This window comes from Vitis vinifera, chromosome 2, assembly GCF_030704535.1.
Source record: "Vitis vinifera cultivar Pinot Noir 40024 chromosome 2, ASM3070453v1".
Lineage (NCBI taxonomy): Eukaryota > Viridiplantae > Streptophyta > Magnoliopsida > Vitales > Vitaceae > Vitis > Vitis vinifera.
Genome location: NC_081806.1, coordinates 15604027 through 15748205, shown reverse-complemented (window position 1 = coordinate 15748205; position 144179 = coordinate 15604027). Strand labels below are relative to the sequence as shown.

The 144179-nt window shown below is 37.2% G+C and overlaps 2 protein-coding genes across 5 annotated transcripts; both read right to left on the bottom strand.

The window, feature by feature from the left end:
* Nucleotides 1-42323: 42323 nt before the first annotated feature.
* LOC104882568 (scopoletin glucosyltransferase) lies at nt 42324-44101 on the bottom strand. Its single transcript, XM_010666481.3, has one exon. The coding sequence runs from the start codon at nt 43977-43979 to the stop codon at nt 42450-42452; it is 1530 nt and encodes a 509-aa protein (XP_010664783.1). The 5' UTR covers nt 43980-44101; the 3' UTR covers nt 42324-42449.
* Nucleotides 44102-44567: 466 nt separating this feature from the next.
* LOC100241468 (protein ENHANCED DISEASE RESISTANCE 2) lies at nt 44568-122900 on the bottom strand. Of its 4 annotated transcripts, none has more exons than XM_010666465.3 (23): nt 122634-122900; nt 122357-122431; nt 99679-99732; nt 98712-98777; nt 98232-98335; nt 95701-95768; nt 95458-95613; nt 95253-95293; nt 95050-95150; nt 74431-74526; nt 71683-71747; nt 71516-71587; nt 71239-71394; nt 62829-63043; nt 62716-62755; nt 62456-62610; nt 62239-62340; nt 55456-55500; nt 55230-55370; nt 53182-53277; nt 52978-53079; nt 45272-45425; nt 44568-44672 (listed from the first exon to the last, which is right to left on the bottom strand). In XM_010666465.3, exons 1-22 carry the CDS (start codon nt 122775-122777, stop codon nt 45315-45317), a joined length of 2205 nt encoding a protein of 734 aa, XP_010664767.1. In that variant the 5' UTR covers nt 122778-122900; the 3' UTR covers nt 44568-44672; nt 45272-45314. The 4 variants fall into 4 exon arrangements, with proteins under 4 accessions (XP_010664767.1, XP_010664771.1, XP_059590702.1 ...); XM_010666469.3 differs by having other exon boundaries at nt 98232-98329; nt 122634-122875; XM_059734719.1 differs by lacking the exon at nt 122634-122900 and adding an exon at nt 120347-120386 and having other exon boundaries at nt 122357-122437.
* Between the last annotated feature and the right edge of the window lie 21279 nt (nt 122901-144179).

The window sequence follows — 144179 nt, the reverse complement described above, 5'->3', positions numbered from 1 at the left end:
TAAACTCATGTGGATCAAAACTCTACTAAAAGAATTGCAATTTGACATTGAAGAACCTATGAGACTATATTGCGACAATAAGGCATCCATAAGCATCACACATAACCCATTTTAACACGATTGCACTAAACATATTGAAGTGGATAGACAGTTCATCAAAGAAAAGATTGATAATAGTCTTATTTGCACTCCTTTTGTTTCATCTAAAATGCAGTTGGCTGATATATTCACTAAAGGAGTGTCTAATCCAAGCTTCAACTCAATGACATGCAAGCTAGGAATGAAGAATATCTTCAAACCAGCTTGAGGGGGAGTGTGGAAAATCAATAGAATCTCTTCATTTTAGGGTTCGATCAGCTTTAAAGGACCTATATGTGGTATATATTAGCTGTTAATATAAGCTTGTAGAATTAGTCAATTAATGTACAAATTAGGATAATTGTAACAGTCAACTATTGACTAGGATAACTGTAAATTAGTGATTAGAACAACTGTAAATTGGGTGTTTGCATCTTAGACACTACTATATATGTGTACTACTATTCTTTAATCAAATATCAGAGTTGTTTTTCAACCAATATAAACCGACCTGGCCAATCCTAGAATGGGATTCATGGTTCTGCCTTGCATTGGTTTTGAGCTTGGATGAGGGTTGATGATTTATATCAATAGGAATGGGGTTGGTGGGGCTGCACTCCAACCTGAACCTACCCCTTTGCAATCCCAAATTGAATGGTCTTGTATAGGCTCTTGGTATCCTAGAAGGTGTATATTTTGGTGTCATTTTTCAGTTTAAGTTATGTCTTCTTGCCTTTCTTACCAGTTTGAAATTCAGCAAGCGATAACAAATTCAGAATCTTATCATTTTTTACCCAAGTGAAAAAGAAGGAAAAATAAAATCCTTCAGATTTGTATTTTTTTTTTTTTTGGCTTATAGAACTTGAACAATGCTTGATGTTTTTGGAACCTAATGCTATCATATCATATTGTAGACCCTCAATTTTGTCCCTTTAGCACATGTCTTTAAAATTCATTTTCAATGCTCCACAATAATTCCTTGGTGGCCCATAGCTACTCATACCACTTACCCTTTTTTGAGTCACCTCGGAGATTTTGGTTGAGGGATTATCCGCCCCTTTATTGTGACCCTTGGCAGTTTTGATTTAGACTTAAGCTTTCCATTCCTTTTTAGGATGGTTCTTAAGCATGTTTAGGTCACTTAGACAATATCCCGATCACTTTAGGACACTTAGGTTCACCTTAGGCCCGCTTAAACACTTCATTGAGGCTCAACTTTTTTTTTTATAATCTCTTGATCATTATTGCATGCATTTGATGATTATATTTACTTTGTTTATTTGTTTATTTATTCATCTATTTATTTAGTCATTTTTTTAAATTTCTATTACGTTTTTTTTTCTTCTTTTATTTTTCTTTATTTTATTTATTTACCTACTTGATAGAGAATTGTTAGAATTGTTTAGACATTAAATATGCATACGACCCCTTATTGAATGATGGAATTATATAATATGGTCTCTCATTGTTCCCTTTCTCTTCTTTTAAATCATATTTTATTTTATTACCAATCTCATAATTTTCATTAGTTTTTTTTTAGTTATTTATTTATTTTGTTTTGCATGAGGAGGTGGAATTACATAATCTGGGATGAGTGGCTCTTGTGAAGGGAGAAATATGAAATTAGTGAGGGCTATCACGTGAGGAAGGGGCGTTTTCTTGAATTCAGCACCAATAAGAGAACTCCAATGCTTGTTAAACATGAAGAGTATTATAAATACAATATTGGGGACAACAGGAGCCTGGGGGAATCTCTCTGATTGTCACGTTCTTAGATGCAAGCTGCATTGCAATGCCCTAGATCCTTCCAAGAAAAAGCTATTTAAACTTCATGAAATTTTTAAGAGCTTACCTACTGTAGCAATCAAGAGACCTAAAAGCAGTGGAGCTTGATGTGGACCGTTTTATTAAGGACATGGAATCAGTAATGAGGCGTCCAGTTCATGAAGATGTCACAGCTGACGTTGACTCTGAAGGAGGCTCGTCATCTGACATGGATTTTGATGAATCTGAAGGTGACAGCAATGTAGCATATCCATATGAGGATAAGAGGTGTGCGAAGGCTTGGTGCTACTGCAGTGGACATGCACCATGATGCTCTTGGGATTGTAGAAGCGTATTGGGAATAAAACCATGGGATTGACGCCGCCAAGGATGATACGCAGTCCACGCATGAGAAGAAGTGGACATGTAGTCTACCATTAGCGTACAACACGCATGATCAGTTCCGGGGAATGGAGGGCTCCACAACATGGCCTGTAGCTTCTTTCCTTTTCTTTCTTTAAAAATGAGCAGTCATCACATCGAAGAGAAGGGGAGAGCCAATAAACTAGTCATCTTTCAGCACTATAGAATTGAGAAAGTAAGAATCTTCCACCTTATATTAAATAATTTTCAAATCCGGAAAGATGCAGCGTATAAGGAAATATTGTGGCTGAATAAGAGATCCTTTGGGAGGACAAAATAAGAAACCTCGTACACGAATGGTGGTGCATTCCATATCAGCAGTCATACTTTCCATACTGAAGAGGCCATCCATGTGCATTAAAAGAGGAAATAAAAATTTCCCATGAGGGTGAGGCTGCCATATAAATAAGAGAAGACAATATATTTTTTGGTGTGGACGAGGAGAGATCAACACACGGAATTTTTTTTTAGAGAGGCACATGGAGAGAGATTATTTTTGGGAAGCAAAGGAGAGATTTTTGGCTTTTTGAGAAGGTGAAAGAGATATTATTTTGCTGGGAACAAAGAGAGGTCTGAAGGAAGAGGAAGGAGGCAGCCACCACGCATTCACCATTGAGCACTAGCAGCCGCACCACCATAGAGGAATTCTAGAGAAGGTAAGTTAGAATTTCTAAGGATTTTAGTTTTAATTTTATATTGGATTGAAAGTTAGAGTTTTTATGTATTAATTTTAATTTTTTTTTTAATCGGATGAAAAAGTTGGAATGTAGTTAGTTTGATTTTGATTCATTGTCTTGGTTTCAAAAGTTAGGTTTTGTTTAGTTTAATTTTAATTCATTATGTTTGTCTTGAAAAATTAGAATTTTTGTTTGATTCAATTTTTTTATTCATTGAACTAGATTGAAAGGTTAAAATTTTATTTAATTTATTTTTTATTCCTTGCGTTATTTTGAAATGTTTGAATTTTGTTTAATCTAGTTTTGATTTTTTTTATATTAAATTGAAAAGTAAATTTTTGTTTGCTTAGTTTTGATTCATTACTTTGGTTTAAAAGGTGAGAATTTTTTGTTTTATTTTAATTTTGATTCATTATATTACATTGAAAAATTAGAATCTTTGTGTAGTTTGGATTTGATTCCTTGCTTAGTTCGAAAAGTTAGAATTTTGCTTAGATCGGTTTTAATAGATTTAATTTTAAAAGTCAGTTTTTTTTATGAGTCAGCTTTTTATTTAGTTCAAGTGTTTTATAATTTTTAGTCTATTATTCTAATTGATCACATGTAATAAAGTTTATGTTTTTAAGTTTATTTTGATCATGTTTTGGTTCATCTTATTTAGTTTAGGTATTTTAGAATTTTAGCTCATTAGTCTATTTGATCCCATCTAATTAAATTTATGTTTTTTAAAAAAAAATTGTAAATCATTTTTTCTGATTCATCCTTTTTAGGATTTAAGTTGATTAGTTTAAGAAATATTTGGTTAATTCTTGGTTGATCCACTTTTAGTTTGTATGTTTTCCAAAGTTTTAGATAACTAATTTAATTAACCCTAAGTCGTATTATTCATGTTTTGAGTATACTAATCTTCGTTCTTGGTTTATCAATATTTAGTTCATGCTTTTTTTCTAATAGGTTAATTAGTTTAACTAATCTTATGTTATTTTGCTCACGTTCTAAAATTGATGATTCTAGTTTTTGATTAGTTAATATGTTTTAGAATTCTATGTGCTTGTGTTACTATATTCACCTTATTATAATTACATGTTTAGGTGTTTGGTTGATTTTAAATTAGTTCTTGATTGTTTATTTCAATTTATGTGTTTGATTGATCCTTGTAAATCCCGATTAATATTTCGTTAGTTTTATTTGATCTAAAGTTGTTTGGTTTGTTGCTTTGGTGAATATTTATTAAATTTGATTTTTAGAGGCCATTGGAAAATCATGAAGATTGGCCTCTACCATCACCATTATCATTTTTGTTAATTACTAAAAAAATTTTACTTTGAGGTTTCATTTTTGTTTTGTTTGGTATTTTATTTTTTATTTTTTCCAAATTAATCCCTTTTATTTTAAAATAAAATACTTTTATAAAAAAAAAAATCATTTTAAAAATCTATTTCAAAAACTCATTAGAGTCCTCAGGATCAAAATTTCCTTTTTTTTATTATTTAAAAATAATATGCAACCATATCTTGTTCAGTTTGGCATCCTTCTCGGTTTTCAACAAAAATTTTGGTTTTGAACAAAGGCACGAATCAAAGCTTGTAGTCCCAAATAAATGGGATAACTCTGAGCTAAATTCGTGTATATCAATTGGGGAATTGGTGAAACCCCTACATAAGAAAATCTTTTCAAAAATTATTTTTGTTGCCATTTTTGTCACTTGTTGAAATTATGTCTATCTTTTTTAGGAATTGTATACAAGATGTGTGTGATAATTAATGTTTTCATATACTTTGATAATTTTTGTTATGCTAATTAGATAACAAGCATGCTAGGGTTTCTTTATTTTATTATTATCTAATCCCTCATGTCTTATGGAAGCGCATTGTAAGTTATCTATGCTATCCAGGTACGCCCCCCCTATCACCTACTTTTCTAAATTTTGTAAACAATCATGTCACTGTGAAGTATGCATATGTTTGATAATCCTTAGGTGTTTAGATGTATGTTTGATTCACTATGATTAAATACATGTTGTGTGTTACACTTCTATACTAACTCTGATGTTTTATGATAGCGCTTGAGAGGCAGTCCAGGTACACACCCTAACTCTCCTTTATTGTGATTTGATCTTGTTTAGCATGCAAATTTTTTTGAAATCACCTAGCCTACTTAGGTATCCATAATTAACCGATTAATTGCCATATTCCCCTTAACTTAGTCAGTAGAGACCTCTTTAGGGCTTAGAGGGGTGCTACCTCTTAGAGGTACCTTCCCAATAAGTAACCTGATTCCCGAACTTAGACTCAGGTTTCTCAAAGACATGCTTTTTCCAAAACTATGGAGTCACTTTTTAGGGTTTTTCTTTCTTGTTTTATTTTCCCTTTAAAATAAAAATAAAATAGGTGGCGACTCCAACTTTTTTTAAAATTAATTTTTCACAAATAAAAAGCGAGTCTCGCCGATCGAGTAGGGACGCACGTGAAAAATGCGGGTCCACACATATATTAGTGAGCATGGTATTTTTTAACTTGCTCTTGTTTATTATTTTCTTTGTTTTTTGTTTTTAGGAGAACTAATGAGCTTAGATTAGACATGGATATCCTTGATTAGGTCATTATGAAATTCAAGCAGTTCTGGTTAGACTTCAAAGATACCCCATTAAAAGGTGAAAATTAGTTATTCACATAAATTTCATAATTTTTCTATATCAGCATATGAAGATTTAGGCTATTTAAGGAATGTCTTGTTAAAAAAGTGTGTTCTCTATTCATTTTTATTCTTTTAGCATCCTTTATTTAGAGTTGCTCTGTGAATTTTGGCATCTTCTACTTTTAATTTAAAGTAGCTTAATTGTACCAAGGAGAAATGCCATTCTTAGGGGTATTTGCCCACAAGTTTTTGGACTCTTCATTGTGAAACTTGCAAGTATATTCCTTTCCAATGTCAAGTTCCATTGTCACGGATTTTGAAGATTAACTTCCCATTGTACTGTTTCACCTTTAAACTCCTATTTACAGAGGACATGCTAATGTGGTCCAAATTTTGAGATAATATTTTTTTCTTTCTTTAAAATTATATAATCTTTATTGCTTCATACTTCACTTACCACATCTAACTTTTCTTATTTTAATCTAGTTGCATTAACACTTATTGGAGGTGTGCAACATGTTGATGCTTCTAGGACTAAGGTTCGAGGAAAATCTCATTTGCTTCTAGTTGGTGATCCTGGTAATTTCTTCTCTGGTTTTCCTGACTGATACCATCAGGCTTTGTTATTCTTAGTATTAGCCTTTTCAAATTTAGGTTAAGTTGTATATTTTTGTTAAAATAATTTTTAATGGATAAATACATTAAGGCTTGAATCAGAAACACTTTAATTCAAGCTTGAATTTGATTGGAAAACTTTCTCTTGTTGAATTGTGGAAGTTCAAACTGAGATCCTAACTTGAGAAATTTAAGAGAATCTCAATCCATCAAGAATTCTGGGTTTTAAGGCACTTTGCAAGACTTATTATTTCCCAAGATTCACATGACATTGGATGTCTAAGCTATGCCAATCCAATAGATCCTCATGATTTTAAGTTTTAATTTTGGATCCCTTCCAACAATACGTTTGTGCAATTGAGTTGATCAAATCTGTGTTTTAAAATAAGGACATGCTTCTTTTTTATATAAGACCACATAAATGCTAAAATTCCTAGGAACATCTAGACAGTGTATTGCTATTGCCAACCCTTGCTATCGGGCCTCTTTAGGGTAGTGAACTTTGATACTATTATAAAGGAACATCTAAACAGTGTATTCTTTGATGCAAGGAAAGTGTTATGCGTTTTTTTTAAAATTGTTTTTTTTTTGTCATAAAATTCTGCTTTGCTACTTTTAATATTTTATTTCAATAGGCGCATTGTAAAAATTTGGAACTCTATTTTGGTTGAAGTCCACCAAACATCTCTTGATACAACAGTTATGTAACCTCTGGTCTATGGCTGATTCCTTTTGAGGTGGCTTGCATCTTGTCTAGACTGAAGGAATATCTTTCTAGTTGGCTTTGTTGATCGATGAAGAAAATGAAAATGTAGATCACAACTTCATTGTACCTAGCCTAGTGTCTTTGGGGAAGAGGAATCACCAAGTTTTTTAACCAAGTGGGTTTTCGGGGTTGAAACTGAAAGAAATTATTCTCAAGTCATTGTTTGTTTGGCCAGTGGACTTGTTGGGGAGCGTGTGTTTTTTGAATTTCATTGCTAGGTTGGAAATGCTTGAAGTCTCCATTTTTTTTCTTTTCCATCTTTTTTTTAGGGTGTTGCTTGTATTCCTTCTGCATGCTTGCCATAGGCCATCCTGTTTTGTGTCCTTTTATATATATAACTCTCTTTCCAATGAAAGAAGCTCACAACCATTTCTTGATACATGCTAGTAGACATGTGTATCTCAAACTCTTAGATATCTTATTCTTATTCCTATCACTAGTAAAATAGAAAATGATGGCAATGCATTAGTACATGTATTTTGCATGTCTTGTCAGGTGAATTAGATTTTCAAGCCATGCATGTGAGTTAAGAGAATGTAGCACTGCAAAATATCATCCGATATTCTCTCTAATTTAAACTAGAGATAAAAACAAATTTAAACACACTAGGACTTATCTAAACTAAACAGTTTAGAATAATGAGATTCAATCAAGCCTTATCTTCTAGTTTTATTTTAAATTCAAACTCCTAAAAATCTAGGACTTATCCAAACTAAACAGTCCAAAATAATAGGACTCGGTCAAGTCTTATCTTCTGGTTTTATTTTTAAATTCAAACTCCTAAAAATCAAACCTACAGTTTCAACACTCTCCCTGAAACTGAGGAATAGAGATTGATCATTCCTAGTTTGCTTATAAGAGAATTAAAATGCTATATTGGTAGAGCTTTTGTAAGAATGTCTGCAGTTTGAAGTTTGGTAGGTGTGTACTGCACTAAAAACTCCTCATTCTCAACTTTCTCCTTAATGAAATGTCGGTGTATTTCCACATGTTTGGTTTTGTCATAATGAACCAAATTATGGGAGATGTTGATGGTTGCTTGGTATCACAAAACATTTTCATTGGAAACTCGGTTGAAATCTTCAACTCCTCCATCACATGTTTTAGCCATAGTCTTTGACATACACCAAGTACAATAGCCTGAAACTTAGCTTCCACACTACTCTGAGCCACTACAGACTACTTCTTACTTCTCCAAGTAACCAAATTACTCCACATGTAGGTACAGTAGCCTAAAGTGGACCTTCTATCCTTCACGGAACCTGCCCAATCTGCGTTAGAATATACTTTGATTATTCGTTTGGTACTTTTACCAAAAAAATAACCCCTTTCTAGGTGTCATTTTCAAGTATCGGAGAATTATGTGAACTACACTAAGATGTTCTTTAATGGGGGCTTGCATGAATTGACTAACCACACTAACAAGAAAGGCTATGTTTGGCCTAGTATGGGATAAATAGATCAACTTCCCAACAAGTCTTTGGTATTGACCTTTGTCAATCGAAGGGCTTTCTTCATCATCACTAAGCTTGCCATTTTGCTCCATAGGTATGTCTGTTGGTCTACATCCAAGCATACCAGTTTCCTCTAGAAGATCAAGGACATATTTTCGTTGAGAGACTGATATTCCCTTTGAAGTTTGAGCCACCTCCATACCAAGGAAGTACCTAAGAGCTCCCAAGTCCTTGATTTCGAATTCCTGAGAGAGGGTGTTTTTCATATTTATCATTTCTGCTTCATCATCACCTATAAGAATTATGTCGTCCACATAGACAATAAGAATAGCTATTTTCCCATCCAATGAATGTTTGAAAAACATCGTATGATCTGATTGTCCTTGACTATACCTAATTTTCTTAATAGCTAAAGTGAACCGGTCAAACCAGGCCCTAGGTGATTACTTTAAGCCATACAAAGATTTCTTTAACCTACACACTTGATTCTCTTTTTTCTGTCTTTGAATCCTAGTGGAATATCCATTTAGGCTTCTTCATTGAGATCACCATTTAGAAATGCATTTTTTTTACGTCTAGTTGATAAAGAGGCCAATCATTGTTGACTGCAATGGAGAGTAGAACTTGAACAGTGTTAAGTTTTGCAACTAGAGCAAAATTTTCCTGATAATCTACTCCATACGTTTACGTAAATCCCTTAGCCATCAATCTTGCCTTATATATGTCAATGTTCCCATTAGCTTTATGTTTCATATTGAAAATCCACTTGCATCCCACAATCGATTTTCCAAAAGGCAATTTAGTTAATTCCTAGGTTCCATTTTTTTCAAGAGCTTTAATCTCCTCATGCACAACTACTTTCTAATTTGGATGTTGTAATGCCTCATGAATGTCCCTGGGTATATCAACTTTAGAGAGATTAGTAGTAAATGCTCGAAACTGTGGAGATAATCTTTCATAAGAAACAAAATCAACAATGGGATGTGCAATACACGATCTAACCCCTTTGCAAAATGAAATAGGAACATCCAAATCATTTAATACAGCTGGATTAGTATCAGTTACCGTGTTACCTGAATTCTGGTCATGAGGATCCGGATTAGGTTTAGTTAACTGGCCATGAGTTGAGGGCATGGGAGTCTGTATATCCCTGGCAACTTTTCTTCAGGAATAAACCTAAAGCTTTGAGGTCAAATTTACTAGAAGATTGGGTACAAAATTTGGTTTGAATGGAACAACAGTGGTTTCAGGGCTAGACTTACTTGTTGTTACAGGGGCAGTTGAGGTGGCAGATTCAAAAATTAGGGCTGAAAGAGCAATATTAGTTGGAATAGCAATATCCCAAAATTGATCTGATCTGGAATTCCCTGAAATCTCCCCCTGAAGCTGAGTTTTGGGAAAATAGGCTTGATTCTCAAGGAATGTTACATCCATGGAAACATAGAACCTTTTTGTGATTGAAGAGTAACATTTATAACCTTTTTGGGTTGAAGAATATCCTAAGAAAAGGCATTTGAGGGCTCTTAGATCTAGTTTCATTTTTTTTTTGGCATGAGTGTTGACAAAAACGCTGCAACCAAAATTTTTTGGTCGAAGGGATGACACTAGCCGATGTTAGGGTAGCAATTTTTTAGGACTTCGATGTGAGTTTGGTATTGTAATACTCTAATGGGCATTTTTTTTATCAAGTATGATGCAGTGAGAACGGTTTCCTCGTAAAAATATTTAGGAACATTTGTCATGAACATAAGGGATCAAGCAACTTCCAATAGATGACGGTTTTTTCTTTTTGAAATTCCATTTTGTTGTGGTGTAGCAATGCATGAGCTTTGATGAATAATGTCATGTTCACGAAGATATGGTCCAAGAATTGAATTAAGTATTCAGTACCATTGTTAGTGCGAAAAAATTGGATTTTGGTTTGGAATTGAGTGTAATCATATTATTAAAATTTTTGAAAATCTCTTTTGCTTCAAAATTTTCTTTTAACAAATACACCCAACATATTTGTGTGTGATTGTCAATAAATGAAATCAACCACTTAGAGCATGTTATGTTTCTAATATTGGAAAGTCCCCATAAATCACTATGTATGAGTGAAAAATGATGAGATTTTTTATAAGGTTGTGAAACATAAGAATTTCAACAATGTTTAGACAATTGATAGAACTCACAATGAAATGACTCTTAAGTTTTTATTTTTGAATAACGATAGAAGCAATATTTTCAAATATGGAAAGCTTGGGTGGCCTAGCCTAAAAAGGCAAACCATTATTTCATGGTCACTGGAATTTGTAAAAGATGAAAGAACATTGCAGCTTGCCTTATAAGTGTGTCCTTTTGAAGCTTTATTTCCAAAGACATATAAACCCTCATGCTCCTAGGCACAACCAATCATCTTCCTCGTTTCCATTTCCTGAAATTCACAATGATTAGGAAAGAATTTACTAACACGGTTCAGATCTTTAGTGACTTTGCTTATAGAGAGCAAGTTACACGTAAGCTTGGGAACATGAAGAATAGAGAGCAATCTAAAGCTATTTGGAAGAACGACACTCTTTATTGGCCACTGGTGAGTAAGAACCATCAGCTATTTTAATTTTATAATTCTCAGAACAAGGCTAATAAGAGTGAAAAAAAGTTATATCACCGGTCATGTGATCAGATGCGCTAGAGTTGATAATCTATGAGTTTGACTTTGAAAAAGCTTTCAAGGCTTTGGAACATATTCCTTTTCTAGGCAATGGAACTTGATCTTATAGTGGAGATACTCGAAGGATCACATGTGAGGAGTTTCTGAAGTAGCTCCATCTGTTCTTAGTTGAAAGGTGTTTTGTTAGCTAAGTTATTGGATTGTGGTGGTTCATCATTGGTGGCACAATAACCTTGAGGTTTATTTTCCTAAGTTCTGTTACTTTTCCAATTAGATGGCTTCCCATAAATTTTTCAACAAGTTTCTTGAGTGTGACCAACTTGATTACAATGATCACACCATGGCCTGTTAGATCTCCTTTTTGAATCAAAGTGTTGAGAATTTGGTCACTTGGTGGCCAAAGCTAATCCGTCGTTGCTCGAAAAAGACTGTGATGAGTTATGATCCTTCATCATGACTTTCTTTCGACTCTCTTTTTGTCAGGACTTTAGAACATGTCTCTCAAAGTAATGGGAGTGGCTTAGTGCTAAGAATCCTTCCTTGGACTTCATCAAGATTTTTGTTGAGTCCCGCCAAGAATGTGAAGATATTTTCTTTTTCCACAATTTTCTGATATTTGATGTTGTCACTAGTGCAATCCCATTCCAATTCTTCGCACATGTCCAGTTTCTTTCAATATCAAGAGAGAATGCTAAAGTATTGGGTCACATTGAGGTCCCCTTGCCGTAATTCTAGAAATTGACTTTTGATTTCAAACACCTCTATTGCATTTTTCGTTGTCTGAAAACGTCTCTTTGACTGCATCCTAGATTTCTTTTGTTGTCTTGTAGAAGAGGAACGTCTGGCCTGCGCCATGGAATTAGTAAGCCAAGACATAATCATATTGTTCTCAGAAAACCAGGTTTTATAAGATGCATCATTCTTCATATTCGCGCCTGTGATATAGTCATCATCGTCTTTACCTCTCCCACATATATACATCATTATTAATTGAGACCATCGGAGATAATTCTTGCCATTGAATTTGTGGATAGTAATGTGGTGAACGGAATTTTCAAAACCACCATTACCATCGGAATTGACAAAAAAAGAATTGAAAATGACATTCGAAGACCTTGCTAGATGTTATCATTGCAATTTTCACCATGTTGATGTTCAGATCTTGGGCTTTGATACCATATTGAATTTGAAAGAGAAACTAAATGATACTTTATTGAAAAATTTTGGTTTACATCGAGAACTTAAATAGACGAAGCAATCCCCATTTTGCAGAATATCAAGCAATCCCATACTTTATTGAAATTTTATCTATTGCTTTTTTAAGCCCTTTGTAGGTCATCATATAAGTATGTACACCATTTATTTTTAGAAATTTCATTGGGCATCCTTGAAATTTTCTCTATTACATAATATAACCACATATGTGAAATTCAATTCAACTAAAAAGACTAACCACTTTTAAGGAATTTTTAGGGGAATGGATGTTGGAAGCTAGGGCTCTTGTTTTGGTAGATGGTGGGCTTTGTTGTATAGACGAATTTGATAGGTATTGCCATTTTGATTGAATGAAAAATCTATTTTTGTACATCATTAACTTTAAATAGGGCAACCTTTCTCTTTGCTTTTGTAAATCGTGTATCAAACTCGACATGCATAATCTATTTTGTTTTCTGAACCTTATTTTGAGAAGGAGAAGGAAAAAAATATCAACCAGCTATGGTTCTCTCTTTAGGTCTTGTTATTCTTATCATTTTGGTAGTTGTGTTGTTCTCTTTTCCCTTTTTTTTTACCCCCTTAAAGAAATAACTCTACTAATAACTGTGGTTGACATAATTAGGCAATTGAAATTTTCTAGCATGGAGGTTTGTGATAAAGTCATAGTTATCCACTATGAATTTGACTTGCTTCCCCCAAAATGATCTATTATTAGGTTGCTAGTTATTTGAATGAGATGGTTAATTATATTTGCTAGTATTATGGTGAATTCCCTGGTTTGAAAAAAAAAAAAAAAAAAAAAACGGAATAGAAGGAAACAATGAGAGTAAAAAAACATGAGGCAACTACCTATTACCCTTCTAACATACATAAGACATAAATATCCCTAATATTATATTTTAACAACCTGGTGTTAGGTTATATATATATAAAACCTCTATCTTTTATATAATTTTTTTATTATTATTTCTCCTATCATCTCTCATCTTGTTTTCATGTTATCCTCTCTCCCCCCATTTTGTCTTCCCCTTTCTTAATTCTTAATCTAAATCATGTTCTATTTGACAGTATGAGGGAACATGATAGGGCAACCATACATGAAGCAATGGAGTAACAGACTATAGGTATTGCCAAGGTAAATTACTTGTTCTGACTATATTTTGAAAATTTATTGAAAGATTCTATTTAGATTTGAACTTGACTTGTTCATAAGGTTTTAAGGGTTTTAAGGCTGGATTTCTACCTAGCAGGACTCCCTTCATTTTTGCACATTAGGAATAATTTTGAAATATAAGATACTGAAAACAATAGAGGAAAGTTAAATTTGTACTTGGTATATCTTTATTACTTTGTGCTCGCTATATCTTTACTACAAATGCTTGTGTTATATAGTTTGAATTGCCCTTAATTTAAGTCATCATCTGAGTGTGAAATGGTGAATTTGTTTCACTTTTCTAGATTCAACTTCTAAGTTAGGTAGATTATTAATGAAAATGGGTGACACAAATTTTATAAAAATTCATCATCAATTCATATTCTTTGTAAAAATGTCTGTAATGCCTAGGTGAAGGTGATCTCACTGACATCCATATAAATAGGCATGTGAAGTACAGAAAATTATTTGGTTCTAGTAGCTAGATGATGAGGACATCTTGCACATCAAATAATTGATTTCTTAAGAAAACACCATGCTTTTAAGCTTTTCTTGGTACTAGTATCTTGAACCCTAGGTTCTTAGTCTATTACTAGGTTTTGGTGCTTGGGGATGAGTCTTCTACTCCTACATTTTCTTCTTAGATTGCTTCTCCTATGAGGTTAGTGCAAAAGGATTTCTAGAAGGTGAGGGAGATAAGCTCTAGAGTTTGCTATGGCGGATGAGGTCCCTTGAGAATGATCTTGCAAGATGACAGATCAATGGATTTTCCTGAGAATCTAGTTCTAGTTCAGGGCCATGTAATTCATGGAAGTTGGTCCCTAATGAGAAGCGTTCTCCTCATTTCATCACCATTTATTTCTCTCTTGTCTGAGTTACCCCTAGATTCTTCTAGGAGTAGTAGTTATTAAGAAGTTTGGTTGGAAATGGTTAAAAAGGTTCCTTGCTATAGTCTAATAGTAAATTTGTGGGATTCAATAGATTTGTGGGCACATCCTTTGATAGTTTTGAGGAAGAAATTCTGACCTTGATTATAAAAATAGGGGCAAAACATAGAAAGTCATTCTTAGTATAAGCTAGAAAGTGAAAAGCAAGAGGCTTTAGGTGGAAACAGAGGGAATTGAAAAAATTAGCGCTTTGGGAATTATAAGGCCAATACATGGAAAGTAGATCAAAAGGAGATAGAGATGGATCTTCAACACAATGAAAATAATGATGTTGTCATGGAATGTAGGAGGCCTAAATAATCGGTAGAAGATGAAAATTGTTAAGATTATCATCCTGTCTTGGAAGTTGGATTTGGTATGCTTGCAAGATAGCAAAGCAGATGATATATTTGCTGAGAAGTTTGGGTGCAGGTATTTTTAGTTTTGGAAGCTTTAAGGGCAATGGGAGGTTTGGGGAAGTGGGTATTTTTTGTTGAAGAAGTAATTTTCCTAAACACTTAAGTTAGTAGGATTTAAGCCACAATGTAATTCATGCTCCACCATCTCCCCTCCTTTGTGGCCTATACCCATTGTGGGAGTCACAAACAATAGTAGATGTTGACAAATCACAAATTTCAGATCACAAAAAATAAGACAGATAAATATATGGAGAGAGGATTCAAACTCTTGACCTCCAATTAATTGAAGCTTTGGTATCATGTTGAACAACTAATTTTCCTAAAAGCTTAAGCTAGTAGGATTTGAACCCATATTGTATTTCATGCCCCAATAGTTTTTTTATTTTTATTTTTATTTTTATGAGAGAGCTTTTGAGATGGTTGAGGTGGGAGTAGGAGAAATGGAGCATTTTTATTTTCCTACTATTTTACCAGTTTTGAGGATAATTTGTGTGGGCTTTTAGGGGCACCTGGATTCGAAATGGGACAAGGAGGATTTCTCGAAAACAACTAGGGGATATTATGGGGTTGTGGGAGGATCTTTGGTGTATTAGGAGAGACTTTTATATAGTGGGATTTCCTTAAGAAAAAGGACATTGCATCCATATTTTAGCAATGATGAGGCACTTCATGAAGTTTTTAAGGTATTTTAGTATAATAGATATGACATTTTCAAGAGGAGAGTTTCCATGGAGTGGGGAGGCAAGAAGGGATTCCCATTCTCTTGATCTCTTTCTTGTGATTACAGATCAAGAGGATCATTTCTTTAATTTGGTCTAAAGCGTGTTGTCGAGGCCAATCTATGCTAATACATTGATTTCATTGGATAGTAATGGGGTTACAATCGGTAAGATTATGTTTAGGTCTAAAAATATGTGGCTAAAGGTGGATGGTTTTAGGGCTTTGTGAAGAACTAGTGGAAAAGCTACAATATGACTGGACCATCGAGTTTTGTTTATTTGAACTAGCTGAAAGCTTTGAAAGAAGATATTAAAGCTTTACATAAACGACTCTTCGGTAACATGGTAGTTAGCATAGTAGCTCCTTATGAGCAAATTGGTTACTGGCAATGTTGTCAAGGGAGATCGCTTGGTTTGCTTAGGCCACCAGGCGAAGTGAGAAAAATAAAAAACGCCTCTTAAAGACCTAAGTGAGGCAACTTCAAAGAGGCAACCCCTAGGTGGTCACCTTAGGATAAAGTTTAAGGTGTAATAGTGATTGCCTTTATTCATAAGGCTGAAAACTTGGAAAATAAAATAAAATAAAATAAAATTTGGAAAGTTGAGGTATGGAGAAGCTAAAAGGTTTATAACAAAGCCTTAATAAAAGGGCAAAAAAAGAAAATAACAAGATTTAGGCTTAAGAAAAAAGATAAGGCGGAGGGAAGAAGAAAAGAAAGTTTTTTGTTACTTTTTAGCAATAAAAAGACAAGATGAAGGGATGAAGATTTCAGCAGCTTTATGGTTCACTTTGGCAATGTTTTCTCATCTTTCTTTTCACTATAACTCTTCTTATGACCTTTGTTTTATGTTCTTCACGATTTGAAGTTTTGAACAATGAAGCCAACTTTTTTTAAAAGAAAAAAAGTATGTTTTGATTGATGCACCTTTGAACTGACTCATTTTTATTTTATTTTATTCTTTGCAAAGAAAAATATTATCTTTGCTTGTGTTTTGAAGAATGAAGACTGCCTTCTTTTACACACTTTATAGCTATTGACTATTGTTTTTTTCATTTTATTCTCTGCAAACCAAAAACTTGTCTTTGCTTGTGATGTGAAGACTCACAAGGGCCACTTTTATATATATATATATATTTTACTCTGTGTTGTCACTGAAATACTACACACTATAGAGCTACCTGTAATAGTGTCACTACACAGAGAGATTTGACCATTTTCTACTGCCATTGCACATTGTAGAGACCCATACTATACCTTCTTAGACCAATTTTTTTTAAGCCTGTCACAATGCCACTACACAGTACACACACTGCAAAGATTTAACCATTTTCTACTGCCACTGCACATTGCAGAAAGCCATACTCCACCTTCCTTAGACTCATCATTTCAATGGGTCCCACCATTTTCACCACTTATATGTTCTTATTATTGAAAATATATCATTCAACGGACCATGCTTCTTGCATGAGAATTTTATTATTTGTTATAAAAGTTTTTTGTATTTTATAACTTTTTTACATTGTTGTCTTATTTTCCTTATATTTTAAATTTTAAATTTGTAATTATTTTTTAAAAAAAAACTAAATTTAGATTTTGGAAATGGCATTAGAAGATGGCACATCATCAAAAGGTTCGAAAAAAAAATTCCGCATTGGAAATATAATCTTTTGAAAGATCCAAACATACAAATTCAGATACATGTTTATTTTGTGGGAAGGAGACAAAATGTGGAATATTTAGAGTAAAACAACATCAAATAGGAAAACAAAAGAAAATGTTGCAAGGTGTTTAAAATGTCTAGATGAAGTAAGAGAGGAGTTTGAGCAGTATATGACTAATAAAAAGAATAAAAAAGACAACTATAGTTTTTTTTCCTGAATTTGGTGGCTTAGAAAACATTGTTGATATTGATGAGGAAAAGGAACTTGAAGAAGTCAATTTGCATGGGAAAAAAGTGATTGATAATAAAAAAAAATGGCATGGAAAGTAATAAGAAGATGAATTCAACAACAAAAGGTCCATTGATGCTTTTGTGTCTCAAAAGCTAGAAAAAGTAGTTCAACTTTGGAAAGAGGGAAAGATCAAACAAAGTTCTATAATGATGTGTTTGATAAAAAGAAAAGAGAAACCGTATGTCAATACATAGGTCGATTCTTTTATCAAGAAGAAATATCATTTAATTGTGCAAATCTAGATAGTTTTAAATGGATGGTTGAAGTTATTGGACAATATGATCCAAATATGAAACCTCCAAGTTATCATGAATTAAGAGTTCCAATCCTTCATAAAGAAGTGGAGTACAAAAAAAAAATAAAAAATTGAAAGATCATAATGTTGCATGGATGAAGTATGGAGTTTCTATTATGTCTGATGGGTGGACAAATAAAAGAAATCAAACCTTGATGAATTTTTTGGTAAATTGCCCAGTTGGAACAATGTTTATGGAGTCCATTGATGATAGTTCAATCAGGAAAACTGGGGAGAATACATTTGAATTATTAGACAAGTTTGAGGAGCGCATTAGGGAGAAAAATGTTGTTCAAGTAATAGTTGACAATGGATCTAACTATGTATTGACAGGTAAGATTTTATTTGATGAAGTTCTTTAGGTTTTATTTGCGCCATTTGAATTGAAACATTATATTATGAATTTAAGATATTATTCATAATTTTTATTTATTATGGTTTTTATGATTTTGACTTTATATAGGAAAGTTCCTAGAGGCAAAACGACCACATTTATATTGGACACTTGTGTGCAGCTCATTGCATAGATCTCATTTTAGAAGATATTGGGAAACTTCCTATAATTAAGAGGACTTTGACTAGAGCCATCACATTGAATGGGTTCATCTACAATCATGCGGGAGTGCTAAATATGATGAGAGAGTTCACCAAACAAAGAGAATTGGTTAGGCCAGGCATAACTCAATTTGTAACATGTTTTCATACCCTACAAAGTATCCATATGCAAAAGCGTAATTTGAGATTGATGTTCACTTCTAACAAGTGGTTAACTAGTATATGGGCAAAGGAAGCAAAGGGAAAACAAGTCTCAAAAATAGTTTTGATGCCTTCATTTTGGAATCAAGTTGTTTATATTCTTAAGGTGATGGGTCCTCTTGTTAAAGTTCTTCGACTTGTTGACAATGAAAGAAAGCTAGCTATGGGGTGTCAAACACTCAGAAAACCCCCCAGAAACCGAGAACTCCCTTCTGTTTTTATTATTCTTTGCATCCATCTATATATAGATGTATATGTACAACCAGTCTGATTCCTAAATTGTATATGGTAACATTACAGCCAATTTGATTCCTAAATTGTATATGGTAACATTAACATAACTGTCAATCTTTTCGTATATGTACAACCAATCTGATTCCTAAATTGAATATGGTAACATTAACATCTCCCCTCAAATTGATGCTGGTAAGTCAACCAGCAACAATTTGCCAACAAGAAATTGATGTCGTTGTAGAGTCAAAGCTTTGGTGAAGACATCAACCACTTGGAGATCAGAAGAGATGTGAGGAAGAGATATCACCCGACTTTCCAAGGTGTCTCAAATAGAATGACAATCAACCTCAATGTGCTTGGTATGTTCATGAAAAACGGGATTGGTGGCAATCTGAATAGCACTAGTGTTATCAGCATGAAGAGGTGTACACATAGTTTGAGGAAACACAAGCTCCTCAAGAAGACCGTGTAGCCATACAATTTCAAAACAAGTAGTAGATATGGCATGATACTCGGCCTCGGTAGAGGATTTAGAAACGCGATCTTGTTTCTTACATCTTCAAGAAATTAAGGCATCACTTAAAAACATACACCGACCCATAGTAGATCGACATGTATCTGGACACCCAGCTCAATCGGCATCACTATAGGCAACAAGTTGAAGAGAGGAGCCGGTAGGAAAGAACAACCCACGAGTAGGTGAACCTCGAAGATAGCGGATGATGAGTTGAACTACAACAAGATAGAGATGCCAAGGAGAAGTCATAAACTGACTGACCTGATGAACAACATAGGAGATATCAGGTCGAGTAGTGGTCAAGTAGATAAGACTCCCAACCAGGCGCCGATAAAGAATAGGATCATCCAGAAGGTCCCCTTCATCTTTCCTATATTTGACATTTATCTCCATAGGAGTTTCAACAAAGGCAGTGTCCTTCAAACCAGCCAAAGTGATAAGATCTTGAATATACTTATGCTAGTTCACGAAAATACCATTGGCCCGATGATGAACTTCCAATCCTAAGAAGTATGTGAGTTGTCCAAGATCTTTCATATGGAAAGTTGTATGTAATAGCCGTTGAAGCTTAGCAATCAAACCACAGTCAGTGCCAGTAATGACAATATCATCCACATAAACCAAGAGAAGGATTGTACCCGACGCAGACGTGTGGAAGAAGAAGGAAGAATCATACTGACTTTAGGTAAAACTAAAGGAAAGAATTGTACTGCAAAACTTCTCAAACCAAGCCCGGGGCACCTGCTTGAGCCTATACAAAGAACATTTTAGCTTATAAACATCATGAGGAGAAGAATTAGTCATACCAAAGTAAGATGGTTCAAACCGTGGTCATTTTGGCAACAAGATCAAATGTCTGCTCATAATCAACCCTATATTCTTGCTTGTTACCCAGAGCTATAAGGCAAGCTTTATACCGGTCCAAAGAGCCAACAGAACGAAGTTTTATTGAGAAAACCCATTTACTCCCAAGAGGTTTGATTGTAGGAGGACAAGAAACAATATCTCAAATTTGATTCTCCTCAAGTGCTTGAAGTTATGCTTGCATTGCATTTTGCCAACACTCATGTTCCATAGCCTCTTTGTAGCAAGAGGGAATTGAAATAGCGGATAAAGTAGCAACAAGAAAGACATAAAAGAAGAATCCATACCAATCAGGGGGTCGAAAAATATGAGTAGACAGACGAAGAGTGGTGAAAGCAGGAGCAGGATCAGGCGTCAGGTCAAGATCGAAAGAGGGCATAGAGGAAGTGGAACCGAACTCATGTCGACTATGTCTTTCATACACAAAACCAGGTTTGAACCTTTCCAAAATTGTTAGGGATTCAGAAAAACTAGGCAGAAGAGATACAGATGCAGATGGCAACTCAACATGAGATGGAAAGAAATATTGATTTTCAAAGAAAATCACATTCCGGGAAACTCGTATACGATGAGCATGGGGATCACAACAAACATAACCCTTGTGAGGGATAGTATAACCAAGAAAAGCACACTTAACAAATTGAGCAGTAAGTTTATGTTGTTCATGAGTAGGTAGATGCACAAAACAAACACAACCAAATGTACGAAGATCAGAATATAAAGGAGAATGACCAAACAACTTAGAGAAATGAGAAACATGATTTAACATAGGACAGGGTAAGTGATTGATCAAATGAACTGCAGTAGAAAGTGTTTCACACCAAAAACGAGGAGGAATAGATGAGTCAAGTAAAAGAGTTCTTACCACATCAAGAAGGTGGTGATTTTTTCTCTCAGCAACACCGTTTTGTTGTGGTGTCGAAGGACAAGAACGCTGAGAGATGATCCATTTGCTTTGAAAAAAGTCCTGAAACTCATTAGACGTGTATTCTCTGCCAGAATCTAAGCGCAAGACCTTGATGTTGGCAAAGAATTGAGTCTCAATAAATGCAAGAAAGCGCTTAAAGACTGAAAAAAAACTTTAGCCTTTGCCCGGAGGAAGTAAACCTAAGTAAAGCGACTAAAGTCATCAATGAAAGTAACAAAATACTTGTAATGTGCATGAGAAACAATAAGTGTAATCCCCCAAACATCACTATGAATAATATCAAAACATTATGAGGCACAAAATACAGGATGAGGAAAAGGTAGAACTTTACTTTTGCCAAGTTTGCATGACGTACAATTGAAAGAAATATCAAGAGAAGAACATGTTTTTTTCCCAATAATCTAGAATTAAACAAAGTACGAAGTACATCAAAGTTTAGGTGGCCAAGACGTCTATGCCACATCTTATGTCCAGAACCAACAACATTACATGCATAGGAAAATAAATGAAGACTAGGAATAATAGTAGAAGGAGAAACATGAAGAGGAAAGAGTCGTCCCACTTTAGGCTCCTTCGCGATCATCTTCCCTAACACTTGATCCTGCACAACATAACCAGAACATGAGAAATTGACATTACAATTATTATCAACCAATTAACCAACATAAATAACATTTGTGGAGAGATCAGGAGACATAAAAACATCAGTTAAGGAAGAGGAAAGATCACCAACAGCACTGATAGGCCAGAACTACCATCAGTAGTGTTAATTTTCATATTTCCATCATAATTTCTAACATTGGAAAGAGAAAGAATAGAATTCGTCATATGGTTAGAGGCTCCAAAGTCAAAATACCATGGCTTATAAGAAACCGTATGATTACCTGAGAGCCCAAAGACAGAAAAAACAGAAATGATCATTTGTTGTACCATTTTAGGAGTGAGTGTATTCAGGTTTGCTAAGGCTATAGGAGCAGGAATAGGAACAACTGACGAGACAACAGGCAATGTAGCATAACTAGAGGTATCAGTAGAGGCATGATAAGCAGTACCCTGCTTCCTTTCAAGCCGAATAGGACAAGCAGAGATGATATGACCTTGTTTCTTGCAATAGTTACAGAACTTCTTAGGACAATTCTGAGCAATATGACCAAAATCTTTACAACTAAAGCACTAGACAACACGCATGTCTTGACCCTTATTCTGCCCCTGTGCTACATAAGCCACAGAAACAGATGCACTAACATTAGCCCGATGTTCCATGGTAGCTTAAGTTATGATACGTTGTTCCTCACGTAAAAGGTCACTCAAGCAGGCATCCAGAGATGGTACAGGATGATGATTCATCATATTAGACCGTGCAATTTCAAAGTCGGGTCGTAACTTCATCAAGAATTGATCTCACTTGCTGGTTACATGCACTGTTTGGATAGCAGAGAGAGCTTCAACGGGAACATTAGCATAAACAATGTCAGAATAATCAACCCAAAGAGTTTGAAAACCAGAAAAAATATTCCTCAATTGAGAGACTTCCTTGTGTGAAATTAGCCATCTCATACTCCAATTGAAAATGCCTAGCAGAGTTGTCTTGATTGTAAACTGTGTGGAGATCATTCCACATATCAGTAACAATTTTATAAGGCCTCAGATTGAGAACAAGATGAGGTTGAATCGAGCTAAGGATCCAAGCCATAACCCGAGTATCCTTAATTTCCCACTTAGACAAAGCCTCGACATCACGAGGTGTAGGATTACTCCCATCAATATGACCCCATAATTCTTTTCCTTTGACAAATAATTTAAATTGAAACTCCTAAGCATAATAATTTTTTCCAGTAAATCTAATAGGAAATGATTCCAAATTATCTGATGACATAATGCAACACGTTAATGGAGAGAAATTCCCTTTGACAGGGTGCACACTTGTGCTCTTGGAGATAAAGTTGTGAAGATCCCTAGAGTGATGGAAGCCTCTCTCTTAAAATTTTGATGCGACTGTGGTGTTTAGGTGGCAGGATTAACAAGCTGGTGCGAATCTCTAATGGCAGTAGGGTGTTGCCAGAGATGCATGGGTATGGCACAAAGTGTTGCGGCAACACGAGCAATGGAGGATCACGCTTTGGAACCCGATCTGTAGTTGTCTAGACTAAAGACTCTCCCCTTAAAATTCTGGTGCAGCAAATGATGATTCAGAATGTACGGATGTGATGTTCCAGTCGCTCACAACAATAGAAGTTTTGTAGTTGTCTCCAATGAGAGAAACTGGACCTAAGATCATCTACAAAACCCAATTTTCTTTCATCCCCTCTTCTTTCTAGTTTCCTCGCACCTTCCACCAAAAATGGCCAAGAATCAGGTCGCGATGAAATGGATCAAAACCCAAAAAAACACCCATAGCAATCACAAAAAAAAAAAACATAAATGCACCAACAGAAAGTGCCAAAACCTCCAAGAAGCACGAACTTCACTCAGAAGGTGCCGAAACCTGGCTCTGATACCATGTCAAACACTCAGAAAAATCCCTAGAAACCGAGAACTCCCTTCTGTTTTTATTATTCTCTACATCCATCTATATACAAACGTATATGTACAACCAATCTAATTCTTAAATTGTATATGGTAACATTACTGCCAATCTAATTCATAAATTGTATATGGTAACATTAACATAACTATCAATCTTTTCGTATATGTACAACCAGTCTGATTCCTAAATTGTATATGGTAACATTAACATGGGGTACATATATGAAGCTATGGATAGATGTAAAGAGACTATCAAAAAGTCATTTAACGAGAATGAGGATAGGTACAAGGAGATCTTCTCTATTATTGGTAAGAAATGGGAATGTCAACTCTATTGTCCCTTGCATGCAGTAGGTGCTTCTTAAACTTGGAATTTTTCTATGACAACCCTCCTGTGAAGTTTGATGAAGAAGTGACATCAAGAATATATTCTTGTATAGATAGATTAGTTTCTAATATTGATGTGCAAGATAAGATCATTTGTGAGTTGTCAACTTATAAGAATGCGGAGGGTCTCTTCGGTATTCCAATAGCCATTAGATCAAGGAAGACGCTAACTCCAGGTATAAACTATAAAGTACTTTAAGAAAGTTTATATTTCTAAATAAGATATTAAATTACTTATTTTTTTAGCTATTAGATCAAATATTACTTGCTAATCTACTAATTTTTTGTTTCCATTTAAAACATTATAGCTGAATGGTGGAAACTATATGGCAACACAACCCCAAATTTACAACAAGTAGCCATAAAGATTCTTAGCTTGACTTGTAGTGCATCGGGTTGTGAACGTAATTGAAGTGTGTTTGAGCATGTAAGTATTTAATACTTTGTTGATTATATAATATATAAATTTATAAAATTAGAAATTTTATTAGTTAAGTAAATTAAGTTGTTATAACCAAGGATAAAAATATCAGAAATTACAGATATTTCAGAGATATATCGGTGCATATTTTGACACAAAATATCGATGGACCTAAAATTAATCAAAACTTATACAAATGTAAAAATAAAAAAATAAAAAAATAAAAAAATAAACTCTCAAAAATGAAATTAGAAGTATATTAGATATTTTAAAGTTATTTTGTTCAAGAAATTGATATATGTATAATATAATTCATCATGTTTCATAATAACATTATATACATCCATAAAAAATATAAATTTCATAAATATATATTTATTATTAAATTATATCAAATATTATTTGATAATAATGTTGTGATATTTTATTATACTTTGTCTAATTTTAAAATATATTTAATATTAAAATTATAATTCATTTAATATATGTATAATTTTTAATATTTAATTAATATATTAATGATATTAAAAACACTATGAAGAAAATTATCATGATAATTTTTATATTTTTGATAATCAATTAAATGAAATTTTTTCATTTAATTATAAAATAATTATAATTAATTTGTTCATTAAAATGTTATTTTAATATTATGTTTATATGATGAGTTTTAGGTTATATATGTTTGATGTGGTATATATTATAAGAAACAAGCTTGGTTCATCTACAAGTTGAATCTTTTGGTTGGGGTTCGACCTCCCTTAGCTACAAAAAATATCAAGTGAGTTTTTACCTTTGACCACACTTCTCTGCATTGACCGCAACAAAATATCGTGATAAATCGCTAAAAAACCGATAAAATAATGATAATTACGAGATATCGGCAAAATTCTCGATAAATTGACGAAATATCGGAGTATCAATATTTCTCTTCTATATATTATGTCGAGGTCCGCTGAAACACAATATTTGAATCCATGGTTATAACTAATATAGCTTGTGGTTAAATTTACTAATAAATGTTTACCAATTCATACCAAGAAGAGAAACAAATTAGAGCAAAAATGACTAAATGACTTGGTGTTTGTTAAATACAACCAAGCTCTTAAAGCACGATATGATAGATGCAATGTCATTGACCCCATCTCATTAGTAGATATTGACGAAAGTAATGAGTGGTTGATTGGAAAAATAAGTGAAGAAGACACCACCATTCATGTGGAGGATGGCTTGGTTTTTGTAGATGATAGCTAGACATGGGGTGTAGTGGCAAGTGTAGCAGGAGTGGGAGATGCAAATATTTCCACTAGACTTTGAGCAAGATCAAAGACAAGTTTAAAGGGGGATTTAGTGGCTACTACTTCACAACTTGATTTTGAAGAGAAAGAGAGCAATTTAGAGGACATTGAAGAGGATGATAATGAGATGGAGGGATGCCAATATAGTCTTGATGGAAGTGATGACAATTTTAATTTCAATAATGACTACAATGATGATGCTTAAAGCATCTTTAGGGCATTCATTATCTTATTTTGTTTCTTATTTTAATTTTTGAATGTTTGGAACATTAGAATATGCATATGGACATGATGAATTTCTCTAAATAGTATGACTTTTCTTATGATGTGGGGTATTATATTTAACACTTTGAATGATTATTACTATTTTCTTAATTTTATAAGGCATCACAGGGGATGAAAATTTAGTAGTATTGATTATTGAAGAATACTTATATTGGTTGATTATAGAATAGGTAAAATGGTAAATATATTTATACTATTTTATCACCTTATTATAGTTAGGTGATTGCCTTAATTTTCGCCTTTCACCTCAGGTTAAAAAGGGTCTTCTCGCCTTGGCATCACCTTTTACCTTTGACAACACTGGTTACTAGTACAATAAGGAGAGAGTTGGGTCTTTGGAAGATGAGGATTTGGAGGCTAGAAAGCGTGCTATGGCATATTATTATTATCAAGCAAACCTAAAGGTGACCTCTTGGAGATAGAAGTCTTAGGAGTCATGGCTAAAGGGAGGTGATAGAAACACTCAAATGTTCCATAGGATGGCTCAAAACCAGTTTAGAAGGAATGATTTTGGAAAATTAATGATAAATAGGGTTGGTTATTTGAGAAGGATGAATGAAAGAATGGGTTGCTAGTTTTTCCATCAGTTCTCAGATTTTGGGGATTGGAGGCCCAATATTAAAAGGTCTTTAGAGCTTTAGAAAGGTTGGTTGTGGAGAAGTGAGATGAGGCTTTTTGGGAAGAAGAGTTCTTTTATGCTCTTAATGGTTTGGGAAGTGATATGGCCCTAGGCCTGATGATTTCACAATGGCATTCTAGCAATGTAGTTGGTATACAATTTGGCATTAGGTGGTGGGTCTTTTGTTTGGAAAATTTTCTAATAAATTCTTTCTTGCCTATTAAAAAATATTTGTGGGTTGAGGTCTAGGAGTAATAGGGAAGCAATTTGATATTTCCTTCGAAAGTGAGTCTTGGATATTGTTATTCTCTAACAAACCAAACTGGAACATATTGGTAGGAAAACTATTTGAATCCTATTAGAGGGTTGAAGTAAGGAATTAGCTGAATTGCCCTCTTATGAGGCTTGGATTATTTAGATATTTTACTTGCAAAAGACATGTGAGATGGTGTTAGGCTCTTAATCATTTTCTGTTATATTTTCCTTGGATTGTTTAGAGGATTATTGGTTGAAGCACCTTATAATCCAAATAGCTTATCTCTAGAATTGAACATCTAGATCAAATTGGAAGACTTATTTGGTTTAACTTACTCTTTGGAAGAGCTTTGGGGAAGCTTGGATCCTCTTAACTAACTTCATATGATGGGCTTTTATAACATTGCCATTGCTTGTAGTTTTGTTGATCCTCCCTTTATAAGGATGTCTTTGACTTCACCAAACTTGCATTGCCGAGGGCAACCCCATTTGTGAAAGATATTTTTATTTCCTACATTTGGAATTTAGAATTCCCCACATTGTACAAGAAGCAATGTGAAGCCCTGTTTCAAAGCATTGCCCTATTCTGGTGACTTCTAACCAAATTATTTGGAGTTTGGTTTCCTTCCATTTTCTAGGCATGCAGCTTCACTACCATGGGTTTGAAGATTGAGGGAGTTGAGACAGACTTAGGTTAATTGGTGGAAAGGCTATAAATTCATGGGCAAACTGAAGTATGTTGAAGCTAAGTTGAAGGTTCGAAATAAAGGCATTTTTAGGAATTTTTTGTGAGAGAGAAGCTTCATCCTTAGAGATATCAGAATGTGCATCCCTTAGAATACCTTCTAAGGGATGACCTTTAAGCCAGTAGAGGTTCTAGGAAAGTAGAGTTGAGAACTCTTGATGAGAGAGGAGGTATGTTAGAGGCAAGAATCCACAAATGAATGTATTAAGGGTTTGCTATTGAGAGTATATGTATTTGTTTCACCTACATATCTCCTCTAGTGTTCCAATTCCCCTTCAATGGTTTATAAGTTGGTGAGATTAATTAAAACCTTTTATTGTTATTTTTACCGTATGTTCACTTTGTTATTGTTCCATTTGTTTAAACTTTTTAAATAGAAATTCGACTGCCTTTTTCTTTGTTCTTTTAATGTTTAGTGAAGCATAATTCATGAATGACATTCTCTTACTAATTATTTTCCTTTTTCAGGCTAGCCTTGTGACGTCTCTTTGTACCAGGACAATTGTCTTTGGTGCAACAAATCCTAAAGGACATTATGATCCTGGTCAATGTATCATTTTGATTTAGAATTTCTAGTTTTCTAATTTATGTCTTTAAATTATGGTTACTTGATTGTTTATATTATTTGGTTTCCTGTTAAATATATGTTCTTGCATTTGTCTCACAGAAATTGTGGTACTCAACCTCTTTTACTTCACCTAAGTTCCCGTGTCAACATGGCATGAAATCCTTCTTGGATACTACTCTCTTGCTTACAAGGGAGTTTTTTCTTTTGTTCTCTAGAGATCATTGCAACCTTGCCTTAAAAGGATTGTTGCCGCTTTTGAAGAGACTTGTTTTCAGGGAACATGGAAATATAAGCTTATTACTGGTATAACTCATAATTGAGAAGATTGAAAGTCAAATAAAATATGCTTGAATGCAAGACTATGTTTGACTTAATTGGGAAGTGTGCTTAGTAGTATTTCAATCATTATTACGTTGTATCCATGTATCAGTAGTTGCTAATGGATCCTTTTTATTAAAGTCTCCACATCCTAAAATTTTGGAATTTGAAGGATTGGATGCCTACAAGCACACTAGCACCTGAATCCATGTAACATAACAAAAGAGGTAAATATGAAATATACTTTAGCTAGGTGTTCTTAAATCTATCTTTACCAAAAGTAGCCTCTCCTTCTATTTGTTTCCTTGTAATATTCAAGGATTGAAATATCGGTAAATACAGATATATCGGTACTTGGATTTTACGGATATATCGGAAATATCGGAGAAATATCGGTGGATATTTTTCATTAAATATCGGTGAGACAAAAATTATCCAAAATTGATGGGAATGCTTAGAAAAATCCAAAGAATGATAAAATAAGCAAGAATATACATGTTAAAGTTATTTTATAAGTGTAATTGACATAAATATGGTCAAAGAAAAAAATATCGGTAAACAGTTTACGATACTTGGATTTTAAGAATAGAAAATATGAAATTTGGAATTGTACACTTAGAAAGTTAGAATTGAGTTAAGAAATATTTGATTTTATTAAATGAAAACAATTTACACATAAACATAATACATATGAGTATATGACATTGCAATGGTCCTTAATACCAAAATGAAGATCGATGTGGTTCCATCATATTGTTATTGTTAGATGAAAGGAGTCCATCTTGTTGAAGACAATATTCATACCAGGACATGGAGTTTCGATAGTATTGATTGTATGTACGAACATGCCATGCATAAGTTTCTTGAGTCCTACCAACAACTTGTCCATGGATAGGAAATCCAGGGTTTTCCCAGTGCTCGTTTGAAATCCTTGTTGTTGCAGCTGATGTGGAAGGTAGTATGGCATTTGTGTGGAAGAAGGATAGTTATACCTTTCATACTCTTCATCAGTGGAACTTGAAAGATTTTGAGGAGGTTGACCATAACTCATTGCATAAGGGGCATAAATGTTGGCTTCATTTGATGAATCACTGAATTGAGTCTCTACACTCATCGACTCAAAACTGGCCGACAATGAGTCCTCGTTGTATGGCATCATCCTTCGTTGTCTTCCTCTATATGGCTTTCCAATGGCTCCAACACCTGGACCGGCTCTTCTAGAGCCGTGGTCTTCATCTTGAGTACAATGTGTGAAATCATCTTCACAAGTAAATGCCAATGATTGTCTACTTTGTTGTTGTTGTCTAATATCCCCTTCATCATTTCCAGGGTCGCTACCATCATTGGTCCCCTCTCCTCTTGAACCATCATAACCTGAAGCGGAAGTACCAGTAGCACTAGTTCTACTACTATGTTCAACACTCATGGAGTCAAAAGAAGGTTGAGAAGTGACTGCCGGCTGAGAAATTCCTTGTCGAAATGAATCTCTCGTGTCTTGGCTGAAACTATCAGTATGAACTTCTTCGGATAACACTCGATCAACATCAACACCTGCTTCTCGGACATGTGCGGCAATTCGTGGGTCGGGATTTCCATCTTCATCATCTAAATGAAGAGGTCTAACCCATTGAAACAATTGGTTATCTTCTTCTTCACCAACCTCAGTTGCAATGTCAAGTAAATTGAGGTAATCTTTCTCTGCAACTTTGTCATGTTCTGCTTCCATGTCACGTATCTTTAGTTTCATGTTATAATAACAGAAAACTAATTGTTGGAGCATCGGGTAAGCAAGCCGATTTCTTTGTTTTGTATGGATTAAGGCAAACGTGCTCCAATTTCTCTCACAAACTAAAGATGATGCAGTTTGCGATAAAACCTTGATGGCCAACCTTCTCAATGTAGGAACGTGATGTCCATACATGAACCACCATTCAACTACAACCAAATAAATGATATCAATACTTATATTGGAAAGTTACAATAGTATGCTAATGAAATGAATTATTAATTCACAAATAATACTCACCGGGAACCATTTCTGACCTCGAAGCAATCGCTGCTCGATCACCAAATCCTCTTTTTGCATCTCGGAATAGTATAATCTACATATTAAATAATTGAAAGTGAAAAAGTTGAGTAAATGAAATTCAATTATTTAATTTATATTATAACTCTAATAATTTACCTCATTTCCAAATTGACTAAAACCTTCTGATGTAGGATCTAATTTCGCAAAGACTTCATGAACAGCTTGAAGTAGATTAGGATTAGTACCAACTCCACGTTTATATTGAAATCTTGGATTAAGAAAGAATGCTACAATAGTAAAGTAGAAATGTAAAATTAGAATGTTATGAAAGAAACATATTAAATACCAATAAATTTCAAAGATGAATAATACTTACCTGCTGCATGAAGAAAATGTTTAAGAGTTCTATCCCAACGATCTGCAATTATTTCTAACACCCATTCTTTAGCATTAAGTCGAATGAGGTTCTCTTTCATAACTCGAATCAATTCATACACAAATGGCATTGTAGGAACAACTTCTGAATCGACAATGCGAAGAACTATGTATAGCGCCTCATATATTGACACTAACTTTCCCACTCTTTCCCAGGACTCATGGTCAAACATAAGTGATTCAACCTCTTTGCCGATTAATGTGCGACTTAAGTTGTGTTGTGCCCATTCATCACTGATAAACACTTTCTTCAAGTTTGCTTTCTTTTTCAAAAGATTGTCGAGGGCTATATAATTGGTTGCAAATCTTGTTGCTCCAGGACGAACTATGTCTCCACCACACACCTTCCGCATCTGTGCAAGCAACCAACCATGGTTATAAATGAAGTTGGTTATCTTTCGAGCCTTTGTAATTAGATCTGCAACACTCGTCTTTTTACCAATGTCTTCGAACATTAAGTCAATGCAATGTGCTGCACACGGAGTCCAATAAAGATTGTATTTCTTCATTAACAACTTCCCCGCCTTCACGAATGCCGACCCATTATCTGTAACTATTTGGACCACATTTTGTTTGCCAACTTCCTTGATCACATCCTTCAACAAACCATATATGTATTTGTTGTCCTTTATATTATTTGATGCATCAACGGATTTGAGGAAGATTGTGCTACCTTTTGAATATACCATGAAATTAATTATGCTTAATTTCGTGGGCCCAGTCCATCCGTCAGACATAATCGTGCATCCATAAGTCTTCTACTTTTCTCTTTGAATATTGACATAAGCTTCCATGTCTTTGTACTCCATATCCAAATACTTGTGTTTGATTTCATAAGGAGACGATGGTTCTATACCCATACCTACCATCCATATATAATTAAAACATATAAGAACATTTGTGTCAATCATACTATATAAATAGTAATGATATTGTTAAAATAAATACAACTTTTAAAATTATAGTAATTACCTGCTTGTTGTGCACCAACAATCATGTTCTTGAAGTGGTGAGAGTCTGCTTTACTGGGCGGAACACTCTCATATATGAAGAACTTACTGATCAAACGTCCCATGATTTCCTTGATGGCACCACCTTTGAAAAGATTTTTCACAGTTTTCTGTCTTGCTGCTGAAGATTTGTACAATGAGGGTGCATCAGGCAGTGATGGATCTGAATATCGAACACTTTGCGATTTTCGCATTTGCCTTGTTGTTGGATTGGTTGGATGTGAAGACTCGCCTATTATAATTATTAAAATTAAACATATATGCTAATTTAATATTATTGATAAAGTTGATAAGAAACAGTAATAATTCAAATTAATATTATACCTGTTTTTTCTTTTGCCTTTTATAAAATGTTCTTCTTGTTGTCAATTCCATTCAGTAGCTTTTGATGCTCGAACCGCCTCTCTATAAGCATGTCGCTCATCAGGGTGCATGTCAGCCGGATACATATACACATCATCATCTCCATCATCATCATCATCACCACCACCATCACCACCAAGGTTCTCCTCATCGTCCTCACCAATTACATGTCTATGTCTTCTTCCCATTGTGTCTCGCAATTCTGCTCGAATCTCTTCTATATCTACAACTTTCTTCACTTTTGCCTTATTTCTTTGCTCTATAAGTCGTCTTATTTCTTGTTTCACTTCTGGAGGCACGTTAGGACACTTTTTTGTATTTGAATTAGGGTCTGTATGTGATAGGTGAAATTAAAATGAGTAATCCCACCACTCTTTATTGCCAACCCACAATAATTGCATATTGTTCCATTTTTGTTCCCTTCCATAGGTGTACAATATTTCCAACAAGGATCTCGACCCATGATACCGTTTTCACTAGCCATTTTCTAAAATTGAATTATGAAACTAATATCAAATTTAAAATTATTAAAGATAAAACATGTAAGAAATTTAATATGCATGAAATTGATAAGAACTAATAAAAATTGAAATTAAAATTGAATTATGCATATATGAAATAGATAAACATTACAATAAAATTTCAATATGAATTAAATTAAAATTAAATTAAATTAAATTTGCATATTCATGAAATTGATAAGAATCATTACTAATAAAAATTAAAATTAAAATTGAATTATGCATATATGAAATAGATAAACATTACAATAAAATTTTGATAAGAATTAAATTAAATTAAATTAAATTTGCATATTCATGAAATTGATAAGAATCACTACTAATAAAAACTAAAATTAAAATTGAATTATGCATATATGAAATAGATAAACATTACAATAAAATTTTGATAAGAATTAAATTAAATTAAAATAAATTAAATTTGCATATTCATGAAATTGATAAGAATCACTACTAATAAAAATTAAAATTAAAATTGAATTATGCATATATGAAATAGATAAACATTACAATAAAATTTTGATAAGACTTAAATTAAATTAAAACAAATTAAATTTGCATATTCATGAAATTGATAAGAATCATTACTAATAAAAATTAAAATTGAATTATGCATATATGAAATAGATAAACATTACAATTACATTTCCATATGAATTAGATAATATCAATTAAACTATATATAACAAATAAAATTGAATTATGCATAATAAAATAAATTTTATGAAAGGTAAGACATACCTTAATTAGCCTTGACTTGGAGTTAATCCCCTTCACCACCAAATTTTCAAAATAAAAAATTTTTGCTAGATCATATAAGAATTTTGATGTATGAAATGAAATGGAATGTGGGTATTTATAGGAATTTTTTTGGTCAAACTAGCCGTTGGATGGTCAAATAGCCGTTATAAATTAATTTTAACCGTTGGATCAAAATTTGGTTCAAATTTCACCATTAGATCTTCATATAACCATTGGAAACACTCCATAGCCCTTGGATAAAGTGAAGATTGATTTTCCACCATTGGATCACAAATCTGACCGTTGGAGGCCTTTACAAATACACGGGTGAAATCTGGGCCATCAGATCCTCAAAAATTCAAAATTGGCCATCAAATCAAAAGCATGGGAGCTTCAAAAAATCGCCGATTTATCGCGATTTCTGGCCGATTTTTCCGTCGATTGATAATCGGTGCCGATTATCGTTTCGGTGCCGCCCGATATCTGATATTTCTCCGAAATATCGGCGACATTTTCCGATTTTTCAATCCTTGGTGATATTGAAATATTTCTTAACCCAATTTAGCTCTCTGTGTTAATACAACACTGTTTGGACCCTTATTGAGCAGATTTGATATAGTTCTTGTCCTCTTGGATACAAAGAACTAAAGGTGTCCAATGGGCCGTGCTGGGTCGGCACAGCCCGATATTGACCGGGCCATTACGGGCCAACGTGCCGGGCTAGCACGTCTCACTTATAAAGTGTGCTGGGCCAGGCCAACCCATGTAAGGAAAAGAGGTGGCATGGCATAGCCCATAAGTCCGTGGGCAAATCGTGTCGGGCCGGCGGGTCGTGACGATGAGTCATGCTGGTGGGCCATGGCCCATGGGCCATCCACTTTGTTAAAAATTTTAATTTAATTTTTTAAGTCATTTTTTCTTAAGTTTTTTTCATTATTAAATAAAATTTCTTTTTGTTACTTTAAATACCTCTAATAATTATATTTTTTATTTTTTATACACCTCTAATAATTATACTTTTTAGTTTTTACATTTATATTTATCGAGTTTGTAGTTGTAAAATTTATAGAAATGTTAGTTTTTTGTTTTTAAAAATAGTAAAAAAAAAAATTACATTTGAATTTGTTTATTTTTTTATCAAAATAAAAATAAATTTAAAATAATGGAATATAAAAGGAAATGAAATATAAAAAAATAATTTTTTATTCAATATAAAAGGAAATGAAATAAATTAAATTTAAAAGGGCCAAGTGGGCGGCACAGTGGGCACGGCGGGTAGCGCAGGCTGTTTCTTTAGGCCCAGCATGGCTCGCTCCTTTTGGGTCGTGCTGGCCTAGCTGCTACAATGTCAGGTCGTGCCACGGGCCAAAATGGGCGACCCGACCCAATGGACACCTCTACAAAGAACCCAGAATGGGATGCAGTTGTCTCTTCTCACATTCTTTCTGTGGTAATATATCATTAAAATTGATACATTAGCTCCCTAATCTTCACGAGGCATTTGAAAAATAGTTTTTTTTAAAAAAAAAAATTTAAATTTTTAAATTTTGAATTTTATTGATTTATTTATTTTGTGAAATTGATTAGCCTAAAGAATCAGAGAAAGACAGGCGTGATGAAAATCTAGCAAATATCTGGCCACTTCCTTTACTTAGGAGGTAAAATCTTTTATAAGTGTTTTGCACTGTAGCATAACTAAAATCTAGCTTGGCATGTTTGGTTTTTGTATAAACACATCTCCTTAACACCACTTTGAGAGGCCTGCTAACATATCTGTATGGACTGCACTATAATCTGGAATTATGTCTTTGCCCACTTACGCTCATATCAATACTATGTCGGACTAAATATAGGCATGTATTATATTAATGGTATAAGTTAATATAGTGGCATGTTTTGTTGTGGTTTGGAAGATTATGATCACCAGTTTTCTTTGATGAAGATATTTCCATAGTGCTATCATATATCACCTATCCATTTGATGGGTCCTTATGCTAGTCCTTTTGGAATTTGCCTTTGTTTTGTGCTCCTATCTCACTTGTGAGCAGTGCTCTTGTCTCATCCTGATGTACCAATGGATTAGCTTTCAGTTTTGGAATTTTTAAGGGCACTGCATTTGTCAGCAGTGAGCTTCCATTTACTTCTGTTTTATCTTCTCCCTTTGTGTTCCTTATTCTGTAAACCCTAACATCCTTTGACAGTGTAGTATAATGACATAGTACCAAAAGAATCAATTTGCACGCTGAGAATAACTATGAAAGAACAACAAACAAACAATAAAAGACCTATAGTGGCATCGACATCCATAAACATAGTTTTAGGAGGAGATGAACAGTGGGTGCTATCTTAACATCTATCACTGTAGTTTATATGGACAAATGCTTGGATACTTGATTTGATGCTCCTCTAGCTTTGGATTACCTTGGTATTGGAATTATGGTTAATGAGAGGTTTCCAATTTGAATCTCTTCTCTTGTTTATTTCCCCAATTATGGTTAATGTGATGAACACTAATTCAAGTAATGCAGAACGAACAACTGTGCGCATGCTAGAAAGCTTGATACGGTTAGCCCAAGGTATCTCGCCCTCCATGGACTTTCCAACGCAACCTTCCTACTTATATGATGCTCTAGTAACTCTGGTAATGTTGCAGCACATGCAGGACTGATGTTCAGAAATGAGGTCACCAGACTAGATGCCATCACAGCCATTCTCTGCATTGAATCATCCATGACCACCTCAACCATTGTGGACAATGTCGAGAATGCCCTACACTCCAATTTCACTGAGAATCCTGATCAGGAATGTATCCTCACAATCTGTGTCCATAGTTAAGCTAGATTGTTAATGGAGATATGATGCTCATATACATGGCCTACTTTAATTTTATTTCAATGAGATAGCGTGTGAAATCTTAACTACATTATAACATAGATGCCAAGCAAGAGAGGTTGATCCTGGAGAAGCTGAGTTCTATAGATGAATTTCCCAACATAATCAGCATACATGGATCAATAACCGGATGAGAATGGAGGTCTAACAAGCTGTGGCTCATGAGCAGGTGAGTGTTTAATTTTTATGCCCTCACCAATCTCACAGTAAAATCCAAGTTGAATGCATTACATCATAAGCTGCTTCTTAGTCTGGCTTTGTAGAATTCCATCGTCAAATGCTTTTTCAAACTCCCAAGTTGTTTTTCTTTGTGCTGGTGTGGGCCCTGCATTTCGGCTCAATGCGTTTTCCACTCGATGGTGAAGCTCGATTTTTATTTCGAAAAAAAGATTTAATTGGTTAAAAAAAATGACTTGGAGTCGCTACTTATTTTTGTTTTATTTTTTAAAGGGTAAACAAAATAAGAAAGAAAACCCTAAGTGTGACTCCTTATTTGGAAAAGGTGATCTGTGAAAAATCGGGTTGGGTTCGGGGGTCAGGTTACTTATCGGGAAGGTACGATAAAGACCGTAGCACCCCCTCTAAGTCCTTAAAATGGGTCTCTACTAATAAAATGAAGCAATCATGGCATCTGATAAGGAAATCAATGAATACCCGAATTGATTATGCACATATGGGAATCAAAATGTGTATAGTGAATGATCAGAATGAGTGAATGCGTACCTGGGCAGCAAACAGCAACGCGCTATCATGGAATGGGGTTAGTGAATAAACACAGAATGATTATATGTATATCAAGGAACATAGTGAATCAATCACATATAACTAATGAATCAATCAATCAGTCAATCAATCATGAAATCTCATATGCATATAACTAAGGAAATCAATGAATACCCGAATTGATTATGCACATATGGGAATCAAAATGTGTATAGTGAATGATCAGAATGAGTGAATGCGTACCTGGGCAGCAAACAGCAACGCGCTGTCATGGAATGGGGTTAGTGAATAAACACAGAATGATTATATGTATATCAAGGAACATAGTGAATCAATCACATATAACTAATGAATCAATCAATCAGTCAATCAATCATGAAATCTCATATGCAGGGCCCCCATCGAAGCCCGTTTATTTTGCATGAATTAATTCTATAAACTTTATCGTTTGGAATTACAGGATTTAAATTCACGCTTATTTTAAATCATTTTAAAAACACGAAAAAAAATCGAAAGTTGCTCGCCAAGAAGAAAATGGTGGCCAAGTTTATTGAAGATGGGATCTTGGGAACCTCAAGAAAATGCTCAAAGGATGGAGAAAAAGGTGGAACGTCGACGGACAGGATTCCGGATGCGAGATATCCGAGGAAGGTGGAACGTCGACGGGGTAGAATTCCGGATGTGAGACATCCGGGTAGAATGGCGGTGGAGATGAATTCCGGGTGTGAGGCACCTGGATGGAATGGCGACGGAGAAGAATTCTGAGTGTGAGACACCCGGATGGAATGGCGGCGGAAAAGAATTCCGGGTGTGAGACACCCGGATGGAATGGTGGCGGAGAAGGATTCCGGGTGTGAGACACCCGGATGGAATGGCGACGGAGAGGAATTCCGGGTGTGAGACACCCGGATGGAATGGCGGCGGAGAAGGATTCCGGGTGTGAGACACCCGAATGGAATGGCAGTGGAGAGGAATTCCGGGTGTGGGACACCCGGATGGAATGAGCTATGTCACGCATCGCGAGGGGGCCGACCACGTGCAAGGGAGAGAGAGCCACGTGTCATTTTTTTAGGGAGGATCCCACAGGTAGGTGAAAGTTTAGAGAGAGAAACGGGTTTGGTGGATCGTATGGATATGGAGGCTTGGGTGAGTGGTTTTAACGGGTATGCGAAAGAGTGAAGGATAGCATGCACTCTTGAGATTCCATGTAAGTGGGGGAGTGGGATGGAGAATGAATGAGAGGAAAATGGGTGCAGTGGAGGATGCCTGATTCCTGCAAGCTTGAGTGAGGAAATGGGTATGACGACCTAGAGAGAGAGGTGTATAGACGAATGATGGGTATGGCGGATAAAGGAAAAAAAAACATGGGGATGAGATGACGACACGCTTGCATGAGTGCACTCAGGGAGGAAAGGAAAACTAGGAGATAACAGGATAGCAACAAGAAGAAGAAAATGAAGACTTTAACCAGCATATCAGACCCATTTCATCGTTTCATCCATGGGTCCAACATCCAGTGAGTTACGATTGAAAATACTTGTCAGAATAGGGCATAAAACACAACAAACTCTTCCAACATTTAATCAGTAATCACCAAAACAGAACAACCCAACAAGCAGACATGAAAAATCACTGATGATCAGGCTTGGACAATATGAAAAAAATGGAAAATATGCATAAAAAAACAAATGGTCATACCTGGAAATCTCCCTTCTCAGCTCCGTGTCCTGGACTCTTCCCAGCAACTCTGCGCTCCTCTGTTCTTAGCTTCCTGCTCCAATTCAAACCCCCATCTCTTTCCCTCAAAATTCTCAAAAAAACTAAAAAAACTCCTCCGTTCCCCACAATGTTGTCTTCTCCTTCTCCTTTCCTAGTCCTCTCATTTTTCTTCCTTTCTCTCTATCTCGGATTTGCCTTCCCAACGATCTCTGCTGCAGCCGCCTTTTCTGCCACCTTTTTTCTGTCTCGCCTCCCTGCAACTGCCTTTTCTGCCATCTTTTCGGTCACCACCTTTTCTGTCTCACTCCTTCTGCAGCTTCAAAATCCTTATGGCCACTAAGGATGCGACACGTGGCCCGCTGGGATAGCGACACCTGGCTAAAAATGTGATCTGCAAAACAAATAGAGAAAGAGTGACCCATGCCTAAATGGGGGTCTACAGCTGGTGTCTTTGTTAAATGTCACTCCATATTGAGAGTTCGTTTGTAATTTACTTTTGGCTACTGTTTAGTAAAAGTAAATGAAAAATGATTCCAAATAATCTAATGGATTTTGAAATCAATTTTGAAACAGGTGAAAGGCCATTTTTCAAAGGTCATCATGATTTATTTGTTTATTATGTTGTGTAGTAATCTTTTTTCTTTTACGATTTTTTTTACATATACTTTTTCATTATCTTTTATTTTAGTGAGTTTATAAATGCCCCATGATGAAATCCCTCAAGGTACCATTCAACAACCAAAAAAAAAAAAAAAATGGAACCATGATGTTAGGTCCTAGCTTAAATGTCTAACACTCACCAACCAAACATAGTTGAGATGTTTGGAATTAAAGGATTGAATATCTCAATTATGTTAGACCTTCTTGGATATCACGGGGTCAATTTTTTTATTTATTTTTTTATCCTTCATTTACATCAGCCATTCATGATTTCTCACTTTTAAATTACACATACATCCTTCCAAATTGTTTTTCAACCATTTTAACATGTTTTTTTTGTTTTTATTTTTTTATTTTTTATCAAAAATTAGTTATGACCATGGTTACAATAGGCTTCTAATATTAAATAAACTTCAAACATGATGATTTGTAATAAGGGTTTGTAGTTGAGGGATAAAGGAAAAAGATGGGTTTAGAGAGAATAATGGGAAGGGTCTTTTGGGTTTTTAAAAATTGTAGGGTGGACATATTTAGAAGTTTTTAAGCGAGTGTGCCAATAGGGTAGATGTGAAAAGAGTTTAGGTGAATGTATTTATAATTTTCCTTTATATATGCTCATCGGGAAAATATAAATTACAAAAAAATTATTAATATCAAGTTTACTTGAATTTAGTTAAAGTATAAAAATATAAATATTATATTTAAAAAAAATAGAAAGGAAACTACTATGAATTGGGTTTTAAATAAGATAGTAATTTATTTAATTAAAGCTTGGTTTATATAGTGGAATAAAGAAATTGTTTAAATTTTAAAAAAAATTCATATCCATTTTGATAATTACATGTTACTTTTAATAATATTTGTAACCGACAGTATATTTAAAATTTTCAATGATTATTTTTTATAACATTTCATTTTTTTAGCGTCAGAATTATAATAATATAAAGTTGTATTGAATCTTTTTGTTGAATTTTAATTAATCTTTAATATTTTATCTTAATGATAAGATGTCATCTATACTTTTATTTTAGTGGGTCCAGCTTGAAAATAAAAATAGAATTTAGCCCCTTCAAGCATGGACTCTTTGTTTCATCCCCGGTTGCATGCTATTGTCATAAATTATTTGAAGGTTAATCATTAAGTTATCTAATGTCGGTAAACCAATTTAATAACTTAAAGTAATTTAATAATTTAATTTAAATTATTAAATAAATTAAATATGTTTAATAAAATAATTTAATAGTACAATTTAAGATTAAAAAAAACAACTTAAGATATATCTTAATTAAATCAGTTATTTTATTTCTTTTCTTATAAATATAACTATAATTATAAATATATACCGATAACTTCCAAATATTCTTCATTAATAACTTAACAATCCATATAACTCCCAACACCATTAGTTACGTTTTCTCTACACCTAATCTCTACTCCTGATTAGGCGATGCATCTGATTTTTATTGTTTTGTACATGTTATTATTATTATTATTATATTTTTTTTTCAACTTTAATCCCATTGCTTTATAATTTGATTTCATTTTTTATTTTAATTTTCTAAGTTTTTACTTTCATTTAATGATTTTAATTTCACATATTTTCAATAACTTCCATAAGTATATTAAAAAAAATTATTTTTTTATATTTACTTTTATCATAAAAACTATGAAAAAATAAAATACAAATATAACATGTGAAATTATAACATTGCCCTCATCTTCTTTACTTGAAAACAACAATCCTAATCCCAAAATGAGCAGTATATTTAAAATTTTTGGATGATTGTTTTTTATAACATTTCATTTTTTTAGCATCAGAATTATGATAATAAAAAGTTGTATTGAATCTTTTTGTTGAATTTTAATTAATCTTTAATAATTTGTCTTAATGATAAGATGTCGTATATACTTTTATTTTAGTGGGTCCCGCTTGGAAATAAAAATAGAATTTAGGCCCTTCAGGCATGGACTCTTTGTTTCATCTGGGGTTGCATGCTATTGTCAAGTATTTATGATAAAATAATTGAATGGTATGATTTAAGATAAAAAATAAATTTAAATAATAAGTAAAAATAATTAATTTATTTTTAAATCTATATCTTCATTTTATATTTTTATCCTATACTTTCTAAAAGATAACAAAGGCGTGCAAAGGTTTCCTCTAATTGAATGGAGATTGACCCTCAAGTACAAAGGTAGAAAGGAGCTTAATTACGAGACTCACTCATCAAGTAGGGACAAAAGTTAGCCTTAGTGATTTCGATTATGTCAAATGGAAGGGTCATTGCTTAATAAATAAAAGTTATTTTAAGGATAACATACTAATCTTTCTCCAAGAGCTCACATCAATGAGAAGGTTTGGCATACTGATGTCAGCTCTTTACCACTTGGGGTTATAGTATGTTGCAAGGGTTGGGATGTTTATCCATTAAAGTGGTAGGTGAGTTGGATTCAAAACATTCCTTATTATTTTCATGATTTTCTTTACTATTCCACGACATTTATTGTTATTTTGATCTTATTTATCTTAATTATAATTTATGAAAAATTAATATATCAATTTAATAATTTAGAATAAATTTTAAGTTGATTTTATCAAATAACTTTAGTACTCAAAATAAAAATTAAATAATAAATTTTAAGTTAATAAATTAACTTGAAATCACTTTATTAAATTTTATCAAACACCTAAATAAAAAACTAAAAGATAAATTATTATTATACCGGGCCTCCTTTTAGTAATATCATCAAAGTGCAAAAATTGAGACTAAAGCTTATAAGATCGTAATGTTAATATGTTAGGCCTCCATGATACATGATATGTAAATACATTAAAAAAAAAAAAAAAAAAAGGTGTATGGATGGATGACACATTAATTATAAGTGCTTATGGAGCCCTTTGGTTGATAAAATCCCTAAAAGCATCCAAAGCAGCAGCCGAAGTCGCCGGAAACCCATTCCCAAACTTACCACTTATCGTCTCCGCCCTTTTCTTCATGTCTTTATCACTCATCACCTTCTCTATTCCGTCAACTATGGCCTCTTTTACGATATTTTCAGAAGCATCTTTAGCAAACACCATGTACCCAATTTTGAGATGTTTCACCACTAGCATCGCATCGGAGTACTGGTCTCCACGGATTGGCCAAGCCAAAAAGGGCACTCCACGCCCTATTGCCTCCACAGTGGAGTTCCATCCACAGTGTGATAGAAATCCACCTGTCGATGGGTGACTCAGTATCAACAGTTGTGGTGCCCACCCACGTATTATCAGACCTCTTTTTCCTACTTTCTCCTCCAATCCATCTGGGTAGTATCCGCTGTCTTCGTTTGAGTCTGAACCCGGTCGTCGAGGTGGACCTGGCCGGCCTGAACCGGGTTGGATCACCCAGATGAATGGCCGGTTCGAGGCTTCTAATGCAAGCGCCAGTTGGGCGTAGCCCTCCATGGTAGGACCTACCTCGCTTCCGAATGACACGTACAGGACGGATCCACGGGGCTTGGAGTCTAGCCACTGGATCACCTCCTCCTCAGTGCAGCTGGATTTCTTGTTGGGTCGGATGTCCCGATCGTGGAGGAGCGAACCGGATGACTTCCAGTACTGATCTGGCAAAAGCGGGCCCACACCCCAGACCGGGATTCCGGTTTGGTGGGCCACGTACTCGATGAACGGACGCTCCAGGTCGTCACACGTGTTGATCATAAGCGCGATCGAGCCCGCTGTCTCGTCGACCCACGGTGGCTGGTGCCCCGGTTTGGGTGGCCCCCCGAACTTGGGACCCGACCGTGGTGGTCCTCTTGCACCGGGTGGTCCAGGTGGGCCTCCTGAACCGGGGGGTCCAGGTGGGCCGCCAGGAGGACCGTGAGGGCCGCGTTGAAGGTCGGAGTAAGTCAAGGCCATGTCTTCGGGTAGGCCGGGAAGGGGTAGGACTTCGCCGGGCTTGATGTTAAAGGCGCCGGCTTTCCAGGAGGCGTACTCCATGGCAGCGGAGCAGGCACCGGAGGTGAAGAAAGAAACGACTGGGATGTTAAACTTATGAAAAATATCTTTGCTCCAGCTCATCATCACATCGATTATGGCACAGAGGGGTGGGACGTAGTCTGGGGATGTGGATCTGGAAGAGAGGAGGGATTCGATGGCCGTACCCATCTGCTGGTGGTGGGGATGGTGGTGGCTCATGGGATCGGAATCCGGGGAGGGCGACGATGGCGGAGGAGGAGGAGGTAATGAGGATGAGATCTCAAAGATGTGGAAGAGAGGAATACGGCGGAGATCGGAGGGGATGGAGGAGGAGAGATTGGAGGAGATGATGAGGGTGGTGTTGAAGGTGCGGGAGGCGAGGTGTCTGCAGAGCTCAATGCAAGGGAGGAGATGGCCTTGCCCAAAAAAAGGGAACACTATGATATGGGCAGACATCGTTGCAGTGATGGATAGGTGGATTTTTGGAATGAGATTGAGACGTAGTGGGTTTTATAGAGGGAAAGGAGGAGGATGACTTAGGGGAGAAGCATGCGAGGTTTACTGGTAGGAGGGACTTTGACTGGTAGGTGTGATGTGAGAAAGAGGAGGTGAGGCATCTCCTTTCTTTTCTTACAAGTTACAATGCACCGCGTAGCATAATTTTTTCTCCCGACATTTCATAATGCATAGGGTGGGAGTCGTGTAATGCCGAGTCGACTAGAAGTTTAGGATCGAGGACAATCTCCTTGGAGTTTGGAGTCGGTTCATTTATTTGTCCTTCGAAACGCCTTTGACCGAGTTTTGGACCAAAATAATATTTTTTATTTAAAAATAGAATTATCTTGATTCTCGTCACTTTTTCTTTCATTTCCTTGTCACCAATAGTCAATCGTTCGTCCACTAGTGTCCTCCCGCCTCTCCCATTCGATCTGATGAACTGCACTCGACCATCCACCGCTCTCCTATCAATCCAGTCTGAATTTAAACTTGGTTAATCGAACGGTTAGACCATCTGGTTTCACACAAATTGGTCAACCATCAGTTGACCAAAAACTTGTTGCTCCCCATTCATCTGGTCCAAGTTCCTTCTTTCTAAACTCATTTGCCTGTTCCTGCCTCCCATGCTCATTTGTCCGCTACTAAGATACGCTGGTTAACACAACAGGTAGAGAAACATAAGTTACATAGCCATTTCATTAATAATATGGTAAATATATCTATATATATTAATTTTTATCATATAAAACATTTAAACATATATAAATATTTTTATCTTAGAATGTTTTTATGATAATTATTTATGATAAATATAAAAATAATATAAATTAATTAATATAATGATTTTTAAATAAAAAATGCATGGATATGTAATTAAAATAAATATTATAATTTTTTTTCATTTAAAATATATTCTTATATTTAAATATTATATATATTTTATTTAATAAAATTTAATATATTAATACGTTTTATTTATCTTTATTATTTAATTTAACATATCAAATATAAAAAATAAAATATTATTACAAATTGTAATAATATATATTTTTAATTTAATAAAATATAAATTATATGTTTATAATGTTACCGATTTGACTTTGATTCAACCACTATTTCAATCAATAAACGTCGAACTGATAATTTTTCTAATTCAATATTCAATCCCATTCTAAAAACATTGTTTATTTCTAACAAATCTTTTGATAAAGTCGAACTAGCAATATTAATATACATATATGTCTGCATACCTGAAACAAACAAAAGATTTTGTATAAAATTCAATGTTTCAACTCAAGCATATGTATATGGGTCCAATTTTGGGACTATAGCTGATGAAAAATCTACACGGGAAACCCGGACTGCGCCGATCAACCTCTCCGGCAACTCATCCTCAGTGTTTCCCTGAGAACAAAGACAACAACATCAGAAAAATTTTCATATAAGAGACTGACTTCTTGGGCACATGATGAACCTTAGCATAACAACTCTGGTATGAACAAAGCTTCAAGAAACCATAGTCTCAAAAGAATCATCTTATTATCATTGTTCCTGCTATTTCAACACAATGTTTGCCTTTAAAGCTGATACTGGAAAGTGAGAATTTATAAAGAGATGGCTTCTTAATGTAAGGTAAGCTGATCTTTTATTCATATTTTATAGTCCTTAAACTGGTGACTGGAAAATATTTTGTGATATATGGTCACAAAAATTTACATGCAGGGTGCATATTGTAATGATGTTCTAGTGTGATACTAAACATGTCAGGGGGATACGTAGCATGGACATGGATGGACATGGCAGTGAAAATGTGATACGAATGTGACAACAAAACAACCAGCCCTTAAAAAAAAAGAAATATGCTTCAGAGAACTGACTTGATCCACACACAAAAATCAACTGATCTTTATACTTGCTCACTAAATCACTAAGTGTTGGTTTGGATACACTTTTTGTTTTTTGTTTCTCAGAATAGAAAATTAAAATTTTTTTACTATCTCAAATTTAAAAAGTTTTTGAAGTAATTTTTAAGGACATATGATGAGTCTATTATTGTTAGATAGTGTATAGTCTTTCCTTATTGTATTGTGGGTCCCACTAACATGTATATATATACCCAAGTCCAATGTGTATTCTTTACAGTTTTTCAATAACAATAATTAGGGATTCTCCCTTTTCTCTCTCTCTTCACATGGTATCAGAGTCTAGGGAAAAAAAAAAATCCTAATTATTTCCGGTTTATCCGTGAATCCATTCTGGGAAATCTTTCAGTGACCGTGTTTCATTCCAGTCACCCTTCCCATCTCCTAAAGCTTCTGATCAACCGTGTTGCCATCAAAAAACCCTCACCGCCGGCGACTTTTTCGGCGACCTTTTCCAGCGAAATCCTTTTCCGACACCGACCATACCATCAGGTGCGCAAGGAGGAGATCTTCAACTTTTCTCAAAGCACCGGAGGAAGAATCCCAGCCACGTGCCGTCCACGAGCGTCTCTTCTCCGGCGGCCTAAATCTCACGCGCCGGCGCGTGGGGCACTTTTCGGCCACGCGCTTCCACCTCCAGCCTCGCCTGATGCCGTCTAGCCACCCTCCATCTGCGCTTGTGTCATCTGAGCCCTAAAAGTGCATTTTTTTGGGTTTTTTTTGTCTCCGCCGGCCCTCTAAACCACCTTTCCGACGACCTCCAATGACTTCCTCTCCACCCCGAGCCCTGCACGTGTCTTAGGAAGTCCGCGATAAGCCGTATTAGGGCTCTCTTCGATCCAAACGTATTTCGTTCACCAGATAAGTAGATATGGCTACTAAAAGTTTCACTTTTTCCTCTGTCATATTTGGATCTCCTATGATTACTTCGGAGAAATTGATTGGGAGTGAAAATTATTTGTCCTGGTCTGCCTCTGTGGAGCTTTGGTTTATGGATCAAGGTTATGAGGATCACCTTGTTACACAGGAGGCGGATATCCCTGAGGTTGACAGAGTACAATGGAGGAAGATAGATGCACAGTTATGTAGTGTGTTATGGCAATCAGTTGATCCTAAGATTCTGCTTCATCTTCGGGCCTACAAAACACGCTTTAAATTTTGGAATCAGGCGAAAGGGCTATACACGAATGATATCCAACGTCTTTATAAGGTGGCTTCTTCTATTGTCAATGTCAGACAACAAGACATGGATTTATTTACTTATATTGGCCAGATTGCCTGTCTTAAGAAGGAATTCTTGACCGTGATGCCTCTTACTACTGATGTTGGGGATCAACAAACACAAATTGACAAATTCTTCATGGTTCTTACGCTTATTGGCCTCCGTCCAGATCTCCAGACCGTCCGTTATCAGATTCTTGGCAGTTCCTCCGTTCCATCCTTAGATGATGTGTTTGCTCGCCTCCTCTGTATCTCCTCCACTCAAACTTTGCCATCTGATAAGACTTCAGATTCTTCTGTGTTAGTTTCTCAAACTAGCTCTCGAGGAGGACGCAGTGGTAACCGAGGTAGAGGCTAACGTCCTCATTGCACCTATTGCAATAAGCTTGACCACACTCGTGATCGATGTTATCAGTTACATGGGCGGCCTCCCCGCACTGCCCACGTGGCCCAGTCATCTGATCCTCAGTCGCCTCAGCCTCCCAGTTCCTCCACATCTCAGGGTATTTCCCTCACTGACAGTGAGTATGATGACTATCTTCGCTATCAGGCCACCAAGTCAGCTTCTGTTGCCCAGACTGGTAATGCTTCTACTTGTCTTACCCACACATCTTCTCTTGGACCTTAGATTCTAGATTCTGGCGCTTCTGATCACATATCTGGTAATAAGGATCTTTTCTCTTCTATTACTACTACCTCTGCCTTACCTAATGTTACTTTAACTAATGGTTCCCAAACTAGGGCTAAAGGTTTTGGTTTTGCTCATCCTCTCCCTTCCTTATCTCTTCATTCTGTCCTTTATGCCCCTGAGTGTCCTTTTAATCTTATTTCCATCAGCAAAATAACTCGCACTCTTAACTGTTCTATCACTTTCTCTGATAAATTTGTGACCTTGCAGGACCGGAGTACGGGGAAGACGATTGGCATAGGACGTGAATCTTAAGGCCTCTATCACCTCACTGCGCCTTCAACTCCTACAGTTTGCATTTCCACTGATGCTCCCCTTCTCATCCACAGTCGCCTGAGTCACCCTAGTCTATCCAAGTTCCAGAAAATGGTCCTTAGTTTTTCATCTTTGTCGTTGCTTGCGTGTGAGTCCTGTCAGCTTGGGAAACATACTCGTGTCTCGTTCCCAAAGCGTTTGAATAATCGGACAAAGTCTCCTTTTGAACTTGTCCAGACTGATGTTTGGGGTCCTTGTCGGATCGCGTCTACTTTAGGATTTCAGTATTTTGTCACTTTCATTGATAACTATTCTCGATATACTTGGTTATTTTTAATGAAAAATCGAGCTGATTTATTCTCTATTTTTCAGAAATTTTATGCTGAAATCCAAACCCAGTTCAATATTTATATTCGTGTGTTGCGCAGTGACAATGCCAGGGAATATTTTTCTACACCATTTACTTCATTTATGTCCCAACATGGGATCATTCATCAGTCTTCTTGTGCTCATACTCCTCAACAAAATGGGGTAGTTGAACGTAAGAATCGACATCTTGTTGAGACAGCTTGTACTCTTCTTCTCCATAGTCATGTTCCTTTTCGTTTTTGGGGGGACGCTGTTCTTACAGCATGTTATTTGATTAATCGTATGCCATCATCTGTATTACACGATCAGATTCCTCATTCCCTTCTTTTCCCTGACCAACCACTTTATTTTCTTCCTCCTCGTGTTTTTTGTTGTACTTGCTTTGTTCATATTCTCACTCCTGGACAGGACAAACTTTCTGCCAGAGCCACAAAATGCATCTTCTTTGGATATTCCAGACTTCAAAAGGGTTATCGTTGTTATTCCTCTGAGACTCATCGCTACTTTCTCTCCGTTGATGTCACTTTTTTTGAGGACTCACCGTTCTTCTCCACTTCTGAGTCTTTTCCTGTTTCTGAAGTCTTACCCCTTCCCATTATCTCCCCACCTGATGCAGTGCCTTCTCGCCCACTTCAGGTTTATCATCGCCGTCATCGTGTCGCTGTTCCTCCTTCTTTGGCCGAGGTACCTGCTGACTCACTTCCTATCCCTTCGGCTTCTCCTGCCCTGGCTCTGCCTCCTTCTGCTGACTTACCCATTGCTCTTCGGAAAGGTAATTGATCTACTCGTAATCCTCATCCCATTTACAATTTTTTGAGTTACCATCGATTATATTCATCCTATTCTGCATTTGTTTCTGCTATATATTCTGTTTCTCTTCCCAAGAGCACCCCTGAGGCTCTTTCCCATCCAGGCTGGCGACAGGCAATGGTAGATGAAATGGCTGCTTTACACTCCAATGGCACTTGGGATCTTGTTGTTTTACCCTCTGGTAAATCTACAGTTGGTTGTCGTTGGGTCTACACAGTTAAGGTTGGCCCTGATGGTCAGGTTGATCGCCTTAAGGCCCGCTTGGTTGCTAAAGGCTATACTCAGGTTTATGGTTCTGATTATGGTGACACTTTCTCTCCTGTTGCCAAGATAGCTTCTGTTCGTCTATTGCTCTCCATGGCTGCTATGCGTTTTTGGCCTCTTTATCAGTTAGATATTAAAAATGTTTTCCTTCATGGGGATCTTGCTGAGGAAGTTTATATGGAGCAACCACCTGGTTTTGTTGCTCAGGGGAGTCTGGTTTAGTGTGCAAGTTACGCCATTCTCTATATGGCTTGAAACAATCTCCTTAAGCATGGTTTAGCTGTTTTAGTTCTGTTGTTCAAGAGTTTGACATGTTCCGCAGTACAGCAGACCATTTCGTTTTCTATCATCATAACTCTTCGGGGCAGTGTATTTATCTGGTAGTTTATGTGGACGACATCGTCATTACAGGCAGTGATCAGAATGGTATTCAGAAACTAAAGCAACACCTTTTCACCCACTTTCAGACTAAAGACTTGGGGAAACTCAAGTATTTCTTAGGGATTGAGATAGCTCAATCCAGTTCCGGTGTGGTTCTTTCCCAAAGGAAGTATGCTTTAGACATCTTGGAAGAAACCGGTATGTTAAACTGTAAACCGGTAGACACTCCTATGGATCCAAATGTCAAACTTATACCAGGATAGGGGGAGCCTTTAGGAGATCTTGGGAGATATCGGCGACTTGTAGGTAAACTGAACTATCTCACCATTACTCGTCCAGACATTTCTTTTCCTGTAAGTGTGGTTAGTCAATTCCTATAGTCACCATGTGATAGCCATTGGGATGTTGTAATCCGCATTCTTCAATATATCAAAAGCACACCAGGCCAAGTGTGTTGTACGAGAACAGAGGTCATACCCAAGTTGTTGGGCTGGCTCACCCACAGATAGACGTTCCACTTCCGGGTATTGTGTTTTTATTGGAGGTAACCTAATATCTTGGAAGAGTAAGAAACAAGATGTAGTGGCCAGATCTAGTGCTGAAGCCGAGTATCGAGCTATGGCTCTGGCAACATGTGAACTCATATGGCTGAAACATCTTCTTCGGGAGTTGAGATTTGGAAAGGATGAATAGATGAAACTCATCTGTGACAACCAAGCCAATTTGCATATTGCATCCAATCCAGTCTTCCATGAAAGGACCAAACACATTGAAGTTGACTGTCACTTCATTAGAGAGAAGATCGCATCAGGATGTGTGGCGACTAGTTTTGTCAATTCAAATGATCAACTAGCAAATATTTTTACTAAATCTCTCAGAGGTCCTAGAATTAAATACATTTGTAACAAGCTTGGTGCATATAACATATATGCTCTAGCTTGAGGGGGAGTGTTAGATAGTGTATAGTCTTTCCTTATTGTATTGTGGATCCCACTAACATGTATATATATACCCAAGTCCAATGTGTATTCTTTACAGTTTTTTAATAACAATAATTAGGGATTCTCCCTTTTTCTCTCTCTTCACAATTATTTTTGTACAAGAGTTTTTACTTTTTATATAGAAGTTTCTAATTTGAAAAACAAAAAACAAATAATATATCCAACCAAAGCCCAATCTTTACTTATCAAAGAATCTATAAGAAAAGTGAATGGGTTGAAAAATTAGAAGGCGTAAGAATTTTGTTGGGGGGTGGGGGGGTTAGGTGCCGGTTTTATGCGTAGTGTTGTTTGAAAGTATTGGAAGAATCCATAATCCACCAAAGAGAGGACCAGTGTGCTTGCCTTCTGCAATTTTTTTGGGATAGAATAGAATCTCCTGGCGGCCCAAACTTTTGAGTATTTTCCTTGGGGGTCTTCTCTATGGCTGGTAGCAATTAGCAAATGCTCCAGGGCATCACAAAGCTTGAGAGGGTTATAGGTTTTTAAAAGGAGATTATTAGATGTAGTGCTGGAAAGAAGTCGAGTGGGTTTCAAGATTGTGTCTAACCAGAAATATATGTGCAGCACAAGCTACATTAAAGCACCAAAGGGTTTCTTCCACCTTATTCAAGTAAAAAGCTAAGGAAATCAAAAGTATTTTCTCCAAGAAATAAACATCCAAGGATAATCTCCAACAACTTCTAGACTAGAGTTTCAATGCCTTTACAAGTCCTTTCACAATGCTCTTTCCATAAGCACTAAACCAACTATAATGTGAAGTCTTCCACCTTTCCTCCTATCCTCACTACAAACTCATAATGTCGATTGGACTGCTCCTTGCTCATAAGTTGTGGGGGGCACCTGAAACTTCCAAAAAGGATCAAGATTGCAGATCATAAGTCTCAAGCCTCTGTGCCAGAGAAAGAGATGAATACACTCGCCATCCTTCTTAACATACAACACTGATTAGCAATGATTCTTCCCCTGCTCACCAGCGGGCATGGTAAACATCATTTTCCAAACTGCTGTACTCATGAAGAGTGCCACTGTCGCATGTGCCAAAAAACCCCAAATCTCCTGGATAGTCAACATTGCCTATTCCCTATCACCACAAAAAGTGATTTACCAAAAAATTATTTTATTTGAAGTCAGGTTCCACTCAATTGCATCAACCGTACCCCAATTCATCCTTACCTTTGATAAAAGTGATTCAGCAGATATTCTACTTTTATCTGCAGTAAGATTCCACTCAATTGCATCACCTCAGCCCCAGTTTTCCACCCCACCATACTACAGATCACTTCAATATTTCCCAGTTGGGAAGAACCCTGATAAAGCTTGGACTGCAGTTTCTCCCACTCTTCTCTCCAACCTAACAATCCAGTATTTTTCCACTTCTCTACTTAACTGTAACTCTGAACAGATTAGGAGATCACTCTTTCAACAGTGTCTTCCCTGAAGCATCATCATGCCATAACAACAACTGAGCAAAACAACACAAACCCCTTTCTCACACCTTCCACAACCCTATCCCAACAAATCTCCTACCTCTCGTGAACACCAAAACTCCTTCCCTTGAATTTCCTTAACACTAATTTCATCCACTAACCTTTTCTTCCGCAAATCTTCAAAGCTATTTCCTAACAATGTTCTGCTCATCCCTCCACTTTCAACAAACAGACCACCTCATATTTAACCAAGTGGGTCTTTCTTGCCTCCCCATCCCTTCCCATAAAAGTTTCTCTGTAACTCACCAAGTTGGTACATGGTGATGATTTTAGTACTATAAAAAAACTGACATTCCTGTAAGTTATCCAAATTAAAAAGTTTCTTGAATCAGATAAAATATGTATAGTTATTGGTTTAAAATAATATAAGCAGGTTCCAGGGCTTGTGCAACAACTTGGCAGGTTTAGACTTTGTCATCTCTAATTAGAAAGTCAGTACATGATTAGCTCTCCTGTAAGTGAATCCTTGCTTATGTCATTGAATATAATCAACAACTTAGGTAGGAAGTCCTGATCAACACTCAGTTAAGATGGTCAGGATTAATAAAGAGAACATACCTGTACAAGGAAAGCCATGTCAACAACCAAGTTAGGAATTGCACCATTTACAAAGGCCAAAGCTCCATCAACAACAGTTGAAGAACCAAAATCAACATCAATCTACAGAAAATTGAGTGATGTTAAACTACAGTATTCCTGAATGAATTTCAGAATTTTTCTGAAGGTAAAATCATATACTATAGAATTTAGAAGGGCCTTTACCTCCAAGTACTTTGGACCACGGATATAATTGCAATCAACTACTTTTCCTAGGAAATGAGGGGTGCTTCCAACAATCCGGCGCACCATCCATGGAGCCTGAATGAAACAGTATTGAAAGAACAAGCCCAGAATATAGAGATGTCAAAGAGCACAAAGAAGCAGAAAACAGAAATGGAATAATATTCTAGCGAGGATGAAGAGAAAAAACTGCCCACATCAATATAAGGTTTCATGAAAATGAGATGGCCTGTTTTTAAGGGCCATCAAGAAACCCATTGGATACCAGCCACTAATGTATCCTAAGGCTGTGAACTATGTTTAGTCAACATGAAAATCCATAGATAGGACAGGTTCAGTTCAATGACTTAATAGTTTGTATTGAAACTTGGGAATGTTTAAGGTCCGGATGATGAATTTGGGCTGTGTTCAAATATTTACTAACCCACCCAAGCACAACCAAGAAATGCTTGAGGAAGCAAAGTCAGTTTAACTAAAATAAATATATTGCATTATTATGATAGGTCTGAAGTAACCATGGGAATGGTGAGTTATAAAACGTTTGAGAGGAGAGCAAAAAGGGCTAAAAAGAGAGCAGATGGAGAAAGATGATAGTGCCCCAAGGACGGCTTAAGCTTGTACAGGAAATCTCAAGGACTCAAGATGGCTGAAGAGCACTCTTTAGATAGACAAAAATCCTTCTTCAATGAGCCCTCTACAATCCTTTATGTTGAACAACCAATTATCCTAAAAGCATAAGTTTGTAATAGGCCCACAATGTATATCATGCACTCTTAACACCCTCCTTTAAGTGGGGCCTCCATTAGGCTTACACTTCGGGCTTACATGTGAGCTTAATAAACTAGGGAAATAAAGTAGCCTCATTTGGGCTTAATAAATCAAGGAAATAAATATGTCATGAGGTTCGAAGACATGACCTCCCACCAAATGAGGCTCTGATACAATGTTGGTGAACCAATTATCCTAAAAGTTTAAACTTGAAAGATTTGAGCACATGATGTATATCATGTAGTCTACACCTTATTTAAGAGCCCATATTCATAGACTTAACCAATGAGAGGTCTTTGATAGTTATTGACTTGGGAGGCCCATGCTAACCACAAGAACATGCACAACCAATCAAAGATCTCCTGGGTATATTGAATCAAGGGCCACAGCTAGGTTTGTCACAGAAACAGGTCAACCTCTCATATAGTGCATCAAACATAAATGGTGACATGCCCCTTGGACGCGATGCTCCCTCTCTCAATTTAGTTGGAATGGGTATAATTTATGCATAGTCCATAACTCTCGAGGAGCGTCCAACTCTATAACCAAATCAAGATCCTTGAACCAATTTCAAGTAATCAATAATAGCATCTAACCAATGGATCAGCACTCGTTGCATCTTAGCACATGAAGCAAATTGTCACATGCTAATACAAAATTTGGATATGGTGATGTAATGTAGGACACTTGGGGCAGTTCAATGAGAATCCAATGTATCAAATCAGAACATATGGCACATATGCATGGGTCCACAAGGAGAGAGTAAATTAGACTTAACAACCTGTGTTTAGTTATTTGAATAATTTATGGAAGCAATTTGTAGAAGCAATTAAGCATTTAATCTATTGAAGTATGCATGGATCCAGTTGAACAAAAATAATAGTAATAATAAAGAAGTAAATTAATATGATAAAACCTGATTACCACTGCAACTTCAATCATGACTTTACATGCTTGCTAACCAATTTATTATCCACCCAAACCACATTATGAAAGAAGTGCAAATGCACATGTGTGGCATCTTATCTTAATCCTATACTTCTGAGGCATAAAAGATCTGCTAAGAAGTAATCAGCATGATCATCCAAATATAAATTATTGAGCCATACAGGTGGACACAACAGGGGTGATCGCTTCACAGGTAATAGACAGACTTCTGTGACACGAATTATTAAGCACCGCAAGCAGGAGTGAGGACTGCCTGCAACAGTCCTGACATTCTATTTGAGCATCCTTCAAAAACTGGAAAATGTAGAAAGTACCTTGGGAACTGATGGGATGAGCTTCAGCCTGCTATTTCGGAACTCATCATAACCATCAACAAATCGTTGCAACAGGGATCCAGTTAGCAATTCCTTAGTTACAAAATAAAATATCATACTGTAGTGTGTTGAACCGGGTACCTGTAAGATTACAACTTTTACTCCTCTTCCAGCATGCAGAAGCACCTAGTTAAAAACTAAAATGTTATGGAGAGAAGCAACTTACTTGCAGGTTTATGACAATAGAGAAAAGTCCTTTCTCTGATGCAACCTACACAGACATTTATAAACAAGAACATAGTTATATTCTAGCACACAAAGAAATAAAAAATACCTAGAATAAATATTTTTCAGTATTTATATTAGATTAAGTGGTATAGATTCTAAGAAAATGTACAGATGATGAGACTCTGATCCTTTAAACAAGTTGTGTATGATTCAATGGAGAACCAACTTATTCAGTTTGGTCAAGTAAAAATTTTTATGATTAGGCCAATATGAGCCTAGCTTCCTAAGAAATCTAAGTCTACTAGGATTCTAATAACCCATTATGACTTTAATTCTAATTCTCCAATAACCTAATTAGCTACTCCTAATTTAACTCCAACAAATGCTAATCCTAATTTAAGTCCAAGTAATATTAATCCTACTTTTATTGCAACTGACACTAATTCCTTTTCTTGATGTATATTTTGGAGATATATCCTCATCATAGAGACAACCCCACAACTAGGTTCTTGATTGTCATCATTACTACAGATGCACTAATATTTATCCATGGATGCAACTGGTTATCACTTACCATGCATTGGGTGCATATCCATTATTATGAACTCAAATACACATAGCAATAAATTATCTTAAAAATGAACATTCCTGAGATAAGTGAGGTTACACCATTAAACATGAAAAGACTATTGGACTAGTAAAGCTTTCCAGGAAATTTTTATATTGTAATCAATTGAAACATTGAAATGATAGCTCAGGCTTACAACAAACATGACAGGCTTGGACAACTGAACTTCGGCTAATGAGAATTTCTTTTCAAGGATTCTACTTTGCAGTAAAAAGTGCAACCAAAATACTTTACAGGAACTTCCCTATAACATAATTCTCATAAGAAGCACTAGGATTAAATTTGTAGGTTCTATTTAGTGGATAACCTAGAAATCCATCTGGTCAAAATATCCTTGGCTAAAAGTAGTGGAAAACAAGAAATTTGCAGGAAATTGAGGAACTAGCTCATCTAATGTTTTCTTTTGCCCATGTCTATTTGTCACCCACTTTTCTTAATTGGAAAGTTTGGTCTTTGACATCTTTAGGATAGTTCTCAGTTAGTTCGCTCTTTAAGGTTATCTCTATTTTTATCAATGTAGTCTCCTTTATTCCTGCAACTTTCAATTGGAAATTCAAAGTCTCACCAAAAGTCTTCACTTTGCATGACTTGTGGCAAAAAGAAGACCATACAAAGCACTTAGCTTGGAATGGTGTGTATGAGCAGGGAGTCTCTAGATCATTTTTCTATTACATTGCCCCGTAGCATTGACATCATGATGTAGAATGTTTCGACTTGTAGGAATTGATTGGGCACCACCTGGACAGGAGGAGGCAATGCTGATTATGTTCTTCAGAGGTTTTGGAGGACTTCCTCGAGGCAGGAATCTTTGGCGCGTTGCTAACCTCACTTTGATTTGGACTACTTGGCAGGAAAGGAGTGCAAGAATTTTTAAGGATAGGTAGAGGTCTCAAGAAACAATTAAGAACTTATTTTACTTGTCTTCTTCCTTGTTGGCTTCCACCAATGAAGGATTTTTAAGCTTTATTCTACTAGATTGGAACCTAGTTTGCAGAACCACGAGGTTGACCAAGGAGACACTTTTTGAATGACTACCATCTTCAATGGGTTTTGCTCCGTTTCATTTTGATAGATGTTCTTTGGGCAACCCAAGGTAGTTAGGAACAAAAAGGTTACTTAGGGATCACTTTCGCAGAGTGTTAAGAGTACCTCTAAACATGCAGGTCGAGATTTAGCCATTAAGGCAAAAATTCTAGCCCTTTCAAAAGGCGATTCTACTATTGTCATAATATGGTAAAGAAGAGGATTCTGGAAGTTTCGTGGGTGGTTATGCCAAATTATTGATATTTCTTCAGAGTTAAGATGTACCCCTCAGGTTCCTCGCTTAGGCAATCATGCTGCAAATAAGTTAGCAAAACATGGAGCTAGACATATGCTTTCTTTTGTAGGAGATTTTATACCTCATGAATTATAGCTAGATTTGACTTATTGAACCGGTATACACAAATCCACCTTCTTGATCAAACTTTGTATAGAGGATTGTGTAATGAAGAATTTCTCATCCTTCCTTGTGCTTAATATATTAATGCAACAGAATATTAAAAAAGAAAAAGAAAAAAACCTTGCAACTTAGCATTGTGATCAGTAGGATTAAAACCTGAACTCATTCACTGAGATCCTACAAAATAAATGTGCTTATAGATTTTGTTATTTAATTGATTGAAAGAATATTGTGTTTCAATATCAGTTTCATCTTACTCTTGGCTATCTTTATAAAAAAAAAGGAAAAAAAGAGGGGGGGTGGGGGGGAGGGGAGTGGGGTGGCGGCGAAAGGGAAAAAAAATCAGTTTCTTCTTACTCTTCCTACACATTTTCTTTTCAGTCATAATTTGGACCAAGTTTCACGGGTAGTTCTATATCATGCTTTGTTACCGATCAAGGGCCTTTAGGAGCAACAGCATAGCAATTTGCTTAACTTGCAGGCACAAAGAATAGGGCATGAAGGAAGGAATCATTCTGTTTGGAAGGAAGGAATTGATAAAAACAATAAATCCAATAGTGATATTGAGAAGTTGTAGCTACTGACATACAAGAACTCCAAAATACTAGAATAAACAGGAGGTCATCAGCCCTAAGACAGCCCAGAAGGCTACTGAAAGGAAAAGAAAATAATAACACCAAAATGAGTAATAAATAGTAGCAGAGCTTACTAGGTCCATGCACAAGTGACTCATATAGATGGTGTGGAATTTAGAAGGAAAACTAATATTAAAGTTTAACGTGCTTGAGTCAGCAGAACTTAATCCATAAAAGGTCCAATGGTCATATAAACTGGATTGTAGTGATTACAAATACCTATAATACTTCTTCACACAATTCTAAAGCATTTAAACATATTACTAGTCAATTTGCACAGGAACCTTCAATTCATCTAGTACTAGCCCAATAAATGGCAGAAGTTTTTCATCCTTTCCTACACCACCTGGAAGCAAAAATGCACTAAGCTAGGACAAGCTGAAAAAATTTGATACAAACTAGGGTTTTATTGTGTATCCATATAAAATGCTCTACCACTAAGCTGGGACATATGCTATTTGATTAATATAAGTAATTATAATACTTAGATGAATCTCACATTAATGCTTTCTATTCCAATATTTGAAAAAAGATTACAAAAAAGGAAAAAAAAAATTAAAAAATAAGAATAGTTTCCAAAGCAATTCTATATTAACTTAATGTGGATGCTATTTATCTCTTTTTTAATAAAAGAAATAATTTATATTCTTTAAATTTTTTATATAAGATTTAAAAAAAAAAACATATATTTAAAATTAATTAGATACCTGAATGAAGATAAATAGATAAATCATTAAATCCCATTAATGATAAATTATTGAATATAAGCATAATCAACCTTTTGTATTATAATTAATTCTTTCATTTTTCTATTCGTATATTCTCAAAAGGGTGCCTCTAAATTAAATTTCTAGCTCTCCCCTGACTATGAATCCATACGCTTTAGTGACCTGAAAATTTTTCTCCTGCTTTATGTCCATGCAAAGTCTGAAATACACACCGATAAAGTATGTGTAGTATAAGAAAGGTTAAAATATAAAGAATTTGTCAAAAAAAAAAAAATTTCCTGGACAAGACTTTATCATACCATCACATATCACACGCATCACCAGCCAAAAAAATAAAAAAATAAAAGTTCCATGTTCTCTCCTCTTTAGTATTTCCCTATCCCATCTCCTTCTTGGCTAAACCTTGGACCTAAGATTTTATCACAACAGACAGCATGGAATTGACAATTCCAAAGGATAGCAATACATGCATGAGAAGATAGATAAAAGGATCATGTCTGGTTTGAACTCATTCAAAACAATCAAATAGATCATTATTTGTATAACTGAAAATAGATCATTCAAAACAATATATGTTATATCTCCTGTTTATAAGTATAATTGAAAATAATTGATCTATGAAACTATGTTAATGTTCCTTATTGGGCTTTGAGCTCATCCCCCTTTGTTGATAATTTTCCAGGTACCCTCAATTCAGGCGAGGAGTGACGGTTAGGAGGAGAAATTGGAGGAGAAATTGGCTTGTTAGGACATTTGTTAAAACTCTTTTTATTTTGAACATTATTTAAATGTTAAAATTTATTTTCAATTTGAATTATTTGAGTTTGAAGTTATTTGGACAATAACACTTGAGTTGATGTGTTGGTTTTTATAAATTGATATCTGGAGATTTTAGAATTTATTTATTTTACTACTTTGAACAACAATTTGGTAATTGGTAATTTCTATTTACAAGATGAAAACTTGTGTCGTTTTGACTTTGAACCTTCGAGTTTGAGGTGTGAAATGACTGTCATGCCCTTGGAGTGGGTTTTGGGGCATGACATATCGTCTTGATAGAGTGCAAAGGGTTGAAAGCCAACCAGGGGACAAAGGGAAGTGGCCCACCTTAGCATGTGAGGGTACTCAAGATAGCTCCCCCATTGACCTCATGATGTAAAGGCTTCTATCCTAATATGGGTACTAGATAGTAGGTGTCCTCTCTGCATTGTCAGAGCAGTAGGAGTGGTGTTGGCCCTTGACAGGGTAGTGAGGAATATTTCCAGCAATAGGTCGGTGGTAATTACCTCCTTGCAGCATCAATAATCGATGACACAACCACAAGGGTGGAGATAATAATGAAACAAGTTCTGCATATCATTTAATTATGCATATCACGATAGTCAAAGTGCTTATCGTCATAGGTCCATTGCTAGTATGAAATTGGATGTCAACAATAGAAAGTACATAGAACTATCTTGTTTGTAGAATTCATGTTCAACAAGCCTCTAAACATATAAGAAAGTTTTGTATATTAAGGATAATTTTATACAGAGTCACATGTTAAGAAGGAAAAAAAATATTAGCAGAACTACTGCCATTATAAAAGCAATCAATTTTCAAAACAAAGAACTGCATATTAAACCTATCATCAATAGGAGCAAATATATGCCCTTCACAATTTTCTCTATAACAATCTTCTCTATAGACATAGTGAAGGATAAAAATATCAGTTTTTATGGAAATATCAATAGGTGGATTTTATGGATATATCGAAATATATCAAGAAATATCTAAGGAAATTTTCACAAAAACTTCTGGTGCGATGGAAATTGATCAAAACCCATAAAAATGTTAAAAGTGTTTTTAAGAAATGATAAAATAAGTAATAATATGCACATTAAAGTTGTTTTAGTGAAGAAAGTAATATTTGTACAATAAAGTTTTTAATATTTGATAATAACATATCGAAATTGAAAACATATTTAATGCTAAAATAATGATCTATTTAATTTAAATGTATTCAAGGATATAAAAGAAATAACGATACATATATGATTTATTTTAGAATATTTAGATTTCTCTTATATTTAATTAATACATAAAAGATATACATAAATACTTGTTAAGAAAATTATCATGATAATTTCTATGTTTTAACAATCAATTAGAAATTAATTAAAATTAATTAATTTATCAAAATTTTATTTTAACATTTTGTTTTTGCCATGGATATCTAAATGTATATATATTTGTGAACCTTTATTACAAACAATATAGATGATCCAGTGGTTAGGAAAGGCTCATTTCATCCTTGTCATCTTAGGTTCAAAACCCAATTTTTAAATCTAAGGAGTTGGCAAGAATTAAGGGGAGAGAAGGAGCCCCCATTGACTAAGCCTGGGAGAGGAAGCAACACATTGACTGAGGGATGCGCAAAATCATTAGGAGCGCAATGTGGGATATTATTGGCAGAAAATTGGAAACAATTCGGATAATGTTGAAAGTATTGGCAAAAAAACTAGAAAAATACTGAAATTAGCCAAAAAGAAGGGCAAAAACTATCGAAAAATGAACGAAAGACAGTTGGTCAGTGTTTTCTTTCCATTTGTCATGTCAGTGATGACCTAAGCACAAAATTTTCAGGAAATATCCATGATATTTCCCAATTTTTTAAACATTGGACATAGTTCATAATGATTAATATTTGCACAAAGTGGTATACATGAGAAACTTATTCTGTATTTTTCTTCATCTTTTCAAAATTTCAGATGCAAAGAAAACCCAAGGAATCAAATAAAGCAACTATTCTTTGTTTATAATCTTCTATGTCTACTCAATTTCAAAACTCAAAACCAACAATAAACAAGAAACTAGGTAAGGAACTATGGAACCACAGACGGTAACACAATGAGCAAATGCATGTGGAATAAGTACCTCTAGATACTATAAGGGTGATGATGACAGTCACGATGATGCTGAAGAAGACTGAGGAGTTAATGATTATATTGTGGACAGTGTGCATGCTAATCATTAGGACAGGAAAGAGAAGTTCTAAAATGGTATTATGCTTGCTTTTCTAAATGATGGTATATGAATTAATAATCAAATACTAAGCAGCAATCTGACAAACCAGAGCAGTACCAACAAACTGAGCTTTAGGATAAAAGGTATCACCTAGTAGATGGAAAAGGTAGCATTGGCAAGGAGGAAGAGGATTTTCATATTTTTCTAATACCACAGATGCTGCATTCTTAACAAAGGGTTTTAGTGGTTTAGAGAGAAAAGTATTATAGAAATAAGTAATTGACTTTGATTCACTATCAATAAAATAAGTACATATAAGTCAGAAAAGAATAGAATATAGTACTTGTGCTGCACAGCCTTGTCGCCTAGCAACATGGTCGATCCGTTTTGAGTCTTTGAACCAATCAACAGCAACAAGATCCATAAGATGTTTCCCTGCAGGAATCTTCAAATACATGTTGGAAGATCGTCATTAAAGCAGGCCTAATAAGGTCATAAGATGTTGATCAAGAAAATTCAAGAAATACTAACTAAAGGAAACAAGCAGAGGACCAGAGAACCTTCGTTTTGTCATAACAAAAATGCTTGCTACGAACTCTGAAGTTGTTCCCATCAGATATCGTCCAGCAGTCACGACCCTTATCACGGTCATCACGTCGTAGATTGCCCGAAAAACATGAGACATCAATTTTATCTTGGGGTTCTTCTTCCATGGCTTCAATTCATGATGAACATAATGATTGTAAAGTTCCATTTGATATATCAGACATAAGGATCCAGCACCAAATGTCATAAGAAAAACATAGATACAAGGCAGTACCTGTTCCTTTGACTTCATTCGGAAGACTCATTGAGTATGCCTGAATAATGTGCAAAATTCATGTTTAGAGAAGGTATGTGCATAAAACATAAGAGCAGGTGTGTAGTACAAACCTCTTGTTCTGTCTCGGGTGCTTGAAATTCTTCATCTTCATCAGAGTATTCATCCATCATCATTGAGTTCCTACTTGTAGCATTCAATTGATCAGAAGACTCCTGTGGCTTCTGATTCTTCTCTGAAGTAAAAGAAGTTGAGGCCATATTGACCATAACAGGAATTCTTGGCAGAGCATTCCTTTTATCCGTCTGAGAAAACCACTCACGCAGTCCTATCATAAAATATAAACAAGGATTCAATTAAGTAGACAAATTAAAAAAGTTCCTTCAGAATAAAACAAAAAATAAAGCAGGAATGAAATTCTTTATGAAAATAAAGAAGAAAGTTACAAGCTCTTATATTTCTTTCTCCTGCTGTTAACTCTATTGACATAAATTCTGTATTATCAGTGTCTAAATCTATAAAGCAGACTGGATAAAAAAATCCTAGAAAAAAATTATAAAATTTCAACAGAAAATATCAAATAACATGACAGAAAAATGGATACAGATATTGCCTTCCAAAGTTGTTTGCAAGATTTTAGCATCTTTGCACCAAGCACAAGCACTCTTTTCCCTTTGTAGTAGAATATCTTCATGAAAACACACAAACACACACACAAAAGCAATATTTTTTTTTGATAGGAAGCGACAAAGGAATATATTAAAAGAAAAAAGAAGTACAAGAGAAGGATGAGAAATCCTTCCACCAAAGAAAACTAAACAACAAGAATACGAAAACAAGAAAATACAAAGTAAAAAACGAACAAACTCTCTAGACTAGACAAACCCAAAGGAATTACACGCCGCTAGCCAATCAAGTTGTAACACAGTAAGGGGAGTCCCCTTAAAAACCTTGGAACAAAAAGCCCAAAGAGAAGCAAGGAAATGAAATCCCAAAGATTCTCTGAATTCCTTGCTTTATCCTAAAAAATCCTCGCATTTCTTTCCCTCCACACAACCCAAATTATAGCTATACAAGCATCTTGCCACAAAACTATCCCTCTCTTCGATAAACCAAAGCCATTGTAATTGATGGACAGCATGTCAGAAATGCTCCTTGGGGGAACCCAATCCATCTTGGCTAACTGAAATAATCTGTGCCATAACCCCATCGTCAAAGAACAATGTAAGAAAAGATGATCAGCTGATTCTCCATGCCTCATGCACAACTTACAAATATCAGGACTAAGAGCTTTGTAGGGTCTTCTCAGATGCAGCAAGTCATTAGTATTTACCTTCCTGTGTGCCACCAACCAGACAAAGGACTTGACTTTGAAAGAGACTTGAGATTTCCAAACACACTTAGTAGGGAAAACTGGTGGAGAACTAGAACATTGGGATAAGGCAAGAAGGAAATATTTGACTGTAAAAAGCCCTGAAGAAGATAAGGATCAGGATCTCGCATCTGGAACCGAAAATGACACATGTAGACAATCAAGTGACCGCATGAGGCCTTCTAAATCATCTATCTCAGGATCGGATAGGTTGCGTCGAAAGTTAAAGTTCCATGAAAAAGGATGAGTAGATCCGAGAATTGAAGAAATAAGACTATTTTTATCCGTGACTACTCTAAATAGTCTTGGATATTGAGAACCCAAAGGTTGATCCCCCCACCACAAGTCTTCCCATAACCAAATTCTTTCCCCATCTCTTACCACAAATCGAGTAAACTTGGAAAACTCCTGAAAGACTTGAGCAATAGCCTTCCAAGGACAACGATGTAACCATCTGACTATTGTGTTGGCATCCCATCCATTGGAGTGTGATCCGTAAATGCTTAGAATAGCCTTATGCCATAGAGCTGAACCTTCCCTAGGGTACCTCCACAACCATTTCCCTGAGAGTGCGACATTCCTTAGAACTATCTTCCCAAATCCCATACCTCCTTTTGCCTTCGGCTTACACACTACATCCCAACTAACAAGATGATCTCTTTTACCTTCCCCAACCCCTGACCATAAAAAATCTCTTTGCAATCTCTCAATTTTTGCAGCCACTGAAGCGGGTATCTTAAACAAGGAAAGGAAGTAGTAGCAAGGCATGTGGGTGAGGCAAGATTGGATAAGAGTTATCCTACCTCCAAAAGATAAAAAGGCCTTTTGCCACCCATCTAATCTTCTCGAGATCCTCTCAATCACAGGATCCCAAAAGCCACAAGTCTTGGGATTTCCTCCCAAAGGGAGACCCAAGTAGGGTATAGGCCACCCAGAAACCTTGCAATCAAGCAATTTGGCCAACCTAGAAAGATGATTTTGTTTAAGATTGATGCCATAAATATTACTCTTGTCGAGGTTAACCTTAAGCCCAAAAATTTGCCCAAACACTAGCAATAAACTCTTGAGAGAATGCAAATCTTCCTCCCTAGTGTTAAAGAAGAAAATGGTATCATCTACAAATTCCAAATGGGACACCCTTGTTCTATTCCTACCCACCCTGAAACCCACCAACAAATTTCTTTCTTCTGCTCTCAATAACATCCTGCTCAGTACATTTGCGACTAAAGTAAACAAAAAGAGGGATAAAGGGTCGCCTTGTCTTAAGCCTTTGGATGCCTTGACCCACCCTTTAGCGTTTCCATTCACTAAGACTGCAAAAGATACCGTGGACAAACAACCTCTCATCCATTTCCTCCATCTAGGACTAAACCCCTTCTTCTCCAACACATGATCCAAAAAATCCCAACACACATGGTCGTAAGCCTTTTCAAAGTCGATTTTGAATACGACTCCTTCCTCCCTTGATCGTCTTTTCTCATCCACCATCTTATTGGCTATGAGAACTGCATCCAATATTTGTCTCCCCTGAACAAAAGCGCCTTGAGTAGAATGAATAGTTTCGTGTAGTACCCTTCTTAGACGCCTTGATAACACTTTAGCTATTATCTTGTAAAGACTAGTGATCAAGCTAATAGGTTTATAGTCTGATATTTTCTTTGTCATGCTTTTTTTGGGCAACAGAACTATGAAGGAAGCATTAGTGCTTTGATTGATAAATCCGCTACTGTGGAACTCTGCAAACACTCTCACTAAATCCTCCTTGATCACATCCCAACAATCTTGAAACACTACAATAGTAAAGCCATCAGGACACGGCGCCTTATCCCTATCCAACTGAAAAATAGCCTTATAAATCTCTTCTTCAGTAAAAAGGGAGTCCAACCTAGATGCACTCTCTACAGATATAGGGGATCAATCTAAGCCTTCAACTCTCCAAGACTCTCCAGTAGGACCCGAGTAGAGCTTTTCAAAGTAAAGTAAAATCTCCTCTATGATGCTCTTTGAATTATTCAACACTAATCCTCTTTCATTCTCCAACACCTTGATAAATTTCCTATTTTGCCTACCATTAGCCACTTTATGAAAAAACCTTGAGTTACAATCCCCTTCCTTTACCCATTTCACCCTATCTTTTTATCTCCAATGAATTTCTTCCCTCAAAATTGATTCCCCTAATTCCCCTTTTCTTAAAGCTCTTTGAACTAAAAGTTCAGAAGTGAGACCCCCTCCTTGCTCAATGGCATCAAGGTTAGCTATTTCATTCAGGATGTTTTTCTTCCTTTCATCTAGCACTCCAAAAGAAACCTTATTCCACTCTTTCAAATTGGCCTTCACAAATTGTAATTTCCTCATGAACCTGTGACCTTCCCACCCAGTTCCTTGAAAACCTCTCCACCAACTTTTAAAGCACTCTTTGAAATTAGGATGTTGCAACCACATATTCTCAAGCTTAAAAGGTATTGGGCCCCACTTGAACGGGTTGGTTTCCAAAACAATCGGCCAATGATCCGAAGTCCTTCTAGGAAGAACTTCTTGAAGGCTTTGAGGAAAGGATTGCTCCCACTCATTTGAGTAAAGAAAACGGTCCAATCTTTTACACACAGGAGTCTCTTGCATGTTTGACCAAGTGAATGGTGCATTCCGTAAAGGTGGATCAAGCAATTCACATTCTCTTATAAAATCATCAAAGTCCTTCATGCTTGAAGTTAGACTAGATTCTCCCAATTTTTCAGAACTTCTCCTTAAGACATTAAAATCACTGCCCATGCACCATAATGGAAAAGATAGACCAAAAATGTCTTACAACTCCACCCAAAAATCCTTCCTAAGTAAGGGACTATTTGGGCCATAAACTACGGACAACCAAAGAGGTCTGCATCCATCCAAAGCAACCTTGATCGAGACCGAAAAGGATCCTATTACCACCTCCTCACTGCGCAGTTTATTAGAATCCCAAATTATCAAAATCCCACCTGAAGCCCCGCACACCGGCAAAACAGCCTAATCCTTATTTTTTACCGTCCAAATACTACCCACAAACCTTCTATCACACTCCATCTTTTTTGTTTCCTGTATCATCACTACATCCGGATTCCCTAACCTCAGAAAATCTTTGACCACCCTTCGTTTTTTCCTTGATCCCAAACCTCTGGTATTCCAACTTATTATTTTCATGGAAAAACAACATAGACCCTAAACCCCCAATCCGGTACCACCAGGTCTCACAATCCTGTAGAGCATCTGCTCTTCCTCCTGGAATAAACCTTAATATCTAGAGAGCTTAAAATCTCACGCACTTTAGCCATTTTCCTGGGAGATAGGCCTTCAATTTAGAACTCGCCCGATGGGGAGACCGCAGCATTACCCTGGCTAACCATAACCAGGTTGGAAACCTCACTAGGCACATTGGGTTTAGACTTAATGAGGTTCAGACTCTCGGGCAACTGGTTTGAATAAGCAGACTGGGACTCCACCATAACCAGGTTTGGAATGCCAACACCATTCTGACAGAAAGTACCACCATCGTCATTTTTGGAAAAACAATCGAAAATTCCTCGATTTTCCATGTGAACTGGGGGCTGAATGACTGAACTAGGAAAAACGGGAGCAGAAGGGCTCGGAAATGGAAGTGCCAACCCAAAAGAAGAGGGAAAAGAAGACACGGGAGACTGAGAAGGTGAGGATGAGATTACCTCCAAGTTTTCCGCTACCAAAATTCCACGATTCCCCCAAAAGTTGAGCCCTTTACCTCTGATTTCAGGATTAGAAGGCAAAAACATGACTGAAGCACCACAAAGATCAAACCCCACTTAGCCCAAAAATCCTTCCCTTTCTTCTTCATGAAATGGTTTGCGCGCAGCGTCTCTGCCTTTAGATGACGATGCCCCTCCCCACGAGCACCACTTTCTAAACGATCGACACATGAAGAGAGGGCTCGCGCTGAGTCCTCGTTCCCACTGAGCTCCCGCCCCGAAAGCCACCTCCATAGGAAGCTCTACGCTACTCGACGAAGGCTTCCCGAGCAGAAGAGGCTCACTGCGACTTCGAGAACCATGTCGACGAGCGGAACTTAGGGGAAATAGGGTATTCCACAGCTTCTTTGAACCGAACTTCACTTCCTTCTTCGTAGATCCTCTCGTCTGAACATCAGACTCAGCTGCAACTCCTTTCCCCTTTCCCCTTGCAGAACCACCTTCATTTCGTAACGATCCCAACTTTCCAACGGGCTTCTTTTCTTCAGTTCCTAGGTCCATCCTCATCGAGCCTTTTAATAAACAGCCCGTTTTTGCTATTGAGCTGAAATTGGAGAGAGACTAGGCCTCTCTCTCAAAGGCCCGACCATTCTCGCCTGAGAAGGTCTCGTCCCCACCGGCCGAAGCTTCGCCCGCCATCTCTGTCCCAACAGGCCCATAGTTCAGTTTTTTTGAATTCAAACTGAGCCAATTGTTCCCCATGCATTGACCATTCTTACCACGTGTCCCCGCAGGAAGAACTTCAGCCGAACACCTTTCTTCTTCCTTCTTCTTTCTGCCAACTTCCCCAACACGAAAACTACCTCCAGCCGTAGATCTGTCTTTCTCCTCCCGCCTTCCACCACCTGTCCCCGAGTGAGATTCAAATCCCTCCCGAGTCGACTCACCCATTACTCTGCCTCTCCTGATCTCTTCACCTCCGACCACTGCGACAGAAATAGTAAACACCCAATCCCCGTCAATCACCTAAATCAAAGCTAGAAGAATTGTCCGCTCCTTTATTACGATTCTTACCCTCGCCTTGCTAAGATCAAACAATTTCAACGTTCACCAATCAATTTCAATCACCGTCCCCCATTGTTCCACTAATTTCTTCAAATGTACCTCAGACCAGAGATGAAATGGCACACCCTGTAGCTCAATCCCACCTCCTCTGAACTTCCCCTCAACTATCGAATTTTCCTTTGGTGACCACCTTCTCAACTGAAGTGAATTCCCTCCCTCAATCTTAATAAACCTTAAATCGTGGAGAAAGAGAGCTTCCTCTTTCGTTTCAACAAAAAAAACACCTTTTCTGCCTGAGAAGGGCACAATCGTAGCCACTCCCTTCTTCCCTAAGCTTCTCGCTACAGCTCGGCCAATCTCAGCCCATTTACCACAATCTGCACTGCATTCACACACCATGGCTCGCGCCTACCTTCCAATCGGAACAAGTCCACCTCTCCTTGGTCCTTCATCTCTAACCACGTTCGCAAAAGACCTATATAGAGGACCCACGTGAATGTGGTTAAACCTTTCCACTCTGTATTGTCTTCCTTTTTCATATGCATTCAATGGGGGGACCACCAACAAAGAAGACAGAGCGCTTTTTAGATTCTCCTAACCTCTGCCCTTCTCATCCTCAGGAATAACCAGAAAAGTTGGTTTTCTGTTGGTAGCGAACTCTGAAATCCTTATGAACCTTTCGTGATTGTTGAAGTATACTTCCATCAAATGGACACAGGATTTTCCCCTATACTTTCTATTGAACCCCAAGTGACTCTTCAATTCAATGGCTTTCGTCAAAAGTTCGATCAACCACCCAACTTCTTCTTTTTCGAATCCTAAGGCATAAACATAGCCTCTACTGTGCTCTGTAATCGAGCACCAATTTCCTCCGTGCTCGCCTTCCCACCTAACCAAGACGGTCTTCCTCTCCACAGAGACCTTCAACGTCCTTTCCATTTTTCTTAGCAGAGGCTATTTTTTTAGCATTTCTCACCAAGACGTTAAAATCGCATGTTGAAAGATATTAAGGCATGGAAAAGGCGAAAGAGTAAGGAATTTGGTGTCACACCCCTTAGACATAAAATGATAAGATGACATTCTCCGCAGCCAACCAAGTATAGTTGGAAAACATTAGGAGTGTCCTTCCACACACAAAAGCAATATTCATTGCATTGAATGATAAATGCACAGAAGGATCCATTCAAGATGTAATGTGCACACACACACACACACACAGAGAAACAAACAAAAAACACTCGTTACATTGAACGATATATACAAAGAAGGATGATAATCCCCTCCAAGATGTACAATTGCTGAACAGAAAGTAGAAAAACTAGCTGAGCAAAAAAACACAAATTACAGACATGAAAAGTAATGTACACTCTACAAAATGCTCTATATACTCAAGGAGAAAAAATGTCTCTAACACGAAACTAAATGTTTTACTCCCTGCTTACCTAACTAGAGTATGGTTTGAATAGCTCAACGAAGAACCTAAAAGAACAAGTATGCCACATCACTAGAAATATTTAAATTTCATGGGCTAAGTTTCAAACTTCCAAGAGCCTCAACAGAAGAATCTCCCTGCACATTTAGGTTAGATAAACCCACAAGCTTTAACTTGCAACCAGCCCTCTAATAATGCTAATATCTTTGCCTCAATAGCTGAATCCATCCCAATAGGTTTAGAGTAAGTCCAAAGTACGGTACCCAAATGATCTCTTATCACACCTCCTATACCTAATATACCAAGATTACCCAAGGAATACCCATCAAAATTTAACTTTATCAAACCTACTGGAGGATGTGACCAATTAAGTATTGTCCTTACATGTGATATTTTAGAGTACCAAATATATTTCCAATCCAGCAGTAAAAGGTTCTAAAGAGTACCCGGAAAACAATCAATAATAAAAATAGAGGGAGGAAAAGTGAACCAAATCCTAAATAACCCCCATGGATCTCCATTTGTTCTCTAGCTCTTCATGGAAATATATATTTGTTATATAGAGCCAAGAGAACCTCTAGATATGCTCATGTATCTTCTAATAATAACCTTTCCAAATTTTATTGGATAAAGAAAAAGGACATAACATTACCATTTGAAGTTGTTCAAATATTTTGAGTTATTTTAACCTAAGCATGAAGAATTCTTTCTGTAAAATATCCTGCTAAAAGTATATATACTATTATATGAAGCCAAAAGCACTTCTTTGTATACTTATATTGTTCCAATAATACCCTTATCAAATTATCTTGTTCAAAGAAATTTAGGCAAAAGAGTGGTTTCGAAGCACAAAGGTCTTCAGATTCTCAAATTAATACAAATCTGCAACATTGCCCTCCAAATTCTAACAAGTGTAAAATTAGAAGTTTGAGAGAAAAAGAAAGTAGAAAAAAATTTACCAGCAACACTATTTAACATCTGAAGGACACAATGTTGCTGAAATGATGAAATATAACCAGTGCCCCATCCTTTCAGATCAATTTGCATAAGATGCTGAACCTGTGTTCTGGGCCTCCCATTTCGAGGTTTTAGAGGGGAAATGATGAATCCCCCACCTGAGAAAACAGATCACATAGTGTCGATGAGATGGCCTAGCATGAATTAAACAAACTACCGATCTAAATCAGTGTTAATCCCTTGAATTCTCAGTGTAAAAAAAAAAGATTTAGCCTTTACTTTCAAGATGGGCACGCACACATCCTGGTTGCGGACCACAGTTCTCGTGCTCCCTAGAACGAAATAACACAACTGCACAATAACAAAAATAACTTGGATGTTTCCAAATGAAAAAGAGAAGGACAAGAACCAGGAAAAATAAACAACTGGACAAGCAAACCATTTACCATAACTTCCATCATCATTTCGACACCAATAACGCACATAGCAAAGGTCACGAGGCCACACAAACCTGCAACAGTAAGCATTAGTAGAAAAAAAAACAGCATATTATTCTTTAGTGAAGGCCATCATTTCTTTCTTTTCCAATTTGTAAACAAGAGAATTTTATTAATAAAAAATATAGAAGACAAAATAATGTAGCATATACATGAGCAAACAAGAAAAATAAGGGGGAAAAGTCCAACATCTTATCTCATTTAAGAACTCAAAAGAATTATTGAGAAGGCTATACTCCCTTGCAGAACCTCCAAAGGAAAGACTATTTGGATGGTTAACTTTTCAAGTTAAAAATGGGTAGCTCCACATTCTTCAAATTTTGGGTTTTCCCTTCTCCCAAATACACCAAAACCAACATGCAGAACACCTTTCTGAGGCTTCTTTCTCATGTTATCTACCATAATGTTCCAAACAGTAACAAAAGAAAGATCCCTTCTAAAGATTAGAAATGTTCTTCTAGTAAGGTGAAAATAAATAAGTGATTTTGACCCTTCAAGTCCACTTGGAATATTAAAGTTGAAGAAAGATCTCATGTTAATATGGAATTTGAGAAGTCCTTTTTCTTAGGAAAAACAAAATTGCCTTGTTTGGAACATTTTGCAGGTGGTGGGGTTTAAAATCCTACTATCTTAGGTTTCAAAACATGTGAATGGTGTTATTCTCAAAACCTCAGAGTTGAGTATGAGAGGGGACAGCTATCTCACTACTACTACCACCACCTTTGATCTACCATTGCGGCCACCATCACTACCACTATGCCACAGGATCAATATTTGGCCTGATCATTTCCCAAACCAGCCCAATTCTCATCCAAAACCAAACCCCAACACAGTACAGTTAACCAGCTTACAAGACCCCAACTTGCTTTTTTTCACCAATCTGATCAGGCCATACCTCAAACAAAGTGCAACCAAGTCTGGTTAAGATCTATTGTCCATATGTGCAGTTGTTCCCTCAAATACTATCTGGTCAAGACTCTCAAGGTATCTAGTGTTTTCTAGTTAGAAAATGCATTACATGCAAGCCCTGGTTGAGATTCTATTTTCCCCCTTAACAAGTAAAGTTTTATACAACAAGTGCCAAAAGGTAGGGTGCAACCCATGTATAAGAGATGTATACAAAGACCAAAAGGCCAAACAAAGAGGGGAGAAGAGACTCTTTACGGCTGAGGTACTATTAAAAACATCAATTAGATATATCGAAAAACACTTCCACCTAGTAAGGATCATCCAGCCCATTCAAACAAAGAATACATTAAGATTTTGTTCTTTTTCTAGTTTGAATTTTGTGATTCAAGAACAGCTTCTAGTCAGTAATCATCTCTTTTTCTACTTTGTGGGTCACCTTGTATAAGTCATTTAAGCATCTTAACTAGAAGGAAAAAAGTAGCCCTGTCCAGAATCTTCTAAATTTTCCTCATCTCTGCTGAGATTTGGTTTAAAACCTTCATGAACAAACTAATCAGGAGGCTTGGACATGTGGAGATACTCCTGGTCCACAGGTGCCAATCTGTCCCAGAGATACTCCCAGTCAACAGGTGTCAATCTGTTTCAACATGAACTTGAGTACGAGTGTTGGGTGTTGACTTGTGTCTATATCAGATTCTTTTAATCCCCAGAAATTGGGCAAGATAACTAATTTTCATTTTCTTCCTACTTTGTCCCTTTTGCTAAAATGGTATGTAACTAAGAATATCTAACATGAGCCCAAGGTTGCTTACAATGAATGAGGAATTTGTTCTTTTTCCCCCTTTGTTGTACACATCCGTTGCATACATATCTAGTCCCCACCCCCCAGGAGCTCCTATAACTGAAAACTACTTTCAAGGGGTCAGTCTACAGTACTGAAAGCCAGTGAATGGTGAGCAATGCCATGTGCAGATCTTGTGATAGAGGAGCACATGATGCAAACTTGGCAAGCAACATATCAAGTAATAGGGTATGAAAATGAGTGAAGTAGTGAGGTTAACAGCTCCCAAGGTTCCAGCCATGTGTTGCAACTTCCTCAATTAACCTCTAACCATGATTTAAAAACCTACTATCCATCCAAATTATCCCTCCACCAAAGTGGCTATGTCCACCACTAAGGTACAACAGGTTTGTGTAAAACCCCAGGCCTTATTACCATACCAGGAAGGAGTTGAATCCTCAGACCTCCATGCCTCAGAAACTTTGAGGAGGATTTATCAGGAGATCTCCCCAGGCAACCACAATAATAGACTTCAATGTAGTTGGGATCAGGGGTAGTGTTCAGAATCCACCAGAGGGATAAGCATCCATGCTAAGTTGCATCATACCTGGCCATGAGAAATTCAAGACTTGGCTTTTTGAACTGCATTGTTGGACCTGTAGGGCCCAACTACTGTAATAGTCCGAGTCCAAATTTAGTGTATATATGGTCTCCATACACGACTACAAGCTGTGATGCCCAACTGTGGCAATCAATGATAATTGAAGTTTCTCCCATATGAGGGTTATAAGATAAATCAAAAGACTCGATTATGAATCTAAAGCGCAATTACATGCAAACTAGAGAGAGGTAAAGTAAAAGCTTTAATCTGAATTTGCACAAAAGTGCCATGTTTTAACAATGTTGATACAGAAAAAACAACGAAATTTTGTATGCATTCATACGATTACTAGATTCTGTAACATTATGAAGCATAAATAAAGAGATTTAACTTGAGAGAATATTACATAGGGAACCAGCCCAGCTGAAGCCTATGATAGAGAATAGCTGTATGTCCATCTACCTCCTCCACTAAGCTGCCATATTGGAAACTGCAATCCCACCTACTCACGACATGAAAAGTTAATGACATGAAAAAGTGCACACATATAAAAGAAATCATAGGTTTTAGCTAATCACAAAAATTTGAAGGTGTTAGAATCCAATAGTAACCTTGTTCAAGTGACTAAGAGGCTCTTCCTTACTATGGCTTGATTTTTTTGGGGTGGAAAGTCATATGACATGGAGTCATGGACTCTAGTAAAGGCACTAACTGCAATGTGTCTAAAATATATTGGAGAAAGTGGCATATCAGGTATGAATCACCATTGACATATCATATATTTCACACACTAATAAAAGTACTACATGTAATACAGTTCTTAAATTGAACAAAATAATAGTACTACTAACCATTTTAATTTTATTGACTTCCAAATACTGGGTGTTCTAGAGATGGGCATGAACAAAATATTACATGCATTCCAGCTAAAATATTGGATAGGAGTTTAAAGTTCTGGACATACTAACAGGCTCTAACTGCCATGTCATCTTAAGGACAGCTATATTTTTAAGGATAAGAATCTGACTATCATATATCATGATACAATGCCAATAAAATGATGCACTTTCCATCTTTATGACCCTTTCACATGAAAGCTTATTTTTCAAAAACAAAATGAGATATCTATTTCAGCATTAGATAATATCAGAAAAAAGTGTCATTCAACTACTGATTCCTACAAACAGACCGTCAAATGGTTGAGGATCAGTTATTAACCTCCCATACAGTGACAGAGAGCAACAACTATGACATGAGAACAGTATGGGACCTAAAGCTCACCCCACAAATTTGTTACTTCATGAGATGTAACAATAGATATACAATATGATCAAACTTTATAAAGCTATAGCCCATGAAAAAGCTTAAGCTTTATGAGGGACTTCCATTTTGCAGATAAACTCTACAGGGCTGTTGGTTGGGAGATCAACAAGTAACAAGATCATGGAAAGGAATCAGAAAAATAAACCTATATCAGAAAATTGAAAAGATTCTTTCCACTACTTCCTCACTATTGGAACAAATTAAAAGTAGGTAAATACAGGAAATGACAATCATCTACCAACATCAAGATAAGATAATTGATGTAATATAGTCACCTCAGAAGAAAAAAACAAAAAGGAAGATCCAAAAAAATACAAAACAAAAACATATAGCCTTGGTGATGAGACTAAACTTTCAAGGTCTCCAAGCAAAGGAAGAAAAGAAGCAAAGAAATCCTAAATTGATTTGTCCAAGGGCATTTGTATAATTTCACACATTTTAATTCTTTGATGTCATAATTAGTAGTAGTTGGTTTTTTTAGTCTTATTTAGAGCTTGGCAAGTCTTGTTATTTTTGTTTTAAGAAACTTATACACTTTGAACTTCCTACTTTCTGAACTTACTCCTTTTTCCTATTTGAGTCTTATTTAGAATTGAAAAGTTATACTTTTGTGGAAGTCTCTTATCATATGGAGTTTTTTTTATTTTTTTTTTAATAGGAAACGACAAAGAAATATATTGATAGAATTAAGAAGTAAAAAAGAAGGATGAGGAATCCTCCCACAAAAGCAAACTAAACAACAAGAATACAAAAACAAGAAGCTAAAAGGTAACAACAACAAACAAACTCTCTTAGCTAGACCACCCCATTGAAGTTACGCACTGCTAGCCAATCTAGTTGCAGCACATTAAGGGGAATACCCTTAAAAACCACGGAGCAAAAATATAGAGTTCCAACATATTTAAACTTTCTATTTTGGAAAGTTTCCATTCTATATTTTCATTCCACTTTTTGAAAGACTTAGAAGCTCTAGGAAAAGAATTAGAGTCCTAATAGATCATTATATTGTTTCATGTACTGTAGGATATCTAGCATGGCTCAAGTATTTGTCTATTTTTTTTTTTTTTCTAATCAGAAGAAAACACTTCATTACTATGAAATAAGTACAAAAAAGTATGGTAAATCCTTCCTCTATAAAAACAACCACTACTCTAATCAAAAGTAGGGGAAAAAAACTATCTACTTTAGAAACCATAGGTCATTGCACATTGAAAAGTGGATACAATTACAAAATCGATATTCAGAGAGGTAGAGAAACCCCTACAAAGGAGATCAAATGTTTGGCTCGATGTTTTGCTAACATATTCCAAAATACCCCCTACAGAAGAGAACAGAAGTTTGGCTCCCTGCTTTGTTAATATATAGATGAATGAGGAATCCAATAATAGAAGCATCCCATCCTTCAAGCAAAATAAAAAGTTTAATGAAGCCACCCGTCAAATTTCCATTAGCTTCTTTCTTTCTTACTCAACCAAGGACTACTGCAAAATCTCACTCCAGCATTAGGTTGGAAAGACCCTCCACTTTGACCAACTTCTCAGCAAGGTTAGAATCTCCACCACAATTTCTAGACCAATTCTAATATATTTAGAAAATATTCTCATTAGTGTTACATGATGATCAATAGACATTCCTCCAACTCCTAATTGTTATGAATTTCCTAATGAGCAACCATCAAAATTCAAGTTGACACAACTTACTGGGGGAGTCCATTTAGAGAGTATCTTCTTAGCCAACCTAGTTAAACTACATATTATGTCCAATGTATCAATATAACACTCAAAAGAGTGCCCAAAAATGATGTACTACTTGATGTCGAATGGAAGAGAAGAAATAGATTGAATTCTACAATGCCTCTAAAATTCTTCATCTATCCTTCAAATCTTTGCATTCCTCTCCAGCTATATATTCCAAATTAATGTGAAACTAACAATATACCATGAGTTTCCTTTAGAAGACATCCAAAACCTTTAGGAAATTGTTGGCATCTCCACCACACTCCTAGGTGGAACCCAATCAATCTTATAGTCCAAACAACTTACGTAATAATGTTAATGCTAATGGAAAATACAAAAAAAAAATGAAAAAAAGGGCACACCATTCCAGGGTAAAGGCTTTGAAAGATTCCCTTATCTGCAACAAATCAAGGATACTAATCTTCCTACTTGCCACAAGCCATGCAAAGGCCTTGACTTCTGATAGAGATTTAGATTTCTAGAAGAAATTTTCCAAGAGAAAGGATCTTAAATTGGTGGAAACAAAGAGGGTTCTAAAGAATAAACTGACTAAGACTAAATAAACCATAGGATGTCAAAGATCAAACTCTCATATCAAAGAATGTGAGCAATAAATACACATGGACTAAAGTCAACATTATAGAGTTCCTTCATTTAATCATCGGTAACATTGTGCAAACAATTAAAATTCCATAATGAAGAGGAGAATGGAATGGAAATTGAAGAACTACATGAATTTCTCGCCCTTACTACTCTATAGAGGTTTGGGAGCCAAACACAAAAGGGCACTCCACCAAATATCCTCCAAAAAGTGAATTTTGTACCATTATCCACTAAACACCGAGTAAAATGACAGAAACCAAAGAACACTTGTGCAATGACCTTCCAAGGACATTGATGAGATCACGTAACAACAACATTAGCATCACATCAGTAAGAATGTGGCTCGTAAATTTCAAAAAATGTTGTACCATAAAGTAGTGTTTTCCTTAAGAAACCTCCACAACCACTTCCCTGAAAAGACTCTATTCCTCAAAGTCATTCTTCTAATCTCCAAGGCCCCTTCTCCCTTTAGCTTAGACATTGATCCCTAAAATGATCTCTCTTCCATTCCCCAACACCTAAATATAGAAAGTTCCTTTGTAATCTCTCAATTGTATAACCCACTTTAATTGGAGGTTTAAGAATAAAATAATAATAATAATAATAATAATGAGGGGGACATGGGAAAAGCAAGACTACACTATTGTTATTCTTCCACATAGAGACAAGTAGGCCTTTTTCCAACCATCTAACCATCGGCAACTCCTATCCAAAACTAAATCCCAAAAAGATATGGCTCTAAGGTTCCCTAAAGGAAGACCCAAAAAAGATATAGGCTAAACTCACATTGATACCCAACAAGATACCATTGTCTAGATTTATCTTCTTTTTTTTTTTCTTTTATAGGCAAAGTCACAGTAGAGTATATTAAAGAACAGGGCGCCCAACGGGAAACTCAAAGCATACAGGAGGTATAGAAACGAGCACCTATAGACTAAAAAAAAGGAAGAGGGAAACAAAAAACTAACCCCTCCTCTCTCACCTATAGCCCACCCACTCAAAAAAGTTGATTAAAGAATTAGGCCCTTCAACTATGCAACATTTGAACCAAGACCACAAATAGCTAACAAGAGAATATTCCATCCTTTGGACCGATAGATCCTCATTTTCAAAAGCAACCCTATTTCCTCATTGTCTTAATTTATCTTCAAACTTGAAATGTGCTCAAATACCAACAAAATTAGTTAAGGCCTTGTAATCATTTAAACTAGCTATTGAAAAGAGCATGGTAAAAGTAAAAAATGGTGAGGACGCTGAAAGTCTCTGTGGAGAGGAAGACCTTCCTGGTTAGGTTTGAAGGTGAGTCCGGAGGTATTTGGTGCTCGCTTACAGAGCATAGCAGAGGCTCGGTTTTCGCCTCAGGCTTTGAGAAGGAAGAGGTTGGCTGGTTGATCAAACATTTGGCAAAGGCTATCGAGCTGAAGACTTACATGGGTTTCAACAGAAAATACAGAGGAAAGTCCAAAGTTCATTTAATGGAGGTATGCTTCAACAACCACGGTAGGTTTATAAGGCTTTCGAAGTTTGCCTCCAACAAAAGGTCAACTTTCCTGGTAATCCCTGAGGGCGAGCGGGGCAAGGGATGGGAGCAACTAAAAAATGCTTTTTCTTCAATGCTGATGGTCCCCTCTTCGAATATAGTTGAAAAGGAAAGGCAGTGCAGGGTTGAAAACATAAATTACAAACAAGTGGGTCCTTTGTGAATGTAGTAAAAAAGGAAGGACCGAGGAGAGGAGGCCTTGTTCCAGTTGGGAGATGGGCGAGAGCCGTGGTTTGTGAATGTCCCGCTGCTTTTGTCAACTAGGCTAGGGTTGGCCGTGCTCTGGCGAAATTCTTAGGGCAAAAAGGTGTGGTGACTATCGTCCCTTTCTCTGGCGGAAAAGGTTTATTTTTTGTAGAAACTATTGAGGAAGCCTTCTCTCTCCAAGAGTTAAGGTTTCTCAAGGTTAAGGGAGGGTATACAACCCATTTGAGAAGGTGGTCGCCAAGGGAAAACTCAAAAGTAGAGGGGAAGTTCAAAGAAGGATGGATTCAATTACGGGGTTTGCCCTTTCATTTATGGTTAATGGAACATCTAAATAAAATTGTAGAGCAGTGGGGGACAGTGACAAAGATCGATTGGCGAACGATGAAATTGTATGATCTCTGTAAGACAAGGGTGAGAATTTTAATGAAGGAACATTCAGTCCTTCCTGCATTGATTGAGGTGTTAGATGGGGGTTGGGTTTTTACAATATCAATTGCAGTGGTTGGAGCTGGAGAAGAAAGGCGAGTTAGAGAAATGAGTGAGTCAACTTGAGGGGATTGTGAGTCTCACTCGTGGACAAGTGGTAGAAGGCTGGTTGAGAAGAATAAATCAACGGCTAAAGGATGGTCTTCTAATGGGGCAGCTGACAAATTGAAAGATGGTGTAGGAAATCAAAAGGCTGAGAGGACACATGGCAAGAGAAGGGCGGATGAAGGGAACAATTGTGTCCAACCTTCATCTCCGTTAAATTTGAATTCAAATAAAGAGAGAATAGGGTCCTTTGGGCCAAAGCTGTTAGGTGAAGTTAGGGTCAGAAGGGTTAAGGTCCACTCAAGTGTTGAGGAATGGCACCGGGCCTCTAATGCACTGCAAGAGAGAAGGGCCCATTCTCCTCAAAAACCTAGGCCAGTGGTGGAAGCAAATATGGGTTGGGAGAGGGGTGTTAATTTAAAAGGCCCGGTGACAACTTTGGGCCAAGAAATGGATGGAAAGCAGCCCAACTCTAGGAAGGGCTTTTTACGCAGTGAAGACTCATCTGCAATGGGAAAGGGGAAGTCGGTCTTAGTGGTCTCTTCTTCTCAATTGAGGGGTTCCATGACAAAGTTTGGTTCAAAGAAGTTGTGGACTAGTCATATTTCTCCAATTTCTAAATGCCGACAAGGGGCGAAGACGAAGCGAGCCTCTAACGCAAGAGATTCCATCTTCAGATTTTGTAGCCCCTCTAAAGGACGTTGCTTTCGAAGCGGGAACACAGATGGTGCAAAGGTTTAGCTCGAGTCCTCTCATTCTTAGTCGTCCGTTGGGGTTCCGAAGCAGTTGTTCTGGGGAAGGGGCTTCGTCGTCAAGAGGTGATGCGGATAATCATCAAAGGTCTTCTCTTATTTTATTCATTCAAAGGGGAAGGCAAAATGGTGCAAATTTTCTAACGTTGTAGATAGAGAAAACTCTGAGGGTTTCGGGGGTTTTGCTCATCACGACTCTTCAGTCTTGGTTTTTCCTTCTAATCCAGTAACCAGTGAAAAAGGGCTAACCTCTGTGGGGACTTGTGGATTGATGGTAGTGGAAAACAATGAGGTAGTTTTTGCTCCACTTTCTCAATCATCTTTGTCATTTTTCCCCCCTCCTATGGCTTGGCTCATCCACCTCTGACTTCTTCTGATCCCAGTCTTCCTAGTTCAGTAATTCCGTCTCAGTCTCCTACGAATTGTCGAGTTGCACCTAAAATGTTTTCCAAAAAAAATGATGATGGTGATTTATGTTAAGATTTTGTTGGCAATCCTAACCTAGTTGATGTGGAATCCCAATTAGTTTGTCTGAACCAATTGTATGAGGGTTTTAACTCCCTTAAGACCTTGCTTAACATGCCTATTGAGGCCCCTAACCTTGTTACAGATTGCCCGATTAAAGCTGAGTTTTCCTCTTTGGGTGGGTTCCAAATAGATGGTCTTTCTCCTAGGAAAATGGCTAAAGTTCGTGAGGTCTTAAGTTCTTTGGATATTAAGTGTATTCCAAGCGGAAGAGCAGATTCTCCACAAGTATTTGAGACCTGTAGCATATGGCTTGGAGGTTTAGGGTTAGAGAGGTTTTTATCATGAAGATCATCAGTTGGAATACTAGGGGTTTGGGTTCTACGAAAACACGAAGGGTGGTTAAAGATTTTTTGCATCTTGAGAATCCGAATGTTGTAATGTTTCAGGAAACAAAAAAGAGGAGTATGACAGAAGGTTTGTTGGTAGTGTCTGGTCGGTTAGGAATAAGGAGTAGGCTTCTCTTCCGACTTGTGGGGCTTCAGGAGGGATTTTGATTATTTGGGACTCAAAGAAACTATGCAGTGAGGAGGTGGTAATAGGCTCCTTTTCTGTCTCAGTTAAGTTTTTGTTGGATGGATGTGGACCCCTATGGTTGTCCTCAGTTTATGGTCCAAACAATTCCTTACTTAGGAAGGTATTTTGGGTGGAGTTCTTAGACATTTATGGCATTTCCTTTCCTTTCTGGTGTGTGGGCAGTGATTTTAATGTTATAAGGAGAATTTCAAAAAAATTGGGAGGCTCTATTTTAACTTCTAGCATGAGAGACTTTGATGGATTTATAAGAGATTGTGAATTAATTGACCTCCCTTTAAGGAACGCCCCATTCACTTGGTCAAACTTGCAAGATTCATTTGTGTGTAAGAGATTAGATCGGTTTCTTTACACAAATGAGTGGGAGCATTTCTTTCCTCAAAGCCTTCAAGAAGTTCTTCCTAGATGGACATCGGATCATTGGCTGATTGTTTTAGACACCATTTCATTCAAGTAGGGGCCAACTCCTTTTAGGTTTGAGAATACGTGGTTGCAACATCCTAGTTTCAAAGATTGCTTTAGAAGTTGGTGGAGAGGCTTTCAGGGAGCTGGTTGGGAAGGTCATAAGTTTATGAGGAAGTTACAATTTGTTAAGGCCAAATTGAAAGAGTGGAATAAGGAATCTTTTGGAGTGCTAAAGGAAAGGAAAAAAAACATACTTTGTGATATTGCTAACATTGATGCTGTTGAGCAAGAAGGGGTTCTTTCTTCTGAACTTTCACACAAAGAGCTTTGAGAAAGGGGAGTTAGAGGAATTAATTTTGAGGGAAGAGGTTCATTGGAGACAAAAAGCTAAGGTGAAATGGATAAAAGAAGGGGATTGCAATTCAAAGTTTTTTCACAAAGTGGCTAATGGCAAACGAAATAGGAAATTCATCAAGTTTCTGGAGAATGAAAGAGGCTTAGTGTTGAATAATATTGATAGCATCACAGAAGAGATCTTACTTTTTTATGAAAAGCTCTACTCGAGTCCTCCTGGAGAGTCTTGGAGAGTAGAAGGCTTAGATTAGTCTCCTATCTCAGAAAAGAGTGCTTCTAGGTTGGACTCCCATTTTACTGAAGAAGGGATTTCTAAAGCCATTTTTCAGTTAGGTAGGGATAAGAAGCCGGGGCATGATGGATTTACCATTGCAGTGTTTCAAGATTGTTGGGATGTGATCAAGGAGGACTTAGTGAGGGTGTTCGCAGAGTTTCACAGATGCGGGATAATTAATCAAAGCACCAATGCCACCTTCATAGCTCTTTTGCCTAAAAAAATCCAGACAAAAAAATTTCAGACTTTAGACCTATTAGCTTGATCACTTGTCTCTACAAGATAATAACAAAAGTCCATTCTACTCAAGGTGCTTTTGTTCAAGAGAGACAAATTTTAGATGCAGTTCCAATAGCCAATGAGTTAGTGGATGAGAAAAGACGATCAGGGGAGGAAGGAGTTGTCTTCAAAATTGACTTTGAAAAGGCTTATGACCATGTAGATTGGGATTTTTTGGATCATGTGTTGGATAGGAAGGGGTTTAGTACTAGATGGAGGTCCTGGATGAGAGGTTGTTTGTCATCGATCTCTTATGCAATTTTAGTGAATGGAAATGCTAAAGGGTGGGTCAAGGCAACTAGATGATTAAGACAAGGTGATCCTCTATCCCCTTTTCTGTTTATTATTGTCATTGATGTGTTGAGTAGGATGTTGTTAAGAGTAGAGGAAAGAAGTATGTTGGAGGGTTTCACTGTAAGAATAGAATAAGGGTGTCTCATCTGCAATTCGCAGATGATACCATCTTCTTTTCTAGCACATGTGTGGAAGAACAACAAACTCTTAAGTTTATTTTGTTAGTATTTGGGCAAATTTATGGGCTTAAGGTCAATCTTGACAAAAGTAACCTTTATGGCATCAACCTTGATCAAGATCATCTCTCTAAATTAGCCTTGTTGCTTGATTGCAAGGTTTCTGATTGGCCTATACTCTACTTGGGTCTTCCTTTGGGAGGGAATCCAAAGGCTTGTGGCTTTTGAGATCTAGTGATTGAGAGAATTTCGTGGAGATTAGATGGGTGGAAAAAGGCTTATTTATCTTTTGGAGGTAGGATAACTCTTATCCACTCATGCCTATCCCACATTTCTAGTTACTTTCTATCCTTCTTCAAGATTCCTGCTTCAATGGCTACAAAAATTGAGAGATTGTAAAGGGTTTTCCTTGGTCAAGAGTTGGGGAATGTAAAAGAGATCATCTTATTAGTTGGGATGTAGTGTGTAAACCGAAGACAAAAAGGGGATTGGGGTTTGGGAAGATTTCTCTTTTAGGGAAATGGTTGTGGAGGTATCTTAGGGAGAGTTCAACTTTGTGGCATCAGGTCATTCTAATCATTTATGGGACACATTCTAATGGTTGGGATGTCAACACTATAGTCAGATGGTCACATCGTTGCCCTTGGAAGGTGAAGAATTTCTGAATTCCTTTTTTTTTTTTTATTCGGTACACACCATACACATATATATACACAAAATGACTGAATAAGAAAATATCAATCTAGCTTGATTCTCTCCTAAAATTAGGAAACTGAATCCTAAGGAAATATCCTAGATAATCTCTCCTTTTTTATTCTTAAAATACTTTCCTAAATTAAAACCCTAACTTTGAATGCCAAATTTCAACACTCCCCCTCAAGCTGGAGAATATATATAATATAATCCCAACTTGCAAGTTAAGTCTTCGAAGTTAGGCCTAGGTAAAGCTTTGGTGAGGATGTCTGCAGTTTGGTGCTTGGTAGGAACGTAGTTCAATTTAACCGTCTCACTAGTCACCTTCTCTGTGATGAAGTGTCTGTCAATCTCAACGTGCTTGGTTCTGTCATGATGCACGGGGTTCTTTGCTATGCTTATAGTTGCCTGATTATCACACATCATCAGAATCGGAGATGAACTCGTTTGTCCCAGTTCACTAAGAACCCTTTTTATCCAAATCCCTTCACAGATTCCCTGTGCTAGTGCACTGTACTCAGCTTCTGCACTACTTCTGGCTACAACTGATTGCTTCTTACTCCTCCAGGTAACAAGATTTCCCTAGACAAAAGAACAGTATCCAGAAGTGGACCGCCTGTCAATGATGTTTCCTGCCCAATCCGCATCTGAGTATACTTTAGTGTCACGATACTCTGTCTTTCTGAAGAATAGACCTTTCCCTGGTGTCATTTTTAAATATCTAAGAATCCTGTAAACTACTTCCATGTGTTCCTCAGTGGGGCTATGCATGAATTGACTTATAGCACTCACTGCAAAGCCAATATCTGGCCGAGTGTGTGAGAGATAAATCAAGCGCCCGATGAGTCGCTGATATCTCCCCCTGTCTACCGGTGTACTCTCTTTCTCGATACCAAGTTTCTTCTGACTATCCATAAGAGTATCAATTGGTTTGCATCCAAGCATACCGGTCTCCTTAAGAAGATCGAGTATGTATTTTCTTTGAGAGACTACAATTCCCTTCCTTAATCTAGCCACTTCCATACCAAGGAAATATTTCAAATTTCCAAGGTCTTTAACTTCAAACTCTTCTGACAAATACTTCTTCAAATTCTGTAATTCCTCCATATCATTCCCAGATAGAATAATATCATCGACATAGACTATCAATATGGCCATTTTCCCGGCATGAGACTTCTTGACAAATAGAGTATGATTAGTCTGACCTTGTTTGTAGCCCAGCTTCAAGACTGCCTTTGTGAATCTATCAAACCAGGCTCGGGGAGATTGTTTAAGGCCGTACAAGGATTTTTGGAGTTTGCAAACCTGATTCTTTGCCATACTTCCTTCGAAACCAGGTGGTATTTCCATGTAGACTTCCTCTTCTAGGTCACCATTTAGAAACGCATTTTTTATGTCCAGTTGTTGCAAGCACCAATCTTGATTGACAACCAATGAGAGAAGAATCCTGATAGTGTTCAGTTTTGCAACAGGAGCAAAAGTCTCCTGATAGTCTATCCCATAGGATTGTGTAAACCCTCATGCTACCAAACGAGCCTTGAATCTCTCGACTGATCCATCTGCTTTGTATTTTATGGTGAAAATCCACTTGCACCCCACGGGCCTCTTCCCAACCGGCAAATCTGTGATAGTCCATGTCCCATTCTTCTCAAGTGCATCAATCTCATCTTGTACTGCCTTCTTCCATTCTGAAATTTTGAATGCCTCTTGTATTGTGTTGGGAACCTGAGTATCATCAAGAGAAGCAGCAAATGCTCTGTAAGATGGTGATAGCCCTTCATACGTAACATAATTCCCAATTGGATGATCTGTACATCTCCTAACACCCTTCCTCAATGCAATCAGCAGAGTAGAATCATCAATGCTGGGAATTAACACCTCTCCAGCCCTATCCTCACCTATGTTCTCTTCAGGTAGACTTGAAATAGAGTCAATATATTGGCCACATGTTGGCTGTGATTCGTGCTCTAATTCCTGTCTTTTCCTCCTCCTGATGTAAACTTGTAAGTTCTCATTAGCAAGTTGTGGGGCTATAGGTTGAATAGGCATGGGAGACTGGATGGTCACGGGAGAAGGAACATTTGTGGGCTGGGCTGGCTGGACTGATGACGGCATGGGTGTGGACAACTCAGTGGGCGCGAATTGGGAAGGATTTGGTGACTCTGAGTGAGAAAAAGATACAACCTCAAGAAGAGACTCCCAAACTTGATGCTCATTCATGCTCTCCCCCTGAACATGAGATTTGGGATAAAAGAAGACATGTTCAAAGAAAAAGACGTCCATGGTGGTGTAAAATCTTTTGTTGGTTGGAGAATAGCATTTGTAACCTTTTTGGGTTGGAGAAGACCCTAGGAAAATGCACTTATTGGCTCGAGGAGCAAATTTGCTACGATTTTGAGGATACACATGAACGAATGCCCTGCAACCAAATACTTTGAGTGGTAAATCAGAAGAGGCTACACGGGTGTGAGGGAATTTTTTTAAGAGAAGTTGACGTGGGGATTGAAAGGTAAGCACTCTGGATGGCATACGATTAATCAAATAGGTAACTGTGAGAATGGCTTCCCCCCAAAAATAGTTTGGAATATTAGAGGAAAACATAAGGCACTGGGCAACCTCCAAGAGATGTCTATTCTTGCATTCAGCCACCCCATTTTGTTGTGGGGTGTCAACGCAAGAACTTATGTGGATAATGCCATGATTTTGAAGATAAGTACTGAGACTACTAGTAAAGTATTCCTTTGCATTATCTGACTTGAGGACTTGAATTTTGGAATTGAATTGATTTTGAACCATAAGATTGAAGGTTTGAAAAATGTGCCCGACCTCTGACTTTTCTTTCATAAGGAAAACCCATGTTACCTGTGTATGATCATCAACGAATGTCACAAACCATCGTGAGGGACCCCACACATCACTATGTACTAAAGAGAAAATAGTCGAAGGTTTGTATGGGATTTGAGGATATACTGTTCGAGTATGCTTTGCAAACTGACAAATTTCACAGTGCTAAGATGCTGGATTTTTATTGATAAATAATTTGGGAAACAATTTTGCAAGGTAAACAAAGCTAGGATGACCAAGGCGATAGTGTAACATTATAATCTCACTATCTTTATTGACCTTATAATTTGACACAGAATTGAAAGACTCTAACATACTCTGAGACTGTACGCAACTTGCTTGAGAGACTTGGTTTGAGAATTGGCCACATGGGAGGAGGTAGAGCCCGGAACACAGTTCAGCACTGCCAATCATCTTCCCCGATTTCAAGTCCTGAAAAACACACGAGTTTGGATAAAATTTAGTAACACATTGGAGATCACGGGCCAATTTGCTAATGGACAAAAGATTACAATCCAAATTTGGAACATGGAGGACAGAGTCAAGATACAAGTCTTTAGTAAGTTTTATGGAACCTGTCCCGACAATTTTTTACTTTGAACCATCAGCAATATGGACGGATGAATGACCATTACTTGGCTTGTAATTTTGAAGAATGGAAGCATCTCCTGTCATGTGATCAGAAGCACCTGTGTCCACTATCCACGGCTTCATTCCTCCTCAATTAGCAGTGAAGGCTATCCCAGTAGTACTGCCACTGCCAACTTGGCTTAATAGTTTCTGTAGCATCTCCATCTGCTCTTTGTTGAATGGACTCGGCTCGGGAACAGATGTGCTCTCAGAGTTGGCAGCCACGTGTGCTCTGCCATCTCTGTCAAACCGTGGCTTTGGTTTCCAATCAACCGGTTTTCCATGAAGCTTCCAGCAAGCCTCCTTATAATGGCCTGGTTTCTTACAATAATCACACCAAGGCCTATCCCGTTTCTGACGATCTCCACCACTACTATTAAATGACCGAGCAGCAAGGGCAGAGGCATCCAATGTTGGGGCAAGTTGCTCTTTGGATCCCATCATCACTTTCTTTCTACTTTCTTCACGCCTAACCTCTGAAAAAGCCTCCTTGAGACTTGGCAGGGGTTTAATGCCCATGATTCGGCCTCTAACATCATCCAATTCCCTGTTTAGTCCTAGGAAAAACTTAAACAGTCTCTTTTGTTCCACAATTTGCCTGTATGTTGCTGCATCATCCGAACATTTCCATGACTGAGTCTCGAATAAGTCAAGTTGCTGCCAATACCTTGTGAGTGTGTTGTAATACTGAGTAACTGACTGCTCTCCTTGGCGGAAGTCATGTAGGGCTGATTCAACCTGAAAAAGTTCTGAAGTATTTTCAAAACTTGAGTAAGTTTCTTTGGCTGCATCCCAGATGTCCTTTGCAGTCCCAAACAGCAAAAAAATTTCACCTATGTCATTGTTCATGGAATTGATAAGCCATGACATGATCATGCTGTTTTCAATCTTCCACTTCCTGAAACTCGGTTCTGTAGTTTCTGGCATGGCTGCTTCTCCAGTGAGATACTCATCCTTTCCTTTACCGCAAATGAACAACAACACAAATTGTGACCACTGTAAATAGTTATGGCCATTTAATTTGTGTCTTGTGATGAGAATAGGAGAGGAATCACTGCCACCAAGGTTTGGAATTTCATAACTACCCCCTGATTCTAGTGTCGTGGCGCTGGATACTTGTGATGATGCCATTCCGTATTTTGTCATGGAGATGAGGAAGACAGCCGAATATGGTTGCTGGAAATTGGGAAAAGGAGAAAATCAGAGATACCGGCCTAATGGAAAAGAAAAACAACCGTGGCACCACCGGAAAGGTAGAAGAACACTTCCCTAGGCACGTGCAGGGATTGGGGTTGAGAAAAAAATAGTCGGAGGACGTCGGAAAACTGTTCAGAGGGCCCACGGAGGCAAAAGAACCCCAAAAGAGGCACGTGCAGGGCTCGGATGGCAGAACGGGTATGAAGGGTGGCTAGTCGGCGTCAGGCGAGGCTGGAGGAGGAAGCGCGTCGCCGAAAAGTGGCTCACGCGCCGGTGCGTGAGATGTAGTCGCCGACCAGAAAAACGCGCGTGGCCGGCGCGTGGGTGGTTTTCTGGCTTCGGTGCTTTGGGAAAAATTGGAGATCTCCTCCAGGCGCTCCTTGTGGTGTGGGAAAAAGATGTCGCCGGCGGTGAATGTTTTCTGACGACGATTCGACCGACCAAAAAGCGTTTTCTCCCTTGGCTCTGAGAACAGGGACTGATGGCCGGAATGAGAGATGGCCAGAGAGAGAGATGGTCGGATTGAGAGATGGCTAGAGAGACTTGGCCGGAATGAATGATGGCCTGAATAAGAGGCGGCCAGAAGGGATTAGGGTTTCAGAAAACTGGCTCTGATACCATGAAGAATTTATGAATTCCTTTTTTTTTTTTTTATTCGGTACACACCATACACATATATATACACAAAATGACTGAATAAGAAAATATCAATCTAGCTTGATTCTCTCCTAACATTAGGAAACTGAATCCTAAGGAAATATCCTAAATGATCTCTCCTTTTTTATTCCTAAAATACTTTCCTAAATTAAAACCCTAACTTTGAATGCCAAATTTCAACAGAAGGCTATTGCACATGTCTTTCAGGATTTTTCCAAGTATACTCGGTTTGTGGTAGGAGACGGGGAAATAATTCGCTTTTGGAAAGACTTATGATAAGGGGACCAACCTTTGGGATTCCAATATCCAAGACTATTTAGAGTAGTTACAGCTAAAAATATTCCCATATCTTCAATTCTCGGTTCTGCTCGTCCCTTCTCTTGGAACTTTAATTTCCGTAGTAACCTTTCTGATTTTGAGATAGAAGATTTAGAAAGCCTTATGTGGTCATTTGATTGGTTGCACTTATCCCCATCAGTTTTAGATGCGAGATCCTGGTATTTATCTTCTTCAGGGTTATTTACAGTCAAGTCTTTTTTTCTACCCTTGTCCCACCTTTCTAATTTATCTCCAGTTTTCCCTACTAATTTTGTTTGGAATTCTCAAGTCTCTTTTAAGGTCAAGTCCTTTGTCTGGTTAGTGGCACACAAGAAGGTAAATACTAATGACTTGCTACAATTGAGAAGACCCTACAAAGCTCTTAATCCTGACATCTGTAATTGTGTATGAAGCATGAAGAATCAACAGATCATCTTTTCTTACATTGTTCTTTGATGATGGGGTTGTGGCACAGATTATTTCAGATAGCTAAGATGGATTGGGTCCCTCCGAGGAGCATTTCTGACATGATGACCATCGATTATAAAGGTTTTGGAAAATCCAAGAGAGGCATAGTTTTGTGGCAAACTGAGTGTATTGCTATAATTTGGGTTGTGTGGCGGGAAAGAAATGCTAGGATTTTTGAGGATAAAGCTAGGAATTTAGAGAATCTATGGGATTCCATTCACTTCCTTGCTTTTTTCTGGGCTTTTTGCTCCATGGTTTTTAAGGGTATTCCCCTTAGTGTGCTGCAACTAGATTGGCTAGCAATGTGCAGCTCCAATGGGGTGGTCTAGCTAAGAGAGTTTGTTCATTGTTGTTACCTTTTAGCATCTTGTTTTTGTATTCTTGTTGTTTAGTTTGCTTTTGTGGGAGGATTCCTCATCCTTCTTTTGTACTCCTTAATTCTATCAATATATTTCTTTGTCGTTTCCTATCAAAAAAAAAAGAGTATGGTGTCATCAACAAACCATTAATGAAGCACCATTGCCGTACTTCTACCACTAAGAAGCCCTAAAAAATACCAAACTCCTATTTGAACATCAATCTACTCAAAAGATATGCTAAAATAGTAAAAAAGAAATGAAAAAAGTGGATAGGGGCCCACTCTAATCCTTCTACTCTCCACAAAACTTCATTAGACTTGCTATATATTTCATCAAAGAATATCAAGATTTCCTTTAAAATGCTAACTTGGTCATCTAACATGGTTCCATCCTCACTCAATAAAGATTTAATAAACTTCTTTTTCCTTCTTCCATTAATAATTCTATGAAAATATATGGAATTAAATCCTCCTCCTTGGCCCTCTTTACTCTAGATTTTTTGCCTCCAATGCCTCTTTGTCCTTAACAACATTTCCTCCAACTCTACTTTCTTCGTAGCCCTTAAGGATGGCTCAAGAGAATCTATACCATGGCAATATCCTTAATGATGGAATCCTTCCTCTCTCTTATATCTCTAAAAGTGATCTTATTCCACACTGTCAATTTTGCTCCAATACCTTGCAATTTTTGCATGCAAGTATGTGGATTAGGTGTAAAATAGTGTCTTCTCTAACATCCAAACCTTAGGACTTGGAAACATAGTTGCATTATCAATGTAATTTTCTACATGCCTATCTTCAGCTGAAAACTAGTACTTGTACAATGGCCTATTGCACCCTAGTACTTGATTCATTTGAAGTACCATAATTGAAAGGAACGAATCAAGGACATAAAGGAACTTCTAGAAAACTAGATTTTTGGTGATGCAGTACAGAAAGTAAAATGCAAGGAGAGTACAATTGAAAGGACCTTAGGAATCACTCCTAGAAACCTTAGGCTTCACACCCAAGTACTCTTTGCATCACACAAAGGAAAAAAGTGGTTAAAAATTCATTCATTCATTCATTCATTCCTCTCAAAAAACTAATCAACTACTATATAAGACTTTTCTAGAGACTTATAACTCCTTGGAACTAGACACAATAATAATGCAACTTGAAAATGACAAACTTGGACTGACTACTAACCACATTAAAGACTATTGGAAAATGACAATAATAATGACTGAAAATGGTAACTTATAACCATTGACTAGGCCCATAACTTAATTTCTGAAAGTACTTTCTAGGCTAAACCTATATTGACTTATATAAGATCCCAACTAAGCCCATTATCATCAAGAGAGTGCCAAATTAAAGTTTGAGCCTTGGAGCCCACTCCTTTACTTCTCTGATAAAATTTTAAAGGTGGCTGCCACTTGTCTCCATCAATCCTCTGTTCCTCTTGTTAGACATTCACTCACATTGGGAATATGGATGTGGAAGAGAGAGAACAAACCATATCCACACCCTTAAATCCTAATTATGTGTCATCAGACCTGTGTATTTTGAAGTGTCCACATAACATAGTTCTTCAGATGGTGACAAAGTAATGCTCTTAAATTTTAAAGCCAGAAACTATCTCAAAACAAAAGGCAGTAAAATTCAAAATTTTTACGCTTTCCACATTGAGATGAAAATGATCACATCATTAGCAAACCATAGATGCTATATAGGAGACTGCCAATTTCTTTTAAATGGGAACCTAGAAAGAGATTTTCTATTCCACTATGGATGTAGATCTACTTAAGACATTTGTTAGCTCATAAAATTGAACCAACCAAACCTATTGAAGCCCCAAAAGAGCATTCAACCCCTTATTAACTTCCATCACAGAACCCCAAAATCTGTCTCACATAATCTAAGAAACTCCAATTTCACAACCAATCCCCATTATCCAGCTTCCCACAATGTCCAACACTGTCCTCATAAATTTGAATATATGATTGTCCACCTTCACAAAGGCCCCCTCAGTGAATAACATGTCATATCACAACAAACTTCAAAGAGCTCGTTTATTTATTTATTGTTAACAAAGCTCTGGTGATCGCTATGCATGAACTTCCTACAAGGTTAATTGGTTGACAGTCACTGAGAAGAATAGATCTTTTAATATTAGGGATCAAAGAACTAAAAATGGTAGCATGAGTGTGAACCCAACAAACAATCCCATATGCAAAAAAAGCTTCTATATAAGTTTCAAATCATCCTTCTTGATTCCCAACTATTGTAAATTTTCATACACTGTTGAAAATAAAAAAATTTCCTTAATCAAAATTCATAATTTTGAACCGTTAAATGCCCAAGGGCATGGTAAAGCTAAAAATATATTGCAGAGGAGCTTCAAATTAATACACAATAAATCTTTATTTATATTGCTGAAAAGTGAAGGACAATCATTTGCTACAACTATGGGACAAAAAAAAAATCTTCGTATTGATTTCATTACTTTAAAGGAGGGAATTAATTTCACCTTAAAGATTTCCATAAATAAAAATTAGGCTTTATTACACTTTACCTCCCTAACCTATATCATGTTTTGCACATTACCCTCTCAAGTTTAAAATCGAGCAATGTACCCTCTATGCTTTATAATTGCATGCAATGTGCATTTGTCGTGCAACAACGTTAGCTATAATGAACGGAAGATATATGGGCTAAACATGTGACATGTTTAAATGAGGGCAAAATCGTTATTTCATTTTAAAACCCTAACCCTCCTCCTTCCTCCGATCGTCTTCCTAAATTGGGGTCGAGATCGTCTCCCTAAATTGCAGTAGCCTTTTTCAATTTATCAAAACTAAATTAAAACAATCAATTCAAATTACATAATCAAACAAATCAACCAAAAATAAAAGAGAAAATTGGAAATGGATATAAAGGAGGTTCCTACTATTTGAGAAGCGGAATCCTTGATCAGAAACTCATCTAAAAAATTGATTTTTCAAGGAATGATTAAAGAGGAAAAAAAACCAACAAAGCACCTCGTTTGGCTACTCAAAAACCCTAGGAAGGGAAACAAAAATTCAATTGTGGATCTAACTCCTTGCAATGATTTATTTCACAAAATAAAAAAATGAAAACTTCAATTCCATCAACCAAATGATCATTTCTTTTGCCCTAAAAATAATATTTTATTGTACTTATGGAACGAATGAATTTTGTTTAAAAATAAAAATCCTTGTTTGGTTCCTCAGAAAAAAGCAAACGTTCATAAGCCAAACTCTACCTTCCTCCAAAAAAAAAGAAAAAAAGAACAAGAAGAAGGAGAGAATTTCTCAGGAAATAAGCGGAAACAAAGAAAGGAAAAATGAGATTAAAAACAAAAAAAAAAATACAAAAGGAGAGAATTTCTCAAGAAACAAACAGAAACAGAGAAAGGAAAAATGAGATTAAAAACTAAAAAACAAAACATGTTTCTTGTTGTGCTCATCAATGGCGAATCGAACAAGGTTTTCAATCTCAAGTGCGTTTTGAGATCCATTAGAATCTTGAATTCCTCCAATAGTGGCCATTCTATGGCTTCAACTTCAATTTGGGGATTTAGGAATCTACCAGACGATCGAAGGAAGGAGGAGGGCAAGTTGGGGTTCTGGGGATTTGAAGATTTGAAAACAAAATGACAATTTTGCCCTCATTTAAACATGTCACATATTTAGCACATGTGTCTTCCGTTCATTATAGCTAACGTCGTCGTACAACAAATGCATATTGCATGCAATTATAAAGCATAGAGGGTACATTACTCGATTTTAAACTCAAGGAGGCAATGTGCAAAACGCGCTATAAATTAGGGGGGTAAAGTGTAATAAACCCTAAAAATTATTTAATTTATTTTCATAAGTTTTGGATATTTTAACCATAAAACATAACTAATGCACGTAAGGTAGTAAATATATTCGGTTTGACATGTTATATGTCATGTATGAATGCTCATATTATGAACTTTAAACTAAGAATCATGTCAGTGAGTATATGCTTTTCATAAGGTGTCAAGAAAATCCTATCAAAAAATTAATAAATGGTCCAAAAAATCAGTAAAAGATGAGGCAAATTTCATGAGAAGTAATTCCCATCACTGTAACTTTGACTTGCATAGGGGCATGACCACTTTTATGTATGCTATAAAGAAAGAACATGCGAAAAGTTTCTAAAAGAAAATAACTTAAATGAGGTTTGAAGCAGACCTGCCGGATGATATATACAGAATACATTCTTCAAAAGACCATAATAATGACCATTTGGAATTAATTCATAAAAATCTTTACTTGAAATAGAAAGAACTTACTCAAACCGTGTTCCATCCATGCTCATTACAAGCTCAAATATTTCTTCACAGGTTGCCTTCACAACCCCTACAGCTTTCATTGCTCTACTACAGCTCCTTGGCTGCAAAAAGGAAAGGTACATGTTACGTTGATGAGAAATAGCCTACTGCAAAAGCAAAATCATGAGACGGCTGTAGAATGAAATAAAGAAACAATGCCTTACAAGGTAATCAACTTCAAGAAGCTCTTCAAAAATTCGAAGTCCTGCAATTATCCAGACGAAATGTAATTATTCATGGATTTAATTATGGGATAGCCAGTTACTCAATTGTCTAACTTCCCTCCCTGGATAGGTTATCTTGATTCCTTGATTATCATCTCTGTGTTAAACAGAAAAAATAATGCAAATGGCTGCAAAAATGATTTACCATTTTGGCATTGGAGAAGACGCCAATGCTTTTTGGGGAAGGCTTGATTGTTTTTTTCTTTTTTTTGATCAGAGGAAAAGGCTTGATTGTTGATATCCTGGTTTAACAATTCTGAATCCATTTCTCGAGTCCAGTCAAACACTGAGTCAGGAAAATCTGCCAGTTAAAGGAAGATGATGAGACTCAAACAGGAATTATACTGAACCAGTTATGAATCAAGAAATAAAGGGAATCAAAGACAACCATTTCCAATTGTTTTTCTCCGAACCAAAGCACGATGAGTATCTTCTTCATCATCCTCTGCACTAAACCTATACAGAAATTTCAAATGGATGAGGAATATTCCCAATCTAAGATGTTTTGAGAAAAAGGTGGAGTAATCTAAATAATATGTTCAACATAAGTAATATCAATGAATCCTAGAGAAAAAAAAAAGTATCAAACCAAATTGTAGAATTCACAGCAACACAATCAGAAAAACTTTCGAGGAAGTACATGGAAAAAAATCATCCTTAATCACATCCCAACACTCCTGAAACATTGTAATGGTGAATCTATTAGACCTAGGTGCCTTTTCCTTGTTTAAATAAAACACGGTATCGTAAAACAAAATATATTAAGTCTTTTCTTTTTATTTTTCTTCTTGTTCCTTGTTCTCATGTTAGTCTTTCTATGAGAAGTGATAGCTTTATACACTTCCAGTACAATAACAATAACCACACTTTTTTATCATCACTAACTTCCTCCCCAGATTAGTCCTTTCCACAACTCTAAGAACGTCTTTCTTTTTCTTTTGAGGGAGGAGATTTATGAATTCTCAAAACAACTAACTTAATTGTTCTGGTTTTCTCCCAAATCACCAAAGACTTACAAAAACATCGATCACAAACACAGATTTATAAACACATATCAATGATTGGCATAAGTGCAAATGAAGTAGATTAAGTCTATAAGAAACATAATTTCCAACATGAGTTAGAATCAGATTTCTAGGCCAGCTTCGATGCTCAAATATAAGGTTTATGAATGGCTAAATAACCTATTCGGGTCTATCCAAAGGCTAGTGTCTTTTAGGATCAAGAATACCGAATTTAGAGAAGATCAAATGGTTGGAAAAAAGTTTTTTTGTCTTTAGGTGGAAGAATTACCGTAATCTAGTCTTGCTTGACTCACATTCCTAATTATTTCCTTTCATTGTATAGTAGTAGCAACAAAGATTGAAAAAATGCAAAGGGATTTTCTATGGTCATGGATAGGGGAGGAAAAGAGATCATCTCATTAGCTGAGACATAGTGTGCAAGCCCAAGATGGAAGGGGATTTGGAAAGCGGCCCAAAAGGAGGAAAAGAAATGAATGATAACCCAAAGAGCCTTTGAAGTCCTCACCTTGCCTTAAAAAATCCTCCCATTTTTTTTCCCACCAAACAACCTAAATAAATGTGAGACAAGTGGTTTGCCAAAGAACGTTGCCTCTAATGGAGCTTCCCAATCCCTTATATGAGATGATCATCATGTCACAAATGCTCCTAGGAGGAACCTAGTCCAAGTTAGCTGATCTGGAAAGTCTATATGTCATAGCCCCAAAGTCAACAAACAAAGTAAGAAAAGATGATTCATCATTTCTCCACTCTCCATACACAATAAGCCAACATCATAACTAAGGGCTTTGTAGGATTTTCTCAATTGTAGCATGCCATTTGTGTACACTTTCTTGTGTGCCATTAGCCAAGAAAATGTCTTGAGCATAGATGGGAAATTAGATTTCCATACAAATTTAGATGGATAGAACAGAATTAGATTAAATTGGTTACACAAGACTAAAGCGAACAGAAGAAAAAAGTGAAGCAGAAGAAAGTGAAGCAAAGGAAAGCGAAGCTAGTGAGCAAAAATCCCAACTATTGTGAAACAGTGATTGTGAACTTAACTGTGCTTAAGTTCTTTGTTAATGAAACTCAACTATTGTTAAGTTCAGGTGAAATATCTTACTGTGAACTTAACTATGGTTAAGTTCTTTGTTAATGCAATTCAACTACTGTTAAGTTCAGGTGAAAATTCTGACTGTGAACTTAATTGTGGTTAAGTTCTTTGTTAATGCAACTCAACTACTGTTAAGTTCAAGTGAAAATTCTTTGAACGAACTTTTCACTTGTTCAGAACTAACAATGGAGTCTCTATTTTTTACCTATAATGTTGAAGTGAGATTTTGAATTTTCAAGAAACAGAAAGAAATAAATTAATATTATAAAAAAGAAATTGTTGGTTGCTTACATTTTTTTCATATTTTCGTGACCAAGAATGAAGAATAGATGAAACAATCGTAAGAAGTTAAACTTGATCTCCACAGGAAAAGAGAGAGAAGAGCAACCATTGACCGAATAAAAAAATTAGAACCTAATCTACTATAAAACAAAGGGAAAGGGAAAGTTGTCTTGGAGGGAAAAATGAGGGGGAAAGGGGAAATGAGAAGTTGTATGTGTTGGAGAGAAAAAATAAGAAGGGCATTTTTGTCTCGATCAGGTCAATTTTTTTGCTTTTTGACTAGTGGGTTATATTTGCAAATATGGGGGTTATTTTGACCCCTTTAACCAATTAACCCTAAAAATTTATCAGGATTGGAAAATGTTTACCTGTGGAGAGATTCCAAACTTTGCAGCATAAAGGAAAGAAATGAAAATATACTGTGGATATGGTTCAGAACATGACAGCATTTTTCACTAGCATCCACACACTTATAACCACAAGCAGATAATAAATAAAGTTAAAATTGGTACTTACTGACTTTCATGGTCAGATGAGGAAGCAGCCCTTCCATTATCCATCCCAGATTTATATTCAAATGAAATATATTTATTTCCATTTGCAACTTGTGAGTCCTGATGCTGAACACCATCAATACATAATCAGTCCTGAATACAGTTGCCTGTCTAATTAACAGAATCTTACAGATTTATATAAAATGCCAAACAAGACCTGTAACTATGCTGTAGATCAATATGCTTGCAGATCTAATGGCCATTAACCAAAGTAATGGATGGGAAGCAACAATTTTGTTTTGACCCAAGTAATGAATGGGAAGCAACAATTTTTGAGAAAAACATCCACTACAGTGACACAACTCATTATCACTCATGTGTTTGTGTTTTTTATTAAACAAGAGAGGGAGAGAGGGAGAGGGAGACAGAGAGAGAGAGGGGGGAGAGGGAGGGGAATGAATGAGAAAGGATTCTAGTGTCATGAAATTTGAAGGAAACGGACCTGATCAATTACAGCCTCAATTTTTTCTTTCCAGATTAATGCCTCCTGGATATTGAATGCTGCCATCTGGAACAAAGAACATCGCTTCAATAATTTTCTTCATCAAAGATTCATAGTCCATTAAATTTCAGCTTTCAATATGCAAACATAATGACATTAGAACAAAACATGATAATAAAGGAGACAAGAAAATAAGCCATATGACATTCTGACAAACAATCCTCACTTCAGAAATTGCAGAGGCCGATTCCCCACTTAAAATTTGACATGCTGATTGCAGTAAAAATATTTTTATGTGGACTCCATGCTTAATTATGTGAAGTGCTTCATTGTTGAGTTGTTTCATCCTAGTTTCTAAAGGAGAAACAAAAATATATTCCAGATGTGCAAAAAGGACAAAACCTTGTCAAGTGTGAGAAAGGGCAAAAACTTGAATAAACAGCCAACAGCACTGGGAAACAACAACAAAAATGACAAAATACTGGTGGAATTTTTCTCTGTATATATATTTCAGAGGGAGATTCACAGTTTAAACCAATGTTCGCAGATTGATACACGAGAAGATATTTTGAGACTTTACAAAGAGAGCTGATAGCTTCAAACTTTGGGAGATCAATGTTGGTAGATTGCAACCCAAAAGATCAAAAAACTAAGCTAGCCTTGGATAGAGGATATGCATACCATGCTAGGAAAAGAAGAAAAAAGGGGAAAAAATTAAATAACTATGTGTGTAAAGAAAAATATATCCCAAAAATTTCAGCACAACTAAAATAATCAAGTTTTCTTAGAACAACAACATGATATGGATACTTCATTAAAAATGTGCAGTAAAAGAGAGTTAATAGAATGTGAATGACGTAAACCACTTAATCTGACTTCACTAACCAAAAATCTGTAAAGAGAAAGAAAGACATCAGAGATATTATCTTTACTACTTTTACAGAAAAGGAATGGAAAAACCACGCACCATGATTTGATGGTTCTTCTCTTTCTTGTTGTAAATAGACAAAACATAAACCATCTGCCAAACAAAGATAAGGTAAAATGAGGAAACAAAAACATATAAATTTCGTAAGGCAAGGGAATGCTTTCTTGTACCATAATATTTTTATGATGCATCATATTTAAGCACAGATAAGGATGGAAAAAAATGAATTTTGTAAAGGTATTGGGATGCTGAGATAAATATAGTGTGAGATAGAATGGAAAAAAGGAACAAAGTAATAATAATTTTGTAAATGAGAGGAAAAAAATGAATTTTATAAAGGTATTGGACATTGATATAAATATAACGAGAGACAGAATCACCTTTTATAAAGGTATCGGGCATTGATAGAAATATAATGAGCATTGATATAAAATAACGAGAGACAGAATCTCCACTCTCTCTCTCTCTCTCTCAGTTAAAAAGATTCCATTTAGAATCAGAGTGTCTGGTCAAAGTGGATCAACAACCTAGGCTATTTTAGTGACATTGCAATGAGTATTAACCACCCTGGAGAGTGTGGGAGAAAGTGGTAAAAAATTCTTATTCAATCAACTGTTACAATCCAAATTTATATCCTATATTTACAAAGAAATTTAAGGAAAAAAAATAAATTAATAATCCCTATAAATCAGGACAATCCTTAAAAATCAGAGATTATTCTTCATAATCTGATTTATAGTTATACACACTTTCCTAATCTAATTTACAGCTATATATTACATAAATATATACAAGAGGCCTCAAATAGGAAAATTTAGATTTCTTACACTCCCCCTCAAGCTGGTGAATAGATATTATCCATACCCAACTTGCTTATATTTGCTTGAAATGTTGTGCTCATCAAACCCTTGGTCAAAATATCTGCAAGTTGTCTATCTGACAACACAAGCGAAGTGCAAATTAACCCACTTCCTAACTTTCTTCATGAAGTGTCTATCAACCTCAACATGCTTTGTCCAGTCATATTGTACCAGATTATGAGCAATGTTTATAGCTAATTTGTTATCGCAATATGACCTCATGGGTCCTTCCCATTTAATCCGTAGGCGCTCAAGAATAATTTTAAGCCATAATAGCTCACAAATCCCTTGTGCCATAGCTCTAAACTTTGCCTCTGCACTAGACCTTGCAACATTGGTTGTTTTTTACTCCTCCAAGTTACTAAGTTTCCTCCAAGAAAGGTGCAGTAACCTGATGTTGATCTTTTGCCTACCATTGATCCAACATAGTCAACCTCCGTATAAGCTTCAAGGAACAAATCCGTACCTTTTCTGAAGAGAATTCCCATTCCTGAGCTACCTTTAAGATACTGTAAAATCTTATAGATAGCTTGTAAGTGGACCTCCTTCAGATTATGCATAAATTGGCTCACTACATTCACGGCATAGGCAATATCTGGTCTTGTGTGTGACAAGTAAACCAATCATCCCACTAACCTTTAATGCATACCTCGATCCACTCCTTTGTCTTCCAATGCTTCCCCAAGCTTATGATTTGCTTCAATTGGAGTCTCAATCGGTTTACATCCAAGCTTTCCCGTCTCCTTAAGTAAGTCAAGGATATATTTGTGTTGTGATACAAAAATACCCTCTTTTGACCATGCCACTTCAATTCGCAAAAAGTACTGTACTTTGCCCAAATCCTTTATCTCAAACTCCTTTGCAAGACATTGCCGAAGTGCCTCTTTTTCTTTTCAATCATTCCCGATCACGATTATGTCATCAACATATACTAGTAATGTTGTAACCCTCCCTGAATCGAAATGTTTAATGAACAAAGTGTGATCTCCTTGGCTTTGTTTAAACCCTAGAGATAACATAACTTTTGTAAATCTTCCAAACCATGCTCTAAGAGATTGTTTCAATCCATAATTGGCCTTCTTCAACCTATAAACCTTATTCTTGTCTAAACTTGCCCCAAAACCAGAAGAAACTCCCATATAGATTTCTTCATCAATTTCACCATGGAGAAAGGCATTTTTTACATCAAATTGATGCAAATTCCAATCAAAATGAGCTGCTAAATATAATAAAATTCTCATCATATTCATCTTTGCTACCTGTGCAAAAGTTTCTTGATAGTCACTCCTTATGTTTGTGTGTATCCCTTTGCAACCAGCCTTGCTTTATATCATTCAAGGGATCCATCAGTCTTTTATTTAACTGTAAATACCCACTTGCAACCCACTACTTTCTTCCATTTTGGTAACTCCATAATTTCTCAAGTCTCATTCTTCTCCAATGCTTCCATCTCGACTTTCATAGCTTGTTTCCATTTCTCATTACCAAGTGCCTTGGTTGAGGTTTGTGGAATTGGTATGGAATTTATTTGGGTAAGAAAAGTTTTATGAGATGGTGAGAATTTTCCAAATGACACAAAATTGGACAATGAGTGTTGCACGCATTTACGTGTACCTTTCCTAATGACAATAGGAAGATCAACATTGTCAACATCATCATGTGAGTCAAAAGGAGCAATATAATTGTGTTCCTCGTTTCCAAGAGTTGGTTCAAATGTTTGGACTTGCATGGGTCTACGTTTAGTCACCCTCCTCCTTGAATAAACTTGTAGTGGCTTTGTAGCAATCGGTTCCGACTCCTTTTCTGTTGTTCCAATATCTAAAATAGGGCAGGTTTCAACTATTTTTGGGATTGTTGTAGCTATTTGAGGTGTGCTAGAAATTTTTGGACCTTTTTCATGACTTCTGAACTCTTTTTGGGTTCCATTTGAAGGTTTGGATGGGGTATTTGAAAGTTCGGATGGGGAAGAGTTAGGGAACTCAAGCAAGAACATGTCCTTATCTTTCATAGATTGTGTCTCCCCCTAAAGATAAGGAACTGAAAATTATCCCTTTGTTTCTACAAAAGTGGCATCCATGGAAACAAAAAAAAACAATTAGTTGGACGATGGAAACATTTATACCATTTCTGTGTTAATGAATATCCAACAAAAACACACTTTAATGCTCTTGAATCCAACTTTCCTTGATGATGAGCATGAATATGAACAATCACGGGACACACAAACACTTTAGGAGGAAGCTTACTCGATGTATTGAACTAAGGAAAAAATGTTGTGAACATTTCCATAGGATCCTTTAAACCCAAAACTCGAGAAGGAACCCTATTTTTTAAAGAGCAATTGTAAGAACAACCTCCCCCCAATAGGTTTTTGGAACATTTTTTGGGAATAGGAGAGCCCTAGTAACATTTAGTAGGTGACCATTTTTCCTCTTAGCTACTCCGTTTTGTTAGGGTGAATCGACACATGAAGACTCATGAATAATTCCCTCTTTTTGAAAATAAGATGAAAGTGTTTGATTGAAATAGTCCTTTGCATTATCCGATCTAACCCATTTAATTGACACCCTAAATTGATTTTTGACCATATTATGGTAATTTGGAAAAAAAATGCTCACATCCAACTTTTGTTTTAAAAGGAAGATCCAAGTAACACAAGTACAATCATTTTTTTATATTTTTTTTTATAGGAAACGACAAAGGAATATATTAATAGAAAAAAGAAGAACAAGAGAAGGATGAGAAATCCTCCCACCAAAGAAAACTAAACTACAAGAGTATGAAAACAAGAAAATACAATGTGAAAACGAACAAACACTATAGACTAGACCAACCCAAAAGAATTACACGCCGCTAGCTAATCAAGTTGTAACACAATAAGTGGAGTCCCCTTAAAGACCTTGGAACAAAAAGCCCAAAGAAAAGCAAGGAAATGAATAGAATCCCAAAGATTCTCTGAATTCCTTGCTTTATCCTCAAAGATCCTCGCGTTTCTTTCCCGTCACACAACCCAAATTATAGCTATGCACGCAGCTTGCCACAAAACTGTCCCTATCTTAGATTAACCAAAACCATTGTAATTGATGGACAGCATGTCAAAAATGCTCCTCAGGGGAACCCAATCCATCTTGGCTAATTGAAATAATCTGTGTCATAACCCCATCATCAAAGAACAATGTAGGAAATGATGATCTACTGATTCTCCATGCCTCATGCATAACTTACAAATATCAGGATTAAGAGCTTTGTAGGGTCTTTTCAATTGTAGCAAGTCATTAGTATTTACCTTCTTATGTGCCACCAACCAGACAAAAGACTTGACTTTGAAAGGGATTTGAGAATTCCAAACGAATTTAGTAGGGAAAACTGGAGGAGAGCAAGAACATTGGGATAAGGCAAGAAAGAAAAATTTAACTGTTAAAAGCCCTGAAGAAGATAAAGACCAGGATCTCGCATCTAAAACCGAAGATGAAAAATGCAAACAATTTAGTGACCGCATGAGGCCTTCTAAATCTTCTATCTCAGAATTGGATAGGTTGCGGCGAAAATTAAAGTTCCAAGATAAAGGACGAGTAGATCCGAGAATTGAAGAAATAGGAATATTTTTATCCGTGACTACTCTAAATAGTCTTGGATATTGGGATCCCAAAGGTTGATCCCCCCACCACAAGTCTTCCCAGAACCGAATTCTTTCCCCATCTCCTACCACAAACCAAGTAAACTTGGAAAACTCCTGAAAGACTTGTGCAATAGCCTTCCAAGGACAACGATGTAACCATCTGACTATGGTGTTGGCATCCCAACCATTAGAGTATGATCCGTAAATGCTTAAAATAACCTGATGCCATAGAGCTGAACCCTCCCTAGGGTACCTCCACAACCATTTCCCTAAGAGAGCGACATTCCTTAGAACAATCTTTCCAAATCCCAAACCCCCTTTTGCCTTCGACTTACATACTACATCCCAACTAACTAGATGATCTCTTTTACCTTCCCTAACCCCTGACCATAAAAAATCCCTTTGCAATCTCTCAATTTTTGCAGCCACTGAAGCAGGTATCTTAAACAAGGAAAGGAAGTAGCAAGGCATGTGGGTGAGGCAAGATTGGATAAGAGTTATCCTACCTCCAAACGATAAATAAGCCTTTTGCCACCCATCTAATCTTCTCGAGATCCTCTCAATCACTGGATCCCAAAAGCCACAAGCCTTAGGATTCCCTCTCAAAGGAAGACCCAAATAGAGTATAGGCCAACCAGAAGCCTTGCAATCAAGCAACTTAGCCAACCTAGAAAGATGATTCTGATCAAGATTGATGCCATAAATATTACTCTTGTCAAGGTTGACCTTGAGCCTAGAAATATGCCCAAACACTAGCAATAGACTCTTGAGAGTCTACAATTCTTCCCCCCTAGTGTTAGAAAAGAAAATGGTATCATCTGCAAATTGTAAATGGGACACCCTTATACTGTTCCTACCCACCCTGAAACCCTCCAACGAATTTCTTTCCTCTACTCCCAATAACATCCTGCTCAGTACATCTGCGACTAAAGTAAACAAAAAATGGGACAAAGGGTTGCCTTGTCTTAAACCTCTAGACGCCTTGACCCACTCTTTAGCATTTCCATTCACTAAGACTGCAAAAGATACCGTGGACAAACAACCTCTCATCCATTTCCTCCACCTAGGACTATACCCCTTCTTTTCCAACACATGATCCAAAAAATCCCAACTCACATGGTCGTAAGCCTTTTCAAAGTCGATTTTGAATACAACTCCTTCCTCTCCTGAACGTCTTTTCTCATCCACTATCTCATTGCCTATGAGAACTGCATCCAATATTTGTCTCTCTTGAACAAACGCGCCTTAGTAGAATGAATAGTTTCATGTAGTACCCCTCTTAGATGCCCTGATAACACTTTGGTTATTATCTTGTAAAGGCTAGTGATCAAAGCTAATAGGTCTAAAGTCTAAGATTTTCTTTGTCATGCTTTTTTTGGGCAACAGAAGTATGAAAGAGGCATTAGTGCTTTGATTGATAATCCCGCTACTGTGAAACTCTGCAAATACTCTCACTAAATCCTCTTTGATCACATCCCAACAATCTTGAAACACTGCAATGGTAAAGTCATCAGGACCCGGTGCCTTATCTCTATCCAACTGAAAAATGGCCTTATAAATCTCTTCTTCAGTAAAAGGGGAGTCCAACCTAGACGCACTCTCATCAGATTTTTTTTTTATTTTTTATTTATAGGAAACGACAAAGGGATATATTGAAAGAAAAAAGAAGTACAAGAGAAGGATGAGAAATCCTCCCACCAAAGAAAACTAAACTACAAGAAAACAAAAACAAGAAAATACATAGAAAAAACAAACAAACTCTCTAGGTTAAACCAACCCTTTTGAATTGCACACCGCTAACCAGTCAAGTTGTAACACATTAAGGGGAATCCTCTTTTTTTTATTGGAAACGACACAAAGATTTATTGATAGATAAAAATAAGTACAAAAGAAGGATGAGGAATCCTCCTGCCAAAGAAAGCTAAACTATAGAAAAATACACTGAAAAACAAGCAAACACTTTTAAAAAGACCACTCCTTATGGAGTACACACTGCTATCCAATCAAGTTGTATCACATTAAGGGGAGTCCCCTTAAAAACCTTGGAATAATAAGCCCAAAGAAAAGCAAAGAAAACAATAGAGTCCCAAAGAAACTCTGAATTCCTTGCTTTATCCTCAAAAATTCTCGCATTTCTTTCCCTCCACACAATCTGAATAAGAGCGATGTTTGCAGCTTGCCACAAGGCTATCCCCCTCTTAGACGAACCAAATCCATTAAATTTGATGTACATCATGTCAAGGATGCTCCTCGGGGGGACCCAATCCATTAAGGGGAATCCCCTTAAAAACCTTGAAACAGAAAGCCCAAAGAGAAGCAAGGAAATGAATAGAATCCCAAAGATACTCTGAATTCCTTGCTTTCTCCTCAAAAATCCTCGAGTTTCCTTCTCGCCATACAACCCAAATTAAAGCGAAGCTCGCAACTTACCACAAAACTATCCCTCTCTTAGATAAACTAAAACCATTATAATTGATGGACAACATGTCAAAGATGCTCCTCGGGGGGACCCAATCCAAGTTGGCTAACTGAAATAATCTGTGCCACAACCCCATCGTGAAAGAGCAATGTAGGAAAAGATGATCTACTGATTCTCCATGCTTCATGCATAGATTACAAATATCAGGACTAAAAGCTTTGTAGGGTCTTCTCAATTGTAGCAAGTCATTAGTATTTACCTTCTTGTGTGCCACTAACCAAACAAAGGACTTGCCTTTGAAAGGGACTTGAGAATTCCAAACGAACTTAGTGGGGAAAACTATAGGAGAACTAGAAGATTGGGATAAGGCTAAAAAGAAAGATTTGACTGAGAAAAGCCCTGAAGAAGATAAAGGTCAAGATCTCGCATCTAAAACCGAAGGTGATAAATGCAAACCATCAAGAGACCGCATGAGACCTTCTAAATCTTCTATCTCAGAATCGGAAAGGTTACGATGGAAATTAAAGTTCCAAGAGAAAGGGCGAGTAGAATCAAGAATTGAAGAAATAGAAATATTTTTATCCAAGACTACTCCAAATAGTCTTAGATATTGGGATCCCAAAGGTTGGTCCCCCCATCACAAATCTTCCTAGAACCGAATTCTTTCCCCATCTCCTACCACAAACCGAGTAAACTTGGAAAACTCCTGAAAGACTTGTGCAATAGTGTTAGCATCCTAACCATTAGAGTGTGATCCATAAATGCTTAAAATAACCTGATGTCATAGAGCTGAACCCTCTCTAGGGTACCTCCACAACCATTTCCCTAAGAGCGCAAGATTCCTTAGAGAAATCTTCCCAAATCCCAATCCCCCTTTTGCCGTCGGGTTACACACTACATCCCAACTAACTAGATGATCTCTTTTACCTTCCCCAACCCCTGACCATAAAAAATCCCTTTGCAATCTCTCAATTTTTGTAGCCACTGAAACGGGTATCTTAAACAAGGAAAGGAAGTAACGGGGCATGTGGGTGAGACAAGATTGGACAAGAGTTACCCTTCCTCCAAAAGATAAATAAGCCTTTTGCCACCCATCAAATCTTCTCGAGATCCTCTCAATCACTGGGATCCCAAAAGCCACAAGTCTTAGGATTCCCTCCCAAAGGAAGACCCAGATAGAGTATAGGCCAACCAGAAGTCTTGCAATCAAGCAACTCTGCCAACCTAGAAAGATGATTCTGATCAAGATTGATGCCATAAATATTACTCTTGTCAAGGTTGACCTTGAGCCTAGAAATATGCCCAAACACTAGCAGTAGACTCTTGAGAGTCTACAATTCTTCCTCCCTAGTGTTAGAAAAGAAAATGGTATCATCTGCAAATTGCAAATGGGACACCCTAGTTCTATTCTTACCTATCCTGAAACCCTCCAACGAATTTCTTTCCTCTGCTCTCAATAACATCCTGCTCAGTACATCTACGACTAAAGTGAACATAAAAGGGGATAAAGGGTTGCCTTGTCTTAAGCCTCTAGATGCCTTAACCCACCCTTTAGCATTTCCATTCACCAAGACTGCATAAGATACCATGGACAAACAACCACTCATCCATTTCCTCCATCTAGGACTAAACCCCTTCTTCTCCAGCACATGATCCCAAAAATCCCAACTTACATGGTCGTAAGCCTTTTCAAAGTCAATTTTGAAGACGACTCCTTCCTCCCCTGATCGTCTTTTCTCATCCACTATCTCATTGGCTATGAGAACCGCATCCAATATTTGTCTCCCTTGAACATAAGAGCCTTGACTAGAATGGATGGTTTCATGTAGTACCCCTCTTATACTCCTTGAAAGCACTTTGGTTATTATCTTGTAGAGACTAGTGATCAAGCTAATAGGTCTAAAGTCTGAAATTTTCTTTGTCAAGCTTTTTTTGGGTAATAGAACTATGAAGGAGGCATTAGTGCTTTGATTGATAATCCCGCTTCTGTGAAACTCTGCAAACACTCTCACTAAATCCTCCTTGATCACATCCCAACAATCTTGAAATACTGCAATGGTAAAACCATCAGGCCCCGGCACCTTATCCCTATCCAACTGAAAAATGGCCTTAGAAATCTCTTCTTCAGTGAAAAAGGAGTCCAACCTAGACGCACTCTCTTCCGAAATAGGGGACCAATCTAAACCTTCAACACTCCAAGACTCTCCAATAGGACTCACGTAGAGCTTTTCAAAGTACAGTAAAATCTCCTCTGTGATGCTCTCGGGATTATTCAACTCTAAGCCACTTTCATTCTCCAATGCCTTAATAAATTTCCTATTTTGTCTACCATTAGCCACTTTATGAGAAAACTTTTGAGTTACAATCCCTTTCCTTAACTCATTTCACCCTAGCTTTTTGTCTCCAATAAATTTATTCCCTCAAAATTAATTCCTCTAGCTCCCCTTTTCTTAAGGCTCTTTGAACTAAAAGTTCAGAAGTGAGACCCCCTACTTGCTCAATGGCATCAAAGTTAGCTATATCATTGAGGATGCTTTTTTTCCTTTCATTTAGCTCTCCAAAAGAAACCTTATTCCACTATTTCAATTTAGCTTTAACAAATTGTAATCTTCTCATGAACTTGTGACCTTCCCACCCATTTCCTTGAAAACCTCTCCACCAACTTCTAAAACTCTCCTTGAAACTAGGATGTTGCAACCACATATTCTCAAACCTAAAAGGAGTTAGGCCCCACTTGAATGGATTGGTATCCAAAATAATCGACCAATGATCCGATGTCCTTCTAGGAAGAGCTTCTTGAAGGCTTTGAGGAAAGAAATGCCCCCACTCATTTGAGTAAAGAAAACTATCCAATCTCTTACACACGGGGGACTCTTGCATGTTTGACCAAGTGAATGATGCGTTCCGTAAAGGTGGATCAAGCAATTCACATTCTCTTATAAAACCACCAAAGTCCTTCACGCTTGAAGTTAAACTAGAACCACCCAATTTTTCTGAACTTCTCCTTATGACATTAAAATTACCGCCCACACACCATAACGGAAAAATAGGCCAAAAATGTCTAAAAGCTCCACCCAAAAATCCTTCCTAAATGAGGGGTTGTTTGGGCCATAAATTGTGGATAGCCAAAAAGGTCCACAACCATCCAAAGCAAACTTGACTGAGACCGAAAAGGATCCTATCACCACCTCCTCACTGCGCAGATTTTTAGAGTCCCAAATAATCAAAATCCCACCTGAAGCCCTGCACGTCAGAAGAGCAACCCATTCCTTATTTCTAACTGTCCAAACACTACCCACGAACCTTCTATCACACTCCACCTTTTTTGTTTCCTGAATCATCACAACATCCGAATTCTCTGACCTCAGAAAATCTTTAACCACCCTTCCCTTATTCCTTGATCCCAAACCCCTGGTATTCCAACTTATTATTTTCATGGATAAACCTCACAGACCCTAAACCACCAAACCAGTTCCACCAAGTCTCACATACCTGTGGAGCATCTACTCTTCCTCCTAGAATAAACCTTAATATCCAGAAAACTTAAAACCTCACGCACTTTAGCCATTTTCCTAGGGGACAGGCCATCTAATTGGAACTCGCCTGATGGGGAGACCACAGTATCACCCTGGCTAACTGAAACCAGGTTGGAAACCTCCTTAGGCAGATTGGGTTTAGACTTACTAGGGTTAAAACCCTCGGACAACTGGTTTGAATAAGCAAACTGGGCCTCCACCTCATCTCGGATAGGATTGCCAACATATTTTTGATAAAAAGTGCCAACGTCTTTTTTAGAAAAAATTTTAGAAATTACTCGGTTTTCCATAGGAGACTGAGAATGAGAGATTGAACTAGGAAGATCTAGACCAGAGGGACTCGGCAAAGGAAGTGCCAAGCCACAAGAAGGAAGAGAAGAAGACTCGGGTGACTGAGAAGGTGAAGACAGGAATACCTCCATGTTTTCCACTACCGACATTTCACAATTCCCCTTAAAGTTGACCCCTTTACCTCTGATTTTTGGATTAGAAGGCAAATGCGTGACTGATGAACCACGAAGATCGGACCCCACTTGGCCCAAAAAACCGTCTTTGTCTTCTTCGAAATGGGGTTTGCGCAAACCCGCTTCGCCTTTTGACGACGAGGTCCCTTCCCCCGAACACTGATTTCGATACCTTGACGATTGACAGTGAAAGAAAAGACTCACTCTAAATCCTCATTCCATCTGAGATCCCGCCCCAAAATCCTCTTCCTTTTGACATTCTTCGCTATCTGACGATGACTTCCCAAGCAAAAGAGGCTTGCTGCGGCTTTGAAGTCCTTGTCGGCAATCAAAACTTGGAGGAAAAAGGGTAGTCCACAGCTTCTTTGAACCGAACTTTTCTTCCTTCTTCGTAGAGCCTCTCGTCTGAACCTCAGAAGCTTTCCCCTTTCTCACTGCATCATCTTCTTCCCTTCGTGGAGTAGATTATTCATGGAGTAGATTTAAAACGACAAGATAGAGCATATAATTCATTACCTGTGTGTGCCAAAGAAACACTAGAAGTACCGAATGTGAAGTTGGATTTCAGCGGTGCAAGAAGAGGCTCCATTTGCTCAGTGGTGAAGGGGTTGGTCTCAACCTCATTAGCAGTAGGAATAATGGCTCGGCCTGGTTTGTCACCTATTTTTCCTTTCCAATTTGCAGGTTTCCTATGGATTTTCCAACAGTTCTCACGAGTATGGCGAGGTTTGTTGCAAAAATCACACCAAACCCGTGGTCTTTCATCTGATTTGCGCTGAAACGCAGCAGCTTTATTATAGCCTCCACCCATGGTAACCAAGGCTGAACCTTCAATAGCAACTCCAGGTCCCTTCTTGCCCAGCATCACATTCCTCCGACTCTCTTCTCTTCTAACTTTTGAAAAAACTTCACCAATTGAAGGCAGGGGTTGTCTTCCAATGATTCTCCCCCTTACCTTATCAAACTCGACATTAAGGCCAGCCAAGAACTTGAAGATCCGATTGTCTTCCATGGTCTTCTTATGATGAAGTCCATCCTCGGCAGATTTCCACTCATAGGTGTTGAAAAGGTCAAGGTCTTGCCAAATCCGCTTCAAGGAGTTGAAGTACTTTGTGACGTTGTCCTCCCCTTGTCGTATTTCACCAAGTTTGAGGGTTAATTTCAAAGAACTGTGATTGATTCCCTAAATCAGAATACATCTGATTTACATTCTCCCAAAGCTCTTGTGTTGTTGGATAGCACATGTAATTAGAGCTAATGTCTTCTTCCATAGAATTCACAAGCCATGTCATCACCATGGAATTCTCAGCATCCCATATAGCATAGTTCGGATCATCCACTGTAGGAGCCTTCTTTTCACCCGTTAGGTAGCCCATCTTTCCACGTCCTCTGATGTACATCCAAACTGATTGAGACCATCTCAGAAAGTTGTCACCATTCAAGCGAATTGTGGTGATTTGGACAGAGTGAGATTCCGAGGTGGTAGGACTGATTTTTGAAGAATCAGTGATGATGGGATTGTTCAGAGAAGGTTGAGGAACAATAGTGGACTCGTTTGAAATATCCGACATGGTTTTAGAGAACAGGGATTGAAAGAGAGGAAAAAGGAGGATTTCGGCAAGCAAATTGCTAGCTCTGATACCAAGTTGAAGAATAGGGTTTCACGGGAATAATTTTCTTTCATTGAGATTATTCTTTTATAGAGTTTACAGCATATACAAATCCTTCAAATTAGGAAACTAAATCACTGATTAAAAGGAAAGAATAACTCCTAACAATTACTTTCCTAAAAATACAAAGATTGACAACTAATAAATAACTCCTAATAATTACTTTCCTAAAAATACAAAAATTGACAACTAATAAATAATTTACAGCTTTACAAAGTTATTTCTTTTCATATCAGTTTCGGTTTTCCAACAAAACTCGAACTTGATCAAATTCAATATTAAGGCCAACAAGAAACTTGAAAATCCGCTCCCTATCAACAAACCTTCTTAACATTGTGGCATCTTCACTACATTTCATTAGAAGATTTTGGTAATAATCCATTTCTTGCCAAAGACTTTTCATGAGATTATAATATTCAATCACCGATCTTGTTCCCTGTTTAGTGGTTGAAATTTTTTGCTTAATTTCATAGATCTAAGCCGCATCACGTACCTTAGAATAAGTTTGTCTTACTGTCTCCCAAATCTTTGTAGCCATGGTGAGGAACATACAAATGCCACTGATTTTGGGCAACATAGAATTCCATAACCAAGACATAATCATGGAATCCTCTTCATCCCACTGATTAAACTTCGGATCTTCAAGCCCTAGACCTATGCCGATTAGATGACTTAGTTTGTCTTTCCCTTTCAAAACAGTTCGCACTAGTTGAGACCATTAGAGATAGTTTCAGCCATTCAACCGATACGCTGAATTGATATTCTATAACTCTCCAATGGTTTGATGAGGCAAAGTTTCACCAAAGAGAGCTATGGGTGTGGCAAAAGTCTCAAGCATATTAGACATGGTGAAATCCCAAAAATTGCAGGTAGAACGGATGAAAGATGAAAAAAGAAATAAACAAAACACACAGCAATGAAGGCTGAAAGAATTAGGCTTGAAATCTTCAGAAATGAAGGCTGAAAAACTTGAACTAAAATCAGCAATGAAGGCTGATGAAGACTGTCAAAGTGGCTCTGATACCATGTGGGAGAAAGTGGTAAAAATTCTTATTCAATCAGCTATTTATATCCTATATTTACAAAGAAATTTAAGGAAAAAAAATAAACTAATAATCCCTATAAATCAGGACAATCCTTATAAATCAGAGATTATTCTTCTTAATACACACTTTCCTAATCTAATTTACAACTATATATTACATAAATATATACAAGAGACCTCAAATAGGAAAATTCAGGTTTCTAACAAAGAGCATGACAAGCTAAAGTCTCTTTTGGCTCATCAACAGCCCATGGATCAACTGGCTCAACTGTTTGGCCTGATCATAAGGCCTGTTAAAAAAAGAAAGAAAGAAGGAAAATTCAATGTGCGTGTGTGTATATATATATATTATGTGAATATATAATTGGTGGATAGGTAGGTAGAATGGTAGGGGGGGGGGGGGAAAGAGGTGGGAGCTGCTGGTTTGCAATAGACTCAAAGACTTTTGAAATCTCTGTGGAGGTGTTTGGGAAGAAACAAAGGGGGATTATTGTGGAAAGAAGCAGAGGCTTCACTTCGTGGATCAGATTTGGGGAGTCCAGCTTGGGCTGGCTGTTGGAGGGAGTGGAGACTAGTTGTAGGGGTGAGGGTGGGCAGAGTTTTGTAAAAAGGTGGGAGGATGGAGGTAGGAAGTTCAGACTAGAATGTTGAACAAATGATGCCGGTAGGTTTTTATTATGTTCTGTGGTTGATTCGGAAGCAAAGAGACATTGCTTGGTGTTCCCGGAAGGTAAAGGTTTTTTGGGAGGATGGGCCTTGCTGGCTGAAAAACTTCGCTCAATAGGAATATTGTCAAGAGATGAGACTAGGGAAGCAGATATATCCCATAAGACTGAGAGCAAAGTTGGGGCTTCTAGGGGAAGAAAGAGAAATCCTACGTTGAAGTAGTGAATACAAGAGAAGTTCCAAGAGAAAAAAGGCTAGGGGAGGCAGTGTGGATTCAACTGGGAGAAGAAGATGTGGCAAAAGGAAGGGAGTTTTTGGACCGCTGCTTGGTTGGGAGTTGGGGAGAGACGGGGGTTATGGATTCTAACTTGAGAGATATGGAAAAGTGGGGAAAACATCACTGGAAACTCCAAGGAGGAATGAGGATAGCAAGGATGGGGGGCTTTTGTTTTCTGATTGTGTTTGAGTTAAAAGCAGAGGCAAATAATGTGTTACAACGAGGCTTCCGGCGCTTTAAGGAATCGGTTATACATTTGGAAAGATGGGACCCAAGTGTGGGATGTTCTCAGAGTCGCGAACAAGTTAAGGAAGTTTGGGTGAGAGTGATGGGATTACCACTGCATCTCTGGAGCCGGGAAGTGTTTAAAAAGATTGGAGACTGTTGTGGGGGATTTGTTGCAGTGGATGAAAGTACCGGTGCATTAAAGGAGCTACAATGGGCCAGAATATTGGTGAAATTGGAGGGGATAGAAGGGCCAAGCTCTCTGCAAGTGGTAATCGGCACTACCTGTTACGCTATTCAACTTTGGTGGGAGATGTTGCCAAGGGTGACTGATGTGATTCCAGCTAGCAGATTTGGGACGGGGAAGAAGTTGGAGGTTAGGGAAGAAGAAGGGGGGAAGACACGCGCTGGTTGTGCGGTGGAAATGGTGCAAGCAAAGGGACAACTTGAAAAGATGGCAGTGCCGTCTGAAGATGGAGAAAGTAGCTGCAGACCAGCCTTGGAGACTACTTCTTCTGACATGATACAGACAAGAGGGGCAGTGGCAGAGAGGCAGAAGGATGGTGGGGAGAATTTGCCAAAAGTTGGGCCTGCAGTTAAAGCTAATGGTAGGTCAGGCTGGGTCCTGGATTCAGAAGCGGAGAGGAGGCCCAGTGAGGAGATCCCGGTGGCCATCAAAGAAGTTAGTGGGCTGGATCTCTTAGGCCCACCTTTAAAAGTGACAAAGCCAAAAGCCCAGAAGGGGCCAACTGAGGAGGACCGACTTGAGGTATGTGGGCCGCCCCATTTAGGCCCATTACCAAATATTCCTGCAAAAGAAATGGGCCGCCCCCAGTTGGTTCCACATAAGGGCTCAGCTGGGTTTGGGCATCCCATCTCTTATCCCATAGTTCCCGCTGGTGTTAGGGCTCGCGAGGCTTGTCGGGAGGAGGCATATGGGTGGCCTGATAGGGTTTTGGTCGGCGCCCTACAGGGCTCGTCCTCTCCGGGTTGTAACTTCAAAGAGCTTACCGACGAAGTTCTAAAGGAGGAGGCGGCCAGGTACACATCTTCTTGTCCTCGGGATGTTTTTTTCGTTTGGGGAGCGGGTTCTCTATTCTTCTTCTTCTCTTTCTGGGTGGGACGAGATGATTGTCGATTCAGTTGGGGGCAGTGACTTCGGGGAATAGACATGGACCCTCTAAGGATGATTATGGCGGATGGAAGGGAGGCAGAGGTCCTAGGGTCGCCGGGGATGGCTCTCGGGACTGTTGGAAAGGAGGTAGACAAAGTGGTGGGATGGGATAATCAGGAAATTATGGAAGAGAGAAACGAAGTGGGTGAGCAGTGTTGGCAGTCCAGTTGCTTGGCTAGGTTCAGCCGATGCCTCGGGATGCCGACGGAGGGCTTTGAAGGAGAGATTCTGCTTCTGCTCAAAAGAATGAAAGAAAGAAAACTTCAGAAGGGGAAAAAGGGGAACCTGGCTGGTAGGAAAAAGAGAAAAATGGAATCCTCCAAATTCGAAAGGGAATTGAGGAAGTTGGAATGGACCGTGAATTACATTGGAGGAGAAGGGGGGGGGGGGGGGGGGGGGGGCAGTTCTTCCAAAATTAAATGAAGATCCGAATTCTATCTTGGAATGTTAGAGGGGCAAATAATTGTGACAAGAAAAAGGTGATTAAAGCCTTGATTAAGAAGAATAAGGTGGACTTGGTTTGTTTGCAGGAAACAAAAATACAGGAGATGACAAGAGGGATTATTCGGAGTATAGGGGTGGGAAGGTTCTTAGATTGGGGAACTGTGGACTCAAGGGGATCAGCGGGCGACATAGTGGTGTTTTGGGATAATAGGGTGCTGGAGATGATCGAGCTAGAAAAGGGAGAATGTTCAATTTCCTGCCATTTTAAAAATTGTGAGGATGGCTTTACGTGGACCTTCACAGGGGTTTATGGTCCGACTAAGAGGAGAGATAGGGAAAGTCTTTGGAATGAGCTGGGGGCCATCTACGGCCTTTGGAATGGGCCGTGGTGTGTTGCTGGGGATTTTAATGCTATCCTAAGTCCTGAAGAGCGTAGTAGAGGAGGGAGCTTTAATTCAGATATGAGAAGATTCGCAGATGTAATAGAAGAATTACAGTTAAAGGACTTGCCTCTGTTTGGGGGTCCTTTCACTTGGAGTGGAGGGGTGAACAACCAAACCCTTTCAAGACTAGATAGATTCTTGGTCAATGAAGGGTGGGATTGCCGTTTTAGCCATTCAAGGCAAAGCGTTCTACTGAGACCAGTGTCAGACCATTTCCCAATTCTGTTAGAAGGAGGGGGCTTGAGAAATGGACCATCCCCTTTCAGATTTGAGAACATGTGGCTTAAGGTGGAGGGGTTTAAGGATTTATTGAAAGCCTGGTAGGAGGGGGATAACTTTAATGGTGCTGCAAGCTTTGTTCTGGCTGAAAAACTAAAGGTGGTGAAGACTAAACTGAAGGAGTGGAACAGAGACGTTTTTGGCAAGGTGGAGTATAGGAAAAATGTTGCTTTGGATCAGATGCAGTTCTGGGATGCAAAGGAGAAGACAAGCCGATTGACGTTGGAAGAGATGGAGGCTAGAAGAGAGGCGAGGGAAGAATACAAAAAATGGGTTCTTTTAGAAGAGGTTACTTGGAGACAAAAATCTAGGGAAGTGTGGTTGAAAGAAGGGGACAGAAATACGAGCTTCTTCCACAGGATGGCAAATGCTCACAGGAGAAGAAACAACATGGAACGAATAAGAATTAATGGTGTTTGGAAGTCGGAGGAGAATGGGATGAGTGAAGGGATAGTAAATGCCTTTAGAACCTTGTCGTCCAATCCGGGGGAATGGCGCCCTTCGTTGGCTGGACTGCAGTGTGAACAGCTACAGAACCTGGATGCTGATGCCTTTAGAGGTGTCGTTCACGGAAGAAGAGGTACACGGTGCGCTAGTAGGTTGTAGTGGGGACAAAGCCCCGGGTCCTGATGGATTTACAATGTCTTTTTGGCAGTTTGCATGGGATTTTGTGAAGGAAGATGTGTTGAGATTCTTTAGGGAGTTTCATGAACATGGTAAATTTGTTAAAAGGTTAAATACAACTTTTTTGGTTTTAATCCCAAAAAAAATGGGGGCTGAGGATTTGAGGGATTTCAGGCCCATAAGTTCAGTGGAAAGCCTATACAAGTGGTTGGCTAAGGTTTTAGCCAATAGACTTAAAAGAGCGGTTGGAAAGGTGGTTTCTAAGGCTCAAGGGGCTTTTGTGGAGGGGAGACAAATTCTAGATGCGGTGCTAATAGCTAATGAAGCCATCAACTCGATTCTAAAGAACAATGAAAATGGGATCTTGTGCAAACTTGACATAGAGAAGGCATATGACAATGTGGATTGGTCCTTTCTTCTTACAGTAATGCAGAAAATGGGTTTTGGGGAGAAATGGTTAGAGTGGATCAAGTGGTGCATATCCACTGCAAGTTTCTCTGTGTTGATTAATGGAACGCCTAAGGGTTTTTTCCAAAGCTCAAGGGGTTTAAGGCAAGGTGATCCTCTCTCGCCTTATCTCTTTTTGATTGCCATGGAGGTCTTCAGCTCGTTCCTTAAAAGGGTTGTGGACAATGGTTATATTTCGGGCTGTCAGGTGAAGGGAAGGAATGAAGGTGGGATTCAGATTTCACACTTGTTGTTTACCGCTGACACTTTGGTGTTCTGCCAAGCCTCCCAAGATCAGCTGACTTACCTAAGTTGGCTGCTAATGTGGTTTGAGGTCGCTTCGGGGATGAGAATTAACTTGGACAAGAGTGAACTCATTCCAGTAGGGAGGGTAGTGGATATTGATGATCTTGCCTTGGACTTTGGATGTAAAGTGGGTAGTCTCCCGTCCACTTATTTGGGTCTTCCTTTGGGTGCTCCGTTTAAGTCAATGGCAGTGTGGGATGGAGTGGAAGAGCGGTTCAGCAAAAGATTGACTATGTGGAAGAGACAATACTTATCCAAGGGAGGAAGAGCAACCTTGATCCGAAGTACTTTGTCAAATCTTCCCATTTACTATATGTCTGTCCTGAGATTACCAAGTTCAGTTAGAAGAAGACTAGAGCAAATCCAAAAGGATTTTCTTTGGGGCGGTGGCAGTTTGGAGCGAAAACCACATTTAGTAAGATGGAAGGTGGTGTGCTTAAGCAAGAAGAAAGGGGGTTTAGGGATCAAATGCCTTGCCATTCTCAATAAGGTACTCCTTTCTAAAAGGAATTGGCGTTTTGCAAACGAGAGAGAGGCTTTGTGGAATCAAGTGATTAGAGGGAAGTATGGGGAAGATAGAGGGGGTTGGTGCACTCGGGAAGTGAGAGAGGCGCATGGCGTGGGGCTTTGGAAGGGAATAAGAATGGACTGGGATTTGGTGGGTGCGCGGATTTGTTTTAGTGTTGGCAATGGAAGGAGGGTGAGGTTTTGGAGGGATAGATGGTGTGGGGATGCCCCTCTGTGTGAGTCGTTTCCTTCCCTCTATGCCTTATCGATTGAAAAGGAAGCTTGGGTGGCGGATGTTTGGGATCCCTTGGTGCAGGGGGGTAGGGGGGGTTGGAACCCTTGTTTTTCAAGAGCCCTAAACGATTGGGAGGTGGAGGAGGCGGAATTATTTTTGGGGTGTCTTCACGGGAAGAGAGTCCTTGGAGACGTAGATGATAAGGCTATTTGGACTGAAACAAAGAGCGGCATTTTCTCGGCTGAGTCTCTATACCTTGCTCTAAAAGAGGACTGCCCTATTTCTTTTCCATCTAGCTGTATTTGGAAGGCGTGGGTACAACCCAAAATCAGCTTTTTTGCGTGGGAGGCCGCATGGGGTAAGGCGCTAACCCTAGATCTTGTTCAGAGAAGAGGATGGTCATTGGCGAATAGATGTTTCATGTGTATTGAAAAGGAGGAGACCATAGATCATCTGCTTCTCCACTGCTCAAAAACAAGGGTCTTATGGGAGTTGCTTTTTTCTTTGTTTGGGGTGTCTTTGGTGTTGCCGTGTTCAGTTAGAGAGACTTTGCTTAGTTAGCAGACTTCTTCTGTGGGCAAGAAACACAGGAAAGTGTGGAGAGCGGCTCCCCTGCATATTTTTTGGACGGTTTGGAAGGCGAGAAATCGATTAGCTTTCAAGGATGATGAAATATCAATACAGAGATTGAAATATTCCTTTTTATGCTCGCTTTGGTCTGAGGCAAAGCTATTTATAGTAGAATGCCCTCAAACTTTGGTGAATTTTATAGATTGGTTGGGATCATTGTAAGGTTTTTGGGCCTTTTGGTTGGTGGGTCTCTTATTTGTCTTTGGCCTCTTTTGGTGGTGGGTGTATAGGTTTGTATACTTTACATAGGTTGTATACCTTGAGTCGCTCCTTTGGCGTCTCTTTATAAATGAATTTTCTTTACTTATCAAAAATATATATATATATATTATGTGAAGAACAGAAATGAAAATCATAATGTTACACAGAAAGCATACTGAAGAAGAGTTCTGTGCCAAGTAAAATTTAGAGAATTGGAGAGGAGGGGTTCACAATGGAGGAGGAAATATTCAACAAGGAGGTATGGAGGCACTTGGCTTTCAATAATAGAGAGGAGATATGTCACACCAATGTCATTGGGTTTCCAAGAGAATGGACATTCCCGATTCACAAAGCAATTGACCCTTTTCTACAGTGGGTAGAGAGATGGGTCTTAAAAGCTCAGGGGATCTACTAGCTTCCATTTGATTGAACTTCATGGTAATCTGAATTAGAGACTCGTCAAAATAACGGACTTCTTGGACCATAAAAATACCTCCTTTTCTGATGATCCCAGAGGGAAGCACCTGAAAGCACTTGCTTCAAATTGAGTTCATTACTTCTCAGGACCCAAAAAGAGATTTCTCAAAGGAAGTGCATCTTTGATATTGTAAGTTGAAACATCTGTTTGATGCATACCTTCTTTTTTTTTTTTCTGATAAGTCTGTTTGATGCATACCTGTTGAAACACCAATTGAACCTAATCAAAGGTAGGGAGCAGATAATGATGATGAACAGGAAGACAGAAAAAAACTAAACTAAATTTGCCAGATATTCATGCTGATATTACAATTCATGCAGGCTCCTAGATCCCCTTAATTAGAACTTGGTCTTTAGTATCCTTCAACACCTAAAGTCTACTCCAAGAAAAGATTTTCCCTTCGGTAACAAGGCCATGTGAGAGAAGAGTCTTACAGTGATCTGAGACCTCAGTATATTGTACTTCTCTTTGCAATAATCCAGAGACATGGAGGAAATGAAGATAACATCATCATTGATAGATACTACTGTGCAAAGGATGGATCTGAACTAATGGCATATAGGATTTGCAACCTTCTATGGTTAAATGTCATCCTGTGCAAAGGATCGATTTGAACTAATGGCATATGGGATTTGCAACCTTCTATGGTTAAATGTCACAAAAATAGAGTTTAGAGTCACTTGCAAGGAACCTACAGAAATAAATTACAATAACAAAGAAACTATGAACACAACATACTCCAGTACAGTGTGATGGAACAGGTGGGCTAACAATTCATTAAGAAGAAGATGAATAAGGATCTTATTTGCAGTCTCTTTTGTTAAAAAGGGGAGAGCAGCTAGCTGATATTCACCAATGAGGTGCAATTTAAGAAGTTCCATGATATTTTGGACAAGATGGCCATGCACAACTTTTTTGCACCAGCTTGAGGAGGAGAGTTGAACATTAGAGTCTTACTCTCTTGCAGTTTGGATATTCTTTTAACTCCAGAAGACACTTGACATCGATATAGATATAATTGATAGTGCACAATCCAACCTCTCCAATAGTCCAGTCACTTTCTCCTAACTTTTTCTTACTATTTATCCAATTTCAATGTGAATCTAATCAGTGAGAAACACAACCCTTAATCTACCATATTGATTGTAGTTCAAATTGTCCCTCTCATCTAATCCATGATTATTATTTTCATTCTAGAGTGGTTAGCTAAGCCTAAGCACTTTTCCCTCTAGATATAGGAATTGTACTTTCACAAGTGGTTAGAGTGTATAGCTAGTTCAAATTTTAGATCCTATAGAACCATCCATACAAATACGTATTCTCCATTCAAAGCCTAATGGTGGAATTTCTAGCTCTCCGAAAAATTTCAAGGAGACAGATTCTCAAATATGCTTCTCCATTCTTGGAAATAATTATTCTTGAAGATTATGGGAAGCATCAACAAAATAACCATAATATAACAATGGAACTATCTTCTTCTCATGTGTAAAATGTGTACTTGGATGGCTTAGGTTGCTTCACCAGTATGCAAATGCTAAAACAAATGACTTGCACATAGAAAATAAACCAATATAACCAAGGGAAAATGCAAGGACACAAGTGCTTCAAACACTTCATACATCCATCAGAACAAAAAGAAAACTGCTTCATACCAACAATTGGAAGGACCAAAAATTCCCAAAGCAAACAAGGCCTCCACCAGGATCACAAGCATCCAATCAGGTCAAATCAACCAAACAGCTAATACAACTACAATCGTTCCAAAGTTCATGAGCCTCAAGCATGCATGATATCCCAGAAAAATAAAACCAGGACATACTCCTAATCAAATTGAACCCACTAGTTGCTAGTCCAACCCCCAGGGCCATACTTTTGGTTCTGTTCCTAAAATTTAAGAAAAGAATTGAAACATTCTAGATCAAAAAATTCAGAACCAAGTCGTGATTTTCAGAATTATGGTTCACCACTATAGTTTTCTGAAATCTCAGTGATTACATTGAAAAATATACTGCTCAGGCCGTCTTTTTTAAAAAAAAGCAACAGAATCCAGAACCGAATTGGAAGAATGCACCAAGAAATAGTGTTATTTAGTTCAATTTCCCATCGAATGAACATATAGAAAAAGCAGGGAAAAAAAAACAACAACAAAAGAAATGACAGCATCTCACATGTCCACGGTGAGTCTTCAACCCTCTGTCTTCCACCCTACAGTTCCCACCAATTAGAAGCGTCTTGATCGGAACCTAATCAAAAGGAAAAAACACACCGAATCAAATCCTAGCCTTCCATCCGCACAAATAATTTCACATAGATGCTTAAAAAGATAAAAACAGTCTGCACCATTCCAACTACAATTTTCAATTCTAATTCTAATTCCGCCTTTTCCTAAATCGACTTTCCACTTTGATTCTACTTAAAAGAAGGGAAAAGTTTTTGAGGCAGTACCGCATCTTGCACAGGCTTTCTCTTGTAGTAAGCAAGCAGACGCGACTCCAACACGAAATACCGCATATGGATGTAGGATGTGCCGATCTTCCTCAGTCCGTACCGCACCATCCATCCCTCGTGCACCACATTCGACGCCACCATCTCGTGATCTCCACAAATTCAACAATCACTCTCTCACTTTCTCCTACTACCCACCAAAACCAATTCAATTCCACACACCTCTGCACAAGTCAAAGCGTAGTCAAGCACGAAGTTAATATTCTTATGACCTGAGGAGAAGAGCACAGGGCTTTTTTTTTTCTTCCTTGTACGGCTATTTTAAAAAATAATTCTTAAAAAATGGTACTTTTAAAAAAAAATTAAATATGATAACTAAAAAACTATTGATAAATGTACTATACTTTTTGCACTAAAGGTGTCTCTCCAAGAAACATCTTCTATAATTTCATAAAATTAAATTTATACTAAATATGTTTATTCAAAAGACATTTTTCCATAATTTTTTTATTAGTCATACATGTTAAAAAAAATTAAATTTATATTAAAGAAATATTCTTTCCACAATACGAGAAAATCAAATTTATACTAAAGTTATCTTTTGAAAATATATCTTCCACAATTTTCATATCAATCACATAGTTAACAAAAAAATTGAATTTACATTAATTTTATAAAATTGTGAAATGTGTCTTTTGAAAAGACACTTTTAGTATAAATTCAATTATTTCAATGGATGACTGATATAAGAATTGTTGAAGGTATTTCTTCAAAAGAGGACTTTAATATAAATTTTATTTTGTGAAATTATATAAAGTGTCTGTCAAGGAGATATCTTTAGTATAAATTCAATTTTTTCACTATGCAACTAATATGAAAATCGTGAAAAGTGTCTCTTTAAAATATATTTTTAATATAAATTCGATTTTGTAGAATTGTAAAAGGTGTCTCTTGAAGAAACACTTTTAATGTAAATTCAAATTTTTTTAACGTTTGTTATTGATATAAAAATTGTGGAAGGTGTCTCTTGAAAAGACACCTTCAATATAAATTTTTTTAAACGTGTATCATTGATATAAAAATGATGGAAAGTGTCTTTTCAAAAGGCACCTTTTAAAGTGGCAAAAAGTATCGTAGATTTAGAAATATTTTTCAATGTATTGTATTTTAAAAAATTAATTTTAAATCCACCATACAATTATAAAAAATCCGAAAAGAATCGGTCAAAGTGTGGTCAATTGTGCACAAAGTTAAAATTCTTATGACCGAAGGAGAAGTTGCACAAAGTTAAAATTCTTATGAACCAAGCTCTCAAAATAAAAATATAGATAACAAGTCAAAGTCACAAAGTTAAATATAAGGATCGCACAGACAATTTGGCAAGAAAAACAACTGTATTCTTATTATAACTGGACTATATATAATACAATGCTGTGACTAATTAAGGAATGTACATATATAAACAGAAGGTAGAAAGAGTGATTACAAACCAATTTACAAAGATAATTCTGGAATGAACGTAAATCATGGAATTGTCATTGTTATGCAAATTCCCTTATACGGCCCCTCAAAATTAAGGTGCCATCAACAACATTGATTTTGCTACGCAGTTGTTGAAAGCGAGATCGTGCAAGGGGCTTGGTAAGTAAATAGGTAAGCTGATCATCTGTATGTACATGTGCTACACGCAACTGCCTCATTGAACAAAGTCTCATACAAAACGAAGATCAATGGCTATGTGTTTCATCCTGGAATGCATGACGGGATTGAGACTGAGTTGTGTGGCACCGACGTTATCACATAGCTGTAGTGGAGTGTCATGAAGCTTGATACCAAGTTCATTGAGAAGAGATTGAATTCAGGCCATGTCAGAGGCAACAGTTGTGAGGGCTTGATACTCTGCTTCGGTGGATGAACAAGCAACGACTTTTTGCTTACGGGTGCACCAACTGATTGGGTTGTTACCAAGAAATAAAATGTAGGCAATTGTAGACTTGCGATCATCAAGATTACCCCCTCCCCCCAGTTAGCATCGGAGAAGCCACGAAAAATTGGATTGAGTTGTCGTCATAATAGAATACCAAAATGAATGGTATGTTTGAGATATCGTAGGAGTCTTTTAACTTGCTGCCAATGGAAGACCGTAGGTTGATGCATGAATTGAGCAAGTTGGTTGACAGCAAAGCCAATATCACCACTTTCGACGCCACCATCTCGTGATCTCCACAAATTCAACAATCACTCACTTTCTCCTACTCCCGACCAAAACCAATTCAATTCCACACACCTCTCTTAAAATAAAAATATAGAGAACAAGTCAAAGTGTGGTCAACTGTGCACAAAGTTAAAATTCTTATGAGCAAAGGAGAAGTTGCACAAAGTTAAAATTGTTATGAACCAAGCTCTCAAAATATCAACATAGATAACAAGTCAAAGTGACAAAGTTAAAATTCTTATGACCCAAGAAGAAGATGCACAAAGTTAAAATTCTTATTCAAAGAACCAATTTCTTTTATTGACAATATTTTTTCATATCTTTCCAATTACACTCTCCCTAGGCTACAAAATAGAAATAGAAACTGAATAAAGTAGAATCTAAATAAAATAAAAATTAATCCTAAACATCATTTATTTCCTAAATTAAAGAGAAACTAAATAAAATATAACTAATCTAAGGATCCTTTATTCCTTAAACTAAATAAAAACTAATTAGAAATAGAATCCAAAGATTGAGGGATCTTATTCGGGTAAGCCAAAATTTCTACCTAGCCAAACACTCGAGAAAAAACATAGGGAGTCAAGTGCACTAACTTCTTGAGAGAAAAACAAGGTGTGTTTTAATGAGAGATCATTTTTTATAATGATGGCAACATATAACGACAGTAGAGGAGATAGAGCAACTAAGAATTTGTGGAGCAACTGTGGCGCCCCTAATGGAGAGACACCACCTACGAAAGGAAAAAATATGAGACCACACGTCGAGTCTTGGTTGGTGGGTTCGTGTCAAGATTGTTTTACAAAGTTTAATGTCACGGACTTAGTTTTTTCTAAGCTCATGCGACACTTAGACAAGTCAAGACACTTCATCTTACGAAGTCAACCTTACTCTCAATGCTTAGTTTGCTAGGCTAAGATGCTCACAACTCGGAAGCTTTAAAAGGTGTAATAGGCAACTCTTAAAGAATGGAAACTTTTACTAATCAAAGAAAGCTTTACAAGTGCTTTGGGAACTCACTTGCTTGGTGCCTTAGCCAAATGAGGCCCTCACCTATTTATAGGCACCAATGGAACTCTTTGGAACCTTGGAGGGTTCCTTACAAATCAAGAAGATTCTAGAACATCCTACACAATTCTATGTACAAGCCTATGTACAAGAGATCTCTAGAATTCTCTAGAAAGCTTTGGACTCCTCTCATGTCTTCCACCATAGTGTAGAGATGTGTGGACTTCTCTAGGCATCTCTAGAACCTTCCACACTCTTCCCACTAATGGCTAAGAGTAGGAATCTCCAAAAGCTTTCTGGGCTTTATATAAACCCATGAGGAGGCTCATTTGAAGCATCTTGTGACACTTTCCCCCACCTAAGCCGCAGACGTCCTCGTCGCACCTTCTGCTCGAAACCACTGAATCTGCTCCTAGAACTATCATAGTGCATCTGCTAGCTCCCAACTAGTCTCGCTCTCTGGTAGTCCCTTCCATTTCACTAAGTAATCCGTAGCATGAGGCACACCTCATTTTCTAATGACTCGATCTGCAATGATGTGTTCTACCTCCTTGTCATAGGAGGTCACGACCGCTGTAGGTGCCCTCTTAGAAAACCATTAGTTTGGATTATTCTTGTCTTCGTGATATGGTTTCAAGTAACTTATGTGGAAGACATGATAAATCTTCAACCTAGGTGGTAACTCAACTTTATAGGACACCTTACCGACCTTCCCAAGTATGGGGAAGGGTTCTTCATACCTCCTCACAAGGCCCTTATGCACCGACCTTAATGACTTGAATTGTTGAGGAATGAGCTTGACAAGCAACATGTCTCCAGCCTTGTACTCTGTATGACGTCACTTCTTATTAGCCCACTTTTTCATTTTCCTAGCGGCCTTATCCAAGTATGAGCATGCTATGTCAGCTTGCTCGTGCCACCCCTTCACAAACTTGAAAGTCGTTGGACTTCTCCCCATATAGCCTATAGTTAGTGTGTGAGGAGTTAACGGTTGCTACCCTGTGGCTAGCTCAGACGGCTCTTTTTGGTTACCTCACTCCTTTGTAAGTTGTATGAGAACTGGGTTATATCTAGCAACTTAACCCAATCCTTCTGGTTGGCACTCACGAAGTGCCTCAAGTATAGCTCCAATAAGACGTTACCCTTTCAATTTGCCCATCTGTCTGTGGGTGAAAGCTTGTGGAGAAATGAAGCTTTGAACTCATAAGCTTGAAGAGTTTTGTCCAAAACTTCCCAGTGAACCGTGGGTCACGATCACTAATGATATACTTAGGCAACCCCCAATACTTGACTACGTGCTTTAAGAATAGCCTTGTCATCTCCTCTGCAATGCAGTCAGTAGGGGCTGCTATGAAGGTCGTATACTTAGAGAACCTATCCACTATTACTATGATGAAGTCGTTGTCCTTCGACTTGGGTAGCCCGATGATGAAGTCCATTGTGACACTGTCCCATGGGTGCTCTACTATTGGTAGTGGTTCCAACAGGTCTCTAGGTTGTTGTTGCTCCACCTTGTCTTATTAGCACACAAGACAAGTCCTCACATAGGCCTCAACCTCATTCCATATTTGAGGCCAGTAGTAAGCTGACTCAAGTAGTGCCCTCGTGCGTTGTTGCCCAGGGTGCCCCACCCACTTGGTGTCATGGCACTCCTTAATCAGATTCCTCCTTATGTTCCCCCACTTAGGCACGTAGAGTAGTCTCCCCTTAGTGTAGAGTAAGTCATCTTCCACCCAAAATTGCTTAGTTTTTCCTTCATGAGCTAGGGCAATGAGGCTCTTAGCCACTGGATCATGTTGCAGCCCCTCCCTTAAATGATCTATGATGTCTCCTTGGGGCTGGCTCATCATGGATGCTAGTTCTGCCTTACGTCTTAGGGCATCGACCACATGATTAGCGTTTCCTAGCTTATACTCCAGCGTATAGTCGAACTCGGCCAAGAAGTCTTGCCATCTAGCTTGCTTAGGACTTAGCTTCTTCTGGGTTTGGAAGTAGCTAGTGGCAACATTGTTGGTCTTCTCTATAAAGTGAGACCCTAGAAGATAGTGTCTTCAAGTGCGCAAGCAATAGACGATGGTGGTTATCTCATTTTCTTGCATTGTGTAACGCCTCTCCGTGTCATTTAGCTTGTGATTCTCGAAGGCAATCGGATGCCTATCTTGCATAAAGACTCCCCCTATAGCGAAGTCTGAGGCATCTGTGTGTACCTCAAAAACCTTGGTGTGGTCGGGTAGTGCCAACATCGACTCCTCAATCACAGCCTTCTTTGGATCTTCAAAGGCTTGTTGGCACATTTCGTCCCATTCTCATGCCTTATTCTTCTTAAAAAGATCAATGAGTGGAGCTGCCCTTGCTGAATAACTCTTGATGAACCGCTGATAATAATTAACTAAACCAAGAAAAGATCTAAGTTGAGGTACCTTGGTTGGTGGATCCCATTCCTGGATGGCTTTCACCTTGCTATCATTCATCATTAACTTGCCATCCTTGATGCGATGCCCTAGGAAGCTCACTTCTTCCTTAGCAAAAGAGCATTTCTCCTTCTTCACATATAGCTCATTCTACCTTAGGATCTTGAAGACCTTCCTTAAATGCTCTACGTGCTCCTTCAAGGTGTTACTGTAGATGACTATGTCATCCAAGTATACTACCACGAACTTGTCAAATATGGGTGGGAGATCTTATTTATGAGTGTGCAGAACATCGTTGGGGCATTGGTGAGGCCGAAGGGCATCACTAAGAACTTGTATGAGCCATACCTGGTCACACATGTAGTCTTCGACTCGTCACCCTCCGCAATCCTTACTTGGTAGTAGCCCGACCTCAAGTCTAGCTTCGTGAAGTATCTCGCCCTACCAAGTTGATCGAACAAGTTGGTGATGAGCGGAATAGGGTACTTGTTCTTTACCGTCACCTTGTTAAGTGCCTAGTAATCGATACACATCCGTAGGTACCCAGTATGTTTCTTCTGAAACAAGACCGACGCTCCATAAGGAGCCTCAGATGGTTGGATGAACCCTGCGTCCAGCAACTCCTTAAGTTGTCTCATTAGCTCCTCCAGCTCGAGTGGTGCCATTCTGTATGGCCTCATAGTAGGGGGCTTAGCTCCCGACTCCAACTCGATCTTATGATCCTCCTCTTTTCTAAGAGGGAGTCTCTTGGGCAACTCGGGCGGCATCACATCCTTAAACTAATCAAAGACTCCCTTGATTTCCATAGGCATGGGCTTTCTCGACCCATCATCATTTTCTTCCTTAAGGGTGGCGAGGTAGGTCACCTCTTTCTTCTTTAACCCCTTCTTTACTTGCATAGCTGATAACATAGGGGTCTTGGGCGAACATTCGGTGACCATAGGGACCATGCATGGCTTCTCCTCCTCTAGGATAGCCATTGACCATAGGAAGGGTAGTGGCACGACCTTGACCTTCTGTAGGAAGTCCATTCCTAATACCATCTTGAAGTTGTCCATGGGTGCCACTGTAAAGTCGACCCTTCCTTCCCAAGAGCAAATGTGCATAGCCACCCTAGGGGCTACTCCGTGTGATGGCTTGGCAGCTGAATTAACTGCCTTGAGCCAACCTCCTTCCTTGGATGCTTGGAGCTCTAGCCTCTTTGCCTCATCCTCCGAGACAAAGTTATGAGGGGAACCAGTGTCCACCAGGGCCTTAGTGGTCTTCCCATTTACAAGGGCCTCTACATACATTAGCCCTTTGCTTTGATGCATCTTAGGTACTGACTTGGCCTTGACGGCGTTTAAGAGTTGTAATGATCCCACATGAGCATCGCCCTTCTTCTCCTTTTTCTCGATCATAGAATTTAGGCCTTTCCTCTTGGGGTAGTCTCGCGCCCAGTGTGGCCCATCACATAGGAAGCAATTGGTCCTAGGCATGAATTCCTTTCGTTTGTCTTTGCCCTTACCATCCTTGCCACTAGAGGTCTTACTTGATCCTTCCTTAGGAGTGTACTCCCTTGATCCCTTGTCTCCCCCACCTTTAGCATGATTACCCTTGGACTGTGGCTTGGGCTTGGAGGAGTCTCCCCTTTTATATTCCACCAAGGACTCTGCTACCGCCATGGTCGTGGCTAGGTCTTAGACACCACGTCTCCTCAACTTTTGCTCGTCCCAACTTTGCAAGTTGTCCATGAAGTTGAACAGTAGCTCTTCCTCGGACATGTTGGGTATTCAAGCATAAGCATAGAGAACTCTTTGACATACTCACAGATCGAGCCTGTGTGCTTGAGACGCTTCATATTCTTCCTTGCTAGGTAAGCCACATTCTCAGGGTAGAATTGCCTTTTGATTTCTCGCTTAAAGACATCCCATGTGTCTATGGTGTACTTCCCTTTTTCTATATCAGGAAACCTCCAATGCCATCATAGAGTAGCATTATCAATGAGGTAGAGGGTCGTGGTGCATACCTTAGTGGCTTCATCCGTTAGTGCAATAGCCTCAAAGTAGCTCCATGTGCCACAAGAAGTTGTCTAGCTCTTTGGCATCCCTTTTGCCACTAAAGGTATGTGGCTTGGGCACCTCCACCCTTGGTGCCTCATGAGTGGCCATGACTCGTGCTAATATGGTAGTCTTATGGATGGCCAACACTTGTCGAACCTCCTACTCTCGGATCTCCATGCGCATAGCCAAGGCCTCCACCCTTGACTTTATACTAGCGAACATGCTCATGACCTTGTCTTGGAAGGATATGAACTCCTTGTGTGACACTGGTTGAACTTGTGAGCCTAGCACCCCCTCACGAAGGTCTTGGATCTGCTCCCTTAGATCCTCTAAACCCTTCTCCATGCCTTGCTCGATCAAGTCCACCCTGACCTGCATGTCTGCCATGGCTAGCTCCATCTTGGCTAGCCTTGCCTCCATGTTGGCTATGGCATCACGAGATTTATCCTTCTTACCCCTGCCCTGTGCAGTAGGCTTGATCTTCCTCCCATGGGTTTGCTCACTAGTTTCCTCCACGTTGGAGCCCAACATGCTTTTTTTACTATGCCCGCTTCGTAGCCGCGCTCTGATACCAATTGTCACAGACTTAGTCTTTTCAAAAGCTCGTACGACACTTAAACAAGTCAAGACAATTGATCTTGCTAAGTCAACCTTACTCCCAATGCTTAGCTTGCTAGGCTAAGATGCTCACGACTCGGAAGCTTTAGAAGGCATAGTAGGCAACTCTTAAAGAATGGAAGCTTTTATTACTCAAAGGAAGCTTTACAAGTGCTTTGGGAACTTACTTGCTTGGTGCCTAGGCCAAATGAGACCCTTACCTATTTATAGGCACCAATGGAACTCTCTGGAACCTTGGAGGGTTCCTCACAAATCAAGAAGATTCGAGAACATCCTACACAATTCTATGTACAAGCTTATGTACAAGAGATCTCTAGAATTTTCTAGAAAGCCTTGGGCTCCTCTCATGCCTTCCACCATAGTGTAGAGATGTGTGGACTTCCCTAGGCATCTCTAGAACCTTCCCACTCTTCCCACTAATGGCTAAGTGTAGGAATCTCCAGAAGCTTCCTGGGCTCTATATAAACCCATGGGGAGGCTCATTTGAAGCATCTAGTGACAAGGTCATTTTTGAAGAAAAAAATAATGGAAATAGATCCCCTCCCAAAATATTCACCAATATAGTCTTTATAATCACATGTTCATTCACATGACTTTTTTTTTTTTTTAGTGTAAAAAATACAGTTGATGATTGTGGTTTTAGCTTTAAATTTAAAATCACAGTTACTAACGGTGGTTTTAAGAACCACAATTAGTAACTGTGGTTTTAAATTTAAAGCTACCAACATGGTTCTAAATTTAAAGCTAAAACCATAGGTACCAATTGTGGTTTTAAAACAAAAAAATAAAAAATAAAAAATAATAATAAAGTTGAACTTGATGCTATACGGAAGCACTACTTTGACAAACATCTTTAACACAGGTTTAGATTGAGAATTTTTTTCAAAAACGGGTTACTTTGATCGGAAACTCTTGTTTTACATCCATGACGTTGCTCCCCAAATTTTTTTGAGAAGTGTTGGCGTCTAGTTTTACTTTCTCTACAAATAAAAAAAATAAAAAAAAATCTTAGCGGAAAGCTTCTCTATAGGAGCCTCCACCAACTTTAATGCACTCACTTCTCCACCACCCTCATCTTATATTTTGATTTCATATTTCAAATATCTAGGCTATTTTCGGTCCAAAAAATTTGAGGGAAAATATGAGAGAAAGAAAATAGAAAAGGAAAGTGGAAGAAAAGAAAAAATAGATCCAAAATTAATAAATTATTTTTATATCCTTCTACAAATTTATTTTGTTTATTCTCCCTCATTGTTTAAACATTAAATAATTTTAAAATGTATAAATTTTTAACGTGAAAATTATTTTCTTTAGCATTTTTTTTGTTTCCTTAGTACTTTTCGAGAATCAAACACAACGTTAATGTCTTTAAACAATATTTCCAATTTTATTAATTTAAGAATTTAAGTATACATTCATGTCATACCATAAAGTTCTATATAATTTATGAATTATATATGTATATATATTTTTTATTTTTTATTTTTCTCCTTACTATTTATGAGATATATTCCTAAATTTATTTAACACCATCATCTAAAATAAAATAATAAACTAATTTATGAGATATGTTCCTAATTGTATTTAGTCACTTAAATAAATCATTCACCTTAAGAACAGGTTGTGCAGCTATTGTAAAATTCTATCCTAAGATGAATGAAAGGAAACATAGTACAAAAAGGTGGATAAATTTTGAAAATACCATAAAAGGTAATGGTTATAAAGTTAATTTTGAGTATGTTAAAGGTATTGATAATATGCTTGCTGACTATTTATCTTGTGAAGTGTATTCTACAGGAAAATGGATCAACAACATGGAAAAACGAGATTTGACAGCTACTTGCTTCCCCTATATCTCAAAGGAGATAGGATATTCAAGAAACCTGTCGGTGACACTCTTGACGATAGCCAACAATGCCTTGTAGATAACCTTTTTTGCTCTCTTCATGATAAAAGTGCTTTGATTATCTCTTTAATTTCTCTTGGTGTCTATTTTTCAAAAATAAAAGAAAAATCATTTTTAAAATATTTATCATTCTATGTTATTTACAAAAGCTATACTCCTGGTATTTATCTCATGTGGTTAAAAGTCCTTGAACAAATTTGAGGATTTAAAAACCCGGTTTTCAAAGGATATTATAGCCTTGAGGCTGCTATATGGAATACAAAATATTCTCTAAAGACAAACAAAATTTTCTTTTCTCCTTTAATTCTTGCAAAACGAGATTATTGTGAAATTATAAAACACTTTGATGAGAAAAATCATCTATTATCTTCTAATGTTTTCACAAAAGACACTGAAGATAAAGGTAAGTCTTTCTTATCAGAGTTAGAATTTCCACCACTAGGATCCATAAGATCTTTTAGTGATATTTCTTTTTTACTAAAGACCCTAAGACTCGATCAAAATTTGAATCTCAGATTTTGGAAAAGATCTTTCAAAAACTATCCAACATTGCTTGTGAAAATATCAATATTCCTGGATTAAGCATTGTTTAGGAATGTAACTACTATTTTGACTTGCCTTGTAAGAAAAAATTTTCAAATTGTGAACTCATTCATTTAGAAAGGAATGATTGTCAATGCCAACTCCAATATCTAGTGCCTCGTGCTACTATTATACTTAATGATTTCAAGAATCCTCTTACAATTGTTCAAGATGACATGAAAATTATACTAACAACATCAGTATTAATGGAAGTCATTTTCTTTTTCCTAGACCAAACTGATGAATTGGACTACACTTTATCATGTTGTATCATGTTTGCTTAGGAAGTTATGTCTACAAAGCCCTTTATCGAAGTTCTTATCAAAAGTAAAGCTCCAAAGTTTATAAGTGATCCAAGCTACGAAAGACACATATGCCCCTCTCAACATAGGATCCTTATCAACAACCATTCAATAAATCTTGGCATCATATCATGCGAAACCACATGGCCCTATATTAATTTTGTCCAAAAGTAAATAGGGAATTGGAGGAGTTGCGAAATTGCTTCTAATATAGAATTCTCTCCTACTATGAGTGAACACGTCATTTATTCACATAAAGAATGAAAAATACACTCTTGAATCCACATTGCAGAGGTCCCCTACTACCATGGTACCTACTTCCAAAAGCTTGTATAGTATTATAGAGATATAATCACCAGTTGTAGCTTGCCTTACAACAAATCTCCTCAAGAATCTGATGCCAACTATAGTGATGTTGTTGACACCCTCAACAATTTGAGCCTTAACTTGTAAGTAAAGAGAAAAAGACTATAGTCTATGACCTCCCAAGGCCTATCAGACATGTGCATGAGTCTTATCTCTTTCTTATTTCCCTTTATAAAAAATAAAGGAATATATTCCCCTTATCATATGGACCACTCGACTACAGTTGCCACTTACTTATGCTATTGTCGAGAATTCTTTTTTGGTTTCCATAAATTTTGACTCTCAAAATGATAAGCAAATAAAGAGAGATGGGAAACTCTAGTGCAATTACTGTCATCGCCTCGATCATACCAAAGAATCGTGATGGAAGCTACATGGACGTCCAACAAACTAGCATAATAATCAAACTTCTAATAGAAATTTATTCGAAATAAAATCCCACTGTTGTAGTGATTGAAGTTCAACCCAAAACCGAAAATGGCACAACTAAGACACCATCTAATAAAAAGTAACTCAAACACCTTGAAATTTTTTTTAGTCAATCTCAACCCATTCCTAATTCTAATCCCTTCTATTTTATAGACCAAAAAAGTAACTTTATAAGTGCTCTCATCACTAAATTCGATATTCATGGTCTCTGTATCATAGATTCAAGAGCCACTAATCATATTACTGGTAGTGCTCATTTTTTCAACACTTATGTTCCATGCCTTGGCTCCTTCAAAATTAAAATTGATGATGATTCTTTGTCAATTGTTGTAGGAAAAGGCTTTATGCCTATCTCACAAAATTTGACTTTAAATTCAATTTTTTATGTGCCTAATCTATTACACAATTTGTTGTCTATCAATAAATTGATCCATGATCTAAAGTATGTTATTAAATTCACATTTTCTTCTTGTTAATTTTAAGATCTATTTTCAAGGAAGACAATTGAGAGTGCTAGAGAATATGAAGAGCTTTACTTGTTTAATGATGAAATCAAGGTGTGTGGACACGTTCAGAAAAAAGAAGTTATTCCTTATAATAAAGATGGTGAAATGATGGTTTGGCACTATAGATTAAGTCACCCTAGCTTACCATATCTTAAGCATTTGTTTCCTTCATTATTAAAAAATAAAGATGTTAGCTATTTTTTATGTGAAATTTGCTAGTTTGCAAAACATCATCATTTTTTGTTTCCTATATATCCTTATAAAGCATCTAAACCTTTTCTTATGATCCACAACGATATTTGGGACCATCAAAGGTGATAAATTTGACTAGAATAAAATGATTTATTACTTTTATTGATGATCATTCTAGGGTTTGTTAGGTATACCTTTTGAAAGAAAAAATTGAAGCTGAGACCACTTTAATTTTTTTTTCCATAATACAAAATCAATTCCAAACCACCATTAAAATTTTCAGATCAGATAATGGGTGAGAATATTTAAATACAATTTTAGGGAAATTGTTTTATAGAAAAGGAATTATTCACCAAGGTTCTTGTGTAAACACTTTTTAATAAAATGAGATTGTCAAACGTGTGAAAAATAGACATCTTCTAGAAGTAGCAAGGTTCCTTATGTTCACCATGAAAAAACCTAAACTATATTAGGGAGATGTTATTTTAGCACTATCCTATTTCATAAATCAAATGTCATCCTGAACTTTGAATTTTAAAACCCCTTTGAATATTCTCATTCAAATTTACCCTCATCATCGAGTCTTTTCTTCTTTGCCTCCAAAGATTTTTTATTACACTGCCTTCATTCATGTTCATGATGTTATCAAATATAAACTTGACCCCCTACTCTTAAGTGTGTGTTTACAGGTTATTCTCTAACAAAGAAAAAGTATAGATGTCATTCCCCCGAATTGAAAAAATATTTTGTGTCCCTTGATGTCATTTTCCATATTTCAGGATATAAATTTTTACATGAAGATTTCAAATGAAGATCATTTATAAAATACCATTGTAACTCACGTGTCCAACTCACTTGTGACAATCCAACCACAAAATTAAGACCCTTAGCTACTTTGAAATAGCCCTTTGTCGATGCCAATCCTACCATTCAAAACAACTAGCCTTGTACCAATTGAAATTGTCATTTATGATCCTATTGAATCTACTTCTGCTCTACCATTATTAGTACAAAAACCTTGGACATATTGCATGTGTATATAGGATGGCAAAATCGTGAGCAAGTATAATTATAGATCCTCCATTTTGTGCTTTATGTCACAAGATGCTTCAAATGAGCCTCCCCATGGGTTTATATAGAGCCTAGGAAGCGTTTTGAGATTCCTTAGCCATTAGTGGGAAGAGAGTGGAAGGTTCTAGAGATACCTATAGAAGTCCACACATCTCTACATTATGGTGGAAGGCATGAGAGGAGTCCAAGGCTTTCTAGAAAATTCTAGAGATCTCTTGTACATAGGCTTGTACATAGAATTGTGTAGGATGTTCTAGAATCTTCTTGATTTGTGAGGAAACCTCCAAGGTTACTGATTCGCGTGTAACTCCAATTGGGTCATTTAATCAAAAAAATTTATAAAACCTATGACCTCATACTAACGTAGCAAAGCTACTATAGTATACTGGCTCTAGGGTCGAACTCTGGGATGGGTTTTCATTCTACCAGTGATATACTCAAGATTAGAAATTGTATTTAATGATTTCCTTGATAAAAAACTTAAAGTTTAAAAGAAAATAAAATTTGTTTTGAAAGTGTTTGAAACTAAACTAACATAAACTAATTAAAAATGGAAGAAAGAAAGTCTCCCGGAGCTAAGGGTTGCTAGGATCAAGTTCAGAATAGAAAGTGGAAAATTCCAGATTTTTCTCCTTGCATTGGGGATTTAACCTATAGTTATTTCCCGAACCGATATAGGTTTGACAATGAAGATTTAATCCATAAAAGGTCAATAGAAATGGTAGTCAAGGTCCATTAATGGCTTAAGACACTATGGGTCTTCACCTTGAATCACTTTCCAATGACTCGTACATGATAACTAATGGACTAATATGGATCTAGCAATAAGCATCCATAAAGACCTGAAGCTTACCATGTATTGGTCATTCAAAGTGATTCTAAGGGATTTAAAGCAAAACTTTGGATTTAGAAGCCATTTATGAATTCCAACTACTTGACTTTAATGCATGGAAGCTTTCCACCTTTTCATCTGGACTTTTCACCTAGCTTCCTTTACTCCAAGAAACCGAAAGTTTAGCCTCTCATCCTCCGGGCAAACATCCTCAGAGGTTGTTTGGCTTCCAAGAAAAAGAAAATAATAAAGAGAAAAGAGAAACGAGAGAGCTCTGTAAAAATTCTCAGTGTCAAACGTAATACGTATTCTATATATTCCAAGAGGTGATTTCCACCCCTTATAAAGTCTTTACAAAAGCAAAAGCTTGTGATTGGTTAGTTACAAGGATAAGAAAGGAAATTACATCACAAAATACAAAGGAAAATATCTAAAGTGGAGTCGGCAAAGGCAGAGGAAAATTCGCAACACGCATGGGTTATGCGAATTTTGAAGGTGTTATGCGAATTTCGCATAACACCTTGTGGAATGCGAAATTTTCGCATAACCTGGAGCAGTTAGCTTCCGAAGGCCATATCTTCCTCATTTCAGCTCCAAATCGTGCACGGTTTGAAGCGTTGGATTTTTGACTTCCAGAGCTTTGAAATGGTATATATTATGTAAAAAATGGACTTCGGGAAGTGCTCCAAAAGTATGAAAGAAGACTGCAGCTGCTGTCCTCTGATTTTTTCACTTTGCTTCTCTTTGCTTCTCTCCTTTGCTTGACTTGTCTTAATGATTCAAAAAGCTGTCAAAACATTAAAACTAGCCACAAATATGATTAGAAGACATTGCTAGGTCCTTAACATGCCAATTGGACTAAAGATGGAGAACTACTACACAAAAGTGCTTAAAACATAATGCATTAAAGGTGTAAAATAGCACTTTTTGGGTAGTAATCAGTTACAAAGGGTTCCATTGGTGCCTATAAATAGGTGAGAGCCTCATTTGGCCAAGGCACCAAGTAAGTGAGTTCCCAAAGCACTTGTAAAGCTTTCTTTCAGTAATAAAAGCTTCCATTCTTTAAGAATTGCCTACTACGCCTTCTAAAGCTTCCAAGTCATGAGCATCTTAGCCTAGCAAGCTAAGCATTGGGAGTAAGGCTTACTTAGCAAGATCAAGTGTCTTGACTTGTCTAAGTGCTGCACAAGCTTAGGAAAAGACTAAGTCCGTGACATTTAACACATATTATTCATCATATTTGGTCTCCTTCACCTTGCATTTTCAGGTAGTACTAGTGTAGGACCCCCCTTTTACTTAACGGCTCATAGCACTCTATAGTGGTCCACCTATTAATCAGTTTGTCACAGACTCTCAAGCCACTTGGTTAATGACTTCTTATATAATATATATACATATATATATATATATATATATATATATATATATATATATATATATATATATATATATATATATATATATATATATATATGGATAATCATCAAAAGGTCTTACAATTAGTAGCCATTAATAAAAAAAACTTACTTTTGGACTTCTTATTTAATAACTACCTTTCCCATGCAAACCTTTTTTGTTTTCAAATTGCCATAAATTGTCTAGTATTGATTGCATCATTCTCCCTTCCTTAGAAGAAGCTTGTCCTTGAGTTTGGTGCTGCTAGAAATATCTTTTATGTTTTCACCGGTGTAAAAATATAAATATGAAATGTTGAATGTTGAATCTATTCCCATATGTTTCAGAAAATCTACCACGTAAGCATTCTCCCTAATCTTCTTGATGATTCTGCAGGGTCCTATCTTTCTTTTACTTAGCTTGGAATAAGAGCCAGTTGGAAATCTTTCCTTACGTAGGTATACCATTACCATGTTGCCTTCTTGAAATCTTTGGTTGTGCCTATTCTTATCTACATATTTCTTATATTTTGCATTCGACTCCTCAATCTTTAATATGATTTCTACATGTAAGTTTTTCATTAAGTCAACCATGTTTTCACCCTTTAAACTATTTCTTCCCATTTATGGTAAAAGAGCTAAATCATAAGGATGCATTGGTTGCTTCCCATAAACAACTCTAAAAGACTTTTGCCTGTAGTTTGATTCTTGGAATAGTTATAGGCAAATTATACTTGTGCAACCATAACTTCCCACTGCTTAGGATTTTCTCCAACCAGACACATCAATAAATCACCCAAACTTTTATCGACAACCAAAGTTTGTCCATCCGTTTGAGGATGATAAGAAGTACTATACTGTAGCCTGGTCCCAAACTTCTTCCATAAAGTTCTCCAAAAATGAGAGAAAAATTTGGAGTCTCAATTTAAGGAGATTGATTTTGGAACTCCATGCAATCACACAACCTCTCTAAAGTAGAGATTTTTCTATATTTGATGCATCCATAATCTTTTTGCAACAAATGAAAATGAGTCATTTTTAAAAATCTATCAACCACCAAAGATGGAATCCATTCCCTGTTGACTTCTAGGTAATCCCACCACACAGTCCATACTTACATCTTCCCAAGGAGTTGTAGGAATTGGCAGCGGAGTGTACAAATCTGTATTTTGAACTTTTCCTTTTGATTCCTAGCATGCTTGAAACCAGTTAACAAAATTGTAAACATCCTTCCTCATTTTTGACCAAAAGAACTTCTATTCAATCATAGAATGTATTTTATCTTGCCTAAAATGTCCTCCTAAGCCTCCACCATGCATGTCTTGAATGTTCTTTTCCCTCAAAGAGAAATCTAGAATACAAAGTTTATTCCCTTTTAATAGTAAGCCATCATGCAACAAATACTTTCCCGGTTGCCTTTTAGTACAATCCTTCTAAATTGAACCAAAAAAAGGGTCACCAAGATAAAGATCCTTACAAGAATTGAAAGCCTTAATAGTAATAGTCATACTAGTCAACAATAAACTTCTTCAACTAAGTACATCTGCCACTTTGTTACTTATTCCGAACTTGTGCTTTATCACAAATGTGAATCGTTGCAAGTAAGAAACCTAATGGGCATGCCTCTTGCATAACTTTTGTTGTCCATTTAGATGCTTTAAAGCTTCATGATCTATATGCAAAATAAATTCTTAATGTATCAAGTCATGCTCCCAATGCTTAAGAGCCTGAATGATGACATAAATTCTATATCTTAAGTGTTGTATCTCTTTTTTTGTGTCATTCAATTTTTTGTTGTAAAATGACACAAGTCTGCTTTCTTGACTCTAAACAACTTCAATCCCAATTTCAAAAGAATCACACTTTATTTCAAAGACCCTTTAAAAGTTTGGCAGCACTAGTACTGCGCCTAAGCTAAGCATCTCTTTAATCTTTTGAAAACTTTCCTTAGCTTATTTTGACTATTGAAACCTCCATTTCTTCATGCAATAAGTTATAGGAGCAATCACAGTGTTGAAATTATTGATGAAGCATCTATAAAATAAGGTTAGATCATGAAAACTGCGTATTTCTTCACTGTTTTCGGCATTGGTCAATTTCTAATTGCTTCAACCTTACTATCATCAACTTTTATCCTTTCAACACTAACCATATATCCTAGAAACAACAAATAATTAGTGAAAAGTTTTCACTTCTTCATATTGGCATAAAGCTTTTCTCTTTTGCAAACTTCCAATACTCCTTTCAGGTGTTGCAAATGAAACTCCTTGGATGGGCTATGAATAAGTATATCATCAAAATGCACCACCACAAACTTTCCAATGAATGGATTCAAAATTTGATTCATTAAATGCATAAATGTGTTAGGTGCATTTTACAAACCAAAAGGCATCACAATCCATTTATAAAAACCATGTTTAGTTTTGAAGGTTGTTTTTTGATTACTACTCAAAAAGTACTCTTTTATAGCTTGAAACTAACTGTTTTAAACACTTTTAAGTAGTAGTTAATACCTTTTCACTCAATTGGCACATTAAGGAACCTAGCAAGGGTTACTAATAAGTTTTTGGCAAGTTTTAGTGTTTTGGGTAGCTATTTGATCAGTGAAACAAGCCAAGAATGAGGGAGAATTTTGTGAAATCCATGGCAATGCAAGTTCAAACTCAAATACATGAAGAATCCGAGCTTTGGAGCACTTTATAGCCTTTTGCTAAGCTTGGAAATAGGTTGCCAAGCCAATCAGAGATGCAAGGAAGAAAACTAGAGGAAGAAATCCAACAACCAGCATTTTCGCATGGCTATGTGAAAATTTCGCATAGCATGCGAAATCAAGAGGAGGAGGAGTAGCAGGACTGAGGGAAAGACAATTTCGCACACCATGCGAAACCACAAGAGGCAGCCAAAGAATTTCGCACACCATGCAAAATTTCGCATGGTATGCGAAATCTTCCTGTGCACCGACTCCGTTAGATTTTTATCTCCAGATATTTTGTGTAATTTCCTATTTTCTCCTTGTAATCATTTTCTTTTATATCTTTTTATATTTTTTGGTAACATCTTTGGTAGACGGAGGGAGACACACAGATGGATGGAATTCATTGAACACTTGTAAATTCCTGTAGTAAGAAATATACAGAGCTTTTGCTCTACCTTTCCTTCTCATTTTGTTTTCACTTTTCTTTCTAGCCAAACAACCTCTGAGGATGATTTCTTAGGGGATGAGTGGCTAGGTTTTACGTTTCTTGGAGTGATGGAAGCTAGGTGAAGGACCCAAATGCAAAGATGAGAATTGTCCTTGCTTTAAATGAAAGTAGTTGTTAACCATTAATGGTTTTTATTTCAAGGTTTAGCTTTAAATCCCTTAAAATCACCTTGAATGGCCAATACTTGGTAAGTTTTTCGGATTCTATGGATGCTTATTGCTAGATCCATGGATGTCCATTAGTTATCATTTACGAGCCATTGGAAGGTGGTTCAAGGTGAGAATCACCTTGAATGGCCAATACTTGGTAAGTTTTTCAGATCCTATGGATGCTTATTGCTAGATCCATGGATGTCTATTAGTTATCATTTACGAGCCATTGGAAAGTGGTTCAAGGTGAGGGTCTTTAGTGTTTGAAGCCATTAATGGGAAGCAATTACCATTTTTCATGAACCCTTTGGATCTAATCTTAATTGCTAAATACAAAACCGGTTTGGGAGATACTCATCCTTTATGTTATTATCCCCAACGCGAGGAGAAGATTCAGAATCTCCCCCTTTGCTTAAGGAACCTGATCCTAGTGACCTAAAGCTCCAAGAGATATTTTCTTTGTAGTTAACTTCAATTATTATTTTTGCTTAACTTAAAATCAATCTTTGCAACCACAATTCCATTTTCTTTAAAAGCTAATTTTCAAAAGGAAAAACACCATTTTATTTCCTTCACTAAAGTCAACTGTACGATGAAAACCCATCCCTGTGGACGATCCTAGAGCCACTATACTATGTTAGCTATGCTACCCTAGTGTAAGGTGATTTAGGTTTTATAAATTTTATTTATAATACCCGTCTGGGCCAGAATTAAATGGAACGACTGCAATGGGAATGAAATCAAATGGCGCCGTTGCCGGGGATGGTGCCATAGTAAATTGACATGACCTTTGGTGAACACTTGTGATCTTTATCACAAGTTTGGTGATTTTTCTTTTACTAATTCTTTTTCTTTGTCTCTATTTTAGCTTATCTTTTATTTAGTTTTTAGCTAACCTTAACTTTTTCCTAGAATTGTATTTCTTCTGTTTTCTTTGTTTTTGTTTTAGTGATATCTAGTTGTGCATGCCCTATTGGATACGAGATAGTGAGGGGATACTTGTGAAGATTGAAACTCCTCAAGAAACTGAGTTGGAAGTGTGCTTGAACATCATGGATGTTCCACCTGAAGACTAGAATAGCCAACATGGTCAAGAGGATAATGTCAATCCATACCGATCCATGAGGGACCGCATGCATCCACCTCGTATGAGTGCACCGTCATGCATAGTGCCTCCCACTGAGCAGCTAGTAACCCGACCTCACATTGTGCCACTCCTACCTACTTTCCATGGGATGGAAAGTGAGAATCCCTACTCGCATATTAAGGAATTCAAGGAAGTTTTGTAATACATTCCAAGAAGGAGGAGCTTCAATTGACATGATGACACTCAAGCTATTTCCTTTCACCTTGAAGGATAAGGCCAAGATTTGGCTTAGTTCTCTAAGGCCAAGGAGTATCCGAACTTGGATTGATTTGCAAGCCGAGTTTCTTAAGAAGTTCTTCCCTACTCATAAGACCAATGGTTTGAAAAGACAAATTTCGAACTTCTCAGCTAAGGAGAATGAGAAATTCTACGAGTGTTGGGAGAGGTACATGGAAGCTATTAATGATTGTCCTTACCATGGCTTTGACACATGTCTCTTAGTGAGCTATTTTTACGATGGTATATCTTCTTCAATGAAGCAACTCCTAGAAACTATGTGTGGAGGAGACTTCATGAGTAAGAATCCTGATTACTACTCAAAAAGTGTTATTTTATAGCTTGTAATTAACTCTTTTAAACACTTTTGAGTAGTAGTTATTACCTTTTAACTCAATTGGCATGTTAAGGACCCTTGCAATCGTTTCTAATCAAATTGTGTTAAGTTTTGGTGTTTTTCATAGCTTTTTGATCACCAAAGCAATCCAAGAATGACGGAGATCTTTGTATAGTTCATGGCAAAGCAAGTTGAAGCTCAAATTCATGAAGAAACTAAGATTTGGAGCTTCATAACCCTTTGCCAAAGCCAAACGAGGATGCAAGGAAGAAAATCATAGAAGAAATCAACCATCCAGCAATTTTGCAAGTTGTGGAATCCAACTTGCGAAATTTTCGCAACTTGCAAAATAGGAAGAGGAAATGAATCGCTGTAGGACAGAGAGCTGATTAGTTGCAGGACAATTTTGCAACTTGCAAAACCACAATTTCAACTTGCAAAATTTTCACAAGTTGCATTTGAACTTGCGAAATCCACCTGTAATCTGAGATATTTGCGCACCGACTCCATTTGATGTTTATCTTCAGATATTTTGTGTAAATCCCTACTTTCTCCTTGTAACCCACTAATGACAAATTTTCTTGGTTGGGAAGTTAGCAGGAGGGGTGAATAGCCTCTCT

Excerpts from the sequence above, each read along its gene's own strand:
- LOC100241468 (XM_010666465.3), bottom strand. The coding sequence starts at position 122,777 with ATGGTGGCGTCGAATGTGGTGCACGAGGGATGGATGGTGCGGTACGGA. Across the intron at positions 95,614-95,700 it reads GAGAAAAACAATTGGAAATG|ATTTTCCTGACTCAGTGTTT; the intron begins GTTGTCTTTGAT and ends TTTAACTGGCAG. Across the intron at positions 45,426-52,977 it reads ACATGGCTTTCCTTGTACAG|GGAAACACTGAGGATGAGTT; the intron begins GTATGTTCTCTT and ends CTTTGTTCTCAG.
- LOC104882568 (XM_010666481.3), bottom strand. The coding sequence starts at position 43,979 with ATGTCTGCCCATATCATAGTGTTCCCTTTTTTTGGGCAAGGCCATCTC.